Genomic DNA, 130593 nt, shown 5'->3' with positions numbered 1-130593 from the left:
TTAGAGAATCATGAAACATTTAACATGTGCTTTAAGTGGCAGTTAACAACAAATGAGTAGTCTGGCTATCACCAGACTAAGCTCAATCTTTTAAGGTTGAACATTAGTCTGGGGAGTCTGCACTGTATTTCTACTGCACAAGAGGCATGATCAATGTGCATAGTTCAAATTGCTCTGTATGCATTTGGATAGTCCTTCAACCAATCAGACCGACGATCTGGGCAGAGTGGTAGATAAAACAGAGTGGCGACACTCCCATAGGAAAAATGGCAGCGCTTTTCCCAGGCTATTTCCGCGTTATGGGACTTTTGGAACTATTAACAGCCAATCTCTTGGTCAGTATAGTCAATGAGTTAATTGATTACACCCTCCAGCATCCAGAAGTACATCCCACCCTCTTCCGATTCAGCCATCAGCGCAGTTTTTTTTTGGAACTTTTGATCGTGTGATGGCAACATCAAAGAGTGTTGCTACTCTCTCTTTCTATGGCTCTGGATCTGGGTATGCTTGGTGGATAAGCTAGTTTGTGATTGGTTCCAGCAAGTGGACAGGAAGCAGAAGAGATTTGTGCAGGTTTCCAGCTTGAGCTGCAGGGTGAAGATTGGGCTGGGTTTACCCAGTATAACAAATGAGACCATTGAAGGCACATTAGAACACTTCAATCACACAATCTTAAAACTAGCAATTAGCCTAATTCACCTATAAATAATATAAAGAAGTTAATAGATTATGCAGCAACAGCCTTTTTTTACCATGTGTGGACTGAGTGAATGAAAACAAAGTTCTTTTAGGCAAGTCCTTCCACTTACAGTAGCGGTCATATTGCAACGCTTTTTGGGTACTTATTGGCTTCACAACACCAACCTTGCTTCAGCGGCAGATGATTGGCACAATGTATTCACATGTTGACTTTTTTTGCCATGATAGGGGCAGGATACGGTGAATAAGGATCAGTAGCCTACAGGAGGCATAGATAAAAGTAACACTTTACATCAACACATTTGACAAGGGATACACCATGGAATATACAAAATGTCATACACAATTAATAATAGCCTAAATAATTGCATATATGCGCATGGCACAATACTCGACCGCAAACACAACAAACAACAGCAAATCCCGAAGAGGTTATCATTCTAGGGATCTCAGACATCCAGCAGCTGGCCTTGCCCCCTCTCTTTTTTCAGTCCACATTGTTCCTCAACAAGCCCATACCTGCAAAAGAGTTGAACATCCATAGATTAATTTACTTGAGATACTTGACTTGATAAGTATAATTTTGTAATGGCTATTGAACACGTTTCTGAAACTTTGGCAAAGCTCACACAAAAACCAAAGATACTTTACAAAACATCTTACATCTCTTACAAGTACACATCCTTCATAAACAAACTCTTCTAAAAGTGTATTTTTGCATCACAACTTTGCACAAAACATAACTCTTTCCACACACCAACTGTAGACAGATGTAGCCTAATACTCAATTTCAAGTATTCATGTAGCATATGTTGTAAATATTGAACACAGAAGTGTTGGGATCCAATGGGCATTTTTGTAATACTCATACTCTCAGACATAGGCTTATACATATGAGTTTACATTAATATACAGTAGAATAGCATTGCATTCTATCCTGTCTGAACTGTGGATCTGGCCACAAAAACTGACGTTGAACTGGGATTCTCAGTCAGTCTGAAATGTGGATCTGGCCACAAAAACTGACGTTGAACTGGGATTCTCAGTGCCCTGACCTCTGCATCAGCCCAACTTTATGACAAGCATCCCAGCACTGTAGGTTGCTTCCAACGCCACGTGCTGAAGACAAGACACTTTTGATTACACCCAAGAGATTACGTACAGCAGAAGTTCCATTGGATAACAATCAGAGCTGGCAATGTGAAAATTGGAAATTCAAGTGATTAACTAAAATAGAGTAGCCTACATAAGATGTAGCGAGCCAGAGAGAAAAAATATATAATTAAACTATTAAACATATTATACTACACAAAGAGCTATTCCTTCATTGGAGGATCAGACCTTCTATTTCGAGGGAGTTAGTGATCACAGTTGAAGTACTCATCCCTTTGTTTCTGCCACAGGAAATGCAACAATTTCACCTATTACCAGCTCTGAACTGAGACTGCAGCATTTTGAATTATTTTCAGTGGTCTCAAGTGTCTAGTCTTCAGTGTGTGGCTTTGAAAGCAACCTACCTTTGTTCCACCTGTCTATCTATCAGTCTCTCTCTCTCTCCCTCTCTCTCTCTCTCTCTCTCTCTCTGCGTGTTGGTGTCAGCTTGCTAACTTACCCTACTGCGGACCTGCAGTCATCTGTCGCTGTTATCATTGTTTTGAAAAGAAAAAAAACAGAAAATATATCAGAGATCTATTCATAGAAATTTGTATTTGTAGCCCCAGACACCCAGCCTAAATTGGTAATTGGAAAAAAAGGGACAGGAGATGAGTCAACATCAAAATTCTGACTACATATTAGCCAAACTCATTGCCCTATGCCAAAAAAACAGAGAAATATAATATTTGGTGGAACCCTAACTAAAGAAAGGAAGGCACCGTAATTTTGCTTATCAACTTCTTGAAGACAGATACACTGATACACACACACACACACACACACACACACACACACACACACGCACACGCACACGCACACGCACACGCACACGCACACACGTTTTATTTGGAATGACTAATACTGAGTAAAACAGCACAGCATCCAAATACTGACAAAGAGCCTGTTATGTTTTTCAATCATAGGGGCTCGAGTGGAGTAAAATATTTCAAAGATTTGTTCTTCTTTTTTGCTGTTTAGGAGAGTCAAAGTATTGGCAGTATTTATCATGGAGAAAGAAAAGAGTCTATACTGTTGGATCTAATGACTTATGAATATCACTTGAGTAGACACTTACTGAAGGCAGTTATTGAATCAGAAGCTGGACGAACAATGACCAAGGTAGCCAAGTGGTTGACCAAGGTAGTCAACTGGTTGAGGTTTGGTATGTAGTGCGGACTGCTACTCCCCCTTGTGGCCCGTCAGTTTGACTGAACGTAGTTGTAATGTGTTATGTAACCACCTAACCACATGCTCTTTTTAAAGGCTGAAAAAAGTTGCCTTGCCCTTGATCAAAGTTTAGTAGCAAGAACAATTAGCTATATTTATGAAGTGAATGTAGTGATATTGTGGAGCACTGTGGTGTCAGGAACAACTTTTAAAAAAATGGTCACATTTTGGGCCTGTGCTGAGGCTCATACCATCATCATCGGCGATCACTCGGTGTCGAGTATGATGGTCCTCCTGCTCCTGGGGGGTCTTTTTTGTGGATCTTCAGATGGCTGAAGAGGCCAATTCTGGAGCCACAAACTTTGCTGCAGTGTGGGCATGGGTATGAGGTACTGGATGTAGGGTGTGGAAGGGCCTGTTTGGTGGTGACTTTCTCCTTTCTTTGCTGTCGCTTGATTTGAGCAGCCTGTCGGAGATTGTCCTCATGTAGAGTGGCACCTGTGTGTAGACTGTTTCTCCATGTGGTTCTTTGCTCAGCTAAATCTTCCCAGTTGGATATGTTGATATGGAATTTCTTCAGGTTGTTTCTGATGTTGTCCTTGTAGCGCTTTTTCTGTCCTCCGGGTGCACGCTTGCCAGCAGAGAGCTCAGAGTAGAGGACCTGCTTTGGGAGACGTGTGTCAGGCATGCGTATTACATGGCCTGTCCATCTCAGCTGATGCTTCATGATGGTGGTGGTGATACTATCAGTATTTGCCTCCTCAAGTATGCTGATGTTTGTCCGCCTCTCTTCCCAACTGGTATGCAAGATCTTACGTAGGCACCTTTGGTGGTAGGATTCCAGCGCTCTTAAATGTCGGCTGTAGGTGGTCCAGGTCTCTGCTCCATATAGAAGTGTTGGTAAGATGACTGCCTTGTACACCAGCAGCTTTGTTCTTGCAAGAAGATCAGGGTTTTCAAAGACTCTCTAGTGATATTGTGGAGCACTGTGGTGTCAGGAACAACTTTTAAAAAAATGGTCACATTTTGGGCCAGGTTTTGGAGTTTAGGTTGGATGGTCCCCTAGCAGGATTTTGCTTAAGGCCCCCTGGAGGTGTGAACCAGCATTGCAGGATGACGACGATGTCCTGCTGGATGATGTCCCTGTTGCTGAGGCTCATACCACACACACGGTGGAGCAGCGGGCATCACCCCAGCGGACATATTGTGGCGAGTCCTGTCTGGTCTCTCTTCAGGAGGTACTGGCTGTCCAGACTGCTGCAGAAAGCCACCCAGGGTCTCTCCTCACCCCGGCACCTGCTGTGGAAGACCCTGCCTTTGGCCTCACAGAGCAGGCAGAGGGCGACCAGATAGTACATGAGGAGACGCTCTCATTCACTTTTGAGGCAGACACACACCTCCACTCTACCTGAGACCTTCACTTCCCCTGAAAGCACCCAGGAGCCCTTCAAGTCCACCTGGAAAACGTTCTGGAGCAAGTTCAGCTGCGCACAGCAAGCCCCATCACCACCTAATGCCCAGTTCCTCAGTAGGGGTCCACCAGCTGTCTGCCTCTTAGAAAAAGGGTGAGGAGACGTTTTAAAAGAAACAATTAAATTAAATAATTATTCAATTACAAATATTTGAATTTAATTTAAAAATACAATAGTTAAATGACCCATTGATATTAAAGCTGTAAAGGGTCTACAGGCCAGGCACTGGATTAGTTGCTGAGTTGACGGTCATATTCAAATTTGCAGTGGTCTACTCATTTTGAATTAAGAATTATATAGGCTAGTGTGTGTGTGTGTGTGTGTGTGTGTGTGTGTGTGTGTGTGTGTGTGTGTGTGTGTGTGTGTGTGTGTGTGTGTGTGTGTGTGTGTTACTGTAGATGGCACTAGTGAGCAAGAAAAGCCTCAGGAATCCTCTTCTTCAGGTAGGGCCTACTCTTTCTCACCACCAGGCAGACATTAGCCGTTTCAGACAGTTTTTCCGCACATTCTGCGATAATTGCTTGCCGCATTTGACGGTAGCGGACATGCAGACATGAAGCATGTATGCGGAATGTGTAGGCCTATGGCCACCTGTTGTTCACATCTAATTGACAATTTCCGTCAATTGGGCTTTGGTTCGCTGGGGAGATGATGACGCCTAATAACAATATCGCTGTCAGCTGTGCATGCCTGACAGCGGCAGAGTGTATTTTACACCGGGAGTATATGGAGGAGACAATTGCTGACAACAAGTGCAGAGTTGCGATTGGATTTACATAGCAGTTGTGGCCGCAACATTACGGCAAATAGGTAAGCACGAGGAAAAGTTCCGGTTAGATAGGCTATATGGACACATGAATTCGGTCAACTCAGCCGCCGTTCGTTAAACCGTCACCTACCTGATTTTTCAATAGATTCCTGTGAATATTTCAAGACCCCGTAGCCTATATTTTAGTGAGACAGATTAATCTGACAGTAAAGCACATGCAGATGTACAGGAAAAGAGTTGTTATGGATTTCCAAGGTAGGAGGCTTTCAAATGGTGTATAAAATTACTACGTTACATTTAGAATGTTGGGGGGAGGTGGGAGTGGGGATAGGACCTTTAACTCATCAGAAAACAATAACATAAGTACAAGTACGGGATAATGGACGACACGCCGTGCGGTTAGTCAAAGTTAATGCACGTTAGACGGTGATACTGTACGGCCCGACGCGAAGCGGAGCGGCGAAGCGTTCCGTCTAGAAAAGTGTACAACATAACATCTATTTGTGTTGGACAATTGAATTCGATAAAGAAAATGGGGTTCTTTCATAAAAAGGCTGAAAAGTTCATTAAATATGCTAGGCGCCACCACCACACACCCTCGATTTTGAATACAGATACAGTGTAGGTAAGTAGGCTATAATCAAAGTTTGTAATCATCTTCATCCATATGGAAATTCCAACAGAGCACAAAACTGTTCAATTTCTTCATGCAGCTGTTATTTCTGTGTATAAAACCAAAACATATGGCCACCCTTGTGCTACACTATACATCGATAACATCAACATTGTAAGGAAGCACAGAAATAACAGTAAAACTAATTTCCCCCATCAAATAATAAGCACAATCATGAATATAATTATGTGTGATATTACTAGCATTGTATGGAGCTTAATTGTGATGAGCAAATATGTTTTCTTTTTAAATTAGACTATTCATCTTCTCCACTTTTGGAAAGGTAAGTCTTTCATAATACCATTTTTATTAAAAATGTAATAATGATAATCTTTTTTGGGGGGGGGGGTGGGGGTAGATGTGGGTGGGGAAGGAATTGTAATTTTGTGAAATGTTTGAAAGGGAAAACGACAACATTTGTATTTGTAAGTCTAGGCAAAAGACTTACGGCAGCTGAAATTGGACCAAGTACCTCATCGCCTGCGTTCTCCTCTTCTCATTCAGCTCGGTATCCTATCAAAACGGAGACATTCTGGGCTGAGGTGTACGTGCGCCTTGCGGTTGCGATCAGCAAAAGTAATTGTACAAGGTTAAAACACGCCTATCAAGCCCACAAATGATGGATTAATCCATCTAATCAATGGATTTTTTTAGGTATACTAATATGTATACCTATGTATACCTAATGAGTATTTTTTATTTTTTTTACCCTTGTCATGTGTACACTAAGCCCCAAGACGCATCCCCTGGGCCATCCTCTCCTGACCGCCCTCACCTGCCTGCAGAGAGACCTGCAGGAGGCAGCAGCAGAGGATCTCCAACAGGTGAGCATTTATCAAAGTACAGACAAGGCTGTTACAGGGAAGGAAATTGGACAGAGGCGTAGCCTTTCATTCTAAAAGCTAACGATACAACTATGCGTTTGCCAAATAATACATCCACACACATTCTTATTTTTAACTAACAAAATCTTTATTTTGGATTAATATTTGTCTTTGCTTTCTTTTCTTGTCAGCCCCACCCTCTCCCACAGTCCCAAAACAGCCCCACCCTCTCCCAAAACACTATAGCCCCACCCTCTCCCAAAACACTATAGCCCCACCCTCTCCCAAAGTCCCAAAACACTACAGCCCCACCCTCTCCCAAAGTCCCAAAACACTACAGCCCCACCCTCTCCCAAGTCCCAAAACAGCCCCACCCTCTCCCAAGTCCCAAAACACTACAGCCCCACCCTCTCCCAAGTCCCAAAACACTACAGCCCCACCCTCTCCCAAGTCCCAAAACACTACAGCCCCACCCTGTCCCAAGTCCCAAAACACTGCAGCCCCACCCTCTCCCGATCACCCTGACCTGTTTGATGATGACCCATCATCCCGCTCAACATCAGAGTCGGGGTTTGTCCATTACTCACTGCCTGACAAGCCGTGCTCCTTCCTTGTCCAGGACAGTGAGTGGCAGTCTCTGGTGAAGAGCCAGGTCGGCCAGACACTCACAAGCCTTAACTGGCCTGTTGTAATGGCAAAAGGGATCCGCTCGGTCCATCCATACCGCTCTGTTGCCTTCAAACTCCAGACCGTGAAGGTGATGGGTGAAGGTGAACTTCACTGGAGACCGGGTGTGCCACTTAACAGCTTAGGTGAGGTGGAGGCCTGTGCCTGCAGGTGAAAGGCAGCGTCTTGCGGCAACTTTGGACTGCAAACTCCCTAGGAGTTAAGCTGGCTGGAAGAGGGTGTTTTTCAGGCAGTCTGTAGGGATCAGGTGCCAACAGCAGGGGTCATGAAGACCATTTCACATCAGCATCGGGCCCAACATCGGAGACATGTTGATGACATGACGAGCGTGAGGATGATGGAGGAGAAGCTGTGGTCAAAAACATCTGTCTGCTCCCTAAATTGGTCATGCTCTGGTCAGACAGCACAATAAGCATCTTTTATGACTGATGCAGGGATGACATTGTGTACATTGATGCCACATTCAGTATGGTGAAGAGGTCGTTGGGGGACACAAAACCTTTTCATGCCTATGAGATTGTGGTCAGGAATCCAGTGAAGGGGTCATCCCCTCTTCCGGTGGCCACCCTCTTGACCACATACCATACAACCGAGTCAATCTCAAATTTCATAGCCACCTTCGTAACCGACGCAATTCGGCTGCACGGACAGGCGGTCAGGAGGAGGCCGGTTATGCTGATGAGTGATGGCTCAATTGTTCTTCTCCAGTCACTGTCCATAAACTCCTGTAGAAGGTCCCTTCCTGAGCTGCTGAGGACATATTATGGACTAGTGACTGGAGAAGGACAGGTAGATTGTGTGGGGCATGCAATCATGTCATGAGGAATGGCAAGGACCTGTAAGTCATGTAATGAGGAATGCCAAGGACCTGTGCAGAAAGCAGTGAGTGTTCCATCACAACACTGAGAATCTTATTTACAATGTTAAATGTATTTCACGCTAATTTTAAAAATGATAATCACTTTACAACCTTTCTTTCTTTGCAGTGCCCTGAAACATGACGACCTGGCCATGTACCTGATTGGCCTGATGACACAGGCCACAAGGTTGCAGGGACTGGACGAGGTGGTCATCAGTGCTGCGGTGTTCTCCAGCCCCTGCAGTAAAAATGTTGAGAAACATTTTGGGAAGCTGCAGGTCCTCCTTACGCACACAGGACAGCCTGGCATTGATGAGCCACTGGAGGAGCATGATTTTATGGTATGTCAAAGGAGAGCATATCTTAGTCAGTCATTACCAGAACGTAGGGCTGCACGATTCTGGTCAAAATTATTTGCTCAATAGATGTAATCAACAGATGTATCAAAAACATAATAATGTTTATTTATAAATATTTAACTCAGAATTCTAGAAAACAAAATAATAAAAAAATAAATCAAAATAGCACAATGCTTCTACCTTAACACAATAATACAGTACCTTGTACATAGCCTCACAGCACACTCGCACTCGCGGTCTCCCCAATGCAGAATGAGGCCCTCTTAAATGGGCCAAAGTGTTAGATGAAATTGGCCCATTCAGGGCTAATTGGAACATACCACCCATCAGGGCCTTTTCTATATTCTATAGCCATGAAAATAATAACACAATTAGAAAATAAACGTTACATGAAAAACAAAATATTATTATTACCTTGTACATAGCCTCACAGCACACTCGCAGTCTCCCCAATGCAGAATGAGGCTCTCTTAAATGGGCCAAAGTATTAGATGAAATTGGCCCATTCAGGGCTAATTGGAACATACCACCCATCAGGGCCTTTTCTATATTCTATAGCCATGAAAATAATAACAAAATTAGAAAATAAACGTTACATGAAAAACAAAATATTATTATTACCATATCACAACCATAGTATACCATATTTACACCTCCTATTCCCAACAGACATATACATACAAACATTACAACAAACAGACACCCCTGTGGACAATTGCCTGCACCCTTTGCCCTGGGACAGGTAGAAATACTGCCCCTACAGCGGCGCGCGCAGCCGCGCGGGAAGAGTCAAACCAGACCGGGAAGCAAGAAATGTGTGAGTAGGCAACATATGAGTTAGCCGGGGTTTTAGACAGAAACACGGAGTAAACGGCACATGAAATAGTGGGTACCGTAGTACTACACGTCATGGAAGTGGTAAAATATGAAGTCATAGGAAGTGACAAAAGAGTTTTGAGTGTGAGTGAAATCGCGGACTGACGGCGCTACAAACAAATTAACGCGAATGCGTTAATGGCGCACAGCTCTGCTACTATTCTCTGTCAGCACAATCGTCCGTGTTCACAAACAGTACATACAGTATAACATTGTGCATAAATAACAAATCCTTTAAGGCAGCGTATGGGTGTATGTACGTAGTGTGTAAACGTCCGTCCCTCTCTCGCTCTCACGGGTAATGCCATTCAAAGTCAATGCGGCGGTAACGCCATTCAAAGACAACGCGGGAGTGCGTAATGTTGTGCAAATCTGTTGAGGTGTTTTGCTCCTTGGAGTAAAATTCAGCAAATTGTGTGGACATTTTTATTTTAATGTGTAAACAATCGTAAAAAACGGTAAAGCTAAACACTGGTGCGGTCATGTTGGAACAGGACGTGACCATCCCCAAACTGTTCGTCAACAATCTCTTGATTAATGTTGAAGCTTTCAGAGTTCCTTTCACTGGAACAAGGGGCTAAGCCTACACAGGGATGGCCACTTCCTGATCCAACATGTCTGTGGTTTTGATAGCAGAGTTCAGGGTGTGATAATAGAGTTTCAATTTGACACAGATGTGAATGGTACATTACCTAGTGATGTGTAACGTGTGTGTGTAAAGTTTTGGCACAATGAGCGAAATTTTACAAAATGCATTTGTAATATTGCTTCTATTCATTAATGAACTTTTAACAGAAAATATTACATAATTAAACAAATATTTTTTTCCCTCTGCAATGGGTTATTGTGGCACTGGTATAAAGGCTTTGTTGTTAGTGTTTCTTTACTTTGTGCTCTTGCAAGAACTCTAGATTTCCAGGGTAGGCCTAGTGGCAACTTTGAAATCTTTCAAAGCTGATTTCCTTTCCAACCATACAAAAACATTAGTTTGCCTTTTAATTCTGTGAAAAGATCATCTGTCTTTCCCATCTGACCTGAAAGCATGCGCGTAGGAATCGGGGGGGGTTGCGGGGGACAGGACCCCCCCAATGTTGTACCCCCAGTTCCAAAAATAGGCTGCATATCAAAGAAAAGACTGAAATACATATTTTTTTAAGCGTCTTACAGAGGGCCATTAAAACTTCAGCAATAGGTTTCTATTTCTTGTGTGACTTATAATTTGCCCGCCTTTATTTAATAATATTAAAAAATTAGCCGCATGCTATGCACGTGCGGCATGGACCTCCTCCTTGCCCCCCCGCCACCCTAATGCTAACTACATTCCTACGCGCCTGCCTGAAAGGTACAATTCTCTTAATGAACCACTTTCTTCCTGGCTGTAGTGAAGAAAGTTCGAGCCCACTGGGTTTTATATGTACTGTATAGGAAGCGCCCTCTATCGATGGGCCGTATCATTACAGTCAATAAGGATCCGATCCAGATCACATTTTAATATTTGATGATTGATCTGTGGGCGGCACTGAGTGAGGAGTCAGAGTCGGAATCAGAGTGGGAGTACAACATTTTAGTGTGTCAATGGAGCACAGCTGTATTTAACTATGTCTTTACTGGCTCCAATGGTCTATCATCAACATACTAAATCCAAATCGGGTACCCAAAATACCACACTTTTACAGTTTTTTTCAATTGCTTACACGCAATTTTTCAAACCGAGTTCTTTTTAACAAAATTTAAGCACAGGTATCCAAAAGCTACACTCAGTTTGCATAATTCCTAGATTCTTTGCAAAATAAAACACTTCAGTCAAAACAAACACACTTCAGTCAAAACATACACACTTCAGTCAAAACATATACACATATTTGTAAAAATGCTATTAGTTGTCATTTAACAAACACAGTCCTCAATGATCAGACACTATTGCAGCCAGTTTCACACTGCAGTGATAAATGCAAAACGCATTTGTAAAAAGAAAAATTAGGAAATAGCATGTGCTCGAGTTTTGCCCAGACATCGTAATGTAAGGGATCATTTAGATGTCCAAAAAATAATGACAAACCCACAACATTCTTCATGATTAGTTCGACATAGGGAAAGTGTACATAAATAGGTCTATAAACTTGCACTTGCACTGTACAACACTGAAGACTGCTGTAGACTGAATATTTCAAGTATTTCTTTCAATACTTACAGTATTTCTAACCATAATCAGTTACAGTAATCAACCAACAATGAAATCAATTGAACAAATACTGTAAAATCTGTAGACAAACAAAAACTACTGCATAAAGTACATACACTTTGACTCTGAAGAGCAACTACTGCAAAAGCAACAAGACTGTATAGCACACCTGAGTGCTGCGTTTTCAATTTTGCACAGGTGTGCTTACACACCTGGTGGATGTGATAATCCAATTTGTTCATTAGTGTAGTCATTGGCAATCCGGGGCTTTGTAATGACAAGGAAGTAACCTCACAATCCTTATCTGTGTCTAAGGTGTGGAAATGTGTGTAGAGTTTTACAAATCACTGTGTGTAATGTTTTGCAAAAAGGGTGAAGCAGACATTGTGTGTAATCTGTGGAGGTGTTTTGCTCCTTGGAGTAAAATTTTGCTAATTGTGTGAAAAAAAATATTTTTGTGTGTAAACAATCGTAAAAAACTGTAAGACATTGGTTTTATCATGAGTAGTCTGAAATATAAAAGGTAGGGCATCTTCCTCTAGATGACAAGCTAGATGCCATCAAATTGAGGTTCACCAACCTTGCAGGTGCCTTATCATATTTTACTCGTTATCGTATTTTAGACTATTTGAGACTGTTTAAGACTGCGGTTGGCACTACAGCAAAACTACTAACTAGACTACGACTTCAAATTCACAGATTAATAATATAATTTCAAATTTGACCTATAACTGTATTTCACTAGGCCTACAATTTCTTTTACCATTCTATGTGTTGACCCTACACACACACACACACACATGAAAAAGGAAAGAACAACAGCAATTACAGTGATACATTAAATTGAAGTCTACTAGCACCAGTACTGTGAGTGTCTAGCCACATATCTACAGTTTGTTTGAGATGAGTATGCGTCCGTGGCAAGCTTTGCCTATTGCGTCACAAATGAAACTCTTCCACTGAACCCACAGTCAACTGGAACAGTCACCACAAGGTAAGATTATGACATGTTCTTCTATTGAGAGAGACTTATGCTGTTGGACTGCTAAAATATACAACACATTTCATATACTTGCCCTTCAACATGCCATTTTATTTCAAGACAATCCTTTTAAACTTTACCATGTACTGTACAGTATGTTGAAAGACCATGTTAAAGATCGTTTTTGTCTGTGGTAAACAGATTTCAGTGGACATGCTTGTCATGCCTCAGATGAGTTTTTGGCAAAAAAATAAAAATAAATAGCATGGTCATGTCTATATTTTGCATTGTAAATACAGAATATGTTGACATTTAAGAATCTGTTTCTAATGCTTTCCTTGTTCATAGTTTTGAAAAGATATTCTGTTCGATGAACAGGCACTTGAAGTTGTAACAGATTTACTGTAAGACTTCCAAATAGTTTTTGTTTTTTTCTTGGTTCATGTGTAGTCAAGACCTGGATACATTTAGGATTTTATCTAAATAGGTCGTTGTTCTAAAAGTGGTTCCAACGCTGACAGGAAATGTCAAGAAGTACGCTGCTGGTGTTGCTCCTACTTTGTGTGCAAGGTATGCAGTGTTTTCACACTTCCTTTTTAGCCATTTGAATTTTTGAGTTGTGAAAAACAGTAAAGAACCGTTAAGAAGTTGGTATACTGTATTTCAGTCTCTGTCCAATTTAAGTTGTAGATTAATCACATATTTTACTGTGTTATTTATTTGGCTGTTTTTATGTACGTTTTGTGATGTGCACAGTTGAATTGATTATTATATTTCTTTCTCCACTAATATGGCCACTTTGAAGAGGGAACTTTGGCTAATTCAGGTATGTCCTGGTATCCATAAAGCTACGTTTAATGAAATTGGTTTTCAATATCTATGAAAACATTTTTTTTTTTAGAATAAGTTTTCGTAACAGTCTTTTACTTAAAAGCTCTGTATCGACCTCTTTCAAATTAGATGTAGGTTTATATTGTTACATTACATTAAGAATTTCATTTTTATGTTTATAAACTGTTTCTAATGGACACCAGAAGGAACTGGTGATAGGCAATACATTTTCAGTTCCTCAAATTAAAGAACAGAAAGAAATTGAACAGATCTGGAAATAGTCCAGCAGTCTAATTCCTTTATCAATCATTTGTAATTGGCTTGACTTAGTAGAATAGAATTCATATTTGATGTGACTAGGACTTGGAAGCTATGTCTTTGTTCTCTCACAGTTCGTACTTAATTTGTATAGACAACATACCCTGTTACTAGGATAGCCCTAGTGTACTCCAATTTCCCCCAAATTGAATTAATATATTGAATAAATTAGACTGAGATGTGTAGGCCGAATAGGCCGAAACGCACCCGTCTTTTGACATCTTTTGTATTAATTAAATGAGCTAAAACATTAGAGTGCGTTTACTTTTTGTTTCATCATGTGTTTAATACAGGCATATTATGCATATGTGTAATGAAAATATCCTTCTTCATCGAATCAGATGAGCACGAGGGATGCCCACTGTAATGTTTATAATTGGCAAATCCACCTGATATAGCCTCACCAAAAAGTTGTGAGCATACTAATGAATGTCCTTAATACCACCGCATATGCCTTTAACATTTAAAGGGTGACAATCCTTTCCTTGCATCTGTCCCTGCAGCCTCAGTCCAGGAGAATGCCTGCTACAGAATTGAACCTGGGGTACTGGCAGGGGTGGTCATCAGTGACATCGTCCTGACCACGGCTATCGTCCTTATCACCTACTTCTGTGCAAGCCGGCGCAGCCGACAGACGGACAATGGTACAGTTATTCTTCATGTCTCTTATACTGTAATCTACAGGTGGTGGCACAGTAAAGGGTGTGCCCATTTTAGTTTGTGATTAATGTGAGTTTAAGAATCACTGCAGAGCAGAATAGAGTAGAATAAAGTCTAGTTTGAGTAGAGTCTTGTTCAAAGACATACTGTGTAGTGCAGGGTAGTTTCCTTTGAACAGCCGAGTGTGATCTGCAACTAGGTCATCCTCCAGTCTGAACCGAAGTGGTCAGGTGTAGTTTTTTTTCAGTATATAGCAATATAGGTGACTAGTAAGTGGGTGGGAGATATACAATTATATGATTGTATGCATATGACAAAATACTGTACAACATCGAAACGTCATTTTTTAAAAACATTAAATAACTATTTGAGCGGAACTACAACTGGTGCTATGTGCAAAATCAAAATGACATTAAGGTAAAGAGCAGGAGCTTTGCTGAGCGAGTAAGAAACCACAAAAGGAAAGAGTGCCCCCCCGCTATTTCCTCTCACATAGCTTTTGTTTTCTTCACAGCTGCACATCCCATCAATAAAAACTACATGTATGAAATAGACACTGTTTCAACTTATACTACACATGACTTTTTAAACTAAATGGTGTAAATACATATATATTATATTTTTTATATGTAAAAATATGATATATTGATCAGACATGACAGTGAAGAAAGTGACAGGAAGTGAGTGGGGGAGACAGGGTGGAATCGGGAAATGACTTGAGTTGGATTCACTCCTGGGTCCCCATGGGCAGCCAGACCCAAACATGGCATGGAGGCTACAGCCCACCCACACCACAGTGCCTCAGACTATACACTACTGAGTGCTGTAGGTGCTGACATGGTGCTCCCCACTATAGTTCCTACCATCAACTGTAGGTGTCAATGCAGAAAAGAGTGAGTGGTTGTGTCTAGGCTAGCATTGTTAGCCAAAGGTGTTTAGGCTTGTTGGAGGCTCTTCAAGAGAACAATTCTGCACTGTTGTTGTTGTTGTTGTTGCTATTTGAATACAATGAAAACAAGGTTTGACTGACTTTATGTGTCAGTTAAACTGACAAATTATATATCTAGACATAGAAATTGATATACTACACCTGAGTTAGTGTATCACAGAGTTAGTATACCGCACATACAGGTAAAACATAAATACCAGGATGTAAAGTCTCTGTGCAAGTGTTTGGAAACATTGTCTCCCAGAAGTTTATGACTGTCTCTCGGAAATTTCAGGACCGATAAAATAGAGAAGTTACTTACTGTAGAAACATGGACTTCAGTAATGCGGTATTCAATGTGATGGCATGTGTTCATTAGAAGCAGACCTTTCACTTTCTTGCCTTGTACTTTCTTGCCTTTTACTGAGGTGCTTTTTTTTTTTACGTCAACAGCTGAAAAGGTCTACATGAATGTCAGAGCCAACTGCAAGAAGTAGGACAATGGGGCACACCAGAACAGTAAACAGTACATGATTCACCATTGCCTTTGTACATTACACATCAAAAATGACTTCACATCCACACACGGATGCCCTGCACTGGATTATGCACCATGGTGGACACAAATGCATCCATTCCTCTCAGGCCCTTAGTGGTTCTACGCATCTTTGCTCCAGAGAATTGTTGCCGACTGCAAATGCATATGAGTCATAGCTGTATCTGTACTAGTGTGTCGTGTGCCATCACTTGGATTCCTGCTTTAGATAGTTGAGAGACACGCTGTGGGGAATCATACAGTGGTAAGAATGGTTTCTTGTGGCTTACCTTTGTTGTTGTTCATGTATCATGGCATTGGGTTAGCAGTGTTGTTAAAATCAAATATGAAAATATAGTGAGCAAAAGTGGATTTATACCAGTGCTTAGCTTGATCTCTCTATGTTTAGCTATGCTATACAATATTTTCAAAAAGATTGGTCGGGTTGCTGTCTATTAAGAGGTCAGTGATTTTGTCGGTAATACTGTACACAGCATGGCCCATGGCCAAACATTTTTCATTTAAAGAAAGATATGCTCCTGGTTTTGCTATGCTTATTTTAAGTGATATTAATATACTATAAATATTTTAGAATATGCCATGAATTCAACAAGTATCTTGGATTGATTCACAGATTTTCATTCATATTTGGGTAGTTGTTTAGTTTACCTAATGCAAACTTTCCCCTGTTTCATCACAGTCAGATAAATATAATTGCCTATTCCATTGTGTGTGTGTGTCTGTGTGTGTGTGTGTGTGTGTGTGCATGAAAATTAGGAAAGGAACTTTGCACCATGACTAGATGAGTGTTCATAATGGAATGGAATGTCCCTGTTATTTTGGTGTTTAAAACAGGAACATGGTGTCTGGATAGAAAAAAAAAAAAATCCTCACAAAACAAGACATACTGCATAGTGGTGCGTAATATGAGGTGATAAGGAAGAATTAAGTGAAATAAGAATAATGTGAGTATCAGGAACATTTCAATGACATTACAGCAACAAAGATTTGCAAGGTATGCATGCATGCTGCGCTTCTTAATCTGAAAAGAAAATATATGAAAGAACTATGTTCCATGGATGTAGGAGGAAGTAAGTATTAAATGTGTCATATGTTTCCGGTGAATTCAGTGAATGTTTCCAATGCAGTTATTCAAAGCAAACATTGTGAATGAAATTTGCCCGTGAGTGACAATACCAGTACTCTCCGGTAAGGTCATCTGGAGTTTATGCTTTGCCATGCAAAACAAACAAACAAACAAATAAACATATTACTGAGACACAACTGAGGTGTCCCTTTGCCAGTAAGACATATAAATGCATATAAAAATGTTTGCAAAACGATAGATAAAATTTGAGTTAAAGTGGTTCTTCATGCCCTATGGCTAAACATTTACTGTGTAGGCTGCTGCTTCTCCGTCAGGTTTCTTTATCACAGCACGGTAAATGAGCTAATTGGTGAAATCATCTAGAGAACAAATAAATGGTAGGGCTTTTACTTTCTGAAGCCCAGTTTGCTATCTTAGTCTATCTATGTCAAGTGGCTTTCAATCTGAAGTAGTAGGCCTATTGAGGCCTTTTTAACAGACAGGCGACTTATCGGTGAAAGCTGGACTGAACTTCAGAGCTTAGTGTTGAAGACCACTGCAGACTGCAGGTCACCACAAGCTGAATTTGCACGGAACAGAGAGTGTGATGGTGGTCGGAGAAAGGAAATGGCCCAAGCGAGAGTGCCTCTGTTTGACGAGAAACACCTCTGTGTGAAGAAGAATTATCATTATCTCATAAGTGTAGACATTCATAAGGTCGTGGTGGCCATCTTTCAACAACACCCTCTTAAATTAGGGTAAACAAAAGCACATGCTTAGGGTGAGGACTTCAGAGCAAGCTGGTGCAAATGGTCATTATCTCCAGGTTTGAGACGTCAAAGATTTAAAAAAGTAATTGTTACAATATTTGACATACAGTAGGCCTACATACTGTTGCATCTTTTTTTTTTCCTCTTCAAAAAATAGGCTACACAAACTAGTTTCAATTGAACTCTTGTGTGGTGATTTGTAGATATATTTTTAAATATGAAGTGACCATTTAGTATTTATGAAAAAAAAAACATCTCGGAAACCCCTGGAGTACCACTAGATAGAGTCCGCATACCACCAGCTCAGATTGAGAACCACTGTTGTTGAAAATAGAGCAGGGTTTTTCAAAGCGTGTGCCGGGGGACCCTGGGTTGCCGTGACACATGCTCAGGGGTGATGCGGAATAGTCCAAGGCTTGATCATTTATTGACATATTTTTTAAAGGAAATAAGCCTTAATATCAATTTTAAAATGCAGTTGTGATAGAGATACAGATGTTTTATGCACTTTAGTTGAAGGCCTATTCCTGATACTTCTGTTCATATTCTGTTCACTATTTTCATTCGTTTTATTCGTTCATTTGAATAAAACTAAAATGAGATCAACCTCACTTTCACATAGTAATGCTATGATTAAAAAAGCAGTTATGGCCTATCCAACATATCACAAGGGTAAATAAAGTGGCTTGGAAGTACAAATAATTCTCAAAGGAGGTTGAGAGTAAAAAGTGCAAAAATAGGGGTACTGTGGATGGGTACTATGGGTGCCGTCAGCCAGAAACCAACTTTAAATGCAGTTTCTTTTCCCCCCCTATGTACAAAACCAGTGTTTCAATAGGCTCCCACTAACCACGAGAAATGTGAAGGTAAAGAATCATGTAGAAGTGAGATTAGACAAGAGCATCAGTTTCATTATGACAGGCACACTCCTAACCAAGATTGAGGTATGGCTACTCTAGCTGTGTGTGTGTGTGTGTGTGTGTGTGTCCGTCAGGAGAGGAAAGAGAAACTGAGGCAGTTCCTCCTCTGTCAACTCCCCTCTGCTAGAGCACACACCCACTTCACCCTCCAACACACACACGCACACACAGTCCACCATCTCACACGCTGACTAGATTCCTCTTTGGACTTCCCTCCTCACTCTAGCATCCAGCATCATCCCCACTGGACGACCGACACCGGATCTGACTCCTTGACCGTTTGTCCGCACGTCTCTGTAAGCCAGTCGGACTCCTCTGGTCTGGTCTGAGTATGAGCAGAGGCATCTGTATTGTGGCGCCACTGATGAAAATGTTCGGTGAGTACTGTAGGCTACCTGTCAAGTGTGCCATCCAGAATATTGGCTACCGTAGCAAGTCTTTCTCTTTGGCGTGTCTGTATGTGTGTTTATGTGTGTGTGTGTGTGTGTGTGTGTGTGTGTGTGTGTGTGTGTGAGAGAGAGAGAGAGAGAGTGTGTGTGTGGGTGGTTGAATGATGACCGTTTCACAGGGTCTCATCACCCCTTGCGCAGGTTTGTGATGGGTGAGATGGTGATTGTTGTTTGGTCTGTTTGAGCTGACATGCCTGAAACTGTCTGCAGTGACAGCATTGTGTGTGTCAATAGATGTTTCGATGTTTTTTTTCCACGTTAAGCTCAGAGATGTATAATGTTTAAAGGTGTGAACAGGAAATAACATTTATCATAGGGTTTTTTATGGTCAGCATGTCGGAGGAAATGGCACCGCTTTCCCCCGAAGCTGTATAAAGCTTTTCTTTATGAACTTATGTATAAACATTGAGTCTATAATAGTCCTTTTACTGAATTATAAAAGTGAGTCTATCAATCTATAATATATTGATTTCCTTTTATTGCAGGTCAAGTGTCTGGGAAACAAGGTATGTGTGCGCATGTGTGTTTATACATATGTATGTGGGGTGTTAGTGTGTAACTATGAGTAAGATCCTAATGAATTAAGAATAAATGACCGCTTAAGATCCTTTTCAAAGTATAAGAGTATAAGAATATGTACCCGTCGCTACAGACTGTGGCCAGTGCTACCAGGTCGATATCAGCATTGTGGTGGCCCTCATTTCCTGTGACATCCTCCTGACGGTCCTGATCGCCCTCTCTGTCTACTGCTGCGTGTCCCGTCAGAGGAGAAGAACTGTTCTGCATCCACAGCCAAGCGATGCAGGTGTTTGTCTTCATTTGTTTTTATTTCAGTGTCTGAAATAATGCACCCACTGTACTGTATTTATGAGCGTATTGATTGAATGAGAGAGAGGTTAATGAGAATTATGACAATGAGCAGCAGTGAATGATCTTGTTCTGTTGTTTTGCTCATGACCACTTCTGTTCTCAGGTAAAGGTAAACAGCTCACTTCTTCAAAAAAGACCAAAAAACCCGAAGTCACAGAGTCGCCATACCAGGTACCTGTTCAGTCAGTGAAGTCGAGTCTATATCAGTCTGTGGTTTAAAAAAAGTGAGGTGTCTAGTCTGCTTCCCCCCAATAATTTTTTTCTCACATTCATGATTGTGTTGTAGGAGCTGTATGGCGTCCAGTCAGACATTTACAATGATCTGAGACAGTATCGGAAATGACTCTTCTTCTTCTGTGCAATCCTGAAGACGTTCTCACTGGAAGATTGTTTTAAGACAAAGAGATGGAACACCCTGGATGTTGAGTCAATGTGGCACCTTGTAAATAGTATTTATTTGTCGACTTGAAGTAGAGCAGGGTCTGCTATCAGCCCCCTTGTCACTTTTAACTCATTAATAACCAGCCTCCACTTTCATAGCTTGGAGGGCTACACAGAGCACTAAACAGTCTGCAGAAAGTTATTTTGGCAGAGCTAATTAAAGTTTTCACTTGCTTACCTAATGTATTCTTTTGTACAGTTTGTATACAATTTGTAATTTTGTTCAATAAACTACAAATATTGTTTGAAATAATGTAATGTAGTCCAAGTGATCGCATATATTTTGTCCGTGTGTTTATATCATATTATATTATATAAACAAAATAAACTGTTATTTCAGTCCATATGCCTACTATATTATATGCATCAATGTACTAACAATTTACAGAATTTATGTATATGATAGATGTAGGGGTTTTGCTAGTGTTACTTTTTAGTCCGTTGAGTTGAGGGCTGCAGGCCCTAAAGTCGCCCACTCCTCTCCCTGCCCAGTAGAGGAGCTGAGGGTGTCTGCTGCCTCTGGTCTTGGTCACAAGTTGGTGTGTCTCATGCAGATACAAGGGCTTTGGTTTTCCCCCACTGGAAACTTCAGTCAACAGTTCAAATGAATCACGTTTGAGCGCATTTAGCCAAATGCCTCACATGTCTGATGGCTATTTTGAGACGGAGGGACATATTCCAAGCTCTTTAAATCATTACATGTTCCTGTGTTTCTACAGATTTTGTGTAAAATATACATTTTATTGTATTTACTGTCTTTGTCAACATCTGTTTTAGTTATTTGAATGTCAAACATTATCTTCTGGATTGACTATTCTGATGCAATTGTTACTAAAATGGAAATACATTTTGGACATTCTGAACAGACTGAAGGGAAACAGATATTATTCCGTTGTCATTCAGTAACTGCTGACAACAAACTGATTTTTCTTCTGCTTTTACATTTCACATTGCTGGCTTATCTAGAACTCTGACAAGAGATGCAAGTGCATGACCAAATAGTCACTTAGAGATGGACATTCTATTGTCTGTACTTCTAGCTTTAAAGATGAGAGATTAAAATGGTTTCGGCAATGAGGAGGATTACCCATAACGACTCACCACAGTATGGGTTTCCCCTCCATAATTCTTCAGATGTCCTGTACCAAAGAACAGGCAGAAATGGGGAATAATTGATCAAGCTGTCATGACAACACAAACAATGTGCGTATATCAAGGAAACTTTACTGGAACATCATCCTTTAGCTAGAGCAACCATAGAGCAACCATCGCAAAGCAACCATCGCAAAGAGCTCTATTTGTTCCCAATACACTTCTGAATCTGACGTTGGACACAAATCAAATGTTTTCTTTTATGGTGTTTTATCTAGTTCACATCATTTGCACATGCTCTAATGTGTGATTTCTTAGAACACTTAACACTTATGGTGAAGTTCTAGACCTAGAGCGAAACCAAAAGAATCAATGCTATCCAGAATCCAGAATCTAGACCATCCAGGCAGTCAGACAGTGTCATCTCAACATCCCACTGTGTCTATGCTGAGATGAGAGCTAGACTTCATGTAGTGAAACAGTGCAATCTGATGTTATCACTCTTGCCTTTGTATCTTCTGTACTTTCATGTTATTGTGAGGGCCGTCTTGTATCAGTTATCTGTTATAGCCTGTGGCGTGAGATGCTCAGAAACACAACAGAGACTCCTCAGACCACGCAGCACCTGCAGGCGTTCCAGATAAGGTGAGCGTGCTCACAGAAAAAGCCCTGCTAATCTACACACCATATCTTTGTCTACAATAAGCACAAAACCAGAGCGTTGGAGTCTATTGGGTTTCATTTTAGGGATGGTTTGACCATTGACCTTTTCCAGTTGAGTTTGTGCGGTGCTTCTTGTAAATACTGCAAAATGATCCTTGCTCCGTGTTACTGTTTTTAATCAATGTCTATTTATTTGGACTGATGATAGAACATTATTTTTTGTGTGTGTGTGAAGTTGAGTGGACCCCTGGTAGGCCCTCTCCTCCCTCTCTGCACATGAAGTTGTGGATGTCAGTCACAGTGCACAGCCTTCTGAGGTGGCTCGAGTGTGTGGTGGCGCTGTGTGCCTGTGTGCGTGCGTGCGTGCGTGTGTGTGTGTGTGTGTGTGGGGGGGGGGGGGGGGGGGGGGGGTAAAGACAGGAGGTCGAGTTTCATGTGAGGGAGACAGCTCTGCCCGGGAGACAGTGAGGAACAGAACCAGAGAGAGAGAGAAAGAGAGAGAGAGGCAGAGAGAGAGAGAAAGAGTGAGTGCGTGGGAGATGCAGTGTCCACTCTCACCCACATTCACTTCCCTATCTGAATTTGGATTTAATTGGTTTTCCCACTCATCTTTACATTCGGGTGCCAGCCTCTGAGCCACGGAGCGCTTGTGTGTGTGTGGAACTCTGGACTGGCGTCGTGGTGCGTATGGAACGCGAGGGAGGACATCGGGAGAACCAGGTACTGTACTTCAGTGTTCAAGGGTGCAAGTGAATGTCTGATTGAATGTCAAGCTATAAGGATACATTTATATGTAGTATGTACTGATCATGATGCTCTAATGAGTCCAGTGATGATCCTGTACTTTTTGGAAGTCTAATGTCACTTTTGTTCTGTTTTGCTGCCTTGGTTGTTGTAGAGCTTTAGCTTGAAGATGTGGATAGGTGTCTTGATGATGACTGTCTTCACCTGTGATTTGCCAGGTATGGAATATTTATGACGTTTCATTCTGTTTTTTGCGTGTGTGCTGAATGCACCTAGTGCGTCTCTACATCCTGGTGAAATGTCGCAGGTGTCCTTGTATTCCAACACAGATTGCGTATCGATCTGTTATTTTTACCGGCGTCAGCCGAGCGATCAGCAGCATCCCTCTAGACTGAGCACAGATTGCTAGCTTCACTGACCCTCTGTGTGTGTGTGTGTGTGTGTTTGTGTGTGTGTCTGTCTTTGCTAGGCGTCAGAGCCAGCAAGTGGGTAGTGACCTTCTCCAGGAAGGACATCTGCGTTTGGGCCGGAACCACGGTAACGCTCCCCTGTCGCTATGACTACCCATCGGGCTACAACGTGAGAAAAGTGATGTGGTTTCACATCTCGGCCGAGGACCGCAGGGAGTACGCCTACCACACAGACCTCGGCGTGGTCAGCCCCTCCTTCAGAGACCGGGTCAAGTACATGGGGGGATACAAAAGGTGCAGCCTACAGCTCACCAACGTGAAGCTCAGCGATGCGGGCCAATACCACTTCAGATTTGAGTCCGACTACCAACATGGTCGGTGGACGTCGCCCGATGTTGTCACTCTATCGGTCACAGGTGAGTCAGCTATAGGAGCCATCTTATGATCTCAAATCCCAGGTGGCAGGAACTTGTTGTATCATGGGTCCAAGCCTGTTGGATACAATACTGTTGTGAACATATCAGTTCTAAGTGAGAAAAGAACGCCTTGTATATACAGTATTATTATTACAATCCACCACTGTTTGACAGCTCACGTCTGTCACAAGAAGAAACTATCAAATAGAATTGCACCACAACTTTCTGCATCACATCTTGTACAAATCTGTGACTGTGATTTGTGGCAAAATCGTTTAGCTATTATTGATCCCTCGAAAAGGCAACTGAAAGTGTCTGTGTTTTGTGGCAGAGCTGCAGGTACAGGTGCACCCAGCCAGGGCAGGGAACCTGTTTGCCGCGGGGGAGACGGTCTACATGAAGTGCCTGGCCAGGGGGTGTGCAGCGGCGGGGAAGACCTTCACCCTCCTCAGGAACGGGGTCAGTTTGGGGTCGTCGGAGAAGGCCTCCACCATCAAAAACTTCAACAGCCAGCACACCGGCACGTACAACTGCCGACTAATCCCGCCACAGAACGTGCTGTCACCAGGGATCAGTCTGGCTTTAGGATGTGAGTAGAGTAAAGTAAAAACTAGCACAGCACCACTATTTAAGACAATCCTTAATGTAGCTTTTCTAGTGGTGTGTACTGTATGTGGAGTATGTATGGGAGAAATGGTAAAACTGATGCTATTTACAGTACTGTATATGACTTTGACCGATATAAGTGTTCATACAAGTTCAATTTACGTTGTTTAAATGAATTACTAAATAATCAAATGTTTATTCTAAACACTGTTAGAACTAGAAAACAATTCTTGTGCAACTCCGGCAGATATTCTTTCTAAATCTCTCTGTCTCTGTCTCTGTCTCTGTCTCTGTCTCTGTCTCTCTCTCTCTCTCTCTCTCTCTCTCTCTCTCTTTAACTCTCACTGTACTGTAGATTCCCCCCGTTCCACCAAGGTGGACATCATTCCCCCAGGGGCCATAGCGGAGGGCGGCTCGGCGACTCTGACGTGCAGCAGTGACGCCGCTCCTGCGGTGGAGAGCTTCGCCTGGTTCAAAGAGGGCGAGAGCGGCAGCCTGCCGGACAGCTTCAAGCCGCAGCTGCGCCTGTGGCGGCTGGAGTACTCGGACCACGGCGCCTACTTCTGCGTGGCGCGCAACGCGCTGGGCACCGAGCGCTCCAGACCCACCCTGCTCAACGTCACCTGTAAGCCTCCGAGCCAATCGGCACGGGAGAACACCACCATAGAGGGGGCACATCACCATATACAGTACACCACCATATAGTGGTCACTTATTACAAAATATACATCACTTCACAGGCTGGTACAAGGCCTTAGTGCAGTTATTCTATATGTTGTTATGAGATGTGCCTGGCATTATACTATTATTACGGTTAAGTTCAGGGATGGGGTACCTTCTATCTGCCCCCCTGTCATCTCTGCCCTACTGGGCCAGTGGCCAGTGGGACCTTGTATTAGTCCAGGCCTGCATGTGTCTCTGTGTGTGTACCTGAGTGTATACAGTATGTGCACCTGTGAGCATACTGTGGATGTGTGTGTGTATGTAGGTGTGTAGGTGTGTGTGTGTGTGTGTGTGTGTGTGTGTGTGTGTGTGTGTGTGTGTGTGTATGTGTGTGTGTGTATGTAGTAGGTGTGTAGGTGTGTGTGTGTGTGTGTGTGTTGTGTGTGTGTGTGTGTGTGTGTGTGTGTGTGTGTGTGTGTGTGTGTAGGTGTGTGTGTGTGTGTGTGTGTGTGTGTAGGTGTGTGTGTAGGTGTGTGTGTGTAGGTGTGTGTAGGTGTGTGTGTAGGTGTGTGTAGGTGTGTGTAGGTGTGTGTAGGTGTGTGTAGGTGTGTGTGTGTGTGTGTGTGTGTGTGTGTGTGTGTGTGTGTGTGTGTGTGTGTGTGTGTGTGTGTGTGTGTAGGTGTGTGTGTAGGTGTGTGTAGGTGTGTGTAGGTGTGTGTGTGTGTGTGTGTAGGTGTGTGTAGGGGTGTGTGTGTGTGTGTGTGTGTGTGTGTGTGTGTGTATGTGTGTGTGTGTGTGTGTGCCTGGGTGTATGTATGTGGGTTTGCACAAGTCTGCATCACAGACCTAGCATGCTTGGGTGACACCCAAATATTGTCGTACACATCCGTAATTGTATGTGTCTGTGTGTGCCTGTGTGTTTCTTTGTGTGTATGTGCCTGCATGCATGTGTGTGTGTGTGTGTGTGTGTGTGTGTGTGTGTGTGTGTGTATGTGTGTGTGTGTGGTTGTGGTTGTGAGAGCCTATATGTAAGTGTGTGTGAGTGTGCACATGTGTGCCACTATATGTGTGTCTATACAAATGTATGTGTGTGTTGTATATTTGTATTTCTCTCTCTCTCTCTCTCTCTCTCTCTCTCTTTGTGTGTGTGTGTGTGTGTGTGTTTGTGTGCGTGTGAATTTCCAGAGCAGTTATTTAGTTGGTAAAGTTTGCGGTAGTAACTCTTTTCACAGGAAATTCCTCTCCATTCTTAGGTGTTGACCTGACTTGTGTTGGTGCTATTTAAATGCACCCTGTGGTTAGGTGCACAGCCCTACATGCAGGATAGTGTCTGTGGTGAGATGCCTCTTATCTGTGCGTGCATCTCTCATTCCCTGGCAATCATTGATTGACACCAAGGTGCAAAGAATCAGATGCATCTAGCATCTGTGCTACGTTAATGGTTTTAGGCTAATGTGTGCTAGTGTGTGAGCACCTCACTGTGTGTTCACTGTGTGCTGTGTGTGTTCAATCATTTGGTTAAATTGGGTTAAATGCAGAGAACGAATTTGCGGACACGGGATCAAAAAAGGATTTATGCTATACTTATAATGTATATGTTACGTATAATAGGCTAATAAAGACTAAATAAGCCCTTTGACAGTACCTATAACATTTTCTACATTGCCCTCTGTTCTTCAGACGCTCCCAAGAACACTAAGATTCTCATCAGTCCGAAAGGGGACATCATGGAGGGCTACTCAGTAAACTTGACCTGCAGCACCAGAGCCAACCCTCCTGCGGCCAGGTACGCCTGGTTCAAGGCCAACGCAGGGCAGCCCTGGACCAAGTGGTCGTCGCAGAACCTGTCCCTCCCCAGCGTCCGCTCGGCCCACAGCGGGAAGTACCACTGCACCGTGTGGAACGAGTTCGGCCAGCAGACGTCGCCGATCGTGTCCCTGGCTGTGCTGTGTGAGTTGTTGTTGTTGCTGCACTGTGTGTCGGTGATGCTCCACAAGCCAAAATAGATGCTTACGAATGACCGTATTTGGTATTGGCAATTGACCACAGCCGTTCTGTTTTCCTGTTTCAGTGTTTTGAGTCTGAGAAAAAACTAGGGCAAAATAACACCTCTTGTGATGTGTGAGATGAAATGAGTTAGTCACAGTTGACAGTTTTGAAAATGTTTTTTTTTTTTGTCTTATCGCCACTGCCCAAATGTACTCTTCAAACACTTCCACATCTCCTTGAAGTGGTGGTCTAGGTGTGCTGACTCAGTTTCTCCTGTTTGGTTGGGCAGACGTCTGCCTGCCTCACCTTTGCTCCAGATCTGTTTCGAGATACTCCAAGTGAAAGCAAAGCTCTCCTCACGCCAACCTTGAGCAAGTCATCAATCAATGGCACAGAGCCCCTCTCTCCTCTGTTCTGTCTCCTCTGTTCATACTCTCTCACACATTCTATACACCTCTCTTTCGCATGTGAAACCTCACACTCGTTCCTCTCTACACTACCTATCATGCTCCTCTTCTTTTTCTTTTAATGGTTTTCATCCCTCTCTCCTCTCTCTTCCTCAAGACGCACCCAAGAACACCTCGGTCTGGGCGCGTCCGTCCAACGTGATCGACGCGGGCGGCTCGCTGACCCTGACGTGCAGCAGCCAGGCCAACCCGGCGGTGGAGAACTACACCTGGTACCGGATCAATGCCGCTGACGCCTGGGAAACCCGATCGGGCCCCAGCTACACCATCGCTGAGGTCAGCCCCCGAGCCAGCGGCCAGTACTACTGCGAGGCCCGCAACCGCATCGGCACCCACAGCTCCCCGGTGCTCACTGTCCGGGTGCGAGGTCAGGACAGTAGACACTTGCATGTACACTCTGTGCACACACACACACACACACACACACACACACACACACACACACACACACACATATATACACACACACACACACATGAATGTGTCATAAACATTACAAACAAGGCATTAACATTTATGGCGTAACGCTTCTGTCATTAAGTGTCATTTCCTTCATGTGTCATGACAGTGTCATGTCACTCTTCTGTAGATACCTTCAAGTAAAGGATTACTATCATAATTCTGTTTTCTTTTTCCAGCTACAGTAGTATATTCCTATTTCATGTTAATTTGATCAAGTAGCCTACACTGTGTCTTTTCTTGCAGTCTTGCATTCCTTTTTTTGGACTTCTCTCTATCTAGTTTGCTGACATAAGTTCTCCTCACTGAGATGAACTGAAATAACCGGCCTCCTTATATCCATCTTCTTTGTTTTCCGTAATGCAATCATCCGTAGACGCATTGAGCAATGTGATCCATGTGAGGCTCTGAGTCACTAATGTCACTTACCCTTTGTAAGTTTTGGGTCATTGGAGTTCAGATCTGATTCTGACCTTTGGATGCTCAAATGAGTAATCTGTGAACTTGGCACAGCAAGAAACAAAGAGGAGGCGAGGAAATTATTTGATGTCATGTCTAGTCTGAAGTTTAGCGTTGTGCAAACATCGTCAGACCCATGTGGAATTCTAGTGACCTCGGTGACTTCTCTTTAGATGCTATAAGCACATTTTTGGCATCACCTCTTACACTCTAGTTCTTGTATTTCTGTTGTTGTTGTTGTTGTTGTTGTTGTTGTTGTGTTTGTCAGTGCAATAGAGAAGTTAGCAGGTCATTATGGACCAAAGTATTTGGATGTTTTGGTGGCTGTTAAGACGCGTAATAAATGTAACTTGTCTAAAAATGTGTGGAAAATATATTGGTAAGGCTATTTGTACACCTGTTACAATTATCAGTGAATGCTAATTAGTACCCCAATGCACACAGCAATGTGTTCTATTAACACCCTGTCTGGTACAAACCTCAATGTATGCTATTGGCACGCCTGTGCATGTCTTTATGTGGCACAGTTTGTGAATTGCTCAGCGGTGTGGCTTAAACTATTTGTACCGGGGTTGCTAATAGACATTCTGAATAATGTATGATATTTGCACCCCTGGTACAATTAGCAATATACAGTATATTATTCATACCCTGGTGTATAGCAACATGTGCTCTTTACATGCTGGTGCACTAGTTGCTGCGATCAGAACCTGCATTTGAGAACTTCAACTTGCGCGCATTCTCTGCAGAGATGTTGGTACACTAACACTTCTACTTATCTTTGCCAAAATGTCTCCTACGTTTATGTCCATGCTGCTAACTGTTGTGTCAAAACCACAACATTTCTGTTAACTAACAAACTCACCGAACAAACATTATGAAAATAAAACACATTTTTTCCACCTCAAAGTTCATTTGAACAGATAGAATTCAGAATTCTTCACTTTCCAATGACGAAAGAATATCCGCCATGTTTTTTGTGCATGCAAGCAACATGTTTCTGTTGTTACATCATGGGGTGTGAATTGCTCAACTGTGTGGCCAGGGCAGGAAACATATGCATAAAATGCTCCTCAGAAGAAGCAGGGGTCTTGACTGTGCCCTGTGCGTGTTGACTGACAGGTCGACTGAAGGTGATAGCTCTTGCCTCTGCCATGGGAGTGTCTGTGGGGCTCATCTCTCTCACCGTGGCTGTCATGATCAGGTGACTTTACTCCCTCTCTCTTTATTGGTTGCGCTATACGGCTACAGCATATGATGCATTTTGTAGCTATCTCCAGCCAGTTGTGCATTGCTGTTGAATCCTGCACATTCCTGGTTCCAGAAAGTAAAAGTCCTGCCATATATTCTTTCTACCTGTGCACGTCACACAGGGGATATCACTAATGATCTGATCTACCTGGCTGCTAATTAGGATGAGCTGGTTTACTAAATGGTTGGATCACATACTTGTCAGGACTTTTACTCTCTGAACCTGGGATGTCCACCTCTGATTGCCCATTGTTGGAGGTTCCTAAACCTATAGCACAAGAGCATGAATATGTTTGTATAGCCGAAGTATTAAAAGCTGATATGCTTTTCTATGCATTTGGCTCATTCCACAGCAAGAACATGCACAGGGTGGACCCGGAGCACCACGGCCAGATCAAAACAGTGAGTGACATTCTTAGTCTCCTGTTCAGAACGATCACGCTGAAATATCAAATGAAATATGAGAAAGGTATTAGATATGAGACATAATATGAGAGAATAAAGTGTGATACATACAGCTGTAAACTTCACTGGGTGAAACGTTTTGTGGATGCTTCGTTTTTGCTGTGTAAAGTTGAGTGTATGAGTATGTTCTTCCTGAGATGTCATGCCTTTTGTTTTGACCTTCAACCCCAGCGAAGGTCAACAGTGATGCCTGAGACACTATTCTACGAGTGCCCACAGGACTCCTTTCAGCTCAGGAGTTCCAAGATGACCGACATCCCGGTAAGTTCACCGACAGCCACAACAACAAGATGATGATTTTCCTGCACTCTGATTTGTCATTCCATTTGCCCTGCGGTCACATGGATCAATTAAATTAAAATAAGACTTTTGAAAATTGCTTTCAAAATTATCTTTAAAAAGGGACAGAATGCACTTTTTTGTGTTTAAACAAGTCTTAATGGTTGCACAACATTCTCAGGGGTTTTAATACATTTTTAGACTGTATTTGCCAATTTCACTACCCAAAAAATGTCAGGTGGCGCAACCAAAGCAAAATCCCCCTTCTTTCTTTTTTTCCACCAGACATTTTGAGGGTTTAAGATTACAAAACATACAGCATATATAATTGTGTGATAAACAGACAATATGTTCATATTACAGTTTTTATAGAATAAAATGATGCTTGTTATGAATCATTTAAAATTATTTTGAACCAAAGTAATGGACTTTGACACAGAAATCTGAATGTCACCTCATTGGCCCACCTGTGTGTGTGTATCTGTCTGTCTGTGTCTGTGTCTGTGTGTGTGTGTGTGTGTGTGTGTGTGTGTGTGTGTGTGTGTGTGTGTGTGTGTGTGTGTCTGTGTCTGTGTCTGTGTCTTTGTCTTTGTCTTTGTCTGTGTCTGTGTCTGTGTCTGTGTCTGTGTCTGTGTCTGTGTCTGTGTCTGTGTGTGTGTGTGTGTGTGTGTGTGTGTGTTTCTTTCACAGGAGGAGCCAGAGGAGTCTTGCGATGACACTGAGAGCATGGACAGCCTGCACCCATCCATCGTGCCCTTGACAGAGGTCACCCAGAGCACCGAGGATGACGGCAAGCTCAATTACATCACCGTTCATTACTCTAGAATGCCCAGGTGAGGTCAGGGGTCAACATAAGGATATCTACATATAGCAACATTCTGATTTCATGATCTCATGGAGCTGTATTCAGTATTTTGGTTCAACATTATGAGATTTGCTTAAAAATATGTATAAAATATCTAAAATTACATTTCTGATGTAATGTTGATGATATGGCCAAGATGTTGTTATGTTGCTTGAAATCCTGATCACAAACACCTGTAAACATCATTTTAATACAAAGTAAAGCGTATATGGTATAGTACAGTATGTGTTTCATATAATCTTTAGTTTTGTCAGCAGTGAGGCTGTGAAATGAAATTACATTTTGTTTGTTTACCTCAGTTTGGACCAGGTGCAGATCACTCATCTACCACTAGATGGCAATAAAGGCAGCAGGGATCGATCTAATGTCATTTACTCCGTCCTATCCAATGAGCAGCCATGAAGTTACTGCTTAGATGCACAACTATTTGATAATAACACCCACATTCATTTCCTTGTTCAGACTGAATATCAACTTGTATCTCCCTTCACCTACAAGTTGTGTACATGGTAAAAATGACCACACAAAATAAGATTAAAGATTAAAGTAAGTTTAGAAACGGTTTGTGTTTTTTGTTTTTATCACTACATTCCCTTATGACAATAAAGGGGAAAAATCAGGTAACTTCATAGGTTAGACTTTGTGAACATGGACAGGAAAAACCTCTCTGTCCTCCAATGCTATAATAAATTAAATGTCTTGCCATTATATTGCCTATATTATATTCTCACAGAAATTTCAGATTCCTGGCGAACAGTTGGCACAAATTTGCGGCGAGGTCATATTTTCACATGTAAATGAGGTTTCTGGCAAATGGTTGCGGTGAACTTTGTTGCAGCAAATTTGCAGTCAGATTATGTTGTGTTAATAATGTATCAGAGCGAATGAGTGTCTGCCTTATGACAATTACTCAAATACCCATTCTTGGTCACTCATCTTGAAACAGTTCAAATGAGAGAGTATAGTGCCATCTACTGTTGTAACTGGTATGCATTGTGTGGTATTATTGGAATAATTCACTGTGAACAGGAAGTTGATTCATCGGGGGAAATTCCTTTTAATTCAGTTACTTTCATTTTTATTTATATATAGCACTGTAACATTCGCTTGGCACACCCACCTAGATCTCCTTTCAGGAAGATACTAGTCTGGAACAACATAGTTTCACTAATGCTCAGTAGACTGCCTGCCCAATCAGCGATGAAAGGGGATAACGATATAGTTTTGAAATTGAAAGTGGCTGTGGTAAACGGTAGTACCAATGCCTACAAACATCAAAAATTGCAGTCGGAAAGAATGTGTGAATCTATTTACAGCAAAGGTAGGGCCACATACATTGTTTTCTGACTGAGGCAAAGTTGGAAGTAACATGAATTCTTAATCAATGTGATTGATTAGATCGGACCAAGGATTTCAAAGTTTGCCCAAAGTCTACACCCCTCGCAATCTGAGCGTTGGAAAGGTTTCCCAATTGTGTGTATCCAGACTCTATTCACTTTGTGGATGAGTTTAGCTCACCACAACAACATACAGATATGTGTCAAAGTTCTGCATAGGACCCAGCTTGAACTTTGCCCTTGATCCCTTTAGAGCAAATATTAAAGCGACGAGAGCAAGAAAAAAAGGGTCACCAAATCAAGGCAACTCTAGGTATTACATTGTACTGGGTCCCAATCCGATTGCAGCCCATGGATCATTACAAACACTTCTTAAGTATACATACTTATGAATACTTATACTATATTTACCTAGAGCATACAGGAACACTAGATGCATAAAAAAAAGAAAATAAATGAAATAGGCTACTGCATGCAAACACATATCATCAGAGTCTCACGGCTGTGCATAAAATTCAGTGCTAAAATGTAAAGTTGAACAAGTTAAACAGTTTTCATAAATACTGTATGTACATATCAAAGTCATGTATCAGCAGGACAACTGAAAGAGAATGATGGCTTGTACTGTATTTCTGAAGCATTGCACTGATATACCATGGTTCCACACAAATGTCAAATAGCAGCAAATTCACAGCAATCTCGTAATATTTATGATGAATATGTATATTGCTTCAACACCTCTTTCAGGCTTTATTCAAGTTTTTGTTTTCATGTCATGTTTATGCTCACTGTCTGATATGATCTTTTGCGGGTCCTGCAATGAAATTAAGAGTAAGTTCATTAATATGTCCCTTCTAGTCACGTGCATGCATCTCACACAAAACATTAGATAACATGTATGTGTATCACTGGTAGGTGCATACTGACCTGATGCAGTATAACACTGCTGCTGCACCCACTGTCGTTGCTAGCAGAAGGCCAAGTATCCACAACATAAGGCTCCACTTTGATGCCTGGACGTTCTCTGTGTCTTTATCATGAGGATATGGTGACCCTGAAGTGCAAAAATACAACCACAAATCAAAAACCACAATTGCAAATCACAAACCACAACTGTAAATTGAGAACCACAAATGCTGTTGTAATTTTGGATTTGTGGTTTTCAATTTACAGCTGCAGTTTTTGTTCTGTTGTTGTGGTTTTCAATTTGCGGGCATGTTTTGCACCTCAGGACCACCATGTTTCCTCTTAACAGGGGATGTACAGTATGAACACAACTTTTGTCAGTAGTATCATGATCCTTCCCACGTCCGGACTGGCCTACTTGGCTTCATGCTTTTTTACTATCACTTTCATCGCTTCTATACTAGTGTGGGATGTGTGTTGGAAACTGTCCACCATCAACTGCCACAAATCCCCAGGGCCAGATAGGATTACACAAATCTTACTGAAGGACTGTGCATGTGAGTTCAGCATGTATTTCTGTGATATTATATATGTCATTTACTGTAGGGGTTGTTTCTCGTCAGTGGAAGGAGGCTATTGCTGCCCCTATCCCCAAATCCTCCCCACCAGATATTGATGAACTCAGGCATATTTCATTAACAGCCCAACTTGCCAAGTTATGTGAACAGTTCCCAAATAACAATTTCCTCAGGGCCGGATCCGCCTGAAAGCCTTTAGAGCCACCTGTAGGAATCTGACTGTGGGCCAGATCTGCACCTGATGAACTGTGAGCATGGCCATATCTACCATAGAGGATACCGAGGTCATATCCTTGATATTTCTTTCCTCAAGTTCCGTTTAATTTCTTAAATACTGTAAGGTTACAATTATCATTGCCTCAGCAGGTGTCACGTAGACTAGTTGCAGTCACATGGCCGTATCTACCATAGAGGACAACGGTATTTCTTTCTTTAAGTTTCGTTTCATTAATTAAAAATAGCCAACGAGGCAATTATCCTTGCATCAATGTACTGTCAGGTGACACGTAGTTGCAGATCGACCTACTAGGCTAGCCTGACTCCTCCTGTCTATGTACTTCCGCTCAATTTATTTTCCCTACAGTACTTCGTCTGGAATAGCTTGATCCGCCCTCATTCACTCCGGCAGGAGTTCCTCCGTCCAGCAGCGGCACTGAACACATCTCTGTGTCCAGATATGGACAACATATTCGTTTAAGAATGTAGGTGAGTTTTTCTTTTCAGAATAACATAACAATTAGGCTATAATTACAATAACAATTATAACTAGAAATGCAATTCCAAGGAATTACCAGTGCATGAAAATGCAAAAATAGATAGATAATGTAGATATGGTTACTAAGGTGTAGCTAGGGTAAACATGGTGGTTGCATAGTTTACAGAGAGTTGATAGTGTGAAGGTAGACAGTTTAAAGATGAAACATTCCAGCTCTAACTTAACTAATGATTTCTATTCATGTTAAAATGTTGATTAGCTAACTTAGGTAATGATTTCTAGCAGTTACGCTAAAAATGCTAATTATGCTAGCAATGCTAACTTTATTAACAATGCTAACCAGGTTGATTAGCTAACTTAACCGATGATTTCTAGCAGTAATGCTAAAAATGCTAACTATGCTAACAATGCTAAATTTGCTAATAATGCTAACCAGGTTGATTAGCTAACTTAGTTGATGATTTTTTGCAGTTATGCTAAAAATGCTACCCATGCTAACAATGCTAACTATGCTAACCATGCTAACTAGCTAACTTGCTAGTGAGGACTTTTTTTGAAACATTTGTTGCTAGGGTATCCATGGTGGCCACTATCAAGGAACAAGAAGTTACTGCAGTATAATCATGTTGGTTGCTATGGAAACGGTCATAAACACTTAATTTTAATGGTTGCTATGTTGGTTGCTAGGTACATGGAGGTTTCATGTAGTTGACTGGAGGCATAGTGGATGATAACTGACAGTTGGAATGGTTGAACAGTTCAATAGTTGAGTAGTTTCAATGGTTAAATGATTTAATAGTGTATTATTGCATTGAGGACTTTTATTTTGAAACAGTTGTGGACAGAGGAAACGGTTAACAGGATATGTAGTCTTCTGAGAGACTGTATGCTTAAAGCCAGAGAAACTGACAGTTGGTGCCCAGGTGGCCGGCCACCTGGCGTAAGATTCTAATTGCTGCCGTGATGTCATAATGAGCAATGTTAAGTCTATGGGGGAAATTGTAATAGTTTTTAACTAATAGTTTAAAAAGTATAAAAGTTACAAAGTTGAAAAATACAAAGCCCACATCGCGTAAGTAAGACCTACGCGACAAAATTTGAATGGAGTTTCTACGTTAAGCGGTTGAAGCTGAATTGCGTGCGTTAGAAGAAGAACTAGAAATGCAATTCCAAGGAATTACCACTGCATGAAATGCAAAAATAGATAGATAATGTAGATATGGTTACTAAGGTGTAGCTAGGGTAAACATGGTGGTTGCATAGTTTACAGAGAGTTGATAGTGTGAAGGTAGACAGTTTAAAGCTGAAACATTCCCAGTTCTAACTTAACTAATGATTACTATTCATGTTAAAATGTTAACTATGGTAACAATGATAACCAGGTTGATTGGTTAACTTAGCTACTGATTTCATGCAGTAATGGTAAAAATGTTAACTATGCTAATCACAGTGCTAACCAGGTTGATTAGCTAACTTAGCTAATGATTTCTAGCAGTTATGTTAAAAATGCTAACTATGCTAGCAATGCTAACTATGGTTACAATGCTAACTTAAACTAACAATGCTAACCAGGTTGATTAGCTAACTTAACTGATGATTTCTAGCAATAATGCTAAAAATGCTAACTATGCTAACAATGTTAAAATTGCTAACAATGCTAACCAGGTTGATTAGCTAAGTTAGTTGATGTTTTTTGCAGTTATGCTAAAAATGTTAACTATGCTAACTATGTTAACTATGCTAACCATGCTAACTAGCTAACTTGCTAGTGAGGACTTTTATTTTGAAACATTTGTTGTTAGGGTATCCATGGTGGCCACTATCAGGAAACAAGAAGTTACTGCAGTATAATCATGTTGGTTGCTATGGAAACGGTCATAAACGCTTAATTTTAATGGTTGATATGTTGGTTGCTAGGTACATGGAGTTTTCATGTAGTTGACTGGAGGCATAGTTGATAACTGACAGTTGGAATGGTTGAACAGTTAAATAGTTGAGTAGTTACAATGGTTAAATGATTTAATAGTGTATTATTGCAGTGAGGACCTTTATTTTGAAACAGTTGTGGACAGAGGAAGTAGTGAAACAGGATCTGTAGTCTTAATGAGATTGTATGCTTAAAGCCTGAGACAGAAGGTGCCTCTCATATAGTGTTTACGCGTCCTCTCTGGCTCCTCGATCCTCACTGATCTTTCTTTATGTAGATCATTGAGGATCGAGGAGCGAGGGAGGGCATATAAACGCTGCTTGAGAGGCACCCACAGTAAATACTTTAAAAGTTGTATGTAGATAGTCTAATTAATGTTGATAGACAGAATGTTTAATGGATGTTGATAGGCAGATTGTTTAATAGATATTGATTGACAGTTTAATGGGTGGATGAGTGAATGGTCTGAAGAAGATGAATGGATAGAAGGTTGGATGGAATGTGCCTTATATTCTTGTTAAGAGAGACACTGATACAGCTCTCTGAGAGTAGTTGATGCAGGTGTAATCAATTTAACTGGCTAGTCTTAAGAGAGCCAGAGTGTGCTTAAAGCCTGAGACAGAGTAGATTGTTTAAAAGTTGAATGTAGATCGTCTAATTAATGTTGATAGACAGAGAGTTTAATGGATGTTGATAAACAGTTTAATGGGTGGATGAGTGAATGGTCTGAAGAAGATGAATGGATAGAAAGTTGGATGGAATGTGCCTTATATTCTTGTAGAATGGAGAGACACAGCTCTCTACTGAGAGAGTAGTGGATACAGATACAGGTGTAATCAATTTAACTGGCTAGTCTTAAGAGAGCCAGGCCTGAGACAGAGTAGATTGTTTCAAAGTTGAATGTAGATTGTCTAATTGATGTTGATAGGCAGACTGTTTAGAATGGGTGGATGAGTGAATGGTTTGAAGAAGATGAATGGATAGAAAGTTGGATGGAATTAGGAAGACTTACGTTGATACCGTTGATACAGGGGAACAGAAAATGTAGTCTCAAGAGAGCCAGTTTAAAGCCTGAGAGAGAGAGAGAGAGAGAGCCGCTGCACCTGGACTGGCCACCTGGCGTAACATTCTAATTGCTGCCGTGATGTCATAATGAGCAATGTTAAGTCTATGGGGAAATGTTTAATAGTTTTTAATTTACAGTTTAAAAATTATAAAAGTTACAAAGTTGAAAAATATATTGCACAGGTCTCCTTAGTAAGACCTACGTAGCAAAGTTTGAATCAAGTTTCTACGTTAAACGGTTCAAGCTGAATTGCGAGCGTTAGAAGAAGAAGTGGAACTAGAAATGCAATTCCATGGAATTACCAGTGCATGAAAATGCAAAAATAGATAGATAATGTAGATATGGTAACTAAGGTGTAGCTAGGGTAAACATGGTGGTTGCATAGTTTACAGAGAGTTGATAGTGTGAAGGTAGACAGTTTAAAGATGAAACATTCCAGCTCTAACTTAACTAATGATTTCTATTCATGTTAAAATGTTGATTAGCTAACTTAGGTAATGATTTCTAGCAGTTATGCTAAAAATGCTAATTTTGCTAGCAATGCTAACTTTATTAACAATGCTAACCAGGTTGATTAGCTAACTTAATAGATGATTTCTAGCAGTAATGCTAAAAACGCTAACTATGCTAACAATGTTAAATTTGCTAATAATGCTAACCAGGTTGATTAGCTAACTTAGTTGAAAAATGCTACCTATGCTAACAATGCTAACTATGCTAACTAGCTAACTTGCTAGTGAGGACTTTTATTTTGAAACATTTGTTGCTAGGGTATCCATGGTGGCCACTATCAAGAAACAAGAAGTTACTGCAGTATAATCATGTTGGTTGCTATGGAAATGGTCATAAACACTTAATTTTAATGGTTGCTATGTTGGTTGCTAGGTACATGGAGGTTTCATGTAGTTGACTGGAGGCATAGTGGATGATAACTGACAGTTGGAATGGTTGAACAGTTCAATAGTTGAGTAGTTTCAATGGTTAAATTATTTAATAGTGTATTATTGCATTGAGGAGTTTTATTTTGAAGCAGTTGTGGACAGAGGAAACAGTTAACAGGATATGTAGTCTTCTGAGAGACTGTATGCTTAAAGCCAGAGAAACTGACAGTTGGTGCCCAGGTGGCCGGCCACCTGGCGTAAGATTCTAATTGCTGCAGTGATGTCATAATGAGCAATGTTAAGTCTATGGGGGAAATTGTAATAGTTTTTAACTCATAGTTTAAAAAGTATAAAAGTTACAAAGTTGAAAAATACAAAGCCCACATCGCGTAAGTAAGACCTACGCGACAAAATTTGAATGGAGTTTCTACGTTAAGCGGTTGAAGCTGAATTGCGTGCGTTAGAAGAAGAATAAGAAGAAGACCGAGGAAGAACAGTACAGTGCATTTTCATGCACTGTAATAACTAGAAATGCAATTCCAAGGAATTACCAGTGCATGAAAATGCAAAAATAGATAGATAATGTAGATATGGTTACTAAGGTGTAGCTAGGGTAAACATGGTGGTTGCATAGTTTACAGAGAGTTGATAGTGTGAAGGTGGACAGTTTAAAGATGAAACATTCCAGTTCTAACTTAACTAATGATTTCTATTCATGTTAAAATGTTGATTAGCTAACTTAGCTAATGATTTCTAGCAGTTATGTTAAAAATGCTAATTATGCTAGCAATGCTAACTTTACTAACAATGCTAACCAGGTTGATTAGCTAACTTAACCGATGATTTCTAGCAGTAATGATAAAAATGCTAACTATGCTAACAATGCTAAATATGCTAACAATGCCAACCAGGTTGATTAGCTAACTTAGTTGATGATTTTTTGCAGTTATGCTAAAAATGCTAACTATGCTAACAATGCTAACTATGCTAACCATGCTAACTTGCTAATGAGGACTTTTATTTTGAAACATTTGTTGCTAGGGTATCCATGGTGGCCACTATCAGGAAACAAGAAGTTACTGCAGTATAATCATGTTGGTTGCTATGGAAACGGTCATAAACACTTAATTTTAATGGTTGCTATGTTGGTTGCTAGGTACATGGAGGTTTCATGTAGTTGACTGGAGGCATAGTGGATGATAACTGACAGTTGGAATGGTTGAACAGTTCAATAGTTGAGTAGTTTCAATGGTTAAATGATTTAATAGTGTATTATTGCAGTGAGGACTTTTATTTTGAAACAGTTGTGGACAGAGGAAACAGTTAACAGGATATGTAGTCTTCTGAGAGACTGTATGCTTAAAGCCAGAGAAACTGACAGTTGGTGCCCAGGTGGCCGGCCACCTGGCGTAAGATTCTAATTGCTGCCGTGATGTCATAATGAGCAATGTTAAGTCTATGGGGAAATAGCTCAATGTTAAATCTATGGGGAAATCGTTTTTTAATTCATAGTTTAAAAAGTATAAAAGTTAGAAAGTTGAAAAATACAAAGCACACATGGCATAAGCGAGACCTACGCAACAAAGTTTGAATGAAGTTTCTACGTTAAACGGTTCAAGCTGAATTGCGTGCGTTAGAAGAAGATTAATAACTAGAAATGCAATTCCAAGGAATTACCAGTGCATGAAAATGCAAAAATAGATAGATAATGTAGATATGGTTACTAAGGTGTAGCTAGGGTAAACATGGTGGTTGCATAGTTTACAGAGAGTTGATAGTGTGAAGGTAGACAGTTTAAAGATGAAACATTCCAGTTCTAACTTAACTAATGATTTCTATTCATGTTAAAATGTTGATTAGCTAACTTAGCTAATGATTTCTAGCAGTTACGCTAAAAATGCTAATTATGCTAGCAATGCTTACTTTACTAACAATGCTAACCAGGTTGATTAGCTAACTTAACCGATGATTTCTAGCAGTAATGCTAAAAATGCTAACTATGCTAGCAATGCTAAATTTGCTAACAATGCTAACCAGATTGATTAGTTAACTTAGTTGATGATTTTTTGTAGCTATGCTAAAAATGCTAACTATGCTAACAATGCTAACCATGCTAACTAGCTAACTTGCTACTGAGGACTTTTATTTTGAAACATTTGTTGCTAGGGTATACATGGTGGCCACTATCAGGAAACAAGAAGTTACTGCAGTATAATCATGTTGGTTGCTATGGAAACGGTCATAAACGCTTAATTTTAATGGTTGCTATGTTGGTTGCTAGGTACATGGAGGTTTCGTGTAGTTGACTGGAGGCATAGTTGATAACTGACAGTTGGAATGGTTGAACAGTTAAATAGTTGAGTAGTTACAATAGTTAAATGATTTAATAGTGTATTATTGCAGTGAGGACCTTTATTTTGAAACAGTTGTGGACAGAGGAAGTAGTGAAACAGGATATGTAGTCTTAATGAGATTGTATGCTTAAAGCCTGAAAAAGAAGGTGCCTCTCATATAGCGTTTACGCGTCCTGTCTCGCTCCTCGATCCTCACTGATCTACATAAAGAATGATGGAGCGGCAACAATGGGATAGTCTAGCCCTTCTTCTATCTTTCTTTATGTAGATCATTGAGGATCGAGGAGCGAGGGAGGACATATAAACGCTGCTTGAGAGGCACCCACAGTAAATACTTTAAAAGTTGTATGTAGATAGTCTAATTAATGTTGATAGACAGAATGTTTAATGGATGTTGATAGACAGATTGTTTAATAGATATTGATTGACAGTTTAATGGGTGGATGAGTGAATGGTCTGAAGAAGATGAATGGATAGAAGGTTGGATGGAATGTGCCTTATATTCTTTTTAAGAGAGACACTGATACAGCTCTCTGAGAGTAGTTGATACAGGTGTAATCAATTTAACTGGCTAGTCTTAAGAGAGCCAGATTGTATGCTTAAAGCATGAGACAGAGTAAATAATTTAAAAGTTGAATGTAGACAGTCTAATGTTGATAGACAGAGAGTTTAATGGATGTTGATAGGCAGATTGTTAAATAGATGTTGATAGACAGTTTAATGGGTGGATGAGTGAATGGTCTGAAGAAGATGAATGGATAGAAAGTTGGATGGAATGTGCCTTATATTCTTGTAGAGTGGAGAGACACAGCTCTCTACTGAGAGTAGTGGATACAGATACAGGTGTAATCAATTTAACTGGCTAGAGAGAGAGAGAGCTGCTGCACCTGGACTGGCCACCTGGCGTAACATTCTAATTGCTGCCGTGATGTCATAATGAGCAATGTTAAGTCTATGGGGAAATGTTTAATAGTTTTTAATTTATAGTTTAAAAAGTATAAAAGTTACAAAGTTGAAAAATACATTGCACAGGTCTCCTAAGTAAGACCTACGTAGCAAAGTTTGAATCAAGTTTCTACGTTAAACGGTTCAAGCTGAATTGCGAGCGTTAGAAGATGTGGAATAAGAAACCTAGGAAGAACAATATAGTGCATTTTCATGCACTATAATAAGAAGAATAGGAAGAACAGTACAGTGCATTTTCATGCACTGTAATAAGAAACCTAGGAAGAACAATATAGTGCATTTTCATGCACTGTAATAAGAAACCTAGGAAGAACAAGATAGTGCATTTTCATGCACTATAATAAGAAGAAGACCGAGGAAGAACAGTACAGTGCATTTTCATGCACTGTAATAAGAAACCTAGGAAGAACAATATAGTGCATTTTCATGCACTATAATAAGAAACCTAGGAAGAACAAGATAGTGCATTTTCATGCACTATAATAAGAAGAAGACCGAGGAAGAACAGTACAGTGCATTTTCATGCACTGTAATAATAATATCAGAGATGGCTGATCCAACATTTAAAGACATCAGCAAGACCAAAGAGATACTAAGATGCCCTTAAAAGGCGACAGGAAGGAAAGGGGATGTTTTGTTTGAAACGGTTAAACCAAGTCATGACAACATGACCACAGTCACTCAGTTAGTCAGCAAGGGCTTGCTTGGCATTTCCTCTGATTGGCTGATTGTGCAAACAGCTGCTTCAACATGAATTGGTGATGAGAATATTCTAGAAACTGTCTATAATAAATTTGTTTGACAAGGCATTACACTGAATGGTGGCAAAATAGGGTCTCAGATCTTATAGATATGATCAAAATATTAGACATTTTAAACAAGTTCTTACCTGATATTTCAAGTGCAATCCCCTTCTGACCGGGAAGCTTGGCCAGTGGGTGGTCCGTGATGAATCGAAACACGTAGACACCACTATCAGACGCTGTGAGTGCCGATATCCGTATGGAGCAGTTTCCACTTCCCAGCCTGCCCAGGTACTCCACTCTGCCCTGGTACGCTGGCTCCGGAAAGATCCCGGCGCTGTGGTACACGTATCTCTGTGTGAGGCACTGACTCTCTCCCAGGCACCACATCTCTGAGGTCACCTTGTAACGGTCTCTTTCCGGGAAGTCATAGGAGCACGGGAGAACTACGGAGGAGTTGGGCGCTGCATGGAGTGGGCCATGTGGCAAGCGGACTTCCCAGGACACAGAGAGGTCAACTGCAAAGTCAGAACACAAGGACAATTTTCCAAATATTACATTTACTGACGTTACAAGACTCATGGAGGGAATTCGTCCATAAGCATCAAGCTAACTGTTATTGAACTGTTAACTAGAATGTCAAATCATTAGCATGTCCATTTAGACATAATGTAGGCCTAGGCCTACTGTATGTATAGTATAGAGGATATAAATTGCCTTCCTAAAGCGCAACCATTGCGTATTTCTGGTCAAAAATACGGAAGTTGTGTGAAAGGTCAATAAGAGGAAGCGTATTGCATAATGGTAATAGGCTACAGTATATGCACAGAAGGCTGTTCAGGATCTCATTTGTTTCCGGTGGAGTGTTGTAATTGCATCTTGTTATATTTTGCACCTTACATGTTCACTCCAACACTGAAGATATGGATTCCCCAAACCCAAAGCTGTACCGCTCAGTCCTGCATATTCTCTCCGCAAAAGTGAATCATGCCTGTCAATTTGTTTCCATCTCCCCCTCCATCCCCTGCTGCAACTTTTGGGCATGTAAATTAGTGTGTGCTTGCTTTTGCGTATGTGTGCTTCTTTGTCTGTGAGTTCTCGCTTGTGTGTGGTGGGGATCATGGGATGTGTGTGTGTGTGTGTGTGTGTGTGTGTGTGTGTGTGTGTGTGTGTGTCTGCTTGCCTGCATTTGTGTGTTTCATGTGTCTCTGTGTGTGTGTGTGTGTGTGTGGGGGGGGGGGGGTTGACCTCGACTTGGCGTAGTAATATCATCACTCTTAACTATATTTTAATAGGGAAAACGTGGAGATGTTTGGTTGCTTCTAACTTCCTCTGTTTGGATCCTAATGAATGAACTGGGCTAGCTAAGTGTTATCAAAGTAACACCGCGTGCCAGAGCCATTGAGTGCACACATTGAAACGTGAGTATGGTTGTATCAACTTGTCTTAGTTAAGGGAATAACGTAGTTTAATATGTTTCTTTAACAATAGCGGCAGGTTCAAACACACCTGTCTCCACTGGAAACATTACATTACATTACATTTAGCAGACACTTTTTTTGTCCAAAGTGACTTACATATGTCAAGTATATTACATGGGGATTACACTGTCCCTGGAGCAACTTGGGGTGAAGTGCCTTGCTCAAGATGGAAGCTGGGAATTGAACCCACAATTTTCAGGTTACTGCACGCTAGCCACGCGCCTTAACCGCTACACTACTGCCCAAATGAGCTCCTGGACAGCCTTCCGTGCATACTGTATAGCCTATTGGCACCAGATCCGTTAATCGGATCCAGACCAATTTTGGACCGATGCATTTTTGAATGACAACGGATTGTAGATTACACCTATTTTACATATTTTAGCCTATGTTTAAGTAAGATAATACTTTAAAAATATATATGGTTTTATTGTAACATCATAAATATTTCAGTGTTTATGATGATAGTTGCTTGTATGTTGTCTTTATGAACCTGCAATAACACTGAAACTCAATAAACTAAACTAAACTATACTTCTAAACTAAACTATGCTTGAAAGTGCAGAAGAACTTCCTTTTCCTTTCACCAGGGTAGTTCCAGTCAAATAGTCACTGTCACATGACACTTTGTGACTGCCTAGTTCCTCAGATAAAAGGAATAGGCATTATTTATAGCTATGATGGAATACCTGAACATGACTTATAGAGTAACATTATCTTAGGTCACTATGAGATGGATCACATCCAGTGGGGGTATATTATCAAATTACTCTCTTAAAATGAATGTTCTGAAAACAACACAACTTCAGTTGTTTCTAACACACCTCTGTGTCATTATAGGGACAACGTATTTGTTTTAACAGTGTAGGTGAGTTTTTCATGTTATCATTCATTCATCATATTCTTTTTAACGGAGATGTCAGCAAAACCATCGAGACACTAAGATGTCCCTATAGGCTAGGAAGGAAAGGAGATATTTTTTATTAACGGTCAAACCAAATTTTGACAATATGGTATACCGTTACTCAGTTAGTCAGCAAGTGCTTGGCATTTCTATTCCTCTAACTGGCTCTAGATGACTGTGCAAACAGCTGCTTAAACATGAGTTGATGGTGATGAGAATATTAGAATACTAAAAAAAACTGTCTGTAATAAATTTGCTTGAAAGGCATACACTGAATGGTGACAGAAGAATAGAGTTTTAGAGCTCGAATATGATCAAGATGTTCAAGGTAAGAAGTTCTTACCTGATATTTCAAGTGCAATCCCCTTCTGACCAGGAAGCTTGGCCAACGGGTGGTCCGTGATGAATCGAAACACGTAGACACCACTATCAGACGCTGTGAGTGCCGAGATCCGTATGGAGCAGTTTCCACTTCCCAGCCTGCCCAGGTACTCCACTCTGCCCTGGTACGCTGGCTCCGGAAAGATCCCGGCGCTGTGGTACACGTATCTCTGTGTGATGCACTGACTCTCTCCCAGGCACCACATCTCTGAGGTCACCTTGTAATGGTCTCTTTCCGGGAAGTCATAGGAGCACGGGAGAACTACGGAGGAGTTGGGCGCTGCATGGAGTGGGCCATGTGGCAAGCGGACTTCCCAGCACACAGAGAGGTCAACTGGAAAGTCAGAACACAAGGACAAGGTGTGAAGAACACCAAAGAAAAACACTCTACAGTACATGTAAAAAAAACCATGCAAACTGTTTTTTGACTGTGGTCAGAATATCACATTCTCCAATCATCAACTGCTTAATGGACAACAACTGAAAATAAAAATGAAGTGACAGTACATGCCAATTAATGAATAAATCAATTTGAATGAAAGTTTACGAATATTTTCAGAGACAAAAATACACAAAGTCCAATCTTACCAGACAGGAACAGTGTTAGGAGCAGTCCAGCATCAAAGCATCTCGCGACCATCTCTTTCACTTCTCAGTCGCAGCTGCCTCTGTCATCTAGTTAGTACGTCCAAAGAGAATGCATGTGTGCACTGTTGTGCTATGGGTGTGTGTATGTCTCTGTGTTTGTGTGACAAAGAGAAGGGGAGAGAGAAAGAGAGTTAGAGAAAGAGAGAGAAAGAAAGAGACAATGTGTCTGTGTGTGTGTGTGTGTGTGTGTGTGTGTGTGACAGAGAGAGAGCGAGAGAGAGAGAGAGAGAGTGTGTGTGTGTGTGTGTATGCGTATGTGCATGTGCCTGTGTGTCTGTCTGACTTCCCTTTTGTAAGTTCCTTTTCTAAGAAGTACTCAGACATCAAAGATATAAGTAATGACCCCCTACTTAACGTCAACGTTGTAATTACAGATTACAGTATGCAGGCCTACTACAGATGTGGTATATTGGACCTGTAGTTTCTAGACACACCCTACAAAAAGTTAGCCTGGAAAATCCAGACCCTGGTCTTTCAGATTAAGGGTCTGGCCACGAATAATGTAATGGCATTTGAAAAATCTCACTGCACGCGATTGGATAACACTACGACCCATGTTTACTGACTTTGAACGTTGCAGCACTCATCGGTTTATCTCGCCTCTGGCCCGCCCATATCAGATGCACTGATGTGCTTGGTTTCCCCCGATGCCTGGGGTAACAGTAACTTGTATCATTGCTCATTGCCAGAGTATATTGCAGACACAATTCGAATTGTGCTCTCGCGAGAACTCATTTCCAGGGTAATAAAAAGTAGCCCATGGATTTATTTATCCTCCTGACATCTAATAACCTACTAGTACTGCGACATAACTTAACATAATAGCCTAAACCTAATAGAGTGAACATCTACTTATTTGAAATGGTGGAGGCATTCAGCAGTTAAAGGTGAACTCAGCGATTATGCATGACATTGTATAGGCTATGTTTATGTTTACATCTCAATTTCTTAGTGGATGCTATTTTTTACCAAAACAACATACATTGTATTTTAATCAAGGACCAAACAAAACACACCAGAATGGTACCTCACCCTTCCCTTCAGTATTCCCAGAGAAATTCCCCACAGTGTTTGTTTTTTGTTTGGGGATAGACTAGACTACACCCAATTTGTTTGTTTCTAATTTTCGGAGCCTGGCTTGCCTACAGAGACAGGGAGTTTTTTTTACAGTGTACCCTCGTGATGGACAGCTAGCAGATCATGAGAAGATGTTTGCTGAATATGAAAAAAAAACAATGTTATGGGCTTGAAATCATGTACTGTATGATCGTAAAGGGCTTTATGAGTGAAGCCCTGACTAGCCCTGACTAGTTGTCTCAGATGGATAGGTCATTATTTCTTAGTTATTGTACTGCCTTCTCTCTCCACCCTTCATCTCCTATACCATTTTATAAGTGCTCTTTTGAAGTCGAACAAGGGTTTGGCTTAACTACTAGCTACTACAAAGTAGTGTTGTCATAAGTAATAGGGGTTCATATTAATCATTGTCTGTGATCAAACAATATTCAACCCAAAACAACTGCACCCCATAACACATGGATAATACTGTACCTCCCTTGACTCCGCTTGAACTGTTATTCTATTCTACGTGAACCGTTCTTTGTTACGTTTAAAAGCTGTGTTATGATGTGGAACTACATTACATGTCAGCAGGGAATGAAAAGATATACTGTACATGTGTGTGGTTTTGCTGTAGTAGTAGAGAAAAGTGTCAGATTGGACGTTGGATTCCTCAAGCTTTATTTCTACCCATGATGACCCCACCCCATTGATGTTTGAGAAGATTGTAATATCTAAGTATTGTATTATTGCAGCACAAACATCCTATTGGCACTGTGCCTTATCTTGACTGTGGTAGCTTTGGATAACAGCGTCAGCTAAAAGACTGATGTTATGTAAATGTAAAATAAATTATGCCTGTCAACTTTCCTCCAACCCTTCTCCTGCAGCTCCTTGTAAATTGCACACTCGCATGCTCTGCCGGTCTGTCGGTTCTGCCGCTCTGCCGATTTCTCAGTGATTCTTAAAACTCAGATTTTTGCTTATTAATATAGGCTACATCTTTTTGCATGTAAATTTCATGAAATGTCATTTTGAACACACACACACACACACACACACACACATATGATATTATATTTTATATGCTTGCTCTTAAGAATGTGAGTGTGTGTCTGTGTGTATGCTTTTGTGCCTGTGCATGTGTCTTTTGCACCAGTACCTGTGTGTGTGTGTGTGTGTGTGTGTGTGTGTGTGTGTGTGTGTGTGTGTGTGTGTGTGTGTGTGTGTGTGTGTGTGTGAGGCAATATTCTAAATGCCCCCCTCCCCATAAAATGTTATGCTACAGTAGGCTAGTGTCACTCACTGTTCAGTCAGTTGTTACAAACTGGAAAATGTTTTGCTAAATGGTTAACCACTGACCGAAAAAGAAAGTGCAGAGGTGAGATGATCTCAGCTGAGTGAAGACACCTGATTACAGAGAATTTGCTGGCTTGCCTTGCACCCTAATCGGTAACACTCCATAATAAGGGTCCTTTATAAATAGCAAACTAGTCATTAACTAACCCTTTGTTAATATTTGTTAATTGTTACTAAAATATCTATCTACCGACCTGAAACTAAGGCCATACGTTTTTACCAATGAGATGCACTGGTGCACTTTATACGTCTGCTTCCAAGTGGTTACTATTAGTCCTGTCTGTGGTGTCATAATGTCTGTGTTCTTAATTGCCTGTCCTGTGGTGGTTTGATGTGTTTTAATGTCTATTATGTTGTACGTTCCTTAATGAAGTGCCAACTCACTTGTCTGCACACCAAATCTACCTCCGGGTATAAATAAAGTTATCTAATCTAATCTATTTGCCACAAGTTAGTATTTTTCCCATCGTTAATTAATTAATGAATTAGTCATCTACCTTTGTCTGAGCCTGAGCGTCACTTTTAGTGTGGTTTTCGCATACATTTGCTATATCTTTCAGCTTTGCCTGTTTTGTTTTATTGAGGACCTTTGTGAACCTTGTGATCATTCAGTTCCAGTGTGAGAGACCCATACTGATAGTTATACGTTACTAATATTAATGATGAAAAAAACATTAACTTGTGGCAAATAGATATATTAATAACAATTAACAAATATTAACAAAGGGTTAGTTAATGGATAGTTTGCTATTTATTAAGGACCCTTATTATGGAGTGTTACCACTACTAATTTTCAAAAAGCAGATAGGCTACGGATTAGTCATTATTTCTGAGAAATGATGCACTACCTTCTCTCTCCACCCTTCTTCTCCTGTAACATTTGATGAGCGCTCTATTGAACAGTGTTTAATTAGCCTATAATAAGTATTGTTAAAGGTGTTCTAAGCAATGTTATGTGTTTCAAAGATAAACCATTTATTGTCACATACTGCAAACATCACCTCACCATCAGCTGGCTGCCTGTGCCCTGAATACCCTGTGAAAAAAAGCATGGGCTCTGAGAGCTCGGGCTACAAAAACAGCATCAAAAACAGTTTGGTCCAACGTGGACCATAAAAAATATAACAAACTGTTCCACCGAATCACTGACAAGATGCGCGTTTAGGAGAGTTCAATTGCACGAGAGGGATGAGGAGGGAGTGGTAATTAGCTTTCTGTTTTGTTTGAATGTCAACAGAAGTGACATTACCCAACATTCGAGTGCCTTTAAATATTGTCATGGTTGGGTCATACATGATCATACTGTATGTGACCAAACAATATTAAAAGCAAAACAACTGTATTACATTAGATTACATTCTACATTAGGCTATAGAATACATGTCCCCCCTCAAAGTAAACCTATAGGCCTATTATGATTACGGCTTTGCCGTAGGCTACTGGGACATGGATGTGCCCTGCATCTTCGGCTAAAATCTGTGGGGGATACAAAGCTGTCGCTGGTGGCGGCCATAATGCATGTTTTTAAACGTTGTTTTGGTGTTGGCCCAGTCTTTAAGGTATAGGCTTCTTTCCATATCCAGTTGTTGGGTCAGTGTGGTGAACTAGAGATGACTTATCTAAAAGTTAATGTCAAGTTATCTTTTAGTGCCCGGATTAAATGTGGAAAAACGTAACCTAGTCTACCAACACGGTAACATAGGGCCGTGCAGGTGCTGCTGTCTCTTACCAGGTGCAGTTATATTGACCGGAAGAAGGAGGAACAGAGCGCGACTGGGAGAGTGAGGGTGAGAGAGAAGGGGTGAGAATTCCTACTATTTGGAAGTTAGGCTACCTGTTAACGGGAAACTGCGGACTCATATCGTACACGTTGTCCATATTCTACCCCGTTTTTCCTGTATTTTTGGAAACACGATAGTGTTGAAAAGAGTAGGCCTACAACTCTTCGTTTCTGAATTAACGAAAATAACATCACTGGACAGAAACTTGTATAGCCTAAATAGCAACAGGTGAGTGGGAATGGGAGGTTTTTTTTTCTTCTTTTAGGCAATGGTGTTGGTTGTAGTCGGCATTCTTCTCATCGTTCATAGACTTTTGAATCAAATCAAAGTTGACAAACGTGTTGCGTAAAGAGCAGCAGACCAGTATAGACAGAAATAGTGAGCAAGAATAAACGCTATTATTTAGGCTGGGCAATGTTGTTTAGTTTTGTCTTCTGTTAGAGTTCATTTGAAAAAACTTACTTTTTGGATTAAAACAAGCAAAGTAAATGCCTTAGCCTATACCCTACTAAACAATAAATAACCTTAACATTGTAGACATCCAAGTCTTGGTACAATAGAGTCAGTGATCAGTCATATTGCCCTTTGGTTTATTTAACTTGTTTAACCCATCTCTGCCCATAGCTTCAGTTAGCTGTAGTGTAATTCTTGCCATTCAATGCTTTGCTTTGCAGCTAATAAAGGACATTTCAAAAACATCCCAAAGGAGTGTGAAAGGAGAACCATTAGTGTAACAGTTTTATCCTCTTGTTTGGGAGAAGATGACAGAGAAGAAGAAGGGTGAGTGTTCACACAGACTAAAACTTATTTTTGCTCATGTCCAGACCACAAGCAATTACACCAGGAATCAGGCGACTCTAATGTTAAAGATTAATGGAGTTCGCTGTCCCTATTCATCCAGGGGGACGTTGTTTTGTTCACTTTCATGGTGTTCTAGACATTTGACAAAATGTGGCATCAATAAGATATTCAACGTGGACGGTGCTTCAGACTGAACATTTATTTTAAAGTAGTGCCAGCTTGATTTGATTTTCCTGGTTGAAAAGGAATAATAGTATTCGAAAGTTGCTCTTGGGAATGTCATGCTTTGCTCTTTTCTGATATGACAGCATGAACACACAATTTTGAGGAGCGTTATATTCCACACATTGTATCCACAAATTATGGCTGTGTTGTCTGCTTGTAGTCCAACAATTCTTTCTTCTTCTGATTAAACAGCAACATTTCCACATGAAGTACCGCCTTATAGTATTTGTGTATTGACCTCCCTTTGTTACTGGGAAGTTAGGGGAGGACACTTGTGAACAGAACAGAACAATCTGAGTCATAAAGTAATACAGTGTTTACATCTTGGTCTATGTGGTAACAGGTTGGTGGTAAAACACTGTTGTCTGTTATTATATATGGTTATTATGGTTCTTCGCAGATGCCTTTGTCCAGATCGAAGTGTGATAAGCAATGAACATTATACTGTAATTGACAAAAAAGTAATTAGTGGTGATTAATAAATAAATATATTTATACATGTTGTTACAGTCTAGCAGATGTCTTTGTAATATGTCTTCAGCACATTGAATGTAAGCGGTTGTTTAGATTGTAAAAACAGCTGCCCAATGGGATATCTGATATTTATGTTTATGTTAGAACATTACTCCCTGCAGGAGAGTGGCTGACGCAACATTGAATATTTTGGTGGAACTGTCTAGAACTGGGTGTGGTGTTGGTGAAAGCTGGTAGAGGGTTCTCCTTGATAAGATATTGTATACTGATGCAGCATAGGCCTACAGGATATCTAAAACAGATGACTATATAAATGTTGTGTAAGTGAATGCCTGTGAGAACGACAGCAATTAAATAGTAAGTATAGATACCTAAATGGCCTTGCAATTAAATAGGATGCCTTATTTGCACCCATGCATATGTTTGTGGACTCATTTGACATTTTTACCTGTCAGAGAATATTTTGGATCATAGCCTAATGTTGTTATGTCCATTGAGAAATAGGCTACTGTAGAAGAATGCGAAAATGTAAGCAATTATCAGTTTCCGTGATATCAGTTTCCCTCTCAGAATAAATGACTATTGTGGCTGGTTTCAAAATATTATTTCTAAGGAAGAATATGAGTGGTTGGTTCTTATAGTTTATAGCTGTGTGCACACGTTTAGACCAGACAGACAAAACAATTCTTACTATGTTGTCACCATGGTAACTGCCCAATCTACATTGAAATGTTTTGTGGGGAAGTTTCTGTTGACAGACAATTTGTATGAACATTCTTTCTTCTGACTCATCACGGTTCAAAAAACTTCAGAGATCAGTCACCAGGTTACTCATACTGTATGTGTAGAGTTGTGGAAATAGACTGAAACCCACATAGATTGTGTTTGTGTAAATGATAATCAACTTATACCACATGCCTAAAAGGAGAATGTGTTTTCAAATTTTTGTGAGTCAGAAAGACAGACTTCAGAATGCTTGTAAAGCAGAATGTTAGAAAGTATGTTTGTTAGGCTATTGAATGTTTTGTCGCCAACCAGGGTGCTATTTAGACAAAAGGCAAGAAAAGACAAATATATAAACCCCAGTTTTATAGACATGTTTTGAAATCATTTTAGACCGCTCCGAAAGGAGTTAATTTTTTGCTGAATGCATTAACTAATATAGAAGCCTGCGTTTACTGACGTGCTGACCTGCACTGACTGTCATGATACACTCTCATACGATTTTGTGACCTTTGAAAGCAAATGGCAAACTGTCTTGTTTTGCTCCTTGTCAGCAAAACTTGGGCAGAATCAAATGAATGTTTATCAATTCAGTGTGCTATGTGCAGCTCTGCTTTGCACTGTACTGCACTGCACTGGACTGTTTATGAGCAGATACTCAAAGGATGTAAGAGAAACGTTTTCAAATGGTGAAACGTCTATGAATATGCTGAATATGCCAGCCCTCTCCCTGTCGTTAGTGTACGTGCCCATGATCTCGAGGCACTCCTGAAGTGAGTCAGGTAAGACCGCTGCATGTGAGTGGGTGGGTGTGACGGGGCAGCTGACTCATGCCTGACACTCTCGGCCTCTCGAGAGATTGGAAACGACAGCCCACAGCTGAGTCTGAGACCCCTGCTTAGTCAGACAATGGTGGCACTTGTTCCTCAAGCAGGTTGCCCATATACTAGTATGGGGAGTAGTAGGCACTGCCGTGGAGATATTGCAGTGGGGCTGGACTGACTGTGGCATCTGTCAGTGAGCCATCGCCCCCTGACTGTCAGTGGTGGGTTGAGATACCTTAGTCATCCATTAAACCGACCGCTGGTGCATACAGTAAACTGTGGCTATAAGGCTCCACAGAGACAAATGTAGAAACGTGAGGTGGAATAATTGAGAGACAATTTGATCTCAAAATGCTTTAATATCCAAGAAAACGATGTCTTGTAAACTTGTGAATGTCAAACATTGGCACATTTCTGCCTTTGGTTTGTGTGTGCTCGGTCATGCTGATGTTGTTACCATAACAGGTCATTTTCACTTCCTCAAAACTGCCATTTTCTTTGTGAACTTCCTTTGTGTTGTATCCGTTGTGTTGGAGTATTTTGTCCTCAGATGTAATGATGACGATCCCATGTCAAATCAAGCCAATTCCCCAATGTTATTCTTTGTTTTGGTCCAGCATCATGGTAACACAAACATACCTCTTTGAAATCTTTGTAAGCACTGTCATGCAGAACGTCATGCTGCATTTCTGCAGCATATTCAGTATGATCCGTAGTTTTGTTTTATTCACTTTCTCAATTCCCTTTTAATGCAATTAGGAAGTACATGTGTTCGGTGCAAAATGAATAGGTGTTTATGTAGTAATTAAACAGTTCGTTTTAATTTGCCCACCCCGTCACCTCTCCTTTTGTCTTCAGTCTCCATATGGACTTGGCAAGGCCTCAAATATTTGATTCATTGGGTCTGACTGTGGCAGATTGTTATAATGCACATGACGGCTATGTAATTTTCCAGATTTCCATGTCAGAGTGCCCACACCCTCTACTAGTGGAAGGGTGATGTTGTTGCACGACCCTCAAAGGGCCTATTAATGATGTATATGCTCCTAAGCACAGGATTCCTCTGGTAGACCCCTACGGCCTGCTGTACTTGTGTTTTCTCACCAAATATATGCCAAGGAGTCCACTGTATCTTTGTCATCAGTCATCCTGCCTTTGTTTTGGTGGCGTGTGTGTTGGGCCCATGCTCCCTTCCTTCCATACTGCTATCATAACTACAGTCAGGAAGTGAAACGGTGTTATGACTGTGATAAGGAGGGGTGTGTGTGTGTGTGTGTGTGCTCATTCAGCAATCTCCAACCAATTAATTATGGAGCCTTAGAACGAGCGTTTGAAAAAGTTTTGTTTACGTGACAAAATCACTTGGACTGAGGCTGATCCTCCAGAATCACATTGGATACAATCAACACCTGACAAACAGATCCGTAGGAACTGGTCAACAACGATGAGGAGGACAAAAAGCTCTTGTCTCCAGACACACTGACAGACACATGCAATGGTGTTTGTTTGGCTTGTTCTTATCAGTGCAGCAGACTGCCTGCGTGCCCTCTGGCACCAGGTTCTCTGGAACTTCAGCAGTGTGGTCCAGCAAGGTTAATGATCACACGAGAGTACGCTCCTGTCAAACCCAAGCCATTTTTTCGGACATAAGGAGTGGTCATGCACCACTAAGCACATCTCGTCTTCTTGAGCGAGGACTGCTCTTGTTGGTTTTGTGTGAGTACGTACTTGAGATGAGACTTAGGTTGATGACGTGGAGAAAGAGGCAGCGGGGTGCGGTGGTTGGCTCTTGTCTTCCATGACGAGAGTGGCGGTCAATCACATTTATGACCTCTCAGACACTAAGTCCTGAAATGAAGACACAGACGAGGCCTCACCAGTAGTCAATGTCAAAAGCCACTTTATCATTGGAGGCCTGCAACCCACATAATCTTTTAAATCTAGCATGTCATGTAATAGCTAAAGATTGATAAAGATTTTTTTTTTTTTTAAATGTGGGAAAGGTTCCTTAGAATTTCCAGATCCCTTCCAAAGACAACAATTAATCTTCCGAACTTCCGAGCCTACTAGGACCGCTCTTATTTGTAGGGTGACCCCCGCACGTGTTACCCGTGCATAGGCAGGCCCGGTCAACACCAGTTGACAACATCTGGCGCTCTTGGACAGGTTCGCCTTTACGCAACCACACACCCTCCTCACATGGCGCGGGCCGTCTGCCTGCCTGTGTCCAGGGACAGGATGACACTTTCCATGGGTTGGCATTGCTGCGGCGGATGTTCCGCTCCGTTTGCTTTAGCTCCATTGAAATGGAGACTTTGCACTATTGATCCAGAATGTCCCGGGTGCCATGCTGGAAATGCCGAGCTGCAGGAGCTGACATTATGTTGTTCTCTTCATATTTGCTTTACTTTCTTTCCTGTTTTCAAAATAGACACTTACAGTAAGTACATGGTGGCCCAGATAGGGCAGAGCTTGTGTAGTGTCATGATTCAGATTTTTTTAAGGCCAATGATTTATTTAGCTTTCTTTGCCCACTATTTGTGGGTCTAATGTGCCATTCTTTTCTGTTCTGCCCACAGGAAGTCCGGGGATGACCATCTTTAGCCCCTGTCGCGTGGCTGTCGCTGTCAGTCTGACGGTGGTGGTATTAGGGGGCATCGGTGTGGCCATCTGGGCCCTAGGTGAGAGAGGCACAGAGTCAAGTGCTTATGTAATGAGATATACTCACACTGGACTCAAACATCTCAGAGTCTAGACATTCTTGTGACACTATGCGTGGGATGTAGCCCCAATCACACATACAGTAGTTGTGAGTGACACTCATATTCAGTGTTGTTGACTAGAACTCATCCATAATGGTACTTGATAATTTAAAAGAAAACAAAATCCAAAATCCAAATGTCTTTGTTTTAGGATCATATTGCATATTGTCTCCAGACCTCTCTAAAGACTGATCCACCACCTTCTTTAAGAAACATAGTTAAGATATAGTTGAATTGCACACCATCAGAGTTATTGTTGACAAGGGAATGGGTGCGTCTGGTTAAAAATACATTCATCGTTCATGACTGATAACTCTTAGTTTTCATCTCTCTATTACAGTCACATATTTGAGCAGGGCAGAAGACACAGGATTGTATGATGGTGAGCATCATTGCGTTAATATTTCACCGTTGACAGTTGGTCCCATTCTGTAGCACAGCTAACTCCAGTGTCAGTCTATGGTCTAGTAGCTCACGGTCCACTTTCCGCATTCCTCTTCTTGTCCCGCCCCCTGTCTGCCACAGTCCAGGTGAGCTCCGCAGACAAGCGCGTGCGAGTATTTGACTCCGCCCAGCGCAGGTGGAGGCACATCTGTTCCTCCAGCGCCGACCAACAACTCGCCTCCATCAGCTGTGAGGAGATGGGCTTCGTCAGGTGAGCAGCAGTCTGGTGACCAAACATGGACGAATCAATACCGTTTATTTATGCTGCTGTACGTTTAACTCCTCACCATGTCAAGTGGAACTTCAGTGTGGTAGTGGTGTACAGTGTACATGTACAGTTCACTTTTTTCTGTGCTGATTTTAACACTGTGCTGATTACTGTGTCATTCATACTTCCCTTTAGGGTGGTGAATTTCTCAAGCGTCCAACAAAGTAATGAACACGATTTCTTCTGTGTCAAAGAGAATGAGCTGACCTATGGCAAAAAGGTTTCCACTGCCCTATATCCCTGGTATGAATAGTATTTTATGGTAATAGAGAATGAATAGTATTTTATGTCGGAAATACTACAGAATGTCATATTCAGGGTTCAGTAATGAAAAGTGGAATGAAATGGCCAACTGTGGGTCAGTTAATGTTGTGATAAACGTCAACACTTCACTTGAATAGTCTTTCCTCAGGGACTTAACCGATCATCTGTTAAGATTCAAGTTTGTAAGTGTGTAAAATAGTTATTAAACAATTATTACTGAATATCACTGTAACCAAATCCAACCCTAAACTAACCTTAGCCATAAATTGTAGTTGACAGAGATGTACATATGGACATATGGTCTGCTGATAATCTGAACATCTTTAGATATTTGTGACCCTTCAAAGCAAAATCAGTCGCTTTGCGCACAACGTTATTTTGAGAAAATCCACAATAAACAAACTTCCGGGTTAAAATGTTGAATTTCAAGTTTTTGCATAATTTGACAGTATACAGTCTACAGTTTCATATCGTTCATAACGTTTTCACTGTTAATCCCGGCGAAGATCCAACACATTTGCAGTCATTATGCCGCTTTAAAAGGGGATTTCTCCTCTTCTGGAATATCGTGACAGGAGAACCATGTCAACTTTGGATGCGGTTATCTTAGCGATAGTTTGTGTAATACCCTCGATATACATATTGTTTATGGCCGTTCATGTGAGCACAATAACTTAATTTTGCACATTTTACCGAAGTGACTGGTTTCGCTTTGCAGGGTCACATTTAGTCTGTGGGCACTGGGCGTTTCTCAAGTAAAGTGTATCCAGATAAATTGTAAACATGCAATATGCACTTGTAAAATATTTTTACAGCACATTAAGTTAACGGGTTCTATTTTATTACCTGTTGATTTTATTAATTTCTGTGTTGTGCTACCATCTATCCTTTTTCATAGTGAATGCGAAAGTGGACTGGTCCTTACTTTGACTTGCCAAGGTAAATTGATAAGCAAACTGTATTTATGCTTTGAGAGATGTATATACTTGCTGGTGTGATAATTGCAAATAAAAACAGACCATTTTTATCTTCAAATCAAGTCACTTTATCACATTTAAAACAACAGGATTTGACCCAAATGAGGCAGTTAAGATTTGACAATACATACTGTAAATACATTCGAGTAACAAAGAGATTCCAGCAAGAAGTGGTCCTACATTGCAGGGATAAAAAATAGACATAAGAAATAAAATAAAAGATATTTTATTGCTTTCTATCTCTCTGTCCCTGTCTTGGTTCCTTGTAGATTGCGGTCGTCGTAGCCTGACGGAGGAGCGGATTGTCGGGGGCGTGGACGCGAAGCAGGGGCGCTGGCCCTGGCAGGTCAGCCTGCAGTACGACAACGTGCACCAGTGTGGAGGGTCCATTATATCCGACCGCTGGATAGTCAGTGCTGCCCACTGCTTCCCTGAGTGAGTGAAAACACACACACACACACACACAAGACACACTGCAAACAGTACTCAGGGAGAACTAATGCACAATGAAGAGGGATTCCTTTTACTTCCCTAGTAAGAGCGTGATATATATGTGTGTGTGTGTGTGTGTGTGTGTGTGTGTGTGTGTGTGTGTATGTGTGTGTGTGTGCGTGTGCGTGTGCGTGTGCGTGTGCGTGTGCGTGTGCGTGTGCGTGTGTGTGTGTGTGTGTGTTTGTTTTTTTATTTGGAAGAATAAGAAGTATGAGACACGTTTCTTCAATGTATAGCTATAACTATAAACAAATATCGCTCTTGTTAATATGAATGACGATGTCCGATCACTTTCAGAGTGATTTTAAGAATGACAAAAATCTAACAACCAATTAGAACCCAGCACATTTTAGCCATCACATTCATTACCACAATGAGAGACTTTGCTTATTGTTGGTCAATGTGGATGCTTTTATCGTTATGGTTATAGTTATCGTTAACGTTATCGTTATCGTTATCGTTATCGTTATCGTTATCGTTATCGTTACCGTTCTTGCCCCTTAAGACACTCACACACACACACACACACACACTTCATGTCCACCTCATACACAGACAGGTCCTTATGTCCACACATCTTCCCTCCTTTGTAGGCGCTATCGCCATGTGGGGAGGTGGCGAGTAGTATTGGGCTCCATCTACAAAGACCCGAATCATAAAAACGTGGTCACCGCTGAGGTGCAGACTGTGGTCTACCATAGCAGCTACCTGCCCTTCGTCGACCCCAATGTAGAAGACAACAGTCGAGACATTGCCGTGTTGGCCCTCACAACACCTCTACAATTCACTGGTAAGGCCCACTGGAGAGGCAAAACATAATGTCTGAAGACGATTGCAATGGTGATAGATGACTTGATGCTACTGCTACAGAGAAAATATGCGTAGATTAGATTACCCTGGTACACACGTACTGTATACCCAGCCAGATTTAGAAAAATATGCTGGTATGTATTAAAACTGCCACTTTTGGGTTTGATGAAAGTTTGTTTTTCTTTACAAAGGGTAAAACAGTGTTCCTGCCTTTGGGGCTGGCAGTGTAAAGGAATCATTATAGCACAACCCTCTCGGGTCTCAGCTCACTGCGCTGCACAGGGCTCCAGACAAAGGGCCTATTTTTCTCCTGCGCTTGTGCCCTTACAAATGACAATCTTATCTGGCCTGCATCCTCACTTTTCATATTTCCAGTTACTATGGGAATCTCAGTGGGAATCTACCTTTCTCTCTCCAAAGCGCAGTGACTGTTTTCAGGACGTACTGTATGGTGTTTTTGTTTATAAAAAGAACAGCCGTGATTGTAGAATGTTGATACTTTTTTGACTGACCGCGTAAGAATAGAAAGGCTCCTTCCTCCCTCTAGTGTTCTGTCTTGGAATTACATCTCTTTTGTGTCAGCAGTTTACCTTACAGAGAGGCTGAAAATCATGTCTCAAAAGTCAGATCATGCGTGTGTATGTGTGTGTGTGTGTGTGTGTTCAGTAAAATGTGATGGAGGAACATGGTGTAGCCCCATCCGGTCTCATTGTTATGCAGAGAGGGAGATGTTCTCCGCTTTCATCTTTTGTCTCATTTAACCACACAGCACAAAGGGCCCAGTGTAGTCCCAGCAATGCGAGCGGACAGACACAAGATCTGTGTACTACAACACCGTTTCACAGGACTATTTTATCTCCCCTAACTCTTGACACATATTCTCTCTGTCTCTTTCTTATTCTGATTCCGGACCCTGACAGACTATGTTCAGCCAGTGTGCCTGCCAACCCACGGGCAGCGCTTGGTGGATGGCCAAATGGGTACAGTAACAGGCTGGGGCAACACCGGATACTATGGTAACGCAACAGAACATCTTCTAAGGGCAGCAATATTACATAGCAATAGTTTCATTGGACAATAGTTTTCATTTTAGATAAGTTATTATATATATTGCATAATTCAAGCAGCTAATGACTTTTGCAGTTATTGTATAGAATTGTCTTGAACACAAACACATAGTGTTTGTATACATACATACTGTATGTATTCCTAGTGCAATGATTTACAGTAGCAGTGAATGTACGGAAATAGGTTGTAGAATAATTTCACTCAAACTGGATATTGCCACCTTTGAGAGGATCTTGTGTTTATCTATATAGTTCAAGCTTGTTCATCATAGTCTGTTTTAGGGCAACCAAAGTCTGGTGCAGTGCAACCCTCTAGTGGCGATCCCTCTATATGAATGTAGATTCAGTCTAGGCCAGTACTCCAACCCACGCTCCAGCCTTGTTGCTCTTGGACATGGGCCAGTGCAGTCTTTCTGTATATGACCTTTACACTAGCAAACTCTGCTAGTGCAACAGCAACAGAATTTAAACGTAAGCAGTAACAGAAGTGCAGCTGTTTTTTCTGGATAATTAAGCAAACTTTTCTATGGGATTGGAGAAGGTTGTTTTTTTTTTTTGTCTGGAAGTGGCAAACTCTCAACCCCCACTGTCAGTCACCTCCTGTATTTTGTAACTCTTTTTTTTTCTCAGGAGCTCTTGCCGGTATTCTACAAGAAGCCAACGTACCCATCATCAGTGACGTTGTGTGTAATGCCCCAGATTACTATGACAACCAGATCACCACAAGCATGTTCTGTGCTGGATTTGAGAAGGGCGGGACTGATGCCTGCCAGGTATGTATACTGAACGGTACTGAACACGGTGAGGCAAGCTAAACAGCCAATCGCAGCTTTCAGCCAATCAACACTTTTCCAGATGGCTCCCACGCCAATTACACATGTTGAATTAATATGTTTAAGCAGCCATGAATTACTCAACAGAGGTCTGTCGGTGTCGTTCATCGACCGGCTGGATATTTTCAGACGTTCAACCGGCGGCTTGGTCTGCGATCCCCATGAGTTGAGATAAGATTCAGCCTTATGTTCTCATCCTAGGGAGACAGTGGTGGCCCCTTTGTCACAGAGGACTGCCTGTCCAAGGCTAGACGCTACCGGCTGGCAGGCGTGGTGAGCTGGGGCACTGGCTGTGCCATGGCCAAGAAGCCTGGAGTCTACACCCGAGTGACCCGCTTCCTGCCCTGGATATCCACGGCCATGAGGGTAAGTGTGAGAGACGCCAAGCACAGAGAGGCCACAGGCCTTTAGTAGAAGTAGGTTACAAATTTACCACAAGAGCATTCGCGGCAGGTGTTGTGTATTCTGCCATTTTATCAGCAGACCGCTAGCTTAAAGCATCCATCCATCCATCCATTCGTCCATCACCTTATCCATCTTTCTCTCTCTTTATCTCTCTCTCTCTCTCTCAGACCCATGAAGGTCTTCCTGGGGTACATAAGATGGCCCGGGTGTGAACTGCCCTGGTGACAAGTGCTGGACAACAGTCTGTCATATGAAAAAAATATTTTCCTTGAAACCCCCCGTTGGGAAGAAGCATAGCAATCCGTTTTTAAGGAACCTGACTCTGACTCTGGATTGACGCTTGAATGTAAAATTGCCACAAAATAAGGCTCTATGATCAATGTATATGTAGTCTTGCTCTGGTATACAAGTGAAAACAAAAATCAGCCCATCTTTGTATGGAAAGAAATGTGATCGTGCCTTGCCAATTAAGAGCTTGCTTTGCATGATGGCATCAGATCTTGTTATTGTACTTGACGAAACTAAGCCACAAGGTGTTCCACCAAAAATTCAGACTCCAGCTGCAGTCTGAGTTGCCTGTGTGTGGTTCAGTAGATTGTTAGGTATAATACGTAAAATATGTCATTCCAAGCGTGTAGTCATCCATCCACAGGCAAAATCATTTAATGTAGCAACATCAAAATGGTGTATTTATGAGCAAGTTATGTATGTATGCATACGCTGTAAACGAACATGTGAAACAAAACAGGACAACGTACTGGCAGTTTTTCCATTAGTACAATATTTGTACATTTTGTATATTTTAACAGGCAATTCCTTCACTCGTCTAATGGAAAGTTCCTTAAAATACCGGGTAATATTCTTTGAAATATTGAAATATTTCTCTGAATAACAAATATTTGCTGTTAAAATTGAAGAAGTGAAGTAACTGTCCAAAACATGCAACATGTATAGAAATTATATTGGCAAAATTACCAGTGCCTGTTTCTCTTTTTCAAGGATTTATTTACAGTACCGCTGCAGTAAGTAATATAGATACAAATTGATATCGCCCATGCCTATCCCTTGGAAACAAGCAATTGTGATTGTAATTGTTCATTAGGCAACAATGTGTAAAAGAGTGACTGGGTGCAGTTTCATTGGTCATATTTGATGTGCCTGAAAGTGTTTTGTTCAGACCTGATACATTACCAAGTGCAATGTAAAAACCTGGCCAACCAATACAACAAGCTAAGTATGTATTCTTTGAATATGTGGTGGTCAGTAATAATTGACCAATTGACTGTAACAAAAAAACAAACAGATAAATGTTTTGGAGAATTTTGATTGAGGAATTAACAAAACCATTTTTGGAGGAGTAACATCACTTTTTTAAGAATATATTTGCCTTGCAGTATGTGCAGTTATTTGCCCAAGATATGGTATCAGTTCAGAACATTTGGTATCCAAATGCTGCTCTCTTTTTTGCCCCTTTGAGATTTTTTGAAAAAGTCTAAGTTATGAAGTGGTTTCTCGTTCCAGTTTTGCTATTATTCTAACTTACATGCCATAAACCTAGAATAACGTGATGCCATACATCTACATGTATGTGGTGGCATACATCTGGAATAATGTGATGGCATGCATCTAGAACAATGAAGTGCCATACATCTGTGTATGCCATCACATTATTCTAGATGTACTGTATGCATCACATTATTCTAGATGTATGCATCACATTATTCTAGGTGTAGTCCAAGTTATCACATCTGCCTCAAGAGATGGTGTCATCTCATGTCATGCCAGTTGTATGCAATGGTTCCGTGAAATAGATGTAAGTCTACATGGCAATATTACGTCTGATAAAAGGCCAAAAGAAGGGAAATTGGGTTCAAAATGTTTCAGGCACTGCACTTGAATGAAGTTGAAATGATGTGGTCGTGCAGTTTCTGGTCAAGATGCTTCTTTAACATTTATTTGACAGTATTTCTCGTGAATTATTGTAATTTTTGTCAATATTTAGAGGTTTTGATTTTGTAATCAGTACTTTGTTTTCTGTATATTGTATATATGTGTAGCTCTGTTGTTTAATTCAGTCTTTCTGACATGTTCTTTATGATTCTTGGTGACCTGGTCCCACTTTATTGAAAGTAGTCTCATTTCCAATACCATTGTATTGGTTAGGATGTTTTGATACAGTGCACTTCACATATCTGTTAACATGTCACGTGTAACCTTGACAACAAGTAAATCTTGTGACATTAGACTGTTATATGAGAAGTACACTTTACTTATTATTTAATTCGTGATGAGCTACAATGCACCATGGTGTACTCTAAGCTGTTTTTTTTTTTTTTTTTTAAAGAGGTAGCAATTTTCTAGCCTGGCATTGCCCCTTTTACTAAAGTCACTGTGTTGAATGTGGTATTGTCTTGTGGTCAGTATACTTCGAAGATACATTTAAACTGTATCAGCATGCCGGCACCTTCAATCTTTGTTTATTACCTAAACACAGTTCCTGTTTGGTTCGGTCAAACCAGAAAGTCTGCTTTATTCAAGTGGGGGCTGCAGATACTGAGCTAAGCTGCAGTGAGCCATGCCAGGCTAGTTTTCATCTACATGTACCCTCCCAGAATACAACAATAGGACAAATATTTTACACGCATGGTTTTTTTATGTAAACCACAAACTGTTTTTTCTCTCTCTCCCTCTCTATCTAGTCTTTTAACAGAGGTTTAAGGTTAAGGTTCACGAGGAAACTGTCCCATATCATGGTGCACTAGAGATTTCAAGATGATATGCCATTGTGCTGATCAGTTGTGGTTTACTTTTCTCACATGTCTCGTTATCCATGAAAAAACAACAAAAAAGTCCATTTGTGAATTAATGTATATTTTAAGTTTTCTGAAAGAAATAATCTATTGTGATCTATTGTTGTTCATATATGACTTGGACTGAGATATTAAACACTGTAAATTTAAATAAAGTTTTAATTAAACATGTTGTATATTTATATGTTTTGTTGTCGGACCATTGTTATTTTTATTATCCCACCTTTTAGACTTTAGCACCAACAGGAGCATCCAGCCTTACAGTATCCACTTTACAGGGCTTACCATTTCTGAGATAGTGAATGAATAAATTAATGAATGCCTTTTATTGTCACTATACACATATGTACAATTAGATTAAAAGCAACTCCTATTTCAGTGTCAACATGTACGTAAGATAATAAATAAGATAAATATAACAACATTTAATAGTTAATAAGTCAGTAAGTAGTGCAAGGGGTATTTCAGAAATGCACAGTTCTGAGACACATAAAAAGTTAGGTCACCTCACGTCATACAGCAACTGTATCATGTGTGCAGGCCTATGCACAAATCAAATGTCTGTGTCTATTCATACTCCTTTCACGGTGTCTATACTAGTGTCACCTGAGTAACCTCAAAAACCTGTTTTGATGTCAATAGACAGAACACAGGAGAAGGACTAATGTCATGCAGAAGCCTATTTGATTTGCAAGGCCTTGGGCCTTTTACAACGTGAAAGAGTAATCATTTTGTCACAAGACACATTTCAGGCAATTCCACTGAAACAAAATGCAAAAGACTCCAATATTTGAGTTCTTGTAAGCTGAACAAATCCAATAGTCTATTTGAGTTGTTTATACAGCTATAAACAACATAGTTAGCACATGGGTGGCCCATGTCTTTCCAATCAATATCAGCGTATCATGTGTGTACTGTAATAGAGACCAAATGCATCGATAGTGCCCTGGTCAGGAAATTTCTTTGCCCCCATTTGCACCACTTTCTTTTTACCCATCATGCCACAGTGCTCCAAAGAGACACATTTGCCTGGGAGATGCTGTGCATGACTGACTTAGGTGTTGCCTGCTTGGCAACCTTGCTTGCTTTCTGAGAATTTGTGCTGAGTCAAATCTGCTCTCGGATGGCCATTTGGTTTGTAAATCCACCTGTTGACTAGAAGTCTGTGTTCTGAGGGGCCAAGTTGTCTCCTAATTATACAACTTCACCTAGAGCTATAACTCCCTGAACAATTAGGATGTAATACACTTCCTAGAGCTGTAAAGTAGAAACCAAGAAAATACTCCTGTCTCAATCTTAATGACTAGATTGCATACATATGAAAGGCAGTTGCCTGATACACTTTTAAATGTAGACAAACTACTTTACAGTAGATAGTGATATGCCAAACTTCATGACTTTGCAGCAGTGCGTCACCTTTTCCCTCACATATAATGTGTGAGGCTGAGTGTCCTGATCATTGATGAAGGTAGAAGGCCTGGCTGACTATTTTGGAAGTAAAATAACTTTCCCTCATCCCCAATTTACATTGCTGTGACAGCATGAGGGGAGACTGTTGACAGACTAGAAGCTCATCAAGTGGAGGAGGAGACCTAAAGCGGGAAGCCAGCGTCTCACTCCCTCTGCGGCGTTGACTTGCTCAACCTGTTTCAAATGCCTTTCTTGTAAGGAGTCTAAACAAATGAGTGAATGCCTGACTGTGATTTTCTACCTTCTTTCCGCATTTTTTTTAAAAAGATAATAATTCTCACACAAGGAAAACTTCCTCCTTTCCTTGTCTGGATCTGGGGCGTTATTAACCATAGAGGAAAGTCAGGGTCTTCACTGAGAACTCGACTTGGCGGATGGGTAACTAACTGCCAACCAGGGAACCAGGACAATTTAATCTGTGGCTGGAGGACACAGAACTAAGGCCATGTTTCTGTACCGCTTCCAGAGACATCATCTTCCCCACCTCCTCAGTACAGCGCTACTGGTTTACTTACATGTCACCTGGACATTACAAGGTAAGAATCACATACTGTAGATTGAATATTACATAGATCACTTTCAAAATCAAAATAATACTTGCTATCTAGCCAGAGCCTAGCCTTGACAGAGAACAAATACTGTGTACATTGTATGTGCTTTCCAGATATACATGTACCTTTCTGACAACAAAACCTACTTTTTGCATGTTCAAGTGTAACATGATGTATGGATTTTTATGTTCTGAAATGTCCTTGACATATTCTTATTACAGAAGGCTTTTGTCCTGAGAGGACCATATATGTAGTCCTCATTTTCTGTCACTAGCAGGAAATGTAATAATCAAAGCAATGCATTGTATAGTCACATGAATCCAGAGTATCCATTTGTATTCATATGTATTCCTATGGGTGCTGGCATCCATCAAGTGATGCCTGCTCATCACTCTCTCTCCATGCTACTGTATTTCTTCAGACTCCATTTTCACTCAGAAACCTGGGAACATAACGATAGCCACTGGAGAGCCAGCCAGCTTCCACTGTGGGGTACCATCATCTGAAGGGAGTGTTGAATTCTCAATCCAAGGAAATGAACATGGGAACAACAAAACGTTCAGCTGTCCAGAGAATAAAACACAGGAGTGGCCAGAGAAGGTGAATATACCAAACAAAATTGAGAAAGGAAAGAAAGACCACTCCTGAAATGGATGTGTTGTCCCTTTCTGGACACAGAGATGTGTAAAAAAAAAAAAAAAGGTTGTGCTGTAAAAAAACGGAAACAACTTTTGTCACAGAGATGTGTTAGAAACAATACAAGTTTCCAACACATTCATTTTGAGAGAGAGAGAGAGAGAGAGCAAGAGACTGTAATTCTCTGTGCATGCAATTCTCACAGAAATTATCAATGGACAACTTTTACTTCAAATACTACTTTTTCTTCTGTCTTTTTTTTCACATGAAGAATTCAAAATTGTCAGAAATGATGTCCATTATTTTTCCTGTTCAGGCATTGAAGTGGTCATGTACGAACTCTACTGAAATACTGGCTATTTGGACCATCACTGGCGCATCGGTGTCTGATAATGGCACCATGTTCAGGTGTAAGGCGAGGGCTGAGACTGTTGTTGGACATCTCAGCGTGTTTGGTATAAAACATTTTCTTTTTTTAATTTCAGTAAAAGAAAACATAGGTGTGGGGTATTGTTCTATGTTTGCGTGGCTTTTTAATCTGTTTGCCATTCTGTCTGTCTGTCTGTCTGTCCGTCAGTAAATAGCAGCTACTTTGGAATTCTCATCGGCTGTGTGATTGGAGGCTTTTTTGGCATCCTCATTGTCTTCGGCTTGATATATATTTTCCTCCAGAAATCAGAAACATTTCGGGAATGCTTCAGTGAGTATCCTGCCTCCCTACCTACAGTACAGTACAGTAGGTGTGATGTACAGCTCTCACAGAGAATCTGCACCAAAGACATTATTGTCACTGGATGTTAATTCTCCTGTGTTTCTAATCTTGATAAGCTTGAGCAACACAATGTATCAATTGGTATTTATACCCATTGCCATCCATTTTCAACATACTGGGTAGCCATTTAGTGCTAACTGGGTACACAATACATTGAAAACGATGAGAAGGGGCAGGCATAGAACGACAAATGTACATAGTGTGCAATACCAGACATTCTGGGCACACACCGGCAATCACAGAGATTCCACTATTCAGTGCTGTGCATCATCAAAAATGAAGTAAAAAAAAAGTACATAGTGTTGCTTTAATAGATATCCATGGCACAGTTGATGTGATAATATCACATGCTCATCATTCTGGTTGTCTGATTTGTCTGTTCAACAGGAGGAAAACAAGAGGAGGATGAACGCACAATAGTTGAAGAGTCAAAGGGGTACTAACTTGACTTCTTTTCAGCAAAAATGAGCACAGTACAGAGGAAGTTAAAATATGCCTTGAAACCCCTTTAGTCAAACTTTACGTTGCAGTAGCACTTGTAACCATTATTTCTGTTCAAAAACTAGGTTGTTTAGTAACCAGACATAGACATGCAAGTTCCCACTTTCACCAGAAGATGGTGTCTCTTCCTTGAAACAAGCCATAGAGCCAAACAGCTATAGATTTACAATGTCCATAATAATGTACTATGACATTGTAATAAGTAGTAAGACGCTGTTTGGATGTTTGCTGTTTGTCTGTTTACATTGTTTAAATTCTTCAACGTTCATTTCAAAGGGTTGATGTTTTAGCACAGTTTCAATGAGTGTGTATACTGTATGTGAATCATAACAACTGCAGGATACGGCTTGAAAAATAGAAACAGTTCTGAACGAACAGTGGGGAAAGTAGATCAATATTGACACAGATGGTTTCCTTGGGCTTTGAAGAACAGTTACAGTGATATCCACAAATCTTTTGTTTGAAGATGGTGATACTTTATACGATCATCAATCTGTACTTCAACTTCAATCTGAACGTGCTATGTGAATTTACTTTAACTTTTTTTTTCCCACTTTTTGTCAGCCTCAAACTCTAGAACACATTACAGCACCTTATATGTGGAATTATGATTTGTCTTGATTTACCCCTTAGTGTAGATTTAAACTGTAGTTCATCTGAAATTAAATAATAGTTGCATAAAAGCACTCTGAGCACATCACACAGACTAGAAATTTTTTTTTTTTTTAAAGGTAAGATGTGTTCCTCTCTCTGTCCCTCTATCCTTGTAGGGGTTGTGGTTGTGTTGGGAAGTCATGTTCACAAAGGCACTGTGTAATATTTATTAAAGAGACTTTAGGCACAATATCACTCTGTATGTGTCTCATAATTATGCATTTCTTCCTGCTGGTGATTGCTCACCCAAAAGGCTTGCTACAGCCCTGTTATCCAGTCTTTCTTGTCATTCATCTTGATCTCAAACTGCCCACCCCCCCAGGCAAGTACAATGAATGGGAATCAATAGGGCCAGAGTGGCTTGTTTGCACTGTTAAATTCTTCTCTAGCAGATAAGTAAGTGGGGCTGTAATAATTAACCATATTTGAATCTTGAGTCTTGCCTCTGACTCTCTATGTCACATCAGCATGTCCTCTTTAATTGCTTTTAATTATAACATATGTAAACTTTGTTTTATTTTATAGGCCTAATTAATATTCCACTCATTGTTTTAGCTTTTGAATAATATTGTCAGTTTACTATTTTACACCAAGTGTATAGTGCAAGCATGCTTGTTTGTATGCACAGTGGGGAGGACATGTATTTGATGCCATGCTAAAGTTGCCTACAAAGAGGAATATAAAATCATCATTTGACAATTGATCTTAATGCCTTAATTTAAAAAAATATGTAAATATCAAACCGCTAAAGACACCAATTTTCTTTGTGATTGAAGAATGTATCGTAAATAAATAAATGTTCTTCCTTAAATGCTAGGGGGCAAAAGTATTTGACCCCTATGTTAAATTCCCATAGGAGCAGGAGGATTTTTCAAATGTTTTCATTTTAAAAGGCCAGCTATTTCATGGATCCAGGATATTATGCATCCTGCTAAAGTTCCCTTGGCCTTTGGAATTAAAACAGCCCCACATCATCACATACCCTTCACCATAGCTAGAGATTGGCATGGTGTGTTTTCCGGTTAGTCTATTAGCCTGTTTGATGCTCATTGAGCTCAATGCAAATCAAACAGGTGTGTATATGTGTGTTTAAGGTCTTACTATCCAGTCTCCTACAACATATCACTCATAAAATGGACGGGCACGACACCCTCCTTGGCTCTAGAATTGTATTAACGCCACTGGACGTTAAGGTATTGCCTCCTAAAATATATCCCCATGACTTGGCATCCCCCACCCCCACCCGAGAGACTGCCGCTTGGAGTGGCTCCTGAGTGTAGGTGAGGTGGAGATGGAATCTTCCACTGAGGTATTGTTCTTGGGATCCTCCCTGCTTGAGCTGCCTGTTTGCCTCCAGGCTCCATCAACCTCCTCTGTCTCCTGTGGTCTCCTTCTAAGAGGGTTGCACCGATTCTCCGACTCACTGAAGTTTCTCTCCTGAAAATGGATCAGGAGGGAGGATTTTTTTTTTAATGTTTTGCCACAATGCATTGCTTACAGTATATGAGTTGTCTGAAGCTTGTAGTAGTATACATTGTCAATGTGTTTTAAATCCAAACAGTTTTATGGTTCAAAATCAGACTGACATGAGGACAAAAGTTTAGCAGTTTAAGACAAAAGTTTGTCAGTAAACTACAAAACAGTTATAATGGTCATCTTTGAAAATAAGATGTTGTAGATCAGGTCTGAATTACAGCAAAGTGACACATGATGTCTCTGAACTGTTCCCAGTGCTGGAGAATAGATGTATTGGCTAATAAGTAACAAGAAAGAGAAACAGCACATTCCTGGTTTGATACATAGCTGAGTTCACCCCTACAGAATGTGCTGAACATTGTTGTGCAACAAAATGGCAACATCAAAACCATCACACACACAAAAACGTTTCTACCAATAAAAGCTCCATCAGTAGCCTATGCACCTTTCTAGAGTAAAATAAAATAAAGGTAGACTTTTAGAATTCCTTGAGTCTTAGGCACAGACCCGACGCTCAGTGTGAGGCTAATGTTTGGGGAGCAATAATGTAGTGAGAAAGTGTGGCAGGAGAAAACAAGGAACCGTGATAAGGGCAGCCATAGCTCACCTCAGGCTGTGTTTTGGTTATACACAATAAGGAGGAGTCGTCACTCAAGGTAAATGAATAAAGTCATATTGGAGGTCACTTGCTATCTGTCACACTGACAAGACGTCTCAAGCCACTAGAGAGAATATCTCCAGCTCAGGTAAGTCGAAAAAATCATGATTGTGGAAAAATGACTGTGGTTATGTTTTAAATTGATAGCTACCAAAAATGTGTTCAAAAGAATGGCTGTGTTACAGATGCTACTAATTTTACTACATAACTCATTTTACATATTTTTAAATATGTAATGATATTCAACTCTTGACACTTTGCTTACAAGAGTAATGGGAAACGCTAAATAGTCCTTTATTTCAAATGTGCATCAGATTATGCCAAAAGCCATTGAATGTAATTTGATTATATGTTTTTGAAATGGCCTCATGTACATATCATGTAGATTTCCATTGTAGTGGTGGAGAACTGACACCCAAATAGGAATCTCTCATATCATTTTGATCTGAAAAAGGGAGACAAAGGAGACAAAACTGCTGAACCATAAGTTGATACATGAACAGAATGAGGCCACATAATTTCCAAAACATTCTGCGTTTGCCCTTGCTGGAATCCAAGGTCAACCCAAGGGTGTCCGGGAGCCTGCTGGGTCTTCTCTACTCAGTTACATAGTGATGCTGTTTACTGTCAAAACACTGGTACAGCTGGTTGGTGTCGCGACTAACTTTGTTGGTTGGCTCTCACCCAAAGAGCACTGATTCAGAGTCAAAGACGGCACATTTCTAACCTCAAAATGTACAGCAACAGGCACTTGTTTTCCTCAAAAGCCTTTATTCTTGTTGTGAAATATCAATAACAGCCTGCTCTTTGTTAATTGATAGGTGATCAGAAAAAAATGGAGCAGATCAGCTTTCTGTTTCTTTTGGGAGGTAAACTGTCTTCCTGCTCTTTCTTCATCTCAGTTTCTTCATTTCCTTAACCCTGTGACTCATACATGCCCAACTTATTTCTTGGTGCTGCACAAATCTTTAGGCATATTATCAATATTTATCTATTGTGGACATCTCTGCAGTATTTTTTTTTTTTAATATTGTGTAATATATTGGTATTGATAAGATATAAGATACTGTACATTATCATATTTATTTGTATCATTTGAAACTTTCCTTGTGTAACTTGACCTTGACAAGTCACAGAGTTGTCCTTCAGCTCAATGTCACGTGAATTGTGTTTCCTTCTCCTTTCTCCCACCAGTCTTTTGTTCCCTCTTCATCGAAACTGAAGCAAGTAAGGCACCATCAGTGTTTGTTGTTTTCCATGGTTTGGGGTTTTTGGTTTAGTTTGGTTTTATCTGTCATTTGTCCAGTCAGGTGGGTGGTGGTGTTCCCATGATCCCCTCTGTTGCCGCTTCAGAACAACCATTCCTGTCCTGTCTTCTGGCACGTTCACTGCATCACCTGAGCAGCCCCACCCCTCTGCTTATCTAGCCTGGCTAGCGCCTATACCACTTCTCAATGAGACGTGGTCTGGCAACCAAACTTTCATTTTCTCGTATTTGAAAAAAATGCCCAGATATGTTCACTGGGCGCCAAGGATGTCTATCAAATGCGTCGTGCATAGCTCATCATCGTCTTGCTCCCCCCCCCCCCCCCCCTCCCCTGTTCTGTGATTGGGCTGTAGTACTGCCTTAGCAGCGTGAATCAAATTGCGCGCAAGGCAGCATGGGAACACCCCGCCCCTCTGCTTACCTGTATCCACCTGCTAATTAGCCCCCATGCAGGCTGGATCATGTGAACACCACAACCGTTGACCACTGTGCCATCTAAACTCTCCAGTTCCACTCATACAAATAATACTCTGCATATTCAAGCTTATGTAGAATAGCCATATTGATAGTACTGTGATTGGCTTTTGTATCTAACTTTCAGTCTGTTCCCCTTTGTTTATGTTTATTCACTACTCACCCCTTTAGACGCATTTGTATACGGTAAGTTGTCCTTTATATTTACATGTATACACAAAAATACTATCATTTTTATTAACCCCTACAACATAATGATACATTGGCTAATACTTTTTTACTGAAACATTTTTCTGAATCTACTTTTATCTCTACATTTCTTGTATTAATTTTCAAGATGTGTGTTGTACTTGCTACATATTAATCCACCTCTGAATGACCGTTATTGTGAATAGTTCTGCTTCACCCTGAATAGTCAATTACAGTGAACATTCAGCTGGTGTCAGCCACAGAGCTTTGTTTGAGCTGCCAATGCCAGTGAATAGAGGAGGAACTCCAGTATCTCGTGACAGGCGAATTCAGTGTCAAACAATTACATTAGACTAGCACTATTATGATTGAAAGTTGAGATTATGAATGATGAAAACAATCATTTCAATTACAAAGCTATGCAATTCAGTAAATAAAATAATCAATCTATCACCATGCACGTTCACAGAGGGGTGTAAAAGCATGTAGCCAGTGTGTGAATGAAAACCAAAAGGATATATTTTTTTTCATGTCACAGACTCATTGGACCACTTCCTTTGCAAATACTGTGATAAGCATGACATCAGACCTACCACTGCTGTTGCCATTTAGGCTAATTTCTTTGTTCGCCAGATTGTCAAATTGGAAATCTGGAGTTTTAACTGATGTTTTCTTCTGTCAACAGACTATGACAAACTACGAATTGGTGGCTTGGTGTTCGCAGGCATGCTTGTGGCAGGAGCAATTGGTTTTGTAATGTGTAAGTAAATAAAACACTGTCTAAAGTGTTAACTCATATTTACTGTCAATCTCAGTTTAAATTGTGGGCTGTGTAACATTGTTTTCTTTAACAGCAGAAATAACACATTCTCCCCCACTTCTCTTCACAGGGAGCAAGTGCAAGCCAAGCAAGTGAGTTTCTCTGTCAACAATATTACTTGCAAAGTCTTAATAGACATTAATGGAGGCAGATGTCACTTCACAACACTTTCCCCTTGTGTTATCATTACAGGAAAGGAGATGATGACTCTGAAATTTGAGATCCTTCAGAGGACTGTACCAGTTTGGAATTTGTTGTCATGACAGCCATAATCATGTTTGATGGTCTCTGATGTTGCTAGGGTAATGCTGGACTATGGCTAGGCGTAGTAACCAATTTGTTCAAATGCTTTTGCTTTCATCATTATTCTATATACTGTATAGCCATTGCATTGAATTGTGGATCTTGCATTAAAAAGGACGATTTTGTGTAAGATTTGTGGCATATAAAAATAGAATCACAGTTTGGTTGAGGTTGAGTGGATTTGCTGAGTGATTCAGTATTTTAATTAAGACTATGGTGGCCAGTATAGGCTAAAAATGAACGATTTGTAGTTTTTGAATATCACTTTTACTCAAAAAGGCCATGGAAGCTTAACCACCGTTTTGGTTTAGGCGTGCACGGAAACCAAGAAATGAAAGTCTACTCCGCCCTAAAGTGCTTCACATCAATTCAAAACTCAGCCCATTTCCAAACTGAGCCAACCTGTTGAACGTCAGTGAAAAGGGTGTTGGCCTCAGTCTTCCCTAAATCAATAGACAGACTCTGGTGCCAACAAAGGTTTACGATAAGTTGTCCGTCTTTTATTCTACGGCTATTCTACACGTGTGAAAAGGTTAGAAGGTAAGATTCAGTGCATCATAGCGTGTATGCCATTATAAATAACGCATTATGCGTCGTAATAGACTGCTATAAAATCCTATATATTTTTCTACATTGTTGTCACGTTGATGTTAAGGGTATTCATTGTCAGCATATGCCACCTTTCATCTTCATCTATAGGTGTTTTATTCAGGCTATGGAATATATACTACAGCGACTTTAATTTTAAGTTTACTAACATAAGCCGACATTCGAATAAACCGTCCTCATGTGGAAAAGAGAACTGGCTTTTCATTTCCGGATAGTCGTAGGTTTTTAGTGCTAGACTCTGAAACCAACATCATAGCAGCCTATTCGTCCCATTATTGTTATGCCTGACTACAATGCCAGTAGGATGCTTAAGACGTACCGCACTGAATCAAAACCAGATTAATTTCAGTGAGTTGTAAAATTTCCCATATACGGTACACATGTAATGTGAGTTTGGAAGGTATGCATAGAATATTCGTATGGAAATTGGACACTTAACAGCTGTACTGCGCTCTAATCCATACGCGGGAGAACCGTAGCATGTGCGATTTGACTTGCGCAACAGGCGACATTCTGCTTTTCCTGTCGTGATTTACGCATGTGTAGCCTACTTTGTACCGACTTGTGAATGGGACTTGGTGCGCACATTTCCTTAGGCAATAGACATACAGACATCAAACATGTATTGGCTCTAGTCCAGCTTGTTGCTCAACTGTTCAACCATGGATTGGATTGAAGCGCAGCCTTAGAAAAAAAAAAAAAAAAAAAAAAAAAGGAACCGGGCGCACCAGCGTGTGGGATGCGGTGCTCTACATTCCACGACCTGTGGATATTTCTGATATATTACAATGAAATTGTTAATGTGGCAGTTGCAGTTGTTTTTTCCTTTTGGAAGAGGAAAATCGGTGGCCTGCAATCACCACTCACATTTACATCTGTTTCAAATAGTTCATTAGAGTATGAGAGTTTATCCTCTGTAACCATCATTCAATGAACTATAAAACACTGATTTGGACCACCACTGTAACCTTTTGAAAAATAGCACTTTGTAACTGCTATTGTAACAGAGCAGGAGGAGTTCAATTGAGGAACTTTTTGTAATGCTGAATGGCTTCAGACTCAGTCTACATGAAAAACATTCACAAAGTCCAGCTTTGTTATTATTTTCGAATGTGAGCTGCAAGTACTCCCAAAAATATCCAGTTCCTGCCCAGTTGTTCCCTTTTGTCAGGGAGGGTATCCAAAGAAAAAGAAAAGCATGTCTGACTGTGGTTATACTCTCCGAGGAGCGGTGGTGGCGTGTAGGAAAAATGAGTCATGGAAATAATATGTGCCTTTCCCCCATGCGCACCCTCACATGAGACAAACTCATGGAAATATCCCTCTATGGTGCCAGTATTAAGTGTGGCTCAATGGTGTGCAGAGACAGGAAGCACGTGGTGTGAGACAGTCATTAAGTTGAGCTACGTCGATGCCGTGTTTATTCCTTCCTTTAGAGTAAGAATGGGTGTTTTATGTCATGAGAGGACACTAAGGACAAGCGTGGTCTGGAATGTGTCTGCCTGGGTCTGTCGTTTAGATTGTCTCCCTTTGTGTACTGTCAGTATTGCTCCTTGCCAGAATGTCACTTTCATTGTGGAAGGACATCCTCCGCAGTAGTGAATGTGAGCAGACAGCAAGACATTGTATTTGGGATAGAATTCTCCACACTTTTACACAGCAATGACATGGGAGAGAGTCTTAAATATGAACTCTTGAGAAAGTCACCAGTAGGCTTCTGATTTGTAATCAGTCGTATCTTTTTGAGAGATCCTTGGGGGGTGGGGGGGAATCAAGCTTTATAATAATCTTTTTATGTTGTTGGGGCCCTACACAATGTAACAAAAGAAGCCCTCTGTATGTCAGCAAGGTTGCAGTGAGATTGTCACTAAGATCCATGTTTACATATATAATAAGTAGGGCACAGACCGTTAACCAGAGCCCAACAGGTGTTTGTCCTTGTTGATCATGGCTGTTGCAGTGTCAAGGTAACATTTGTGGACATACTGTAACTCCTGATTTCTAAATCTTGTCCCGCTGTGTACTGTACTGCTGTGTAGAAGTCGTTCTGGACACATACAGACAATGAATGGTGAATGAATGTGTTGTAACTGTTTTGAAAGTAAATTTTGTTTCAATATGTTTTCAGTTAAATTACATAACGTAAACAAAAAAACGCACAGTGATTGGTTTGGCAATACACTCCAGTCATTTTGTCTTTACTATCCATTTTTGAGTTGAGTTTGAGATTCACAGTCACTAAACTCTCTACTGTGTGTGGCCTCTGGACCAGTGCTTAAACCAGATGAACATTGTTCTCTAAAGGGCACTCAGTGTGTGTGTGTGTGTGTGTGTGTGTGTGTGCCACACTTCAAAGTGCTCAGTCTATTCTTAGTGGCAGGGGTTTTGTTCTTAAATTAGGCTCATACACATATTGGATTCCTATGACCACGTGGCAGAGGCTTTATGTGCCGTGGTTATAGGGGCCTGCGCTTCCGTATTGGGGGCTGGGGCGAGACCTGCAGGAACTGCAAACAGGAACCCAGCAAGATCCAGCTAGACCACACACTTCAAGGGTCGCTCTTGGATACAAATACAGCTGTTAAGAATGCACAGTGCATTCTGTACAAGTGCAAGGGCTCTCTCACACTCCCTTTCTCTTTCTCCTTTTCTCTCGAACCTTTCTCCCGTTCTTTTTCTCTCCCTCCCTCTCTCTATCAGACTTGCATATTTGTACACATGCAAATGGGCACATACGCAAGCTTGTCAAGACATACCAACAGACAGACACACACGCACACACGGACATGCTCACGTACTCATACGCACGCACATTCACTCACACTCACACTCACACTCACACTCACACTCACACTCACACACTCACACTCACACTCACTCTCACACTCACACTCACACTCACAAATGCACGCACACACATACACACACACACACACACACACCCACACCCACACGCACACACACACACACCTGCTCAGCTGCCATCGCAGCCTTGACCCCTTGAGGCTGACGATCTCTAGGAGGTCCTGAGGATTATGCCGCAAGACAAATGTGAGTTCTCCGATGGCCCTGGTGCGTTAGCTCCTCGGAGCCACAAGATTAGTCACATGGCCAGAGACAGTGTGCTCATCCAGGGCCCGGGCCAGCTGGCCACATGCCTCCCTCACCCAGCACCCTGGCTCCACAAGGCCCCGAAGGACTGTGTAGCAATCTGTGGTGAGCAGCCAGTTACATAGCCGGACCCACACCAGGCCACCTTCAGCTTTTCCCATGCACAGCAAACAGCTCCTTTATTTAGACGGCTTTGTCTGTGTGTGTGTGTGTGTGTGTGTGTGTGTGTGTGTGTGTGGGAAAAGCATGTGAAAGGGTGCGCGTGATTTATTTTTTTTCAGGCGCTCTATTTATTTGTTATTTAGACATTTGTTTGCACTACGCAATTTGGACATCTGATTTGGGGCATCTATAAAGAAATGAGGAAGAATTTCATAACACATCTTATGATGGTAGTAAAGCCTAGTTTGGTTGGGAATTACATTTGGCTAGTTTTTTTTTTGTCAGTGCTTGCAAGGTCAATGCCATTGCCAGCGCCATCAGAAAGTCTGTGTGTTTACTCTGTCACTGAAAGGTACTTTCAGGCACACCATGGGGTCAGTGAAATGCACGTATGGCTCTTTCTTTAGGTCAATATGTGTTCTTGGTAGCAAAGAAAGTAGAGAAAGGCAGAGGGAGAGAAAGAATGATAGAGTGCATGAGTACATGAACAAGTAGGAGGTGTTTGAAGTTCTTGATTCTAACCTCAAGGCACAGCACACACACAACAACACTAAGACTCTCTTGTCACGCTATGCTGAATTGTGTGGTCGTAGCTCTCACGTCACGCCATGCTGGATTGCGCAGCAGCTGTCGCTAGCCAGAAGCCTGTCGTTTTCTGCCAGGGGAGGCCTCATTCAGCCACGCACCATGCTATGGCCAGCCATCCTGACCCAACACAGAACGTGATTGTGGCTTCAGCTTGTTGGTTGGACAGTGACAAGCAAGTAGAACAAGGGAGGCTTGACAGCGTGCTTGAAAAGTGAGCGTGGGACTTCACTTGAGTCCAAAAAAAAAAGAGTGGGTAACTGAACGCCACAGACGTGCCAGGTCACATCCCCATCGGTGTTTACGGCAGAGAGCGGTGAACAAAAGGAAGCAGGGCGGGGTGGAAGCCGCGCGTGGGCCGTCTCCAGACGCAGCGGAACGCGCAGGGCAAGTCCGTTCACGGCACCAGAGCATAATGGCTGATCATGCCCGTGGCCCAGGCAGCCAACGTGACCCGCGAGGGGAGAGGAGAGGAGGACAAGACTCTCATTATCACTGATGCCTGGCCCCCCTGGTACTTCACCCGGTGTGTGTGTGTGTGTGTGTGGGGGGGGGGGGGGTGGTGGAGCAGAGAATGTGTGAGTGTGTGTGTGTGTGTGTGGGGGGGGGGGGGCATAGTTGGCAACACTGCCTGGCATTCTTATACAGACATGCAGGGGTGGGGGTGGTTGGGCATGCTCGGAAATGTCTGTGTGCATAATTCAAGTGAGCGCTGTAATCTGACACTGTTTGTGAGAGCAGCAAGGATGGGAAAGGGAGACAAAACCAAAAAAAGCAGCAGGCTTTGCAAAGAGTCTAATTGTAAAACACACAGTAAAGTCTCCAGAGCTGCACTTTCAAGGCCGCTCCAGGCATGGTTGCTAAGGAGTAGGCTGGCTCAGGAATGAGGGCTGACATATAGCGTCCTCAGGAAGTGACCACCAGGTCATGAATGCGCATCGAGATGTTTTCACCGTGCGATGGAGAACTCCTTGAGCTTGCCGTTGTTTCAGCATCCGATCACACCATTATACGGAAGGTGGTGTGTCAGATCTACACACCACTTGTGGGACACTGAGTGGGACAGTCGTCATTTTGGCAGAGAGAGTGACCCTTGGGTTGTGACCCTTGTACCATGTTATGTACAGTTTGCTTACCGAGTCTGTGAGCATGTGTGTTTTCATTGAGTGGACAGAGAGTTATCATCTTATCACAGGAGAGGAAAAAGAGCTCTGCAGGACGGCAGGGATTTGCACAATCTCTTGAAGGCTTTCCATAGTGCCCTCAAATTAGCTGCCGGCCTTTCTCAGGGAGGTCTGTCAGGGGCGTGGTGTGATCAAAGGGGGGAAATATTGGAGGTTCATTTTGGCACAGCATGAAATGTGGTGATCCAGTTGTGTGTATGTGTGTGTGTGTGTGTGTGTGTGTGTGTGTGTCCCTCTAGTCTAGCTAGCTTGTCCTGTTCAGTGCATTTGCTAGGCATGTAGCCTGTTTCGATTTGAACGTATGAAGGCCTCCCTTTGCTTAGCTGAGATTTACATTAGTTCAACCTCCAGTCAGTCTCCATAGCTACGATCCTATTGCTTTTTTTTTTTTTTTGTCGCAAATAGCACACGTATGTTTTTACTGCATATAATGTCCTAGGCTTGTATTTCAGTTTTAGCAGTCAGGGGCCATTTTGTGCATTTGGGTCAGATCTAATATCAACCTAAAGGGAGGAGCTAGAATTTACAGGTTGTTGTTGACATTGGCACCGTTTATGGGTTTTTCTTTTCCTCAGTATTTGCTCTTTGCTGCCCTTAGCGGAGTATGTTTAATCAGATCAAGTGAATTGTGGGGTAGGACTAATTTCATTCAACCCTTTCCTACGAGCAGGCCTTGAATTGTACAATGGTTTGGGTTTCAGTGCTTTATATTTAGAGCACCCATTAACTCCTTAGTGTAAAGCCCAAACTCCTTTTGTAAAGCACAATGTCTCTACATTCTGTTCTCTACAATCACTACATGTTAACTTATATACCAATGCCAGAATTTAGATTTTAAAATCACTCCTAGTCTTTGTTTTCAGTGGTGACTTGTGAGTCTAAATGTCAGTTAGCTTTTGGTCTTTTTGTCCATAATATTCCAATCATATATATTTCTTCCTTCAACAGGTATGCAGTCAGCGATGGCAAGGATGTTTGCAGCAATCTTTTTCACACGTGAGTGAGCTTTTTAATCCCTAATTTTCAGGAGAGGGAAATATCTTTATGATTGCATAAACTCTATCTGCACTCCATCATCAGCATTAACAATCTCAATCCATCTAAAAACAAGAAACTCAGACCACTCAAAGTTCCATGTATACTGTAGCGGTGAACTAATGTTATGTTTCCTGTTTCCTGTGGGAGAATTATTGGTATTGACTGTTCATTATTGGGTACTAATTTATATTACTGTAAACCAGCTTCTGTAAACCTATCTAATCTATCTAATTACTGTAAGAAAAAAATAATAATACATAAGTCACACCAGACTATAAATTGCATTATTTAGAAATTTACTTCACAAAATCCAAGACCAAGAACAGACAGACACTAACTGGACACATAGAGGCCAAAACGATTGAGAATTCTACTGGAAAGGCAAGTTATTCAACAAGCACACAGAAAAGGGGGACCAGACGTCCCAATTTAACTGTGATAGTCCCCATTTGTATTCTAAAATGTCCCAGATTGTTTTAGTAAAGTGTGGTCTTATGATATCTTATTAACTAAACCCATGGAGAAACACTATAGTCTAAAGCGTCCGGTGTATGATTTCCATAATGTGTGTGTACGTGTGTCAGTCAATCGTAACAATCATCATAATCTTTGCAATCAATAATGGTGTGTGTGTGTGTGTGTGTGTGTGTGTGTGTGTGTGTGTGTGTGTGTGTGTGTGTGTGTGTGTGTGTGTTTACATGGCATCTCATTTTAAGAATAGTAAGTTTCATTGAAAGGTATTGGATTGAAAGTTCTCAATGCTAATTAAGGGACCATATTATGCAAAACTCACTCTTTCTGTGATTTTGTACTTTCATTTGGGTCTCTGATGCTTCGACACCATGGACAATATATTGCTGCCCCCTGCCTGAAATCGAAGCTTGGTGTAGTGCGGCCTGCGCATTTTTTCTCACATGCATCTGGGCGTTGTTTCATTCTTGAACACTGATGCGGCCCCCAAATAGATGACATTGGCAACAGTGCCCCCCAGCTCATTTGAGTTTGAAGTGCAAAACAAAATCATGCTTTTTGTTTAAGTTTTTGTGGGTTAGTTAAGAGACATTTCTCCCTTTTTCTTACATCACAGGATTGGAAATTTGAATATTACTACCCCCAAAAGATCCTCCATTTTGGCCTTAGCCTATCTTTTCCAACCAGCACCAGGCGAAAGAGTATTCTATTGACAGTATTTTGTGTAGTAGTCTAACAAAATATCCAAATGCCTTTTACACACTTGATATCATCCATATTTCAAGTATACAAACAGAAACTCCCAAGGACATGTCTCTTTCGTGTTGCCGTATTTAAGCAATATGATATGAGAGGGAGCAGGGTTGGTAAAGGATATCTCTGTCTGTCTCGGCTGTAATTCGGCCGTAGGTACGAGGCCGAAGGCCATATACAGTAGCGCAGCCTAGCCAACGCTGGAAGCAACAGAGGCCATCCGGTAAAAGGCAGCCAATTTCACAAATTTTGTACCTTTGAACTTTGGAATAGGCTACATCACCTCTTCTGGGCTTACTGTACAGAGCGTAATAAGGTTTTACCCATTATCATTTAACATTGTGAGGCCATGTTACATCATACATGCAGGTGTCTGAATTGATTCTGTTATGGTTATTGTTTTTAGCAGACGTTTCAGCTAAACTCCAATAACTTGACTATTAGGCTACTTTACTACGGAAATTCAAACAGAGCTGCCTGTTGACGTAAACATGAAATCACTTTCGGAGAGGGGCTTGACCAACAACAGCTTGATTACATTTAGGCCTAAGGATACAGGCCACAGAATATTCTAACAGGGATTGAAACCGGTGAGACTGGGGCTTCTGATAATCTGAGAGGATTTTTGTGTGAACGGTTTTTAGTGCAATCCATAGGTCTATTTTGACTATTTTGAAGAAGAAGTATAATATGGGACCTTTGAATAATAAAAGTGACTTCCTAGGAATCATACTGCTGCACACCAAAACCTATACTTTCGCATTACTGTACGTGTACCTTCCAGAGGGAAGACCTTTGCAAAGTGATATGAATACTGATTTACTGTGCAATTCAAATGAATCTCTACATGTAACCTTACTTACTGTATTCCCCTTGATTTTGGCCACAGTTGTGTCCTTTGTACTGGCAGAGGAACGTGGACCAGACAAAGGTATGTTGCTATTTTATCATTTTATATTTGAAACAAAGTTGAACTTTTTCACTACTTTTTAGCATAATGCCTCTGCTTTTAGCATAATGCCTCTGCTGTGTTTTCATTTTCAACACATGGCGTGCAAGTTGTGGTGATTCACACTGACCACTGTTTATTTGTTTGTTTTCCCCACAGTGGAAGATGACCCTTTCACTTTCGGTAAAAATGATTTTGTGACTCCTTAAATAAATGAGAATACATTTGTTTCAAAATGAACATGTTAACCTGGAACGTGGAACATGGGTTTCTCCCTCTCTCATTTCTTCTTTCTCCCTCTCCCCCCACAGACTACTACAGACTTCGCGTTGGCGGTCTGATCCTGGCTGCAGTCTTGTGCCTGATTGGATTCACCATTCTTCTGAGTGAGAACCTATTCCACCCAGCAGCTGCACTCAAACACACCTAGCGCGGCACCCTAAAGTCAAACACCCTTGGAGCCACACCCAAAGATCAAACATGACCAGTACACCCTGCCTGGGCCATGCAAAGACAAGTGCTCAGGGATTTGCATCTAATTCAAGAGTACCTGTAAAGATTTGCATGCACATGACATAGACCTACTTGTGACATACAGTAGACAGTATTTACAAACATAGCACACATCATGCATTTGATTGCTTGATCGCTTTTACTGATAGCATCATCTGATTATCTCTCTTTATCCAAGCATTTGCCACCTGACTAGAACTGGCACTTATTCGTATTGTACTTTACCTACATTTAAACTGATGCACTTCTTCTTATTGCACTCTACCTTTTTAGTTGTCCTAGACATGAGTACTATGTTTGTATGGTTAAACAAAGTGTCAAATGTAATGTAATATCATATAATATTTATACAGGTGGGCGCTGTAGATGCAAGTTCAACCAGGACAAGAGGTGAGTTGAAAGTGACTTGACACAATGCTGCATCTGTTCACGGCCATCTTCTTTATGTCTAGTGTACCAACGTTCCTTTAAGGGGGCTGTTTTAACCATCACTTAATTACTGTTCCCCAGGAGAAGGGCAGGAAGCAGTGCTGCTGGGCAACAGATGCTCAACGACGCAGGTGCGTGCGTGCGTGCGTGTGTGTGTGTGTGTAAAGTGGAATATAAATGTGAGATAGGACAGATTATTTCTACAGAATTCTGTCAATCTTAAAGTTTCTGTAATGTATTGTAATCATCCTACCTCTGATTACTGGAATGGTTGAACAATTACTGCCATTTGTTTGAGAACATCCTTTTCACAAGCCTCTGTAAACAGACCATTTAAGTGTGTGGTCAGGGAGGGTCTCACTTTGCATTTCCTGATTGGATTTCACAGCTCGGGCCAGTGAATGCTAGACGGATATCAGTGATCGAAGTACAGCATCTGGGACACTCAGCAGTCCGAAAAGGAAGGATTGCCATGTTTCTTTTTACAGTTTCATCACTTGAATATGGTGGAATTTTCTAATTGGAGTGAAAGGTGTATCCATCACACAAAAGTGTCAAGTTGTTCCTTCTTGCGCATGCTCCATCCTTACTTTGTTTTTTTCAGCTGTGGTTTGAAAGATAGCGGGGAAAAACTGCATATGGTAGACATGTGATTACCAAAAAACATTCTGAACTCACTTGCATTGTCATGTTAAGGCCTTTAATGTGTATATATATATAAATATAAATGTGTGTGTAGTCTAGACCCAGTTGAGAACACATGTTAGTGTGCTTGAAGATGTCACTGCATTCTTAATGAGTCGATGGTACCCTAGTATTTTGATTTCATGTTTCTAAGGGTTCAGTCAAGATTAACAACAATACGGTTACAGATTTCATAGACTTGCTGATATGTTTGCGCCGCACTGTCACTACGGCTTTGCAAATGAAAATGTGCACAGCATAGATGTCTTTGTTTTTTTAGATGTTTTATTTCTCTCTGTCTAAAGTTCATTAACATTAAAGTCAGTATATCTTTTTCAACGGTAATCAACTGATTGCAGTGAAAAAAAAAAATACAAGAATCAAACAGTGAATGTTGAAGTCAAGTGTTTTCTGTGTTTACTCATAAATATGACATAAACGTCAGAGCAGAGTATTTTTCTTTCTTAATACATTATACTTCTGACTATCTGCATTTGTTAAATAAATTAACAGGACTGTGTCATGTAGAATGTAAATGTAAATCTACATTGAAATACTCTGGAGCACAAATATCCCTTCTGTAGTTCTGTGAGGCTCTCTGCTGGATGAAAAGAGTTACAGCACCTACAGTCACTAAAATAATGGATAGAACAGTTACAATATACAACAGGTGCATCTAAGATCAACTTGAAAAGATCATTTATCCCCTGTGATTTATTTCAAACAGTGAATCTTTCATTTAATCTGGATTACAAAAAAGTGAAATATGTATTTTGTTCAATTTGTTCAATCTTGACTATTCTAATCTTGATGATCACAGTTTACAGCTCGTGGAAATCCAGTATCTCAAAATATCAGAATAAAGAATTTATATATAAATGTCAACCTGAGAACAGCTCTAATCAGCTAATCAAGTCAAAATATTGGCATACAAATATTGACTCAATCTGGGAGATGCACCAGAGAGATGTACCTGTAATATATGTTAGCAGGACACCGATACAATGCTCTCTTCAAACTGCTTGGAGACAAGCCATCTCTGGTAGCAAGTTGTTCGACACTTGTGCTATAGATTAATGGAAGTTGAAACTGACATAAATATTTTCCTCTAAAATTCCAACAACATAGTGACTGATCTGTCCTTTTTCTCAGCCTGATCAATTTGTCATGGCAAAGCAGTTATTCTAGAGAATTTGCCTTATTCTGTTGGCAGCCATTGTGTACATCAAAACAAGTCTGGGGTACACTGACTATATCATTATATATGTATTTCAATTGTTTACATACAATTTTGAAAACCGGGTCTTTTTTTCAAAATATACAATTATCCAAACACCACACTCAATTTGCATAATTGGGAGGACATTTTTATTTTCATGTGTAAACAATTGTAGAAAACTGTAATACATTTTCACCACCTGCTGGCGATTGCACAGAGCACAACAATCCTATGGTTTGTGTACGCTTGTATCCTTGTTTTGGTTTATGGCCACCTCCTGAATGAGCAGCACTCTTCCCCCACCCCTCCTCAAAGGTGCAGTCAGTAATTGCACTGGAAGTTACGTTTGTTTATGTTAATATTTGAAATTAAATTAATTTAGAAAATGCTTTTGTCTATAACAACATACAGTAGATTATATTTCAACCAAGAATCAAATGAAACACTCCAGAGAGGTAGCTCACCCCCCTACCTTCAGCATTCCCAGAGAAACTCCACACAGGAGCCTGGAGCCTGGCTACTGAGAGAGACCGGGCTTTTTTTTTACAGTGTATTCATGGAATAGGTAACTAGTGAACCATGAGGAGATGATTGCTGAATATAGAACAAAAAGGTTGTGCGCTTCAAATCTGACTGCACCTTTAACTGGTGGCTGATGTGTTTGGTCAGAGACGGAAAGGGGAGTGGCACAGGCAACGCCCATGGCCTCAGATGCACAGAGGAAAACAGTGCTGGACAGTGGTGCATGCAAAACCACATGTAGACCTAAAGAACAGGAAACAGAAGAGCAGAGAGGACAGGAAAGGAGAAGGAGATCCCACACAGGCCATTGGGTGAGCTAGCAGGACTACTTAGAAACAAAAAGACCCAAACAAAGAAGGATGGAATCCAAACCAGGGAGGAACCCAGGGAAGCCATCTGCACCTCCGTCTTACCCAGATGGGCAGGAGTACCCAATGGGCCCACCTCCACCATACCAAGATCAGTATGGGTATCCATCAGCTCCACATCAGTACATGGGTCCAGGGTTCCAAGGACCCGCTTTTGGAACTGACCCTCCCGAGGCTCGCTTTCCCATGGGGCATACAACTCCAGTAGGGCTGCCTCTCTGGTGCCACCTGTTAAGCACAGCTTAATCCACCAGCAGCAAGTCACCGGTGTACTCCAGCCGCAGGTTGTGTATGTGACCCCGGTGCCACTAGAGGACCCCCTGCCCGACCACCTGGGTTGCTCCATCTTCACAACAATCTGTTGCTTTATGCCCCTTGGCATGGCCGCCCTTATCTATTCTAATTTAGTAAGTATGATACGGAGCAGGTCCAAACTCGTCTTTAAAATCCTGATAAGGTAAAGATTCAAACAAAACATCTGACAACTGGGTGGTCGGCAACCTGAAAAAAATGATACTTGTCTTAAAATGTAATGCCCTTTCGGCCCCAGCTGTGGCGCAACTGGCTAGGGCACCTTCACCGCATGCCGGCGACCCGGGTTCGATTCCCGCCCCTTTCCGGATCCCACCCTGATTCTCTCTCCCATTCACTTCCTGTCATTCTCCACTGTCCTGTAATATTAAAAGCCCAAAAAAATACATTTAAAAAAAAATAAAAAATGTAATGTCATTTTGTATTTTAGTGATTGGTTATGGTGAACGTTGGCAATTACAAAGCTACCATTTCACTACACTCTTAAGGATTGACCATTCATAAACAACTGTGATGAAATATGGAACATGTTCCACACAGATCGCTGTTGCTTTAAGGCTGTACTTCATAATGGAATTAGAGCTGAGTCTGTCCAGGCAGTATGGAAGGGTCAATTAGATAACTGACCAAGACTGGTGAAGGAAGGGAAAAGGGAGGGTGAGGGGAATCAGGAGGCAAAAGGGATCCATTACTGGAGATGTCTGGACATGTCAGATAATGGACCATAAATGGTGGGGGACTGATGACCAAAAACAAATTTATTCATACCTCTTGGAAATATTGATTTAATGTTGTTTTTCTCTTGACCTACTGTATGTTTAGACTGAAAATGACACTGCCACAAGCCAAACATTTGTAAGAGATGTGGTATCATTTTCTTTTTGTCATCGATCTTTATAAAAAATGGTGTGTGCAAAATTATTCATTTAAATAATCGATGGAAACATTTTTATTTGCCATCACAGCTCTCAAAATGGCAATACCTACCTGTCCATGTCTCCACAATGATCGTAGACAGCACCTTTTTAAGCAGCAATCTAGGTTTTGAGACAAGAACGATTTCTTGCCATCACACTGGACTTGTGCTCACTTTTTTATGGATCTGGCTGGGCCACTCTCACATGTTGATATTGTTCAATATCTGTGAGTGATTTTGTTCTGCAGGTAATATCCTCCTTTTCGGGCACTGTCTACCTTTTTGACAACCCTGAGCAAAAATATGTTTTTGGAAGTGCACTGTTAGTCTACTTATTTTGAATGAAGCATACATATAGCTTACTTTTTGTGTACTGATCCGAGATACTAAATTGATTTACACTTGACATAAAAGATCAGATGATAAGTATACCTAAATATTGTTAATATGCTTATACTGACAAAATTGTATTTACTTTTAGTTTTAATTTCCAGAGACTGATCTTTGAGAGGCTGCATGACACGGTATACTACCCTTCTGTAAAGATTGTGTTTGGGTTCAAATTGAGTTGGGTGGACTGCTTGAGTCTTTATGTTTCTGCATTCAATACAATATTTGGATGAATATATTTTTTATTTATAAATAAAATGTGTTCTTTATTCAGATTAAGTGTTGTGAATTTTGCTATTTTTCTCAGGGGCAACACGTGTATCTGTAATGCTATTCTCATGGTTTTAGATGCAGTACATTCTTATGACCACTAGAGTGGGATGTTTACCATTACGAGTTAACTAAACAAGGGGCAAGGGATAATTTGTAGCAGGTCTTTCTAATCACTTCCACATGGCTCTGTGTGTGTGTGTGTGTGTGTGTGTGTGTGTGTGTGTGTGTGTGTGTGTGTGTGTGTGTGTGTGTGTGTGTGTGTGTGTGTGTGTGTGTGTGTGTATGTATGTGTGCGTGTGTGTGTGTGTGTGTGTGTGTGTGTATGTGTGTGTGTGTGTGTGTGTGTGTGTGTGTGTGTGTGTGAGTGTGTGTCTGTGTGTGTCTGTGTGTGGGTGCATTTTTTTCACTTGAAAAAACCTTTTCCCACTTTTATTACAAATTGAATGGTAGAGTTGTCATTTGTAAGCTATATAATATTTGTCTCATTCAGACCCTGAACCCACAACCAGGGTTTTGTCTCGGTCTCATGAAGAGAGAGCACTGCTTTTTGAGCAGACCAGGTCTCACATGCTCCTCAAAAGCTTTAACTTGGATGCTGACACTTGCAGGTCACCACAAAGACTACTATTTCCAATGTGCTGTTTATTGCCTTTCTATTGGTGTCTTTCCTTCCACTCCCCTCCAACCCTGCCTCCCCTCCTGCCCTCTCCTAGGCCCGCCCCCCTGGGCTGGGCCTTTTCATACAGGGCCTCTGCACGGGGGAGGGGAGATATCTAGAAAACGCAACAAACAGGAGGAGCATAAGGCTGGCCAGCCAGAGCAGGAAATAGCACTAAGGACTCAGGAGGCACGTACGTACGTTGTAGCTGTTTTGCAAGAAGAATGGTGAGAATTAATGAGTGAGAGAGTGGTATAAGGGAACATATATAGAGAAGAGAAAGTCTTGATAATGGAATACTTACAATAATCAGAAGCCATTGTTAAGGAATATGGATCCCAGCCAAGCCTCTGCTCCCCCTCTTGACTGGAATTACGACGACAGAGTAGGAATGGCTCAGCCACCACCACCCTACGAGGACCATCTTCAGTACCCCACTCCGGGGGCTTACCCGCCCCCAGGGGCCGTGCACCCCCAAGGGGCCTACTACCCGCCTGGGCCTTGGGGTCCTCCAGCAAGAGTCCACATGGGCCAGCCTTACCCTCAAGCTCAGTACCCACAAGGCCAGCACCCGCAGGGCCAGTATTCACAAGGCCAGCACCCACAGGGCCAGTACCCACAGGGCCAGTACCCACAGGATCAGTACACCCAGGAAAACACGGTTATGGTCCACCCTACGACAGTGCTTGTGACCAACTCACCTCTCAGTCCGATACCGGACTACATGGGTTGTGCCATATTCAATATGTGCTGCTGCCTCCCAATTGGCATTGCAGCCCTCATCTTCTCTATTTCTGTGAGTACCCTGTGTGATCCAAACCCTTAGAAATGTGTGTGTTATTACAACTCAGTTTAGGAAAATTTAAAAGATTTAATGGTCATAGGAAGATATGTGAGAAAAGTGTTTCAATAAGCGGTGTACAAAAGATACTTATCAAAAACATTCTCAACAAGCAAAACACCAGTGATTGTTTGCTGAAAGATATTCTTAGGGTTTCAAAGTGTCTTTTGATGCCACGAAATTTACATTTCTAGTCTTACCTAACTGGCCATCAAGTTGTTGTATGAGTTTGGGTTCAAATTGGGCTAGGTTGGCTACCTAAGTCATTTTGGCATCCAATACAATATTTGAATGCATATTTTCAATTATAAAGAAAACACGTTTTTTATCTTTACTCACATCAAGTGCTGTGGAGTTTTTGTAAGTTTAGTCCACTGGTAGTGTTGTCTTAGTGAACTTTACGACTACTTTGAGGGACAGTTAAAAGAATGCTTCAAGTATAAAACATTAGCCTGGTCATACCAATCCCTCGTACTAATATCGTACAGAGGGTCTGGACCTAGTCCATTCAGAATTGAGCGGAAGCTTACGGAGGGCTATTCCAGGCTAATAAAACATAATACCTGAATGGAAATCTAGTAGTATACTTCAAAAGTAGAATGTGAAGTCCATGTACAGATTAGAAAAGCACTGAGAGAGCGCCGACCTCTGCCAAGCGAAAGCAAGCGAAGCCTCCTGGATCAAGACGTTCATACGGATCACTCCCAAAATGTAATCGTTTCTAGCAGAAAAAATACAAACAGAGGTAAATTGACTACAAAGGACATTCTGCAATGAGAATTCCTCATCTGCCTGTAGCCTGGGAATATCCATACAAAGTTTTGCTAAATTTGGGATTTGCTCTGCAGGTCCATCTGACCAAGAGGCCATCAAAGCCCATTTTCAATGCTCCTAAAAAATGGGCACGCAAATCGCTAAAAGCAATTTTGCTCAGTTTTTTTGGAACTGAGCAAACAACTTAATCTAAAATCTTTGTTTACCAGATTTCTGGACTTCTGAAACAATTTAGTTTGGATCTAATGCATCAATTTAAATTCTACAAAAATGTGCCATTTTATGTCCCTCAAATGATTCACTTTTTAAGAATTTATCCTTTGTTTTTTTTGGAGGATTTTAAGCACTTTTTAGTATTAGGTGTATTGCAGAAGAAAATAACTACACTTATAAAAAGCCTCAAGTGTTTGTTCTTGGATCATTAAACAATTTTATTGATAATATTTTTAGAATTCTGAAAAGAAAATGACATTTTACATTTGTCCCCATATTGTCGCCAACCCTGATACTTTGGGACAAAATTCCCGTTAGAGAAAATTAAGTGTACCAAAAATTTCCAGGAAGTGATATCACCTACCTTTCAGGAAGTTGATGGTGAAAAACCAAGTACATGTTGTTTTCTTTTTAATGACTTTTCTTACAGTTGTACTCTGTCTGACAGAAGGGGACAAGCTAATTGCGTCAACCACGTTACCATAATATCATGCATTAAAAAGTAACTTGATGGAAAGTTTGAATGTAAATATTGAACAGCATTTTAACCTTTCCTGAATGCACACCATGGCTAGTAATGGCTGTCAACGCTGTTACTGTCAATCCAATGCATTTGTCTGTAACAGGGTTGACAAAGCCCACCACTGTTTATCATTTGTTAAATTAGTAAATAAATAAATAAGAGATGGCACCGCATATTTTTTATTTTTTTTGAGATGTAAGAATCCACTTTATCCAAATAGGTGCTTACATTTTTTTTAAAACAATACTTTGACAATTGGATATTTAGAATGCAAAATGGCGCGTTTTCGTAGAATGACCTTAACTTTCGAAGTCCAGACCTACTCTGAAATATTACAAGGGAAAATACAGATAAGATGTGTACCTAAATCACAACCACTAAATATTGGATGTTTTGGCATGCAGAGTGTACTCTGTTTCATTGTGTCTGTTATTATGACTGCCACGCAAACGAAGCGGTCATAGAGGTACATCGGAGTTTTTCTTTCTAGATTCTTTTTTTCAGTAATTTTGCGTCAACAATTCCCTGAAAACTTGGTGGGCATGTAGCCCCACAAGGATGACACAGAACCATTGATTGTCATTTTGATCCGCCAATCATCATTGCATGCACTTCCCAACAGTTTAAGAGCCACGTGGCTCTGGAGGTAACCGCCCAGAAAGGGATTCTAGTAGGTTGGGTCCTGCTGTCAGAACATGCACAAAGGCTTGGTCCAACTGTGTGACTAGGATTAATTGGGCTTATCTTCTTTAGTTGTGATTCCATAGTTTTCTCGTGCACAGATAAGCTATAACATAAGTATACTATACTCTTTTGATCCTGTGAGGGAAATTCAGTCTCTGCATTTATGCCAATTTGTGAATTAGTGAACATACACAGCACGCTGTGAATACACAGTGAGGTGAAGTACACACTATCCCAGAGCAGTGAGCTGCCTGCCCAACAGCGGCACTCAACGCATTGAGGGGTTAGGTGCCTTGCTCATGGGCACTTCGGCGGTTTATTGGTCGGGTATCGAACCAGCAACCCTTCGGTTACAAGCTCGAAGCCCTAACCAATAGGCCTGCCCCCACATAACATACATACACACATAACATGTGACTTGCAGAGGGTCGCTGAACTATAGGCTAATGTCAGCATAATTTCCTCAGCTGGTTTACGTCAATGTGGCATCTGTTCAGCTCCTGTCTGTGATATAGCCTACATTGTATAATGTACAGTATATACAATATACATTTCTTTTTTAGTCCTCCAATGTTCTGAAGTTCACTGCCTTTTCTGGTGACCATGAAACAGAAACTCAACTCATGAAGAACAACTATGATAGCAAAATAGAACAATGTACTGGCAAAGCCAGTCAGCAGACAGACACGTTTTGGCCTTATTAAGCCACTTTCAGCATCGGCTTGGGTCGTTAATTGGGTGACGAATTTGACCCAGGCCACAAAATGTTTTATTTGATCTTTTGACCTTTTAAACTATTCTTTGACTATTGCTCTTCTATGCTTTTATTTGTTATTAATGTTTGCTTCTGTTTATATAAAGCACATTGAATGACCTCTGTGTATGAAATGCACTATAGATATACTTGACTTGACTTGACTACAGTATACCCCGCCTACCAAGCACTGGTCCTTTTATCAGTAGAGACGCAAGACGCTTGAGGGATTACTATGCCAAACCCTGCCGAACGAGTTGCCCCAGTAGATGGAAACAAGCCGATAGAATCGGCCAAAAAGTCCTCTTATGGATTGACTGCTAACTATTCTGGTGTCCTTGGAGCGCTTCAGAGTGTTTAGGGTAAATTAGGGTAATAAAAATCCCACTTTAATTTCCCGACAGAGAGATTGAATAAGTATAACGAACCTGATATAAAACATCTGCCAGCTGATCACAGTTACAGCCACTCCCCCCCCCCGCCCCAAATCAATAAAGGATAAGATAAGTCTGACAAAAGGGTAAAATGGAAGAGAATCTACAACAGATTCTGAAAAAAATATTTATTGTTCTTGATGTCATCTTTGGAAATTAACGATTTTTTCTTGTTTTTTGTATTTGTTCTCCTTTCTAAACAAATGTTAAGGGCCACACCCACACAGATACATTTTGTGGGTGAGCTTTACAGTGTTACTTTTTGAGGCCTAGGGCAGGGGGTGTCTGTTGCGCAGATGCTCAAAGATGTTAAGGTGTGGAATTCAAGGTTATGCTAGGGGACCAACACATTCAGATGCTGTGGGTTAATTGGGTTTGGACTTGGAAGAATGTGCTAAAATAGGGTCACAGATGTGGTTTGATGGTCATTTTGATACCGCAGATGAATGAAGACCCAGTCAGACAGACTAATGGTGGGAAAAATAAGGAAGAGAGTTTTATTTGGTGTACATCAAAGGAGAGACAGCATGACTTCACCCTAAAGATCCATCAGCTGCTCTATTTAGACAAGAAAGTTAGGGCTTAAGTATTCAACAGCAAGAGACAGATAATCATACAATAACAGGAAAGTGTCAAAGTGACCTACTAGTGAAAAATGATTAAACCAGTCATTAAACCACATATTTGTATATAATGCAGAACATTAAACCATATATTGGAATATTGGACATAATGCTCAAATCTGTTCCACTTTCTGTCAGGTTTTAGATCTCAGACTGGGTTGTAGATCTGCACTCTGTAATTTTTGTAATTTAGGAATGTCTGTTAGTACTGTCATAATGTTACTCTACTACAGATGCATCCAATCCAACTACAGACTAAATATAACACCAGCAGGCACTGATTATATTAATCTTCTTTACATCAGTTTGACATTCCAAAAAATTATGGCAAAGTCACCAAAAACATGTGTCTTGTGTAAGAAATCATGCCTCATAGTAACATGAATGTTTTATTGTGTGTTTGTGCAGACTCGTGTAGCCAATAGTCAAGGCAACCGACCACTGGCTGAGAAGAACTCCCAAAAAACACGGCGATTGAACCACGCCGGCCTCACCGTTGGCCTCTTCTCCAACATTATCCTCATCTTCCTCTTCATCTTTGGTAGAATGCTATTATAATCCTCCTTCCTCTGACGGAATTGGAACGGTTGAAAATCAGATCATTTATGAGTGTGTTCAGGGAGGGTCTCACTTTGCATTTCCTGATTGGATTTCACAGCCAGGGCCAGTGAATGCTAGATATCAATCATCGAAGTACAGCATCTGGGACACTCAACTGTCCGAGGAGAAAGGATTGTCATGTTTGATAACTTGAATATGGTGGAGTTTTCCAAAATGGATCTATTCACAGTAGTGTCAAGTTGCGCATGCTCCATCCTTACTTTGTTTCCAGCTGTGGATTGAATGAGGAAAAAATGCATATGGTAGACATGCGATTACCAAAAAACATTCTGAACTCACAAAGCCTGTATATACTGTATCATAAATGTTCAAGTGCAATTTTATTGTAATACTCATAAAAAAGGATTTATCGTTGACATTTCTTATGCTCAAGAGTGTGGGGGGAGGGGGTTTGGTCAATGTGTATGGGGGGTACCTGTGTGTGTGTGTGTGTGTGTGTGTGTGTGTGTGTGTGTATTCGCTCCTGAGTGTACATGCACATACATGTTCATGTGAGTGTTTGTGTACAGTTTTGTGTGTTTGAGTTAGGCAAAGTGGCAAGTGCAAAAAAATGGAAAATAAAAACACACTGAGGTGTGAGGTTGATGACATCAGATACTGTATGAGGAGGAGTATGGAAGTTCAGCATCCTGATGGCTTGTGAAACTGTCTCTGTCCGCTGCCTTAATGATTACCGCCCTGTTGCTCTCACCTTTGTTGTCAAAGTGCTTTGGGCTTTGGATGTCTTTCTCTAAGTGGGCAAGAGAAGTGTATCTGCTCTGTAGCTCTTTCCTCCGCAGTTCATAATTGTCCTTCGCCCACGTTACATATTCTTAGTGTTAGAGCCACTGTAGTATGACTTCACCTTTTCCCTGTACTGTCTCATTTAATTGATTTCCTCAGTTCATAATGGGCTTTACTGTACTCACTTGGGTTGCCAGAATGGAAGGCAGTTTTGATTGAAACCTTTATTTAACATTCTCGGGTTTACATTGAGGACAACCCTCTTTTTCAATGCAGCCAAAATACAACAAGGGTTATGTATGAGCCAGTCGAGGCTGTGGGTAGTCTGACCATGACCAATAACAACAATAAAAACCAGGCTAAACTAAAATATGCATAGATACACATTCTTACATCACATATCATGTCGACACTGACACACACACAAACCTGCATACATACCCACAAGCTATAGCACAAGCATACTCACAAGCTATGGGTGAATGCCATGGCCATCTGTTCAGTACTCTGAGACAACCTCAAGGCTAGTTGTCTAGCCTGCAAGCCAAACTATTCAGAAATGTATAGTCTGGGGTTGGACCATTCACAGAGCTGAAGCCTGTGGGTGGGATGAACAGTTGTCTTTCAAACTGCCTCTGCACGTAATAGGCCAGCATTTGTGACAAATCGTAGCCGGTCGGCAAAACGGCAAATAGGCCTACATCCTTCTTTAAAACGAATGACTTGAGTGCTTCTTTTGCTCAACCTTCAAAGAAAAGCCCAAGTCTAACTCTTCCAAAGCCGATTCAAACGAGCGCGCTTCGTTAGCCTTATCCATCTTTCATTTTTCTCTATGGTTGTGCAACAGTGGATAGACTATCCCATTGTTTCCCCCCCATCATTCTTTATGTAGATCAGTGAGGATCGAGGCCCGAGGAGCGAGGGAGTACGTATAAACGCTGCATGAGAGGCACCTACGGTCTCACACCCAACTCGTCGAACGAGGACGCATGGTCCAGCCCCCTGGCGTCAATATCGGAAGCCGAAGGTGAGCTAAGGCGGGCTCAAGGACTCCGTACACAGATAGAGCGTTCTGACTGGATAGGCTGGCCTGGAGTCGAACGCAGGCTTGGCCTCAACGGTGCGACCCTTGACCATCCCACTAGGCAAAAATATTTTGAACAACTAGAGGGCGATCGCGAGCATGTGGAGAATGAATGGAGGTGAATGGAGTTTCTCCTAAAATCCACTTTTCTCTGGATATCATTTTTTTGTGTAGAAATCGGAATATTGCATGCGACAGGGGGTCAAAGAAAATACACCCGGCTGAGTATTAGATCTTTTAAGTCCCTGAATTGTTCTAAAAAGCCATTCAAACGTGTCAATGACGTCATTCATTGGCAGGATGCTAGTGTGTTATGGGAAACAACGACCAAGCCTGTGAGAAACCAAAGGGCCATAAGTAATTGTTCATTCAACTTTCGACCTATAATCTATATTGAGCTTGCAGAAACTAAAATCCAATCTTCGATTTTTCAATGACAATCAGGTGAAACAGACCCATTTAGCCGTCTAGCCCCATAGATCCCCATTGTTTTGCACTTGCTCGAGATCGCCCCTAGCGGAACTGTGACAGGAACTGCAGGTACAATGGAGTTACAGTAATAGGGAGTGAACCAGCTCTCCTTTGTCAATCTGCCCTGTCTCTGTCAATATGCTCTGTGCACGCCAGAGCGTAATGTAATTTCCGCTAAAAGGTCACGATATTTGTATACATCCAGGCTCCGCTGAAACAGTTCTGAAGAGTGCTAGGAGTCACCTCACAGGTATAATCTTTTAGTTATTTACTTCTCCTACTCATTTTCTCATTCTACTCACCTCATGTCCGTTCACATACAGAATAAAAGTTAATCAAAATACATATTTTTTGTTGTTTTTAGTGTGAAAAGCAAGAGCAAGAACAAATAGCTGAACGTGACTGGTTGAACTAACTTTTGAACATGTTCAACCGAACTTTGACATTGCTTTTTAACTAGTCCTACACATAGACCTAAAAGAAATGGACAAACAAAAAAAAATACCAAAAAAATAATTTCCCAATTCATTTCAATGGGACCGGAAAAACGACAACCGGCAGCCATCCGACATTAACAAGCACGCTACACCGGATCGGGCCTGATTTTTTAGTGTTGGAACCGCGTCGATAGCTCAAACGCTCTAGGAGAAGAGGTGTCTTAAAAAAGTGGGTGAACAGGAATAACTAGAAGAAATGCATATGTCCGAGGACCTGCAAGAGTGGACTTGCAAAAATGCTAACTATGCTAACAATGCTAACTATGCTTAACAGGTTGATCAGCGAACTTGGCAAATGATTTCTAGCAGTTATGCTAAAAACGCTAATTATGCTAACAATGTTAGCTAAGCTAACAATGCTAACCAGGTTGATTAGCTAACTTAGCTGATGATTTCTAGCAGTTTTGCTAAAAATGCTAGAAACTATGCTAGCTATGCTAACCAGGTTGATTAGCTAACTTAGCTAATGACTTATATTATGTCAAAAATGCTTGAAAAAACAGGTGCCAAAAAAAATCCCAAAAAAATCATTTCCCCATTCATTTCAATGGGACCGAAAACCGGCCAAAAACTGGAATACCAGAAAAACGTCAACCGGCAGCCATCCGACATTAACAAGCAAGCTACATTGGATCGGGCCTGATTTTTAAGTGTTGGAACTGCGTCGATAGCTCAAACGCTCTAGGAGCGTAGGAGAAACGCTCTAGGCGTCTTAAAAAAATGGGACGGGAATAAATAAGTATAAAACAATACAGCAAGCCCACTAATATATAATGTGCTTGCTTAGGAAGAACAATAGATGCCTTGCAGCAAGCCCACTAATAATTTAGTTAGTCTGTGAACTGAGCTAGCTTTCTAGCTAGCGAACGCTACCTTAAAAAGCTATTCACGATATTCCCGCAGCCAACAATGGGGGTCGCTATGACACCGAAAACGGTTATCTATTTCCGGCGAAGCTGCATTGTATCTATTTTAACATGACGGTTGACAGTGATTAACATATCATAACGCATATAAAAGTAAACTTTTCTATTTTATATCGGTTATATATGATGTTGTAGGCCTATATCCATGCTGAGGGCAGAATTGTCAACATTTCTTATTATATTGCTTCTTAGTTGAAGCATATTCTAGTTAGCTACCGAGAACGAATTCTAAGAGGTTCATAAAAAATCAAACCAACACCTCCTTCAGCCAAGACAATTTTTCATTTTTTCTAACTTAACACATGTGCTGAGGGGATATTAAAATGGACAGGTCAGATCTTAGTCCATGGGCCACATGAGATGGCGGCAAACTCAAGGTGGCAAAGGTTGCTTATACTTTTTGAATACATACATGTCTGTAGTTAACATTTTTGTATGATAGCCCTTCTGGAGTCACAGCTAAATTAGGGTTATCAGCTGTTAAAGTTACCCTCCCCCATTGAAAAAACACATTTTGACACAGGTGCATATCTTGCTATTGGCCTTTGTTAAAGACATATTTACGTATTCTATTTTATTATGTTTGGTATCATTTTGAAGGGGACAATCTGAGCTTTCATTCATTTCATTCATTTCATTTCATTTCATTCATTTCATTCGAGAAGAATGTGTCTCCAGCAGAACACATCCCAACACCATCTACCTGCATCATCGATGGGATGACACTTATTCAAAAAATGAATGGCGACAATAGAACCTTTGTACAGGTGGCAAAGTCAGCGATGATGTCAGTCCTGCAAGAAGGCGCACAAAGTGAGAGGCTAGATTTTGTTTTCGATGTCTACCGTCAAACTTCCATCAAAGATGCTGAACAAGTAAACAAGGGTGCAGACTCCACTCTCCAGCACAGGGACCTTGGTAGGTGGACACTATGTGAGACAGTGGCGGAAATTCCTTTGCAGTTCCTCCAACAAAAGCAGCCTCATCAAGTTTCTGGTGGAAGAATGGAAACATCCACAGTACAGACAATTGCTGCATGGCAAAATTCTGTTCATCACCTGTGAAGAAACGTGTTACAAGCTGACAAAGGAGAAGTGTGAGGAAGTAACAGAATTGCACTCAATGCACGAGGAAGCTGACACGCGTTTGCTACTGCATGCATTGCATGCATCTAATGCAGGCTCAACGTCAATGATTATCAGTGCTGAAGACACTGATGTCATGGTGCTTTGTCTTGCATTCCAGACAGACATCACCTGTCCTATTTATCAGAAATGTGGAACACAGAATAGCACTCATTTTGTTGACATTGCTAAACTGATAGGCTCAATTGGATATGGCGTGTGTGATGGCCTAATTGGCCTACACGCCTTCACGGGCTGTGATATCGTCAGTGCATTTGCTGGTCAAGGCAAGTTGAAAGCCCTGAAGATGTTGAAAAAGGACACCTCATACCAAGACACCAGTCAACTGAGGATCTTTTCCAGAAAATTGAGCAGTTTACCTGTTGCATGTACATAGCTAATAGCAGCACAGGTAAAATGAATGAACTGCGTCACCAGCTGTTTCGTGCCAATGTAATGACGTCACTATTCTGAACCAATGAGGGAACAGAAAGCGGTCGAAGGAAATATTCGTGAAGCATCCGCGCACTGTTGGAAAATATCAATTGATTACAAACCCCTGTTAAACCTAATAAATCTGACTCCGCTGAATATGGAAAGTTTCAGTTTAAAGGGATATTCCGCCATTTTTGGAAATACGCTCATTTTCCACCTCCCCTCGAGCAAAACAATCGATATTTACCTTGTTCCCGTTCATCCAGCCATTCTGTGAGTCTGGCGATACAACTTTTAGCTTCAGCCTAGCATAGATCATTGAATCGGATTAGACCATTAGCTTCTCGCCTGCTAGCTTCATGTTTAAAAGTGACTAAGATTTCTGGTAATTTTCCCATTTAAAACGTGTCTCCTCTCAAGTTAGAAAGTGCAATAAGACCAACTGAAAATGAAACCTGGCGTTTTTCTAGGCAGATTTGACATGGAACTACACTCTCATCTGGCGTAATAATCAAGGCAACTTGCAAACGTACCATAGGCGCAGTGATATCGTACGCAGCATCTGAAAATAGTCCCCATAGACAACAAGCAGTAGTAGTGCCAGTAGCTGCAAGTTGCCTTGATTATTACGCCAGATGAGAGTGTAGTTCCATGTCAAATCAGCCTAGAAAAACGCCAGGTTTCATTTTCAGTTGGTCTTATTGCACTTTCTAACTTGAGAGGAGACACGTTTTAAATGGGAAAATTACCAGAAATCTTAGTCACTTTTAAACATGAAGCTAGCAGGCGAGAAGCTAATGGTCTAATCCGATTCAATGATCTATGCTAGGCTGAAGCTAAAAGTTGTATCGCCAGACTCACAGAATGGCTGGATGAACGGGAACAAGGTAAATATCGATTGTTTTGCTCGAGGGGAGGTGGAAAATGAGCGTATTTCCAAAAATGGCGGAATATCCCTTTAAAGTAAAGTTACTAACCGTAGTAGGTTGATAAACCCACAATATTAGCTGTTGAAGGAGAATGCCTAACTGTTCTCATGACACTCGTTTAGTCTCTAGGAATAATGTTTGTGGGTATCTTCCTCGGCCGTTTTAATTCGGGCAGTTCCCATTCTAACACAATGACTCGTCCCAGTTCTGAAATAAGGCAGAGGCTACAGTGCTGACTCGGGCCGCTTTGAGCTGCAATACTCTGAAACCCAATGTGTGATACGCCTGGTCTACCAAAACCTTATGTTAGAGGGCTCAGGCTGAACTAAGGTGAGGCCGTCTCGCACGGACCACCCACTGGGGAACTGCACATCGCTATCTCCCGGTACAATAGTCAGTTCTGCTGTAGTTTACTTCTTCAGTTGATTTAACTTCTACGGCGGCGATAGTTAAATCCTAGTCATTCATTGTGCCAACACCGTTACCTATAACTACCACTCTGGTCTATAAGTACATAGAAAGGCTATGCGGATCAGAGCATAACAATTTATTTGTCAGGTACAAGTTATTCATCCAGCACATTACAGAAGTACATCTAAATGCATAGTGTGAAAGTTACTTCAACAGGTTAAAGGAATTACTTAGGCTATCGTGCAAAACAGTCAGAGAATGAAAATACATTACCAGCTCAGAGGATTGAAGACTACACACCTACTGTGTGGGAGCATCTGGGTGCAGAATAACTCCCAGAATAATGTGTTGATTTCCCTTTTATAGGTTACCCAGTTTGTGACAGGTTAAGGACATTTGAGAGTAGTCACATGTGTGGAGGTCGACAGGTTAAGGGTTATTCCTTTAGGGATCACATGGGGGATGCTATGGTTGAGACTTAGTACCATTGTTTCCTTCTGTGCTAATCAAATACAACATCACAACGTACACTGCATTTACATTGTCTGTGGGACAGAGACCATTGTGTTCCTCAGTGGGTATCAGTGAAGACAAATACATTGTATTTACATTTCTTGCTTCCAAGCTAGTTTCTCATGTGAAAATGTAAAAGGTTACTCAAAGTTGCTGTATTTTTCATAGCTAATCAAGAGTCCACATTATGATTGAAAGATGTCATCAGCCTGAGAATTGGGATCCTTACACCAAAAAGGGAGTAACTGAATCAAGCCAGCTGCCTTTATGTAAAGAGAAAGTCTTTACCTGCACATCGAATGGCCAACTACCAAGCAGCAGTCTAGAGGGGCTGTCTGCAAACATCTCCAATGGTGCCAAGCCCAACACAGCATGGATGGATGGCCAATGATGGCAAGCTGGCCATTCACTGGATGCGTTCTCCACCTGCACCAGAGGTGGTTTTGGAGCTGCTCTCGTGCAAGTGTGTGCGTTCATGCAAACTGCCAGGTTGCACATGCCTATCCAATGGACTGTCCTGCACAGACATGTGTAGATTGCAGACCTGCAGCAACCAAAAAGCTGAGGAGTCACAGCCAATATTGAAGAGCTCTTTTCCAAAATGCTATAAATCCATTTCGGAAAACATTAATAATTCATATTATTTAGTTGTGTATTTCAGGTAATATCAATAAAAACTGCAGTTGTTTTGTTTTGATTGAGTAAAGATAAATCAACTAAACATCACCCAATACAGTTCCACTGAAATTACTTGGAAAACAAAATAAAAAAATAAAAAAATCATGAAAATAAAAAAAATAGAAAACGGTGGATATAGCGTTTTGGAAAAGAACTCTTCATTTGAACTTGGGGAGTCAGATTCAGAAAATGATGACCTGTTTTGGTACTGTTGATGTTCTGAAGGCTGTTTATATTATTAGTAGTATTATTATCATTATAATTAGTAGTAGTATAATCTTGTATTATCATCATATCATTTTGTTTGTATCATTACCATTGTAGGCCTACAATAATGTTTTCACAGTACCTGACAAATGTCAAATCTATTGTTGGTTGTTCATAGTTGTAAATTGAATATAAAAGGATTATGCTGTATTCCCATTGTTTCAACAAATTTATAAAATGAGTGTGAATCTTACTGACTTTGGTCTGCTTACTGTTTGGTCTGCTTTCTTCGAAAAACGCCATGCCTGATATAAGGCTGAATATCACCCCCTCAGAATGAGATAATATTGGTAAATAATACATTTTCTGAATCCTTAGAGTCATGCCAGTATTGAAATGTTTGCATTTTGTATCTTTGATGCTCCCTGATGCCACAGGATTAAAAGACAAAAATATGATTTAGGCGGAATGGCAGGAAAATATGTGTGATTAAAAGTTTGAAGAGCTCCAGGGTTGGCTGTAGTTGTCCAAAGTGTTCACAAAAGGACTTGAATGAAAGCTCAGATTGTCCCCTTCAAAATGATACCAAACATAATAAAATAGAATATGTAAATATGTCTTTAACAAAGGCCAATAGCAAGATATTCACCTGTGTCAAAATGTGTTTTTTTCAATGGGGGAGGGTAACTTTAACAGCTGATAACCCTAATTTAGCTGTGACTCCAGAAGGGCTATCATACAAAAATGTTAACTACAGACATGTATGTATTCATGGACTATCTACCACATTCACATGGTCTACAAAGTGGCATACTATTGCAGGAAAAAAGACAGGATTTGCATTTCATCTTGTCCTTGAAAAAAGGCAATAAAATTGGCATTTTTAGGGAGGGGGGGGGGGGGGGGATTGGCCAACTTTGAAGACCAAAAATTCAGGAAAAACTGAGGACCATGGTGTCGGACCTGTTCCAACTGATATGGAATTGCTTGTACGGCACACCTGAAACGCTAATCTCATGGGTTTAGATACAGTACATTCTTATGACCACTAGAGTGGGATGTTTACCATTAAGAGTTAACTAAACTAAACTTGGGTAAGGGGCCAAGGTTAACGGGTAGCAGGTCATTCTAATCACCAGTGTTGGGAAGGTTACTTTAGAAATGTAATGTGTTACAGTTACAAGTTACTCTGTTTAAAATGTAATAGTAGTGTAACTATTTGAATTTCTTTTTCTGAGTAACGTAACTAATTACTTTTGATTACTTTGTGATTACTTTTCCGATTTTTGAATGATATTTAAAGTCCCCAAATCCATGCAAAGATTTCGACCTTGGTCTACAGGCTGCCGAGCAGTTCTGTACAAGCGCACAAGGCAGCAAGGGCATTCAATACATGAATTAGCATCACATTTTTTGTGAGGATAATATAATGATAATCATAACACGTTTACAGGCAGGCATGTAGGCCTACGCTGATGGCGCTGTAGACGTGATAGAGCCTATCAGAAGGTCCCATATCAAACTATGGCTGTGGAGGGAAACAGTTCTTTTTACATACAATATTATTTGCAAAGTTTTGCTGACAATATTGAGATGTAATTCAAATTGTAATTTTGAAAAAATTCAAAAGTACCTGTAATTGAATTACATTTTTCTACAGTAACTGTAATATATTACTGTTACATTTATTTTGTAATTAAATTCCGTAACTTAATTACATGTAATGCATTACTCCCCAACACTGCTAATCACTTCCACCTGTCGAGTGTGTGTGTGTGTGTGTGCAGTGCCAGTTCAGACGTCCACGGGGCCCTAGGCAAAATCCTGCTAAGGGGCCCTCCTACCTGAACTAGGAGGGCCAAAATATAACCATATATATATATATATATAGTGCAATACAATCCCAAATAGGCTACAATGATCCCAAAGTTACCAAATATAATGTTTTTCTCCATAAAGGACCTTCACAGCTATAAATGTAAACATAATGTATATAAAACTATGGTTTTGGTACTCAGAAATGTGTAGTTTGACATGTGAAGTAATGCAGTGATTTTGTGTAAGGGTCTAGGGCTGTGGCCTTCTGGCTGAGGCTGACTGTTCTTCACTTGTGTTTCTGCAGTAGGCTACGAGCCAAAGATATAGCTGAACTGGCTCCCCTGATTCCCTTCAATATTTTTTTCAAACGTAGACTATTTTAAACAATAATTGTTATAATAACAATAAACAATAATAATAACTTTATAGGTCTAATTTACGATATGTATATATTGCCCATGCAGCACAGCGAATCAAAGTTAATAGGCCTACATTAGTCTACTTTCCATTTTGCATACGTTCAGTTGTAGGGTATCTAAACCAACTAAAGCTCGACTGAAATATTGTAAACTCACATTTGAAATGTATGGGAAGAGTGAAATCACGGATTCGTTTCGACCTGTTCTTGCATGTGTCTGCTGAAAAACTTTCATCCCGAGCTGCATGTTAGCATGAAAACATTTAAAAATTAGTTTTTTTTCCCTTCTTTTAATGTAGCCAGTCGAGCGCATTCAAAAACAGAACATGCGGTCTTATTTCACAACTTTGCCGTGACTGGGAAAGGCAATCAAGCCGCAGACAGATCAGGGGACTCACTTCCTTGTTTCCGATCTGCTGTTCCAACTTTTCGTTCTCATTAAGTTTCTTCTGTTTTCAGATTCACGTTCATCTTCTTAATGTAGCTTATGAAACACTATCGCTGTGTCTGCATATGCCTACCTGTCTGTCACTAACTTGGCTCAAGGGGAGACAGAGGAGGGGGCCTTCATTTACTTGCAGGGCTCTACGCAACTTGCGTAGCGTGCATATAGGGAGAACCGGCCCTGTGTGTGTGTGTGTGTGTGTCTCTCTGTGTGTTGGTGTATGTGCATTTTTTCACCTGAAAAGAACTCTTTTCGTTACAAATAGAATGAATTATCATTTAAGCTATATAATATTTGTCTTATTCAGACCTGAACCCACAACCAGGGCTTTGTATCGGTTTCATTAGGAGAGAGCGCTGCTTTGAGCAGACCAGGTCTCACATGCTCCTCAAAAGCTTTTACTTGGATGCTGACACTTGGTGCAGGTCACCTTTACACACAAAGAGGCTACTGTTTAATCAAATCTGTTCATTGCCTTTCTATTGTTCTGGTGACTTTCCTTCCTCTTCTGGTGACTTTCCCTCCTCTTCCCTCCAACCCTGCCTCCCCTCCTGCCCTCTCCGAGGCCCGCCCTGCTGGGCTGGGCCCTTTTAGGCAGGGCATGTGCATGGGGGAGGGGAGATATCTAGAAAATGCAAAAAACAGGAGGAGCATAAGGCTGGCCAGCCAGAGAGGAAAATAGCACTCAGGAGGCAAGTGCACTGTCGTTGTTTTGCAAGAAGAGTGGTGAGAATAATTGTGAGTGAGAGAGTGATGTAAGGGAAAAGAGAGAAGAGAAGAAAAGGACTTGATTAAGAAATACTTATACCCATCCATAAGAAGCAACCCTAAAGGGAAGATGGATCCCAGCAAGGCCTCTGCTCCCCCTTCTGGCTGGAATCACGATGACAAAGCAGGAATGGCTCATCCACCACCACCCTACCAAGACCAGCACCCCTATCCTGGGGCTTACCCGTCCCCGGGGGCCGTACACCCCCAAGGGGCCTACTACCCGCCTGGACCTGGGGGTCCTCCAGCAGGAGTCCACATGGGCCAGCCTTACCCTCAAGCCCAGTACCCTCAAGGCCAGTATCCGCAGGGCCAGTACCCACAAGGCCAGTATCCGCAGGGCCAGTATCCGCAGGGCCAGTACCCACAAGGCCAGTACCCGCAGGGCCAGTACCCGCAGGGTCAGTACACCCAGGGAAACACGGTTATGGTCCAGCCTACGACGGTGTTTGTGACCAACTCACCTCTCCCCCATCCGGTGCCGGACTACTTGGGCTATTCTATTTTCAATTTGTTGTGCTGCTGCCTCCCACTCGGCATTGCAGCCCTCATCTTCTCTATTTCTGTGAGTACCCTGTGTGATCCAAACCCCTTTCAATAAGCGCTATATTCAGAAGATAGTTCTTAAAAATGTTCTCAACAAGCAAAATACAAGGGATTGTTTACTAATCTATGTTTGCTTCTATCTAAGTGTATTTTTATGCCATGTAGTTTACATTCATATTCCTGTGTGTTCACTTCGAGTAGCCCTCAAGTTGTTGTATGATTCAGAGAGACCCAAAGATAGCGCTCCCTCTATAGGGATCACTGAGCCTCAGGAGAGTGAACTGGTCCACCAGTTGCGTTCTTTTTTTTTTCTTACTGTTATTTTTTCTTTCCGCCATTCTCAGTGAAAATTCCAGCAGTTAAAAACAGCAACAAACACTCAAGGAATAAGTGGAGATAAATGGTTGGAGAAAAGATAGCTTCTAGAGTATATGCTTAAAAGCGAGAGTTAAGGAAACGCTGACGGTCCAGAAGTTGGAGGGGAAAAATGTTATTATGGGCTTCTGTCCAGCATTCCAGGAAATAAGGAGTTGTGAGAACAGCAACAGTGATAAGGACAGAAAGAGAGTCCAGGCTCTCATTTGTCACGCCTCATACTGAATGTGCGTGGATGAATGGGCAAAGAGCACTCAAACTCAAACCTTATGTTGTTTTTGAAATATGTCTCTGTCCAGATATGGTCAACAGGGTTTGTGTTGTTTACTTTTTTATTATTTGTTACACAATATGTATTGGAAATAACACAACAATCATTTTAAGAGTGTGGTTACTACCAGAAAAAGGAGTGGTTCATTGAAGCTCTTACATAAAACATTTGTAGCAATTTCCCCCACATTGGCCCCAATCGATGAACAAACAGCTGTACAAACAACAATAATATAAGTCTCTACAAACCACTCCTTTTCCTGGCAGTAGCCACCTCCCCCACACTTCATCCACGCACTTTCAGTATGACAATTCCTAAGCCCACTTTATCAATTTGATGACCCACCTCCTCCATATGCGCTAACATAACGTTACTTGACGTCTGTCTTCAAATTGTTCTCTGTTTTCAGCCGTCTCAATCTCCTATACAAATTATTGTTTTATTTCGGATGTATTTCGGATTCATAACGAGGTCTTTTAGGTTTCATAATGTTAGACATTTTTTTTATCCGACACGTTTGTACTTGTGGTAACCAGCAGAGTAGGCAACCCGGATGCCGAAACACTACTGACTTCGTGATTAGTAGATAGGTGTAGGGTGGCACATCTGGCCAAAACACAACATGATAACATCAACATCAGTTGAAGGCTGCAACTTCACTTTTAAATGACAATATCCTGGCCAGACTACTGTTGTCAGTGATGTAAGTATTTGAAATGAGCATGATCTCTTAATGTCTAGTAACATATCAGGGCCATTTTATGATTAATTGAAATACATTTCTTACATATGGTTCCTTTAAGTGTTGTGGAGTTTCTGTATGTGTACTAGTCCACATGAGCCTAATATAAGACTACTTTGAAGGGCAGTTAGAAGAATGCTTCAAGTATAATAAATACCTGTCGTACATTAAAATGATGTGAAGTCCATGTAAAGAAAGTACTTGCAGTATAAAACGATTAAACTATTGAAGAATTACTAAACATTCCAAACTAAATACATATTACCAAAGATTTGGTGCTTTAACCCTCTCTGATATTACCCTTTCAACAAAAAAAACCAATGCATGAACATTCTATTTTGTTCCCAAACTACTTCCGCTGCAAGATAACATAACATTCCCGGAATATCAAAACGGAAACCTTGTGGTAACAACTATGATGATACTGATAATGGAACTCTCTTGGAACGGATAGATGTTATGCACATATGGAGACTACACACCTACACAGGATATCCTGTCAGAACAACAGGAGGTGATGGGAGAGTTTTCAGACCATTTTAGGAGGGTGCCCAGGAACTACAGCCAAATGGCAGCTAAGACAATAGCAGAAAATAATGCAAACAGGTAAATCGACTATAAGGACATTCTGCAATGGGAACTCCTCATCTGCCTCAGGAATACAAGATGGCTGGCCTTACAGCAAGCTTTAAAGCTATTAAACATGTTTTGGTTATGTTAAAAGAAAGAAATTGAAGGGGATTTTCATCACCCAGATTCCACATTTTCTGTTGAATGACCCAGCCAATTATTTTTTTGAGAGCAAACAGACAGAACATAAATGAATAAATGTCACAAACATTCATACAGTACATGTTCATCTGATTAAGAGGCTTTACCATTAGGTGCCCAACTTGGCCAACTGAAAATACAGCATTATGCAGCTGAGCTGTAGCCTGGGAATATCCTTACAAACCTTTGCCAATTTGCGATTTGCTCTGCAGGTCCATCTGACCACGAAGCCATTAAATCCCCTGTTCAGTGTCCCTTAAAAAATGGGCACGCAAATACAATCACTAAACGCTATTTCTGCTTTGATTGCTGATTTCTGATTGCTGCACTTCTGAAACAATTTAGTTTAATTCACCAATTTAAATTAATTTCTGGAAGTCATAAGTCAATTAACCATGTCCAGACCCACTCAACTCCAGTTGAGAGAGTCTGTGTGCTATCCGTGATAGTTGAGCTGTTGAATGACAATTGAAATGTAAAGTAAGGGAAAATACAGATTAGATGTCACAACCATTAAATATTAAATGTTTTGGCCTGCGGAGTGCACTCTGTTTTTAGAGTGTCTATTATCATGACTGCCACGCAAGCGAAGCGGCAGTCATAGAGGTTAAAACAGAGGATTTTTTAGGGATTTTTTTCCAGTTTTTTCCATCTTGTGTCAACAATTCCCGGAAAACTTGGTGGGCATGATCCGCCAACCCTTGCCTGCACTTCCCAGCGGTTTAAGAGCCTCGTGGCAGTGCCCACAACCCAGAAAATGGAGGCTACTCCCCCGCCCCCCCCCCCCCCCAACCTCCAAAACAGCCTAGAGAGGGATCCAAAAGTTGGGTCCTGCAGTCTGAACATGCACAAAGATGTAGTCCAACTGGTCCAACTGGTCCAATCCTCTTTAGTTGCAATATCATTGCGTGTTTCGTTTTCTCATGCACAAATAAGCTATAACATGTGACTTGTAGAGGGTTGCTGAACTATAGGCTAATGTCTTCATTTCCTCAGCAGTTTTATGTCAATGTGGCATCTGTTCAGCTCCTTGTGACAATGGAACAGAAACTCAACTCATAAAGAACAACTATGATATGTACAGTATATATATATATACTATATATATATACTGTATATATATGTACTGGCGAAGCGTAAACTTATTGGAAGCCAGCCAACAGACAGACGCGTTTTGGCTTTAAGCCACTTTCAGCATCTAATTAAACAAAAAGCAATTGGACGTTATGACTTACGCATACTGTACAGATGTGCTGCATCAAAACAGAGGAGGATGAATGCTATAGCCTATTTTTGTCACTGTAGAATTTGGCTTCAACTGAACATGCCAGATGCAATGCCTATCAGTCCGTAAAGAGACGATATCGGCTGCAAATCTCCACATACAGTACATACATCTTGTTCATTATTTCCAGTCAGAAGACCTTCATACTACAATTATTTCTGTCTCCATTGTCAAAATTGTGTGAACCTTGCCAAAACAACTGGGCCGTGCCTTTCATTTTCTGCCACCTGAATGTTGGGGTAGAATATTATTTGGTGTTGGCACGGTATGGGTATGCAGTCGTTAATTTGGTGACGGAAACTCGTCATGTGGCATTTAGGGGGAAGCCGAGTTTCACTAGCCTGTAGGTCAGCCCGAATTTGACCCAGCCCACAAAATGTTTTTTTTTTTTATCTTTACCTCACTATTGCCCTTCTATGCTTTTATTTGTTGTTAATGTTTGCGTCTGTTTAAAGCACATTGAATGACCTCTGTGTATGAAATGTGCTGTATAAATATACTTGACTTGACTGGACTGCATCCCGCCTACCAAGCACTGGTCCTTTTATCAGTAGAGAGAGACGCAAGACGAGTGAAGGATTACTATGCCAAATCCTGCCGAACTGACCTGCCCCAGTATGCAAACAAGCCAACAGAGCCTGCCAAAAAGTAATCTTATGGATTGACTGCTAACTATTCTGGTCTCCTCAGAGCACTTCAGAGTGTTTAGGGTAAATTAGAAGACATAAAAATCCCATTTTAGTTTCCCGACAGTGAGATTGCGTAAGTATGACAAGCCTAATATAAAACATCTGCCAGCTGGTCACAATTACTGAAGAATTTTCTCCTGAATAAACAGAAGAAAATAAGTCTGTAAGAAAAAAATATTTTTCTTGATTTCATCTTTGGAAATGAAAGATTTTGCTCTGCTTTATTACTGTGTTTTATTTGTGCTTTTCTCCTTTCTAAACAAATGTTAAGGGCCACACAGATACATTTTGTGGGTGAGCCTTACAGTGTTACTTTTTGAGGCCTAGGACAGGGGGTGTCTGTTGTGCAGCTGCTCAAAGATGTTAAGGTGTGGAGTTCAACGTTATGCTAGGGGATCAACACATGCTGTGAACTAATTGGGTGAGGACTTGTCTGTGGGAGAATGTGCTAAAATAGGATCACAGGTGTGGTTTGATGGTAATTTTGATACCACAGATGAATGAAGACCAAGTCAGACTAATGGTAGGAAAAATCAGGAACAGAGATTTATGTACAGAATGAATGGTGCGCATCAAGGGAGAGACCGCATGACTTCACCCTAAAGATCCATCAGATACATAAATAAATAGATACATAGATAGATACAGTAGATAGATAGATAGATAGATAGATAGATAAATAGATACTTTATTTCTCCAGAAAGAAATTAAGGTGTCCAGTATAGCTTATACACATCATACATACAGACAGATACATTCACGCACATACATACAACAAAAAAATACAAAGGAAGATATCAATAGTGTAGGTAGGCTACTATTACAATAAGGTTAGCTTATAACCTGAAAACGGAGCAGTGTGGTATAAGGACATTGGCAATGCAATTCTATATCGTATTCAAGTACAAGAGGCTATATATAATATGTATGTATATATATGTATATATATGTATGTATGTATATACAATACATACATACTGTGTATATATGTGTGCGTGTGTGTGTGTGTGTGTGTAGTTTAGGTATGTCAGTTAGTACTGTTAAAATGTTTGTCAGGCTCTACTATACAGAAGATGCATCCAATCCAAGTACAGACTAGAGTCTAAGTAGAGCAGGCTCTGATTCGATTAATCTTGTTTACATCTTGGCAATTTTTTGACATTCCAAAAAAATGATGGATGATGAATGTTTTCTTGTGTATTTGTACAGACTCGTGAAGCCAATAGCCATGGCGACCGACTAACGGCTGAGAAGAACTCCCAAACAGCACGGAAACTGAACCACGCCGCCCTCGCCCTTGGCCTCATCATCACCGCTACCGTCATCATCTTCTATGTCATTGGGCATTAATTACAAACACCCCCTGATATAATCTATTATACAGTATAATCTGGAATATCGGAATGGTTGAAAATCTACTGCCACTGTTTGAACATCCTTTTCACAAGCCTCTGTAAACAGATTGTTTAAAGTAAGTGGAAATAGGGGAAAATGCATGTGGTAGACATGTGATTACCAAAAAACATTCTGAACTCACTTGCATTGTCATTTTAAAGCCTTTAATATGTATATAATAAATGTTCAAGTAAAATTTTACTGTCATGTTCTCATAAAAAGGATTTATCAGTTGACATTTCTTATGCTCAAGAGTGTCTGTGTGTGTGTGTGTGTGTGTGTGTGTGAACGAAAACCTCAAAAGGTAGGCAGAAACAAACTAACCTACCTATGGCAGCATCGTAGAACAAAGGCAATTGACATTATCCTAAACGACAGCTTCTTCCCCCACCCTCCGCTGAACTCCGGTAATACTGAACAAGTCTATAATTACTATCAAAATAAATGTCAATCCGAGCCAAACACAGCCGCGCTTCCATTACCCCCGTGGAATGACATAGACTTATCAGTCCCAGAGTCTACACTATGTTCTACGTACTATTGGAATTTACAGCGGATGAAATTGGAAAAGTCATCAAAAATCTACCTAATAATAAAGCAAGTGGTTCAGATGGCGTAACCTGAGACTCTGAAAGCCACCAGTCAGACGTCTTGCCACATACTCAAAAGCATTTTCAATACCTGTCTGCTTAATGGTAAAGTCCCTACATCATGGAAGGGCGCACTCATACACAGAATACCAAAAAAAGACAATATACCAGAGGATCCCTCAACATGGAGAGATATCTCTTTGCTTCTGATGAAGTGCTTACTCTCCAGAATATTGCCATGGCTGGTTGACACTGGAATTATGTCATGTAATCAGAAAGCCTACATTGAGCGGCAGGGCATGAATGAACATGTGTTTTGCTAAAAGACTGCCACTGATTACTTCAAACACGAGTCTGCTAAACTGCACATTGTCATTTTAGACAGAGATGCCTTTGGCACATTACCTCATAGTGTAATGATACATGCATTGGAGAACATACAGCTCCCCAACATTTATTTGGATTTAATAAAGGATGTATACAGGGACTCATACTGTACATTCAAGTAATCTGTGGCAAAGACCTCACCAGAACAATCCCCCTGGAAGTAGGAATTAAAACTGGCTGCCCATGGAGTGCTGTCAATTTTATTCTTGCCATCAACCATTGTGTCATGCTTTTGATCTATTTATGGAGGACTCATACTGTGCAAAAATGCTTAAATACCAGCCTTTGATTTCTTTCATTGAGAACCTAGGTTACAAATGCCAGCTCATTGTGTTGGTGTTTGGTGGCCTAGGTCATGTACATAGGTTGGCGGTCCGTGGACTTTGCATTGGAGGACTATATAAGACTAAGGCTAAGCATTATGATTATGTGTGTGTGTGTGTGTGTGTGTGTGTGTGTGCGTGTGCGCGCATTCGCTCCTGAGTGTACATGTGCGTACATGTTCATGTGTTTTTGTGTGCAGTTTACAAATGTGTGTGTGTGGGTGGGCTACGTGGCAAAGTGGCAAGGGCTCAAAAGAGAAAATAAAAGCACACTGAGGTTGATGACATCAGGTATGAGGTGGAGTAGCATCCTGATGCCTTGTGGATAGAGACAGTCCCTGTATCTGCTGGTATAGGACTAAATTATCTTCTCTTATGATAGAAGGGTGAAAAGGCTGTGGCTGGGACGACTGAGGTTAGCGAGGATCCGCTGCCTTAATGATTAGCGCCCTGTTGCTCACACCTTTGTTGTCATGAAGTGCTTAGGGCAGCAATCTTGCCCTAACAGAGACTCTGACATACTGTACACTTTACACTGCACACTTTACATATTCTTTAGTATGACTGCCTTTTCCCTGTACTGTCTCATAGCCCTTTTAATGGATCTCCTCAGCTCAAGTTTGTACCATCGTCTATGTGTGTGTGTGTAGTCTAGACATAGTTGAAAACACGCTAGTGTGTTTGAAGATATCACTGTAATGAGTCAATGGCACCCCAGTATTTTGATGTCATGTTTCTAAGGATTCAGGATACAGATTGCATAGACTTGCTGATGTGTTTGCTCGGTTGCTACAGTTTTGCAAATGAAAATGCACAGCATTGATGTCTTTGTTTTAAGATGTTATTTTTTATCTCTATAAAGTTCATTAACATTAAAGTCAGTAGGCTACATCTTTTTCAACGTGGGAATGACATCCACCCCGGTACTGCTTGTTTTCTTGAGGCTACACAAACTGGTTATCAATAATAGATTGGTATTGAGTGAAGGCAAGATGAGTCTAAGTGTTTTTCTTAATGTACCTTTCAATCTACCCGCTGTTATTGCCACACATTCACAAATGTTAAACATACACAGCAGAGCAGACCGCCTCAATGAATGGAATTCTACACTACAGACCCGAGATGCTCCAGCAAGTGAGGAAGCAGTGTTACTGCGGCAACTTTCCACTTCACCTTCCTGGAGTGCAGGAGAGAAACAAAAGCACAAGAGGGCGACATGGAACCGGTGTAAAACAATCTGGTAAAATATTCTTGGGTCACCGCTTGTATGAGATTACGGCTCCCATTGACTATTCAACCCCCCAAAAAACGAAATGCGAAAAAGTGAATTTAGAAAAGAAAATATAAATCATATACTATAATCATATATCATCAACACAATCAGCAGATGATTAGAAGAATAATTGACAAGGAGTGTTAGTGTACCAAAGATCATATATTCACTAGAAGGCAGTGGACACAAATGTGTAGAGCAAAACATCTGCATTTGGTAAAATCGAGTATGATTTATATTTTGCCGTCCCATGAAGAGAAAATTGATTTAACCAATTACACAATATATTTTCTAAAGTGTATACCCTCAAGATGTGATGAAAGATAAGTAGAGACATCTCCCATATTTCTCTATGTCCACCAGACTTCAACACCAGGTCAAAATAATTCCAGTCATGCATAAAAATATTATGAAAAACAACACTATTTCATAACCATAACCAATATACATTTCTGTATAATTTTACTCTAATAGTACAACATTATCAAAACATGTGTTGCCATCCCTTTTCCCTAAGAACTCTATGCATTTTATCACCTGTTGCACTTTATTGAATGAATTGCTGATGCACTGAAATACTTGCTGTTTTGATTGATTTTAAAAGAATCGTTATTCGTTATCTTATTTGTTATCCTATTATTATTTAAAACTTCATAGGCTATTGAATTAATGCCACTGCCATATTGCTGGTCCTGAGAGTGATTTTTGTTCTCCGTGTGTCTAACATGCTGAATCAATTTGAATTCTGATTTTAAATCCATTGTTTTTGGACAGCAAACATGTACATTTCAAGAAATGTTTTATTTTGTGTTCCAGGTTTTTTTTTTTTTTTTTAAATAAATTAAAACATTTTTTTGTGACTTTTGTGAAGGATACATAAGACATTTTATAGATACAGTATATGTTATAGGTACATTTTGTTGTTGACACTATCAGAAATTAACAAGTGCCCTCTGTTGGCACCGATTGGGCCGGAATGGGTCTCTGGCGAATGGACTATTATAGATATAGATAGATAGATATTATAGATATACATGTATCACAGAAACAAAAAGCAGCACCTCTTCTATGATGCTCTCTGCTGGATGATGACAGTCATGGCACCTAACAGTCATTGAAATAATGAATTGAACAGCAGCAGGTGCATCCAAAAAAGTTGAATATTCCAGGTCACGCATTTCAAAAAGTGAAACTTTCACTTAATCTAGATTAACTACATAAAATGAATTATTTCAAGCTTTTTGCTTGCTTTAATCTTGAACATTCTAATTGTGAAGATCATGGTTTGTATGGAAATCAAAAATTCAGTATCACAAAATATTAAAATTAAGAATTGATAATACAGAAATATCAGCCTGAGAAGAGTTCTAATCACCCAATTATGCCAAAATATTGGCAATGGTTTCCTCAGCCTTTAATCTGACACTCTGGTCAGGATAATTTCCATTTCTACTTTTTTTAAATGCACCTGTAAAATTACGTTGAGACACCAATACAAAGCTTTCTTCACACAGGCTACCCCCACTTTGTTTCCAGTTTCCAGAGCCATGGCTTGCAGAGACTTTTTTTTACAGTGTACTCAAGTGAACCATGGGGAGATGATTGCTGATCGCTTCAAATCTGACTGCACCTTTAACTGGTGGCTGATGTATTTGGTCAGAGGCGGAGAGGGGAGTGGCGCAGGCACCGCCCATGGTCTCGGATGCATCAAGGAAAACAGTCCTTAACACTGGTGCATGCAAAACCACATGTACAGTAGACCTAAAGAACAGAAACAGAAGAGCAGAGTGGACAGGAAAGGAGAAGGAGAGCCCACACCGGCCATTAGGTGACCTAGCAGGACTACTTAGAAACAAATAGACCCAAACAAAGAAGGATGGAATCCAAATCAGGGAAGAACCCAGGGGAACCTTCGATGATGTATCCATCTGCACCTCCGTCTTGCCCAGATGGGCAGGGGTACTCGATGGGCCCACCTCCACCTTACCAAGATCAATATGGGCATCCATCAGCTCCACATCAGTACATGGGTCCAGGGTTCCAGGGAGCTTACCCGCCCCCAGGAGGCTCGCTTTCCCATGGGGCATATCATTCCAGTAGGGCTGCCTCTCCGGTGCCACCTGATGAGCACAGCTTACTCCACCAGCAGCAAGTCACCGGTGTACTCCAGCCGCAGGTTGTGTATGTGACCCCGGTGCCACTGGAGGACCCCCTGCCCGACCACCTGGGTTGCTCCATCTTCACAACAATCTGCTGCTGTATGCCCCTTGGCGTGGCCGCCCTTGTCTATTCTATTTTTGTAAGTAGCTACACTGCACTCTTAAGGATTGACCATTCATAAACAACTGTAATGAAATTGGGAACATGTTCCGCACAGATCACTGTTGCTTTAAGGCTGTACTTCATAATGGAATTAGAGCTGAGTATGACCCGGCAGTATGGAGCATATTCAATTAGATAATGGACCAAGACTGGTCTGGGAAGGGAAGGGGGAGGGAAGGGAAAGGAAGGGAAGGGGGAGGGGAATCAGGAGACAAGAGGGATCCATTACCTAATGGAGATGTCTGGACACGTCAGAGTTTCTGGCTGGTGGTCGTGGGACTGCTGGGTCGCCTGCTCTAAGTGCACATAGCACATTCTATATGGATTGCTCCAGTCAACCTTCGGAATTGTAAGGATAGACACGGGGCGCCTGCCAACTTATGCCTTTGCTACAGTAATTAGTGTTCAGTTATCCTCTTATGGCCTGGTCAGATTACATAATATCAGCCTGATTTTGGCCAGAATTTGTCGTGACCGACAAATTTACACCGTCGTATCCGATTTCAAATGGTCGGGCACGGCATCGAACGCGGAGTGAATCTTATAATGTGACATGCTTCACGACTTGCGATTTGTCGTTCACAACATTCTAAAACAGCCGACAAAAAGACTGGCTTGTCAGAAATTTGACTGGAGTCGTACAGTATGACACGACCGATGCTTTCGGTGTATGTGGCCACTCTACCGACCAAGACGTGGAGAAGTTTTCATGGTTCTAAAATCGTATAGTGTGACATGGTAGATCGTAAACGATAATTGTGAGCGACATATAGTCATATAGACATATAGTCTGACCCTCCCTGAGTCTAGTTGAGAGGAAATGTTATAGCTTGTTTTTTCCATTTTGATCATTTTACGCTGTGCTATATAGATATTGGGCCTCATTCACCAGCCATTCCTACGAAGAAATGTGTTCTTAAACCACACTTACACACTTTTTACGAAGATTCTGATATTCACTAATGTTTTCTTATCTTGGATCTACGCACTCTCAAGAGTACTGTTACGCACATTTGAGTGAAAACAGTTTGCTTCAAATAATTGGTTACTGTATTTTCTTATAGTATTATATAGTCATTTAAAATTATAGTATTTTACTAACATTTATTTCTAATCTATGGAATACGGTAGCCGATCTTCATCTTAATTTGACAACACGTGAACATCATTTAGAAAACACGCTGCAAATTCAGAAAACATTTACATTTCAGAAACGAGCTGCCAATTTACAACATATGCAATTCAGAAACGCGCTCCGAAACTGAAAACGCATGCGAATCAGAAACACACGCAAATCAGAAAACACGTTCCGAAAGGTAGCAAGGTAGCGAACATTGTGCGGCCCGAACGTGTCCCGATTAAAGCCAAAGCACTCGGCTGATCCTCTGTATGAATCTAGGTCCGATTGCATTGCGAGCGCTCGGCTGTAATGCGGCCCGATTAAGGTGAAAACACTCGGCCGATCATCGGCATGAATCTAGGCCCGATTGCTCTGCCAGCGCTCGGCTGTAATGCAGCCCTATTGCGGAACCCCGAGTGAGAGGACGTAAAAAAACTTTCAATACGTAACTCTCGGTGATTGAACCCCCATCGTCGGATCTGTGAATTCCCTCGTTACCTCTGCTCTAGCGTAATTCTGTTGAAATAAGTGAGGGATAATGTATAGAATGCTGGTCATTATCAGGAAAATAAGTACCATCGGGGCGAACTGGACCCCGACGCGAAGCGGAGCATTTAACCTAAACTATTCAGAGTGCCACCATGTGGCCACAATATGCCATTACACTGGAAAGCGAGAAACATAAACGCCTCCTGGATCCAGACAGTTTCTTCCTTTGATCATTTCTGACCTTCCCTGAAATCGTTTCTTCCTTGGGTCATCCCAGACTTTCATCGAAATCCATCCATAATTTGTTTTAGTTATCTTGTTAGCAAACAGACAAACAGACAAACCCAGATGAAAACATAACCTCCTTGGCGGAGGTAATGAACAGCATTCTGACATACTGTACTGTAGGTGTTGCTATTGTCAAGGTGGGATGGGGCAGAGTGAAGTGCCATAGAGATGGCATCCTCTGTAGGCTACTTCTGTTCTGATGGTACAGTAGGTGAATTAGAAGGGGTCCAGTGAGGGTGGTAAGCAGGTTTTGAGATGGACTATGACCAGCCTCTCAAAGCACTTCATGATGATGGGAGTGAGTGCAACTGGACGGTTATCTAACTGTCCAAGTGGTGCAAAATAATATAGTGTCCTTTTAGGAAGTAGCAGCTCTCCCACAAACGTAAAAAGGGACTCACTGGTCTTGTTTTAAAAGCAAGGTGTAGCTTGCTTAACGATTTTGGGTGGCTGCCCGCCCGTTGTCGTTTTTGCGGTATTCCCGTTTTTGGTCCCATTGAAATATAGACCACAGGGGTTTAACGCAACTGTTCTGAATGCTGGTGTCTTTATTTGATCTGTAAAATGTCCTGGGTTTATTGCGTGAACGATCCATGTTTACTTTTTGTCATTTAACTTAATATGTCCATTGCTTAAATAAAAAAAATACATGAAATCGTCTCCCCGCCCATTTGATGCGCCTTGTAGTCATCTCTTTTTGAGGGATTAGGCTACAGAGCGTTTGTTATTTAAGCATTATACAACAGTTAGGTCCGGTCGAACCATAGACTGTATATAGCCTATAGACCACAGTCTATGGGTTGAACGATTTAGCAATATCTGATTGGACGAGACGCGTTCTTCTATCAGTGGTGATAATAAGCAGTATCACCACTGGTGACTCTTCACAGCTAATAATCACTCCGCCAATGTATCCAGAGACGGTTCACGGTTGATTCTGCCAGAGACGGTTGAAAAAGCGAGACGATTCACAGGAGGCTTCTTCCTGTTCCCCTATGACGTAGGGTTCGAACGCGCCACGCCTTTTTAGGAGACTTGGGGGAGATTTTTTACAATGTAACCCTATGGAAGAAATCTTTTTTTTCTTGGATTTTGCCCCAGCCTTAATTTATACAGTTCGATATTGAAAATGTTAATGCATTTTCTGTAAATCACATATGTTTTTCACATTCTGACACCGACACGGTATTTTTTTAAATAGCAATTATGGAGAAAAACGACTTTGTTTGTCACTTGTCTGGCTGTTTCTGTAATCCACTGGCACGCGATCAGATGCAGGTTCGGCCCATTCTAATTTCTGGAGCCCAGCACCCTTGACGTTCAGTCTAATATCTCCGCCATACTTCATCCGATTTTGTTTATCAGAACTTCCCCACAAACGCCACATCATAAGCTTTACGGTGATATATCGGTTAAGGAATTTATGGCGCGAATCTATTTAACTAGCCTACGTGAAATAAATCAAGAGTTGACATAACGTTTGCTTCAGCTGGAAGAGAAACAGGGGGACATCTTCACGTCTGATGGAGAAACTGCTGGATCAACTAAGGTAAATATAAGTAATTTTACGTTATTATTAGGCTACCTGCTGTCCATATTATTACACCAAAATCGTTTGTAAAAGTTATTTTTGCCTGTAATTACATCTGTGTGTAGGACTGGCACTTAGAAGATTTCTTCTATTTTGAACGATGTTGTTTGTCACGTAAATGTTGGAGGAACTAGCTGTAATTTTGGTTAGCACCAGAAAAGGCTGCTTGCATTGTCCCTGTGGCGTCGTCTGAATACAATTCATCCCTGTGCACCATGACTCCTAACTTTATGTCAAGTAGGCCTACACGTAAAATGTATTTCATTGTCAAATAGCCTTTTATTCCATTGAAAGCACAATATACAGTTTGCAGCTAAGTTGCTTAGCTTGTTTGGCTGACAACAACATAGGCCTAGGCTACCAGAGGGGTATTTCACAAAACCTAGATAAGGGATTAAGCCGGGATTTTTTGGTTATCCTGGATGAACTTACCCTTCCCATACAGAAAAATAACATATTGACATATATGCAGCTTGAATATATTCCAGTATAAGGGCATCTATGTTAAATACATATATTTACATCTATGTTAAATACATATATTTACATCTATGTTAAATACATATATTTGCATATATGTATCAATATATGTCAACATATAAGTACATGTTTGAAATTGGCCACTTTCTTATATTTTCTGCATATAATTAAATATATTTAAATATATGGCACTAAGAAGAATGATCACGTGACCCTTGATGAAAATTGTGATCACATGACCTATATATTTCAGACTTATATTTCTCACATATATTCTCATATATTGTTTAAATATAGTTCATATTCTACTATGGTTTCATGTTTTCTGCATTTATAATTGTTTTCACTATAGTATTTACTTAAAACTAACCATAGTATCATTATAAAGAGGAAAAAACACACAACTCTTCTGTTTTCTTTTGTTGAATTTATTTAAAAATGGCCATTTTTGTTTTTGTACTGACATCACAGTTCTGTAAGTTTGGCATTAATTGCATGGCCCAGCAATCTTGAGGGAGTGCCTGAATCTCTTCTGGGTGGCCTATGGAAAAGACAGAACAAATACAAATAGAACATGCAAAATATTAGTGACAACCACAGATGCTAAAGTACAGAATCACAATATTGGAGAGAAATACAAAGCCAGAGAAAGACATACGTTATGTAAAATAAAATAAATTCATCCATTATAGTCTTGTTTTCTATCATTGACTTATAGCAATACCTTTTTACATTTTTTACTTTGTTATAAGTGAAAATCATCTTGCTCTATTGACAAATCTTGCCAGATAATTTAGTTTATCTTACATAAGTGGTATTTCCACAAAACAAGAAACTTTCATTTGCAGGATTCACCAATAGAAGTAGATTTTCACTTATAACAAGGTCAAATAAGTGTACATACAATGCAAAAATGTCTAAAGATGTATTGATATATGCACATAATAGATCAAATAAACATGCAATTGGGAACAAAATGATTCATACCCCTGGAATTATTTATTTAATGTTGATTTTCCCTTAACCAATGTTTGTTCTGACTGAAAACGACATTGCCACATGCCAAAAGGTTGTAAGACCATGTGCTAGAAACATGGAACTTTTTTTACATTTTGATGAAAAATGGCATGTGGCAGTGTCATGTTCAGTCAGAACAAACATATTGGTCAAGAGAAAATCAACATTAAATCGATACTTGCCAAGGGGATGAATAATTTCCTATGAGCAGTATCCAGGATCCATGACATAACTGCAAGTCAATAAGGCAAAATCATGAGGAAAATATGCCTGTCTCTATGGGAATTTAACATAGGGGTGTCTTTAAAGGTTGGACTTTTCCTACATTAAGGCATTGAGATCAATTTCTAAAAGATGATTTCAACTTCAGCATGGGAGTCCAAACTTATGCATATGACTGTAGCCTATATGAATATGAATAATGTTCATAACTGTATATTCACTTAAGGTTATCTCACTTAAAAAATATATTGCATAGAAATACAAAGTGAGTTGGAGAGAAAGACATACAAATATAATAAACTCACCCATTATGGCCTTACTGTAACCCTTTAAGGGTCCAGGAACTCCCTTTGCTCCCCCGTCTGCAACTCTTAAGACTTGCCCCCTGAAAAAATTGCACAATCAATTAGATCCTCAAATAGTTTACTACTGAAAAGATCTATGATGGTGAGGTGAAAATGTGAAGCTGTCCACACAGATAGCCTAACATAACATTTCTAAATGAGACAACACAACTAACTCATACACAAGAGAGACAGAGAGAACTACACAGATAAAGCATTCAGTATCGTTCTGAATCAACTGTAACGATCTTAATGCACAAGCAGGCCAGGTAACAGTACAATAGTCCAGCTTGGAAATAACCATAATCTGTACAATAAACTGTGTGGAATCTTGTGTCAGATAAGGTCTGATCTTCCTAATGTTGTAAAGGATAAAAACACAAACACTTACACCAGGTTGAGAGCAGCAGCCATAGTAGCAGGTAGTGCCATCAGGACAGACTGACTTTGCTCTGGACAGTTCATAGAGCCCACTACAAAGTCATAACAAACAGACACATGAAAGGAAGGGTTAAACTAAACATTTACAAACACAAATACATGCACACATACCAATGCTATATGCAATTATGTGTGTGTGTGTGTGTGTGTGTGTGTGTGTGTGTGTGTGTCTCTCTAGTCTCTACCTGGTGAGTGAACTCACTTGCAGGCTTGTAATGGGCTTTGGAAGTGACAATATTCCAGAATAAACCCAGCGGTCTCAGGGCAGCAGTCCTCCACACACAACACACCGCCTGCAAACAGAAGGAACAGAAGGCTAAAATTAATAAGTTGCAAACACAAAGATCTATAGTTCCTGAAATCAGGGGGTGAGATAACATATAGCAACACTATGTATATTATGCATCAACACTACATGTATTACCTTTAAATAATGTTAACTACCCATGTCCCATGGAAGTTTGCAACGTAACACTATTATAATAGTAACGTTAACAACTTTCATGTGTCTGTAACTTCAGCCTGCATGGTAACAGCCACTTTAAATGTACTGTTTGATAAGCTACTTGCGCCTGATATTTAATTCAAACTAAAGCTGTACATTCATAACGACATCTCAGACTGAATTATTGCTAGATATATTAACTACCATTCCAGATATTCCTCATAATGAAGTTGGTTACTGTAAACGTTAACATTAACAGCTAACATCGCTAACGTTAGTGATGTTAGCTCGCTAGCTATATGCTAACTAATTATGATTCTAATCAAACACTATCAAATCATAATCACTTATGGTTGAAATTTCATTATGAAAACAATATTTCTAATAGATTCCCGTTTTCAATTGGCATACGAAAGTAGGCTACTGTAATTCTTACCTTGAATATGATGATGACGGCAGAGTTTGTACAGCTTACATACAGCAAGCTTCATGACAGAAAAGTGACAGTTGAAGTGACTTGTGGCTGGAGTTGAAAAGTCAGTTAGGGGTGGGGGATGGGAATTGCTGTGTGTGCGCATGCACTTGAAGCAACCGTTAAAAAATCTATTCAGTGAATATATTCAGCACATAGACTTTCATGTAAGATATTCACATATATGTTAGTGCTGGGTTCCGCATATACTTGCATCTATTCAGTGAATATATTCAGCACATAGACTTTCATGTAAGATATCCACATATATGTTACAGTGCTTGGTTCCACATATACTTGCATATATACATATTGGTACTATATATGTATTCAATATATTTTAGCCATCTATTTAAACATATGCTGGATGCAGCTGCATATATGTGCATATATTTTTTCCATGGATTTTTCTGTATGGGTTGACTCGGTTTCACAAAAGAGATGCTACATAAGTTGCCATGGGAATTTATTCTCTGAAGCTAGCCTGCTCCCGACCAGGCTAACAGCCAAGATAAGTTAATTCTAATGGTAATTACATTATCTGATTGGTTCAGCTAGCTGTCATTCAAATCAGACCTGCATGCGATTTTTGAAAGAGCTGTATTCCATTTATATACTATTTGCTACTTGCATTTACTCGCAAAACACAACAGAATGTCTGCCCAATACCATTTAGGGGCAGCCGTGGTGTACTGGTTAGTGCATCTGGCTTGTAACCGGAGGGTTGCTGGTTCGATCCCCGACCAGTCCACCACGGCTGAAGTGCCCTTGAGCAAGGCACCTAACCCCTCACTGCTCCCCGAGCGCCGCTGGTTGGGCAGGCAGCTCACTGCTCTGGGTTGTGTGATTCACCTCACTGTGTGTTCACTGTGTGCTGTGTGTTCACTAATTCGGTTAAATTGGGTTAAATGCAGAGAACTGAATTTCCCTCACGGGATCAAAAAAGTATATATTCTATTCTATTAGATATCATTTAAATTATGGTGGCCTTATAATTAACTAGAAATGCAATTCCAAGGAATTACCAGTGCATGAAAATGCAAAAATAGATAGATAATGTAGATATGGTTACTAAAGTGTAGCTAGGGTAAACATGGTGGTTGCATAGTTTACAGAGAGTTGATAGTGTGAAGGTAGACAGTTTAAAGCTGAAACATTCCAGTTCTAACTTAACTAAGGATTTCTATTCATGTTAAAATGTTAACTATGGTAACAATGATAACCAGGTTGATTGGTTAACTTAGCTACTAATTTCATGCAGTTATGGTAAAAATGTTAACTATGCTAACTATGCTCACAGTTCTAACCAGGTTGATTAGCTAACTTAGCTAATGATTTCTAGCAGTTATGCTAAAAATGCTAACTATACTAGCAATGCTAACTATGGTAACAATGCTAACTTAAACTAACATTGCTAACCAGGTTGATTAGCTAACTTAACTGGTGATTTCTAGCAATAATGCTAAAAATGCTAACTATGCTAACAATGTTAAAAATGCTAACAATGCTAACCAGGTTGATTAGCTAACTTAGTTGATGATTTTTTACAGTTATGCTAAAAATGCTAACTATGCTAAACATGCTAACCAGGTTGATTAGCTAACTTGGCCAATCATTTCTAGCAGTTATGTTAAAAATGCTAACTATGCTAACCATGCTAACTAGCTAACTTGCTAGTGAGGACTTTTATTTTTAAGCATTTGTTGCAAGGGTATCCATTGTGGCCACTATCAGGAAACAAGAAGTTACTGCAGTATAATCATGTTGGTTGCTATGGAAACGGTCATAAACGCTTAATTTTAATGGTTGCTATGTTGGTTGCTAGGTACATGGAGGTTTCATGTAGTTGACTGGAGGCATAGTTGATGATAACTGACAGTTGGAATGGTTGAACAGTTAAATAGTTGAATAGTTTCAATGGTTAAATGATTTAATGGTGTATTATTGCAGTGAGGACTTTTATTTTGAAACAGTTGTGGACAGAGGAAACAGTTAACAGGATATGTAGTCTTCAGAGAGATTGTATGCTTATAGCCAGAGAAACTGACAGTTGATACAGGTGTAATCAATTTCACTGGCTAGTCTTAAGAGAGCCAGAGTGTATATGCTTGACGCCTGAGACAGAGTAAATAATTTAAAAGTTGAATGTAGTCTAATTAATGTTGATAGACAGAGAGTTTAATGGATGTTGATAGACAGTTTAATGGGTGGATGAGTGAATGGTCTGAAGAAGATGAATGGATAGAAAGTTGGATGGAATGTGCCTTATATTCTTGTAGAATGGAGAGACACAGCTCTCTACTGAGAGTAGTGGATACAGATACAGGTGTAATCAATTTAACTGGCTAGTCTAAAGAGAGCCTGAGACAGAGTAGATTGTTTAAAAGTTGAATGTAGATCGTCTAATTGATGTTGATAGGCAGACTGTTTAGAATGGGTGGATGAGTGAATGGTTTGAAGAAGATGAATGGATAGAAAGTTGGATGGAATTAGGAAGACTTAAGTTGATACAGTTGATACAGGGGAACAGAAAATGTAGTCTCAAGAGAGCCAGTGTATGTTAAAGCCTGAGAGAGAGAGATAGCTGCTGCACCTGGACTGGCCACCTGGCGTACGATTCTAATTGCTGCCGTGATGTCATAAAGGGTAATGTTAAGTCTATGGGGAAATAGCTCAATGTTAAATCTATGGGGAAATCGTTTTTTAATTAATAGTTTAAAAAGTATAAAAGTTACAAAGTTGAAAAGTCATAGCACACATGTCATAAGTAAGACCTACGTAACGCAGTTTGAATGAAGTTTCTACGTTAAACGGTTCAAGCTGATTTGCGTGCGTTAGAAGAATAACTAGAAACGCAATTCCAAGGAATTACCAGTGCATGAAAATGCAAAAATAGATAGATAATGTAGATATGGTTACTAAGGTGTAGCTAGGGTAAACATGGTGGTTGCATAGTTTACAGAGAGTTGATAGTGTGAAGATAGACAGTTTAAAGATGAAACATTCCAGTTCTAACTTAACTAATGATTTCTATTCATGTTAAAATGTTGATTAGCTAACTTAGCTAATGATTTCTAGCAGTTACGCTAAAAATGCTTATTATGCTAGCAATGCTAACTTTACTAACAATGCTAAAGAGGTTGATTAGCTAACTTAACCGATGATCTCTAGCAGTAATGCTAAAAATGCTAACTATGCTAAATTTGCTAACAATGCTAACCAGGTTGATTAGCTAACTTAGTTGATGATTTTTTGCAGTTATGCTAAAAATGCTAACTATGCTAACAATGTTAACTATGCTAACCATGCTAACTAGCTAACTTGCTAGTGAGGACTTTTATTTTGAAACATTTGTTGCTAGGGTATCCATGGTGGCCACTATCAGGAAACAAGAAGTTACTGCAGTATAATCATGTTGGTTGCTATGGAAACGGTCATAAACACTTAATTTTAATGGTTGCTATGTTGGTTGCTAGGTACATGGAGGTTTCACGTAGTTGACTGGAGGCATAGTGGATGATAACTGACAGTTGGAATGGTTGAACAGTTCAATAGTTGAGTAGTTTCAGTGGTTAAATGATTTAATAATGTATTATTGCAGTGAGGACCTTTATTTTGAAACAGTTGTGGACAGAGGAAGTAGTGAAACAGGATCTGTAGTCTTAATGAGATTGTATGCTGAAAGCCTGAGACAGAAGGTGCCTCTCATATAGCGTTTACGCGTCCTCTCTCGCTCCTCACTGATCTACATAATGAATGATGGAGCGGCAACAATGGGATAGTCTAGCCCTTCTTCTGTCTTTCTTTATGTAGATCATTGAGGATCGAGGAGCGAGGGAGGACATATAAACGCTGCTTGAGAGGGACCCACAGTAAATACTTTAAAAGTTGTATGTAGATAGTCTAATTAATGTTGATAGACAGAATGTTTAATGGATGTTGATAGGCAGATTGTTTAATAGATATTGATTGACAGTTTAATGGGTGGATGAGTGAATGGTCTGAAGAAGATGAATGGATAGAAGGTTGGATGGAATGTGCCTTATATTCTTGTTAAGAGAGACACTAGCCACGTTTACATGGACCGTTTTTTGTCATTCCGATTAAACTATTCCGATTGAACATTTTTGCGCCGTCTGTTTACATGGGCTACATTCTATTCCGATCAGACGTCTGTAAGCGCTTTAGAATCTTTGATCGGAATAGCCGTTGTTTGCTACTTTTCATTGGGAAGATATTACGGTCAATCCGATTGACCGTATACATGAGCGTTCATTCGGAATAGGAATGGACTACACCACCTCTTCTATTCCGATCACAATTCTGATCGGATCAGGATTTTCATTCCGATTGAGGTGTTTATATGACGATTTTTATTCCGATTGAGCTGTTTCTTCCGTTTCTAATCGGAATAGAAGTGTCCATGTAAACGGGGCTACTGATACAGCTCTCTGAGAGTAGTTGATACAGGTGTAATCAATTTAACTGGCTAGTCTGAGACAGAGTAAATAATTTAAAAGTTGAATGTAGATAGTCTAATTAATGTTGATAGACAGAGAGTTTAATGGATGTTGATAGACAGATTGTTTAATAGATGTTGATAGACAGTTTAATGGGTGGATGAGTGAATGGTCTGAAGAAGATGAATGGATAGAATGTTGGATGGAATGTGCCTTATATTCTTGTAGAATGGAGAGACACAGCTCTCTACTGAGAGTAGTGGATACAGATACAGGTGTAATCAATTTAACTGGCTAGTCTTAAGAGAGCCAGCCTGAGACAGAGTAGATTGTTTAAAAGTTGAATGTAGAGCGTCTTATTGATGTTGATAGGCAGACTGTTTAGAATGGGTGGATGAGTGAATGGTTTGAAGAAGATGAATGGATATAAAGTTGGATGGAATTAGGAGAACTTATTTTGATACTGTTGTGCGCAGAGGATACAGGGGAACAGAATATGTAGTCTTCAGAGAGATTGTATGGTTAAAGCCAGAGAAACTGACAGTTGGTGCCCAGGTGGCCGGCCACCTGGCCTAAGATTCTAATTGCTGCCGTGATGTCACAATGAGCAATGTTAAGTCTATGGGGAAATAGCTCAATGTTAAATCTATGGGGAAATCGTTTTTTAATTCATAGTTTAAAAAGTATAAAAGTTACAAAGTTGAAAAATACAAAGCAGACATGGCATGAGCAAGACCTACGCAACAACGTTTGAATGAAGTTTCTACGTTAAACGGTTAAAGCTGAATTGGCTGCGTTAGAAGAAGAAGTTTAACTAGAAATGCAATTCCAAGGAATTACCAGTGCATGAAAATGCAAAAATAGATAGATAATGTAGATATGGTTACTAAGGTGTAGCTAGGGTAAACATGGTGGTTGCATAGTTTACAGAGAGTTGATAGTGTGAAGGTAGACAGTTTAAATATGAAACATTCCAGTTCTAACTTAACTATTGATTTCTATTCATGTTAAAATGTTGATTAGCTAACTTAGCTAATGATTTCTAGCAGTTACGTTAAAAATGCTAATTATGCTAGCAATGCTAACTTTACTAACAATGCTAACCAGGTTGATTAGCTAACTTAACCGATGATTTCTAGCAGTAATGCTAAAAATGCTAACTATGCTAACAATGCTAAATTTGCTAACAATGCTAACCAGGTTGATTAGTTAACTTAGTTGATGATTTTTTACAGTTATGCTAAAAATGCTAATTATGCTAACAATGCTAACTTGCTAGTGAAGACTTGGTTGCTAGGTACATGGAGGTTTCATGTAGTTGACTGGAGGCATAGTTGATGATAACTGACAGTTGGAATGGTTGAACAGTTAAATAGTTGAGTAGTTTCAATGGTTAAATGATTTAATGGTGTATTATTGCAGTGAGGACTTTTATTTTGAAACAGTTGTGGACAGAGGAAACAGTTAACAGGATATGTAGTCTTCAGAGAGATTGTATGCTTATAGCCAGAGAAACTGACAGTTGATACAGGTGTAATCAATTTAACTGGCTAGTCTTAAGAGAGCCAGAGTGTATATGCTTGAAGCATGAGACAGAGTAAATAATTTAAAAGTTGAATGTAGTCTAATTAATGTTGATAGACAGAGAGTTTAATGAATGTTGATAGACAGTTTAATCAATGGGTGGATGAGTCAATGGTCTGAAGAAGATGAATGGATAGAAAGTTGGATGGAATGTGCCTTATATTCTTGTAGAATGGAGAGACACAGCTCTCTACTGAGAGTAGTGGATACAGATACAGGTGTAATCAATTTAAC

General features: G+C 40.6%; 8 protein-coding genes across 12 annotated transcripts; 7 read left to right on the top strand and 1 right to left on the bottom strand.

Moving 5' to 3' along the window:
- Window positions 1-9464: 9464 nt before the first annotated feature.
- Window positions 9465-20855, top strand: tyrobp (transmembrane immune signaling adaptor TYROBP). Of its 3 annotated transcripts, none has more exons than XM_062538698.1 (6): window positions 9465-9481; window positions 18980-19130; window positions 19688-19708; window positions 19855-20007; window positions 20176-20243; window positions 20359-20855. In XM_062538698.1, the coding sequence occupies exons 2-6, from the start codon at window positions 19085-19087 to the stop codon at window positions 20413-20415; spliced, it is 345 nt and encodes a 114-aa protein (XP_062394682.1). In that variant the 5' UTR covers window positions 9465-9481; window positions 18980-19084; the 3' UTR covers window positions 20416-20855. The 3 variants fall into 3 exon arrangements, with proteins under 3 accessions (XP_062394682.1, XP_062394681.1, XP_062394680.1); XM_062538697.1 differs by lacking the exon at window positions 9465-9481 and adding an exon at window positions 16822-16941; XM_062538696.1 differs by lacking the exon at window positions 9465-9481 and having other exon boundaries at window positions 16845-19130.
- hcst (hematopoietic cell signal transducer) lies at window positions 12693-16702 on the top strand. 2 transcript variants are annotated; one of them, XM_062538700.1, is made up of 5 exons: window positions 12693-12716; window positions 13155-13274; window positions 13510-13530; window positions 14357-14497; window positions 15895-16702. In XM_062538700.1, the coding sequence occupies exons 2-5, from the start codon at window positions 13229-13231 to the stop codon at window positions 15936-15938; spliced, it is 252 nt and encodes an 83-aa protein (XP_062394684.1). In that variant the 5' UTR covers window positions 12693-12716; window positions 13155-13228; the 3' UTR covers window positions 15939-16702. The 2 variants fall into 2 exon arrangements, with proteins under 2 accessions (XP_062394684.1, XP_062394685.1); XM_062538701.1 differs by having other exon boundaries at window positions 12698-12716; window positions 13192-13274.
- A 2048-nt stretch (window positions 20856-22903) lies between the features above and the next one.
- On the top strand, window positions 22904-31858 carry si:dkey-33i11.1 (B-cell receptor CD22). The gene is made up of 12 exons (XM_062537710.1): window positions 22904-22988; window positions 23167-23230; window positions 23482-23838; window positions 24170-24427; window positions 24800-25069; window positions 26788-27057; window positions 27661-27930; window positions 29604-29685; window positions 30086-30134; window positions 30369-30458; window positions 31167-31309; window positions 31641-31858. The coding sequence occupies exons 1-12, from the start codon at window positions 22956-22958 to the stop codon at window positions 31741-31743; spliced, it is 1989 nt and encodes a 662-aa protein (XP_062393694.1). The 5' UTR covers window positions 22904-22955; the 3' UTR covers window positions 31744-31858.
- Window positions 31859-32374: 516 nt separating this feature from the next.
- On the bottom strand, window positions 32375-46403 carry LOC134082750 (uncharacterized). Its single transcript, XM_062538695.1, has 5 exons — window positions 46169-46403; window positions 45543-45914; window positions 42961-43332; window positions 33606-33732; window positions 32375-33492 (listed from the first exon to the last, which is right to left on the bottom strand). The coding sequence occupies exons 1-5, from the start codon at window positions 46218-46220 to the stop codon at window positions 33447-33449; spliced, it is 969 nt and encodes a 322-aa protein (XP_062394679.1). The 5' UTR covers window positions 46221-46403; the 3' UTR covers window positions 32375-33446.
- A 4016-nt stretch (window positions 46404-50419) lies between these two features.
- Window positions 50420-64133, top strand: hpn (hepsin). Of its 2 annotated transcripts, XM_062538694.1 has the most exons (13): window positions 50420-50655; window positions 51102-51207; window positions 56054-56155; window positions 56577-56618; window positions 56762-56891; window positions 57084-57191; window positions 58111-58151; window positions 58459-58624; window positions 59275-59471; window positions 60412-60507; window positions 61189-61331; window positions 61593-61757; window positions 61964-64133. In XM_062538694.1, exons 2-13 carry the CDS (start codon window positions 51189-51191, stop codon window positions 62006-62008), a joined length of 1254 nt encoding a protein of 417 aa, XP_062394678.1. In that variant the 5' UTR covers window positions 50420-50655; window positions 51102-51188; the 3' UTR covers window positions 62009-64133. The 2 variants fall into 2 exon arrangements, with proteins under 2 accessions (XP_062394678.1, XP_062394677.1); XM_062538693.1 differs by lacking the exons at window positions 50420-50655; window positions 51102-51207 and adding an exon at window positions 55648-55914.
- Window positions 64134-74289: 10156 nt separating this feature from the next.
- On the top strand, window positions 74290-85257 carry fxyd3 (FXYD domain containing ion transport regulator 3). The gene is made up of 8 exons (XM_062538692.1): window positions 74290-74917; window positions 80977-81024; window positions 83180-83221; window positions 83399-83422; window positions 83551-83625; window positions 84106-84142; window positions 84263-84312; window positions 84570-85257. The coding sequence occupies exons 2-8, from the start codon at window positions 80979-80981 to the stop codon at window positions 84587-84589; spliced, it is 294 nt and encodes a 97-aa protein (XP_062394676.1). The 5' UTR covers window positions 74290-74917; window positions 80977-80978; the 3' UTR covers window positions 84590-85257.
- A 4427-nt stretch (window positions 85258-89684) lies between these two features.
- On the top strand, window positions 89685-95344 carry LOC134082747 (proline-rich transmembrane protein 1-like). Its single transcript, XM_062538691.1, has 2 exons — window positions 89685-90319; window positions 94778-95344. Exons 1-2 carry the CDS (start codon window positions 89855-89857, stop codon window positions 94925-94927), a joined length of 615 nt encoding a protein of 204 aa, XP_062394675.1. The 5' UTR covers window positions 89685-89854; the 3' UTR covers window positions 94928-95344.
- Window positions 95345-106319: 10975 nt separating this feature from the next.
- LOC134082746 (proline-rich protein HaeIII subfamily 1-like) lies at window positions 106320-112752 on the top strand. The gene is made up of 2 exons (XM_062538690.1): window positions 106320-107002; window positions 112326-112752. The coding sequence occupies exons 1-2, from the start codon at window positions 106508-106510 to the stop codon at window positions 112464-112466; spliced, it is 636 nt and encodes a 211-aa protein (XP_062394674.1). The 5' UTR covers window positions 106320-106507; the 3' UTR covers window positions 112467-112752.
- Window positions 112753-130593: the final 17841 nt, after the last annotated feature.

Source organism: Sardina pilchardus, chromosome 6, assembly GCF_963854185.1.
Source record: "Sardina pilchardus chromosome 6, fSarPil1.1, whole genome shotgun sequence".
Taxonomy (NCBI): Eukaryota; Metazoa; Chordata; class Actinopteri; order Clupeiformes; family Clupeidae; genus Sardina; species Sardina pilchardus.
Note: the sequence above shows the minus strand (reverse complement) of the source record. Positions and strands in the feature narration are given on the sequence as shown.

Coding starts and splice junctions, on each gene's coding strand:
- hcst (XM_062538700.1), top strand. CDS start 13,229: ATGTCAAGAAGTACGCTGCTGGTGTTGCTCCTACTTTGTGTGCAAG. Junction 13,531..14,356: donor GGGAACTTTGGCTAATTCAG/GTATGTCCTGGT, acceptor CTGTCCCTGCAG/CCTCAGTCCAGGAGAATGCC. Junction 14,498..15,894: donor CAGCCGACAGACGGACAATG/GTACAGTTATTC, acceptor TTACGTCAACAG/CTGAAAAGGTCTACATGAAT.
- tyrobp (XM_062538698.1), top strand. CDS start 19,085: ATGAGCAGAGGCATCTGTATTGTGGCGCCACTGATGAAAATGTTCG. Junction 19,131..19,687: donor GCCACTGATGAAAATGTTCG/GTGAGTACTGTA, acceptor CTTTTATTGCAG/GTCAAGTGTCTGGGAAACAA. Junction 20,008..20,175: donor TCCACAGCCAAGCGATGCAG/GTGTTTGTCTTC, acceptor TTCTGTTCTCAG/GTAAAGGTAAACAGCTCACT.
- si:dkey-33i11.1 (XM_062537710.1), top strand. CDS start 22,956: ATGGAACGCGAGGGAGGACATCGGGAGAACCAG. Junction 23,839..24,169: donor TGTCACTCTATCGGTCACAG/GTGAGTCAGCTA, acceptor GTTTTGTGGCAG/AGCTGCAGGTACAGGTGCAC. Junction 27,931..29,603: donor GCTCACTGTCCGGGTGCGAG/GTCAGGACAGTA, acceptor GTTGACTGACAG/GTCGACTGAAGGTGATAGCT.
- LOC134082750 (XM_062538695.1), bottom strand. CDS start 46,220: ATGGTCGCGAGATGCTTTGATGCTGGACTGCTCCTAACACTGTTCCTG. Junction 33,733..42,960: donor GATTGCACTTGAAATATCAG/GTAAGAACTTGT, acceptor TTTGCACTTCAG/GGTCACCATATCCTCATGAT. Junction 33,493..33,605: donor GCAGTGTTATACTGCATCAG/GTCAGTATGCAC, acceptor ATTTCATTGCAG/GACCCGCAAAAGATCATATC.
- hpn (XM_062538693.1), top strand. CDS start 55,674: ATGGCGCGGGCCGTCTGCCTGCCTGTGTCCAGGGACAGGATGACACTT. Junction 56,156..56,576: donor TGTGGCCATCTGGGCCCTAG/GTGAGAGAGGCA, acceptor TCTCTATTACAG/TCACATATTTGAGCAGGGCA. Junction 57,192..58,110: donor TCCACTGCCCTATATCCCTG/GTATGAATAGTA, acceptor CCTTTTTCATAG/TGAATGCGAAAGTGGACTGG.
- fxyd3 (XM_062538692.1), top strand. CDS start 80,979: ATGCAGTCAGCGATGGCAAGGATGTTTGCAGCAATCTTTTTCACAC. Junction 83,222..83,398: donor GGAACGTGGACCAGACAAAG/GTATGTTGCTAT, acceptor TTTTCCCCACAG/TGGAAGATGACCCTTTCACT. Junction 84,143..84,262: donor AAGTTCAACCAGGACAAGAG/GTGAGTTGAAAG, acceptor ACTGTTCCCCAG/GAGAAGGGCAGGAAGCAGTG.
- LOC134082747 (XM_062538691.1), top strand. CDS start 89,855: ATGGATCCCAGCCAAGCCTCTGCTCCCCCTCTTGACTGGAATTACGAC. Junction 90,320..94,777: donor CCCTCATCTTCTCTATTTCT/GTGAGTACCCTG, acceptor GTGTTTGTGCAG/ACTCGTGTAGCCAATAGTCA.
- LOC134082746 (XM_062538690.1), top strand. CDS start 106,508: ATGGATCCCAGCAAGGCCTCTGCTCCCCCTTCTGGCTGGAATCACGAT. Junction 107,003..112,325: donor CCCTCATCTTCTCTATTTCT/GTGAGTACCCTG, acceptor GTATTTGTACAG/ACTCGTGAAGCCAATAGCCA.